Raw genomic sequence first — 144,179 nt, forward strand, 5'->3', positions numbered from 1 at the left:
ACCTGAGAGGACAGCTTTCCACTCTATGGGATAGTTTAAGCATTTCAAATTTCACACTCTGTTGGCTTTGTTTTAAAGCAGGTCATGTTTGGGAAATGTTGCTTATTTTTGTGTGACATCTTCCTCTGAAATATAGCAATTCTCAAAAATTTCTTCATAACTAAACCACAGTGTAGAAAATAAAAAGCTCTGAAGATGTGAGGTACAACCCCAATCCCCCCAAAAGGTAAAACATAATTAAAAACTGAATGCAACAACTAGCAATTCTCTTATTTTATTCACAATAGAAAACAGTAACAGTAAGTATATGTTTAAACAGAGAACAAGTACCATTAAAAAAACAAAAAAGCTAATTTTGAATTTGATTGCAGAAACATGTGTCAAAAAAGTTGGCATAGGGCCACGTTTACCACTGTTAGCATTTGTCTGTAAATGTGTGGGAACTGAAGAGGCCACTTTCTGGACTTCCGGCATAGGAATGTTGGCCCAGTTTTTTTCTTATATAGGATTCTAGTTCCTAAAAACCCCTGGGTCTTCTTTGTGGCATTTGATTTTTTTTTATCATGCATCAAATGTTTTCAAATGTATGCTGAAAGGTCTGGACTGCAGCAGGCCAGTTTAGCACCCAGACACTTCTACTATGAAACCATGTTCTTGTATTAGATGGAGTATGTAGTTTATTATTTACTTTCCTAAGAAAATGTTGTCTGGATGGGATCACAAAACCTTTTATGCCTCTCAGTTAATGGTGCCTTTCCAGATGTGCAAGCTGCCAGTTCCATAGACTCTAATGCACCCTCATACCATCAGAGTGTTAGGATGCCTGGGTCGTTGACCCAGGGTTTTGAGTTTATTATATTATTTTTCATTTCTAGTCTTTGGTTTCTTAGAGTTCTGTCTTATGGTTTATGTCTCTGTGTTCTCTAGTTGCTCTGTCTCCCCTGTCAGCCGTATCCCCTTGTCAAGTTCACGTCTCTGTGTTATGTTTCCTGTTTTACTTTGAAAGTCCGTGTCTCATGTAAATACGTCTGGTTTTGCTTCCTTTGTCTTGTTAGGCCTGATTTGCCCCAGCTTTGTTTCCCTCCTGTTACCTATTCCCTGATTGCTCCCTCTGTGTATTTAAGCCCTGTGTTTCTCTGTGTCCATGTTGTGATCTACCCTCATGGCTGTGTTTCACCCCTGTGTGTTTTAGTCATCCATGTCCCAGTTTAGTTTTGTTATATTTTTCTTGCCATTCTGCAATAAAGCAGCTTTTTGAGTTTAGTTCCTGTATGGTGAGTTTTGCATTTGGGTCCTTCTCCTGCCTGCACACAGCCGAAACATGACACAGAGGTGCAGACTTTTGAACCCAGCGCTGATAACAAGCCGGATGGTCACTCTCCTCTTTAGTCCAGAGGATGTGGCATCCATGATTTCAAGCTTGCATTTTTCTAACCACAGAAAGGTTTTCTACTTTCTCTCAGTCCATTTTAAATGGTAAATGGCCTGTATTTATATAGCGCTTTACTAGTCCCTAAGGACCCCAAAGCGCTTTACATATCCAGTCATCCACCCATTCACACACAGGTGATGGCAAGCTACATTGTAGCCACAGCCACCCTGGGGCAGACTGACAGAAGCGAGGCTGCCATATCGCGCCATCGGCCCCTCTGACCACCACCAGTAGGCAACGGGTGAAGCGTCTTGCCCAAGGACACAACGCCCGAGACTGTCCGAGCCGGGGCTCAAACCGGCAACCTTCCGATTACAAGGCGAACTCCCAACTCTTGAGCCACGATTTTAAGTGAGCTTTGTCTCAGAGAAGACAACAGTGTTTCTGGATCATGATCACATGTGGTGTTGTTTTTGTATGACAGAGTTACTGAGCAGTTAGTTCCATGACAGAATCAGTGCAGTGCAGTGTCTCTTGAGGCCCAAAGATTTTCAGCTTTGTCCCTTGCCCACAGAGATTTCTCCAGCTTTTAAGAAAACTTTGATCAAATTATGGACTGTAGATGAAAGTTTTTGCAGCTTCACATGGAGGAATCCTATTCTGAAAAGTTTTCCACAATTTGTAAATGCAGTATTTTGCTGATTTTTGAATCCGTAGCCATCGTTATTTCTTAGGAACTCTGGCTCTCTAAGTATGTATGTCTTTACATATTGTATGTCCAATCTAACCCAGTGTTACAGACCAGTTGGCAATTAACCTCTTAAGCCCCAAGCCTAACTGATCTCCTGCCTTTTGCCCCCGTATCAGGGGGCGTTGGGGCTTAAGAGGTTAACATCATATGCTGCAAATTGATTGCCAACTGCCAATCACTATACTGAGCTACTATTTTTTTATTTTTTTATTTTTTTCAATTATCAGGGTGGCTGGAGCCTTTCCCACCTGTTATAGGGTGAAAAGCACGGTACAACCTGGACAGATCACCAGTCTAACACAGAATGACAGACAACCATTCACACCTATGGACAATTTAGAATTACCTTACCGCACTAACTGCATGTTTTTGGACTGAGGGAGGAAGCAGGAGTAACCGGAGAGAACATAAAATGTCTCAGTTTTAATGCTTTGCCAATCAGTGCATTCTGTTTTTATTTCCATTTTACACAGCATCCCAAATACTTTGGAAGTGGGGGTGAAATAGGGGGTCTGTGATTTGAATGGAATCAGCCCATACGTGTTGAACACAAATCGAGCCCAAAATATAAGCGCAAACAACATGAGCGTCTATAGCAACAAGGATTACGGGAAAACATCTCAGCTTGGTAAATTTTACGTAGATACATCTGCTTACTGTGAGACATTAACACATTGTTTTTTGTTTTGTTTTTTTGACATGTTGACACCCAAACCATCAGCCTTTTTTTTTGACCAAGCAGTTTTGGTGCTTAAACCTAAACCTAAACCAAACAGTGTGTGAAAACCAAAGTAAACAGTGACTGAAAGTGAAACTTAAAAATGGTTCCAGATGTGAGTCAGAGTCCAGACTTCTGGTCAAAAGTTGGTTTTGTTTGTTCACACTGATTTTTTTTTTTCTTCTCCACTGCACTGGGAAGGCTATGGCATGATTTACCGCAGTCATATTCATACATTCCTCTGTGAGTCTTGTGGCCTTGGTGCTCCACAGCCACCTGCTGGCTCTAAAAACAGCACCAGCTCCCACTCAAACCACATCCAGACTCTCTCAGTTTGGATCTTTTTTTCTTTAATATTTCTATTTTATCACCTCTCTCCCAACACTATGACTGTCTCCTCATTCTTCACTCTCCTTGACTTTATTCAAACTTTGCTGTAAGTCTACAAACTGTGTTCCAGTAATCGTCACCTGAATCCTCTGGCATCTGTAAAATCTCTCCCACCCCTCCTTATCCTACTAGAAACTGTTTTTACGCAGTGTAGCTGGTCGTCCCGGCAACAAGGCCGGGCTGAGGGGTGAGCTGCAGGTGTTCCTGTTTGGGTTTGACGGCGTGGAGCGCTCGTCAATTTGTATTTTTAGTCTCATGGAGAACTCTGCAGCCTGTGGTTTGAGTGGGTCACTCGTGTGTGTGTTTGTTTATTTATTTTAAACGGCCAGTCACCCGGGCAGCTTTGTGTCAACATGGAGGACCAGCTTCCTGTTATTACTGACCACACACACATGTATGTATATACAAACCTGTAATATACTGTATCTGTAATTAAGCAGCAGCATGCAACAACCAAACAGACATGTGCTGTGCGTGTGCTTATCTGCTTTCTACAATGAGCAAGGCCATATATACAGCTGTAGAAACTGAAACATCTGCAAACATGCTGTCCTCATAACTGCTTATCTTTTAAATTAACAATTTTTAATAGTGTTTTGCTGCAACTCAGATCAATGACTGACCTTAAATAATGTAGATTAAGATTTTTGGCACCCCAATTCATTTTGATGAGTACTGAAAGTACTTTACTCTTGTTTGACAAACAAAAAAAATATTTTTTATTATTCAAACAGCAATTCTATTTGAAACAGACACAGAGATCATTAAATTTGCACTTTATGTTAAAGACAATTATGCCACCATCTTATCTCTGATACCAGAGTCTGATTAGCCATCTAGAAAAAAATCCAACTGTCATATAAAGGCATGCAAACAGCAGCTGTAATAAAGTCCGCTCCATAATATAGTTAAAACTTTTTATGGTAAATCTTCCTCTTGGAACTGTAAAAACTAACCACAGAATGAAATATGAAACTAAATGTGATGTGATTGACCTTAGATAAACAAGGAGCTCTTTATCAGTCAGCAAGAAAGTTAGTTTATAAGGGATCTAGTCTGTCTTTCTCTCGCTTTCTCTCAGTGTGTGTGTGTGTGTGTGTGTGTGTGTGTGTGTTTCTTTGTGAATGAATTTGTGCAGCAATAGTGGTCGTTTGTGGAGTGAGTAGGTTGGTGTTTGCCCTTGAGCAAGATAATGAATGCATACTAGCTCATAGGATTGCTTGCCTGTCTCTCTCTCCTTCTCTTTCTCTCTATCGCTCTCTCTTACACACACACACACACACACACACACACACACACACACACACACACACACACACACACACACACACACACACACAGAGAGACACAGACTAAATCCATCTTTGCCTCTACATTAACCTTGGTTTGAATGTTCTGTGGAGGAGGAGTGTGGCCACCAGACTTCCTGTTTCCATTTCAGAGGAATCAAATGGATCACTCAAGCTTGTTCTCATTTTATGTCTCTGATTTACTGATATGCCCTTGCTATGATGTATCTGTTTCAATCCACAACCTGGTAAAGTTTTATTTTTAAGAGCCCACAAATTGCAAATAATTTCCTACTAATATTTTTCTTGGAAAGACAATGTAATTAACCATTAATTATAATTTATTTCACATTCGCTTTATTACTGGAAACTTAACCTATGGTTAGATGTAGATATCCCTGTAGACAAATTTGACATTTTTGCATATTCAGCAGACCTGACATAAATTATCTTTAGGATATCCTAATTGCAAATATACACTTTTCCATATAATTCCCAAAATAGGGAGAGTTTACTGTAATAACAGTATGGGTTGTAGCTACTTTTTTTCTATCATAGACTACGTATTATAGTCCAGTAAGGTGGGTCAATGGAAGGAAATAATCATTTAAAGTTTGGTATTAAGATTTTTATTGGCTAAGGTTAATGGAAGGTAAAGAAAGTTACAAGGAGACTAGCCCAACAAGTCAAAATTAACTTTAATAACTTTATTTATAAAAGTTGGAATTATAAAATGTTCAAGAAGCCAACTAATGAGCTAAAATACTTCTTTATCAAAAGATAATCAAGATACACAGTCCTACTCACAATGACACAATCACATGTTCACAGTAAGAATATTATTTCTTTAGTTGGTTGTTGTGCTACGGCACCAGGACCAACACCAGAAGAGCAGGGGGTGAAGTGGCTAGGGAGCCAGAGGTCTGGGTATCGCAAGTCAAGTCAAGTGGCTTTATTGAAATTTCAACCATTTGCAATACAGTACACAGTGAAGCAAGACAATGCTCCTTCAAGACCATTGTGCTACATATAGCATAAAACAGACAATCAACACAGGACTACATAAAGTGTAAGTGTGCAAAAATTGCAAAAAACCCAAAACGGCGACAGTTCAACACAAGACAGAACCATTGATGTTAAGTGAACAGTGATCGCTCCTCCTCTCCTGAAGTCAACAATTATCTCTTTTGTTTTGTCAACGTTTAGAGACAGGTTGTTGACTCTACACCAGTCTATTAGCTGTTGAACTTCCTCTCTGTATGCTGACTCGTTGTTCTTGCTGATGAGACCCACCACAGTCGTGTCATCGGCGAACTTGATGATATGGTTCGAACTGTGCATTGCTGCACAGTTGTGAGTCAGCAGCGTGAACAGCAGTGGGCCGAGAACACAGCCCTGAGGGGCTCCAGTGCTCAGTGTGGTGGTGTTGGAGATGCTGTTACCAATCCAGACTGTCTGAGGTCTCTCTGTCATAAAGTCCAGGATCCAGTTGCAGAGGGAGGTGTTTAGGCCCAGCAGGCTCAGTTTTACAATCAGGTGCTGAGGAATGATTGTGTTGAATGCTGAACTGAAGTCTATGAGCAGCATTCATACATATCTGTCTTTATTGTCCAGGTGGGTGAGAAAAAGATGTAGGGGGTGCTGGTGATGGTGTCATGTGTTGACCAGTTAATAGGCGAACTGCAGTGGGTCCAGTGTAGGTGGCAGCCGGGTCTTAATGTGCCTCATGACGAGCCTCTCGAAGCTCTTCATCATGATACATGGATGGATGGATGGATTTTGCTCTGATTTTTCATTTCATTGTCACAAATGAGCTGTAGCATATCACAGCTGCCATATGTTGAAAGGTGGGACCCTAAATGGGTCACCAGTCTGTTGCAGATGGATGAATGCTGTTATAATATATTTGATTTAAGGGATGTACAAAGTTAATAGAGCAAAATTCACTCTGTAAATCTGTAGCAGATGAGACCTTTAGTTAGAAACACATTTATAGTATGAAAATATACTGCCTAAATAAAAATATATATTGTACTAAGGATTTAGCACAGTAACAGTGAAAATGCATAAAAAGCAAAACTGACCAGGTTCTCAGTTGCAAGTATTGTTCCAGAAAAGGTACGATATGTCGTACATGTATATTATGAGTATTTAAGACCTTCCTCCATTGCTGCTCTCTGCCACCCTAATCTCCTAAACCAACTTTACAGAATCTTTGAGTCAACTTTTAATCTTGGATTTACAATTAGTGAAGTCCAGATTTCCCCTTTAGCAACACTGTTGTCTTTACTGGTGAAGTCTAAGTATGTCTGACTGACTCAGTGTGGGCAGGAGACATGACACAAGGTGTCCAGACACACACACACACACACACGTCTGGCCCACTGTCTAACTAAAAACACTGAGCTCAGAACAAAAGAATGAAATCTTATCGCACACTGGAATTCTTTACTGGTGAATGAAAAGAGTCAGACTCTGTTTTGCGACAGTGTCTGTGTATAGTCTGTCAGTGTGCCACTGTGTACATTCGGGCAGGATGTGTGCTCATTTCAGCTGAGTGGATTCCTTCGTATGAGCTGGTAATGAAATCTCATCTTCGTCCCCCATGCTCTTTCTCGTCACTTCTTTTTCTGACATCCATTTGTCCTTTCCAGCATGCAGTACTCACAAATCATCCTGGTTTTCTTGGTCATTCCCCTCTAAAACACACTCAGCATCTAAAAACACTGAAGTGTGCTTAAGGATTTACTGGATACATCAAACTATCAATCTAAACACTTCTAATCGTGTTGTCGAGTTTGTACACTTATTGCTGAAGTTTGAACAGGTTTACATGCCATACCTTATACCTTTTATACGTCTGTCTCATTATGACAAACTGCAGTGTGTAACGGTGCAAGTGAAACACTCGTCACCTACTCACTTGGGGTTGATATTCAGCATTGGGGCGATCGTGGCTCAAGAGTTGGGCGTTCGCCTTGTAATCGGAAGGTTGCCGGTTCGAGCCCCGGCTTGGACAGTCTCGGTCGTTGTGTCCTTGGGCGAGACACTTCACCCGTTGCCTACTGGTGGTGGTCAGAGGGCCCGGTGGCGCCAGTGTCCGACAGCCTCGCCTCTGTCAGTGCGCCCCAGGGTGGCTGTGGCTACAATGTAGCTTGCCATCACCTGTGTGTGAATGGGTGGATGACTGGATATGTAAAGCGCTTTGGGGTCCTTAGGGACTAGTAAAGTGCTATATAAATACAGGCCATTTACCATTCAACTTGTTGGCAATTTTTGCATATCTTTGTTTTAGCTTATACCACATTTTCGTCCTTTCTTTTCTATTCAAAGCCATCCTGTGTCTCACTGTGTTTCATCATACAGCTCTTCTATGTGCTATTTTGGCTTTTTTGTATCTCTTGTGGCAGATGTAACTCTGGAAACTGGATACAGAAGCAGTAACGTTTACTCTACTCTAAAGACATTGGGTCTTTTATTTTGAAAATTCCCTGGATGTTCTCTGTTTCTGTGCCTGTCTCCCCATCCTGCTCATCTCCTGCTCTGTGCTGGGGGCATGGCTTTCATCAGAAATAGACTAGACATGTTCGTTTAGCTTAAAATAGTGGATATCCACTTCTAAGATATTTCCGAGTGCATCCGGTGGAATCTCAAGCACTGGTTTGAGTGGGAAGGCTCTGTTATGACAGACGCAGATATCCTATTTCTAGGATAGGACCAGCTCATCTCACATCTTGGGCCCAAAGGCCTGTGTTTCATATGTCCATTGGATCTGTCCAACACAGAAGCAGCAGTGTTTGGAAGCATTCAGTGTCTGAAAACTGGTTTCTGTTCATGACAAACACAACATGGCAGAAAACTTCTTAAGAAGTTTGTGTGTATGTGCGTGTGTGTTTATTCCCATATATACCGGAGAAGACACTACTTAATATCATCAACATCTGAGACGATATCCAAGCTGATTGTCTAATCTTCAGAGGAATCTATCTGTTGTCCTTTATGATGATCATTATCATTATTATCACTGGTAAATCACAGTAAGCATTGCGACTAAATTTATGTTTGGTCAGACAGCTTTATTTCATCATGCAAAGCAGTTTCAAGTTGAGATACTCACCAATCTCCATCGACTTTTAGCTTCCATATTTTTGGTGTTTTGGAAGTAAGGAAGCTTTAAGAAAAGTAGGAAAACTCATATACACATTACAATACTGAAAGCTATTTCAGTATTGTAATGTGTGTTTGTGTCTGAAATTTAAGTAGAGAAAGCCATGTAAACTCAACGGCATAGTTTTAAAAGTCAGAAAGGTTATTTATAATAAATCATGTCATTTAAACCAAAGCTGCATCTTAAATTGAGGCTGTTAGATCTCCCAAAAGAATTTTTTTTCCCTAATACCTCACTCTGTTCAAAGCAACGCTCTTCAAAGGATTTTGGAAAAAGTCTCCAGATGACTAAGTAATAAAGCTGAGTTTGTTGCATAATTTCTATAAACAACAACTCACATTAATTTGATGTTTGTCAGTGTCACTTCACCGCTTTCACTTTTACAACAGCTTAGTTTTATAACTGCTTTCCACATCATCTGCACCACGACAAAACATTTACGTACAATACCGTAAACTGTCAGACGCGTTCCTTTAAACTGTTTCCATGGTTCAAAATAAAGTGATTTTCCTTTTCACACAGGTTTATATTTGGGGGATTTAATAGCCTGGATTGATTACTCAGAGGAATGTGTGACCGTCCAACATTTCCCAGCTGCAGAAAATGTGTTCTGCTGTCCCAGATAAACATGGTTTTATTAATTTCAGCTAAAGTAGATTAATATGTTTTATCAACATGTGCAAGGTCCAAAGCTTTAAACAAAGCCCAGAATAAAAGGCTTGTTCCCACAGCTTTAAATCTGCATTACTTTTCTAATCCTTTCTTCAAACCTATTTCCTATAACTCACAATCCCTCACAAGTAAACCAAATTCTCTAGCAGATTTCTTGATAAATTTGCTTTTCCAGGCAACAAACAACATTTGGGTTACTTCATTTGTCCGCTTGATGCTGAAGAGAAAGACCAGCGTGGGTCTCTTGATCATTTTAACCAAAGCAATTGTTTTTACATTATACAAGGAGATTTGGCCCAGTATTGATGAAAAAATAATGACTATCAGTAGAGTAGATAGCTAGTAGATGGCATTAGCTGCATTTCAGCAAAGGAGCTTTTCCCAGGAACTGGAGACTTTTGGGGCAACTGAGGGCAACTGATAGTGATTTTATATTTCATCCATGTCCAATAACCACACCAACAGCTGTCACCCTCTCACCAAGCTTTTTGCTGATGGTCATGCAGTCGATTCCAGACTTGTGCAAGTCTACAACTGACATCCTCTGATGGCTCTTTGGTCTTGCACATGGTGCTGGAGAGGTTTAAATGGAAGACACTGATTCTGTGGGTGGGTGTGCTTCATACACATAACGACTTGAGATCTGGAGGATCTATAATTGACTGACTGGGAGCCAGAATTCTGGGTGGGTTGTAGGGGACCAAATAGTTTGTTTTTGTTTGTTGTTTTTTGTTTCAATCAATGACATGAAAATCAATTATAACTTTTATGTAATGATTAATGTCCTGTCTCTCTCCATTAAAATGAAAGTACCATAAAAATTAAAGACTGTTTCCTTGTAAGTGAGCAAACAAATTCAGCAGAGGATAAAATAATTATTTATATGGGAAATTTAATTTAATTTAAGTTTCTGCTTGGCTTAATGCTTCCCACCTGCTCATTTCTATTTGGACTTTTGTCACCCAATCATTATTTGGTTCAATAATCCAATAAACGACATATGCTTTTATTCTTCCTTCAGCCAGTGAGTCATGCATTTGAATACACACCTCATTAGACTGGGATTGCTGTTGACGATTCAAGTTCACAACGTATTTAACTGAAACTTTGATCATGTTTAAATTGTTTCATATAAAACTGATTTTCTCATTTCAACAAAAACATCTGAGCTCAGATTTCACGTTTTATGACATTGACAAGACGTTGAGGGTGTTTAACGTAATAATATCATCCTGACTACATGAAGTTACAGCAGCAATAACATCATAAAAGCTGTGGACATTAATAATTGTTCATTTTAATATGTAAAATTAACAATTTTATATAGTAAACTCAACAATTAGGCAATTAAATTAACAATTAAAAGTGAAAAATAATCCAGTTGTGAAAAAATTTGAAAATCAACAGTCAGTTTCCTTAAAACTTCAACAAGCAGATGTTTAGCTGAGCAGATAATGTGGATTGTATTGACTTTTATTGATGGGATAACAGGACTCATAAATTCCCATGTTATCAACTGGGAAGTATTTACTATGCAAAAAAAAAACACCACACACAGCACAGTGGCATGGTGGTGAGCAGTTTCCTCACAGCAATAAGGTCGTGAGTTTGACTCCACCATCTGGCCGGGGCCTTTCTGTGTGGAGTTTGCATGTTCTCCCCGTGTCTGTTTGGTTTCTCTCCAAGTGCTCCAGCTTCCTCCCACAGTCCAAAGACGTGCAGTGAGCTTAGGTTAATTGGTGATTCTAAATTGCCCATAGGTGTGAATGACTGTCTGTCTCTCTCAGGGTGTACTCCACCTCTCACCCTATAGTAGCTGCAATAGGTTCCAGCATCCTTGATAAGGATAAGCGAAAGAGACTGTATGGATGGATGGAAAAAAATACACACAAACAAACAAACAAATGTGTGTGTCTACAGCTTTTACTACTATTACTATGACACCAAGTTAACTTTTCCATCCAGGCTCTCCTTTCCACCCAAGGACCGATGATCATGCCAATCAACAAGTTATTATGTTGGACAATTTGGTGAAAGAAAAGAGAAGAAGAGAAGGGGTGGCTGAACAGGGAATTAATCCAGATACCCGCTTCCCCCCTCGTCTCCTGATGAGGCCTCAAACTCTGTGTCCATGGAGGGATGGAGCAGTATGGAGGTGGGAACACTGGGATGAGGGACGGATGGATGGCTTGTTAAGAGGGCGGTGAGGTATTACTTTAAAAGTTTCTCTCCACCCCCGTCGGAAGTCAGCGGGACAGCAGCCGACAGCTTTTCCAGAGGATGGGAAAGCTGGAGGCTGGGATTACTGCTCATTTCAGGAAGGCGCTCAGTGAAGCCAGAGCTGCGGCTAACTATTACTTTAATGTTGAAAAATTGTCTTTAAAGCCACCTTTCTGTCTTAAAGTGTCCTATATATAGAAGATCCTGTTTACATTCTTGATTAGCTTGAGCTAAATGACACCTACCACAGATGAAGGGAACACTCACTGCTGTGGTATTTTCTTTAATGGGTGATATTCTTGATATCCTTTCCATCATTTATACACATTCCTCCTAAATTTAAGCTGTCCTGAATTATAGAGTCTGCAATGAGAGGCCCATCTGTGGGTCAGCAAGGTTTAAGAGACTCTCCCTAGTGGTGCATTTAAGGGTCTGTGAATCTGTGCTTTATGTTTTCTTTCTGTTTTTCTTCTGAGTTTGATCTCCAGGACAATATGCCACAACTACAACATGTTTTATTAATCTCAAGTACCAGATTAAGAGTCTTCCTAAGTACACCAAAAAAGAAGACTTTTCAAGACATAGCACTTAGGAGTTATAAGTATTAGGATATAACTGTCATATTTTACCTTGAATTAAGTAAAAACAACAGCTGTTTGTAAGGTAGGTCATCAGTTTTAATATTAGACTGGCTTACCAATCAGTACCAACAGGTAAAGTAACTGGAATAGCAGATAAGGATTTAGGTGGGGTGAAATAGAATAGCATACAAGAGGATAACAGATTGATCAAGAGGACGTTGTGGTTTCTCGGACCAACAAAATATAAATGATCTGCCAATAAACACATTTCACCTGATGCCAGCGACCAGGGGATAAGACAAGAAAAGATAAGATAAGATAAGATAAGATAAGATAAGATAAGATAAGATAAGTTGTTACAACAGCAGAGTGGATATGGCGTTATTTTTTGTGCCACTATTCTGAGCGTACGTAAAAAAAAATTGCAGGTGCAAGTGTTGCATTTTGAGGAGAAATTTATTTTGAGCAAAGAAAAGCTAAATTTGAGTGAACAAAATTCATTGCTGCGTGCAGATTATGTATTCCAGTGTTTGCTATTATCCACACACACACACACACACAATAGTAGCCCCTCTCGCTCAGGTTTTGCACTTGCGCTTGCTCGCAATGTGCTGCTTGCGCTCTCAACATTTCTGCCTGTGCGTGCTCAATTCTTTCTGTACACCGTTATATTTGTGCCACAAAACCAGCCAATCACAGACTTGGATGCAAAAAAATCTGATTGGATGTTTGGGTCTCCAATCAGCTCGAAATGACGAAATGCAATATCCCAGAATCCATTTCGTCCAAAACTCAAACGAGGCTGTGGCGGAGGAACACAGAGTGGCGGAGTTTGAAATATTACTCTTTCTGGTCACAAAATAAACTTTTAAGATATTTTCATGCGAGAATGGTGCTGTGTAAACTTCTAATATCTGCTCGATTTATCAAGACATCACATATTTGCATAAGTGCTCTAACGTTTTCGGAGAACATGGATCTGAGCCAATGTGCCCTCAAATATCTTTTTGATACAACAGACCCAAGAACCAAGTGAAATTGAAGGAAATTGTGTCAGTCTAAGAAATTACACACTGACTGATAGTGAAGTTGACATTTGTTTAGAGGTGGCAAAGGCCAAAAAGTTCCTTTGTATCCACAATCAAACCAATTAAACCACTCCTCATGGAGGTCAGAGGTCATGTTGAGTTAGAAGAACCTAACCACGAAAGATCTGCTTGTACAAATGTTTTCATTCCAGCTTCTAATAGGAGCATAGAGGTAGTGAGAAGCACCAAACAGGACATAAATATATCTCTCACATTATGTAATCTCTTCTTTCACAGGTCATAGATTCTTTCACTGCAAACCATCCCGAACCTCAAAAAACTTTGACTGAATGCTCCTATCACAGCAGTGTGTATTGCAAGAGAAAAGCAACAGTGCAACAGAGACAGTCACACAGCCTTGGGATGAATGAGCTCTGTGAATGAGTCTTTTTTTTTCTTTGGGGGGGGGGGGTTATACGAGAATGGACTAGAAGAGCAAGTGGAGGGTACAGAGAGGAGGAGCACAGGAACGTGGGCAAGTGATTCTCCAGATGAGATCTAATATGTGAGACGGTGCATCCTAAAGAGACGTTTTCTCATGGGTCCACCCCATGAATACAAATTCAACCCGCCACCCGCTCTGTGCTGGAAGGACGAATGCACCTTGCGTAGTGTAGAAGTGCAGCCTCTTTCTTTTTCTTTTTTTTCCCCTCGATGTTTACTTTCATCCAATCACGGCACTCAGCTCTGGTGACTTCATGAAAGCTCTTATGAGTCATCCATTCATAGCTTTTTGTCTTGTACCCGAATCCGTTCGCTCTCATTCAGAGTAATGAGGCCTCGTATTTATAATGATGGAGAGACTGTCTGCGAGCATGTTGGCGGAAAAATTCAAATGTTGCCAACGAAACGCCGCAGGTGAGTTTGGTAAAGGAGGAAAACAGTTAGTCTGCATGTGTGTGCTGACTTTAAAGTCCCTCTTGAACATGTTTCATTTATTTATTTGTGTGTGTTTTGTGCATTTAAATGTGTATGTTTCTTTTGATGTTATTTACTGTGATGGCGTGCACATTATCATATCTCTAAGTTTTCATGCTCATGTGTTTGTGTGTGTATGGGTGTGTATGTGTGTACGTGTTTCTGTGTGTGTATGAGAGAGAGAGATAACAGCCTTGAAATGTACTAGGGCCGATCTTAGTGACATCACTATTTGAGAGAATCTGAGTGGTCAGGAAAGTCATTTAGAGTTAAATTGGGTTTACCAGCTGGACACTAGAAGGAAAAAGTGTGTGTGCGTGTGTGTGAGAGAGACAGAGAGAGAGAGAGAGTGTGTAGGTGTATGTATGTGAGCAAGAAAAGAGAGAGAGGGAAGGGGGAGGAGATACAAAAGGGAGGAACAGAGTGGAGAGGAAAGCAGAGAGACATAGTAAGGTTTAGGAACAAGAAGGAGTTGTTGCCTGTGATACAGTACAGACAGACAGACAGACAGACATTTTCCTCTTGCAACTTCTAGCAGCGGTACCAGTCTGTCTTAAACAACTAAGGGTGGAAGTGTAGGCGACAGAGAAAAGGGAGTTGCCTACTAGCAGAGGTCAGGCAGGCAGAGGGGAAGCTAGTGGATGTTTTTTAAGAGTTTGCTTATCTGACACTGACAACAGGATGAGGAGCTGAGCGAGGGAGTAGACAGGGAGAGAAGCATGGAGCAAGCAACTTTACCTACAGTACATTTGCATAAGAGACATAGGAAAGACATGCACTGGCTTCTCTGAGAGAGGTAAAGAGACAGAGGTAAACAGTCCACTTTGTCCATTCTGTCCAAAGGAGCGGGAGTGAGAGCCGAGGGATCGTAACACTGGAGCTCAAGGATAAACCATGGACTCTGCATACATCCCACTACACCTGGACGTGAGTACTACATCCCTGTCCCTCTGTCTCTGTCTCTCACACACACATGCACAGATCTGTCTGTCAAACCACAGGCCACAGGAACTGCACTGCTGAAACCATTAGTCTCCGCTGGGAAAAACACACTCGTGTATATGAATACACTGCTGGCCCACTGTATTGCTCAATCTACCTCTTGTCAGGTAAGCAACTTGTCTGAGAATAATGTGCCCATTATGGGTTCAAAGAGCATAACGTAACTCGCCAACGCTGTGCAACATGCGAAGTATGAATTGGCCCTCAGTGTTATTGCTCAGCAGCTTTAATGTGAAAAGCAGAGGTGTGTTTTTGTTCTGTATTTCACATCGGTTTAGCTGTCAGACGCACAACGAGGGCAGTCTCTGAGCTTTCAGCAGTCATGGGTTAGATATGTCAGTATTTCCACTGATGCTGTTACAGTGTTGTGCCTCAGTAGGGCCTCCTGTTAACCACAATGCACTTGTGAGATCTCTGTGCAGCATCCCGGGCTGAGGAACAGAGGATGAAAGAGACAAGCTGTGAATACATGCTGAACTACTGATGCTCTGTTCTACCTCACAATTGAGACTTAAGCCAAAAAACCAGTGCACGTAGGCATGTGCATGTAGATGTGACCAGCCAGAAAAAGCAATTTACAGTTAAGCTGTAGAAACAGTGTGTTTTCGAGCTAACTCTAAATCTATATCAAAGTTGTCTCACATTTTTACAACCCTTCACTGTTACATATATTGGCAAGTTTTTTTCCGTGTTAGGTTCACTCTGCCTGGCTGTTAGCCTGTGTTTAAGCTCTGTGGTGCTCTGTGCTCGGACACATTTGTATCCAAGTGCATGTATGTTCTGTATGTGTAGAGCAGAAATGGACGCCTGGGTCATTAACCAACTAATCAGTCCAGCTGGGATGAATTAGAGTGCTGTTCTAATAGACTCCAATAAAACTCTACAGCAGCCTACCTGGAATATTGTTCTAATGATTTCATCTGTTACGCCTCAGAAAGTAGAGCCACAACTGCAACTGTTTTGGACATTTTTCACCCCACCCCCATTATGTATTAACTCCACAGCCCAGAGTCAACCATTAATGATGAGTTAAGTATGGGGAGTATGGTACAGGCTTAACCTCACATTTAATTATAGTGACTGCATGTTCACTTTATACATTTTAATGGGGGGAAAAAGTGTTAGCCAGTACAGATGTATCCTCAGAAGTGATCCCAGGTGTGTATATGCACACTGCACATCATATCTGGACTCATGAGGCTATCCGACATGGCACAGTTTCAAGAAAATGAGTTAGCTCAGAGCCTGAAAATGAACCCTGTGGCATGTACGCTGCACGTATCGTGTTCTGAAAGAATGGGACGGCAGCATAGAAAAATGAGAGCTTGGAAGGGGGGGAGAGAAATCAGGGAGAGTGAGAGGAGGAATTTAGGAAAAGAAACACGGGAAGAACAACAGGAAGGGAAAGTTGAGGGACCAGGCGTAACATGAAGACAGCGGCAGTGGATAAATCAGCCGGCTGTGGTGACACTCCGGCCCCCTGGCCCGGCAACAGTCTGCCGCACTCTTCCGCAAAAACACCATTCATTTTAAGACCTAGGAAAAAAGAGCGGAACTAATGGGGGAGATGGAGTGGGAGAAAGTCCATAGGAAAATGGGAAGGTGATGCAGAAAAGCATGAAAAGTGACATTTTAACAGGGAAGAACAAAAGATGTAAGAGAATAAAGGAAAAAAAGATGGTTTGAAGGGGACATGAGGGACTGTGCTTAAAGAAAAGTAAAACAGGGTTATATACGGTGGTGTATGACAACAAAAGGACAAAGTTCAAGGAATGCAAGGAGGAAGGAGGAAGGGGAAAGGGAGCAGAGTTTGAAATAAACAGATAAAAAGAGGGGCAGAAAGAGAAACGGATGTCAGAGGTCAGAGGTTTTAATCAGTGAGTTCAGAAAGACGCGGGGCAGACCAGCAGCCACACTCGTCCGCCGCATGCCAGGGTCACTCAGCTGTCTGCTCATGAGGTCAGGTCACATATAATAAGTCTCATAGGCTGAGCACAGAGGGGAAAGACACACAAACACGGCTGTTGAACTCCATACCTTTCATTTCGCCTTATCCCTGACCCCATTCATTATACGGCTCTCCTCATTTATCCTTCCAGAACATTTCATTGTTTAAGCCAGAGGAAAGGTATAAACAAGTCAGAGATAAAATAAGGAACTGGGGAATGTAATCATAAAAATGTCAGTTTTTCTAGCCAACTTGAATGAGCTGACATCTGGGTGCCACCCACTCAGATGCACATAACACATAAAACATCTAAATTAAGTCTGGATCCTCTTTGCCCTCCCTTGAAAGTGGATTGAACCATTCATAAGGCAGACACCCAGAGAGGAAACAAAGAGCCTGAAAAGCAGTGTAGGACACTGTTTCCAAACTTCTTTCTCTGTTTTTGCCCCTGTTCCTCTTCCTCGCTGCCGCTGTGACACACCCTTCTGTGTGACAACCTAACCTTTGTACCTCAGGGTGGTTTTGTAGGTGAGGAAAGTACAGGAGAGATGTGGTGTTGTTGTCCTTAATCTGCTTTACAAGCCTCCACAATATATGGGAGAGGTTGTCCGGCAGTTCCTAATCTGTAATTGTCCTCTGCTGCGTTGCCTCAGGTGAAACAGCACTGGGTGTGGTGTTTAATGGCCAGCTAGCAACAATCCCACGCTAGAGGTGGCTTATTTTCCCAGGCTTGCCCTTTGAGCCACGTACCACACACAGTACACATACCCACAGTCACATATACATAAAAAATACACACCTTCACACCTGTGACCTCCTTTTAACCTTTTTTCTGACAGCGTGGTAAGATTAGCTGTCATTACAGCGTCATTATGTGTTTACTCAGTCATAAACTCCTCTGTTATCTCGCTGTAGAGGCCCTAATCGATTCTCTGTCCCTTACAGGCGAGAGATAAAGAGATAGAAGCGAGAATGAGCGAGAGATAGGTGAGCACTTGGACGAGAAAAAAGATAAAGCCAAACTTAAAGTCCTGCAAAAGACATAAATTTAGATGCAGATGGGGTTTATTGTTCTGTTCTTCTTTACTGTGCAGCAGTTCATCTGATTTGCAGTGCAGATTTTTTTTTTCTGCCTGGTAAACAAGTTTTGCACCTTTGCACTGACCCTTTAACATCTCAGCTCCTTTTCAGGTCAAGCTAGCCATTACATTGCTGCTTTGCAATTATTCACTCACTTATTAACACTCATACTACAGAGATGTAGGGTGTTGGCCGGGTCGCAGTAGTATTTGTGTGACCCCTGTCTGTGATCGCGTTCCAGCACTGAATGCCCTGCCAACACAATCAAGTGTAGCTAAAAGAGTGCTCTTGCAGCATCTGTGGGTTTCAAGTCAAATTAATGACTGTGAATATAATCTTTTCACTCATTTGTATGTGCAGTAAGTGAGTGAAGCAGGCAGGAATATGAAAGAAATAGGGAGGTTACAGGCAACTGGGCTGTGCAGGTGCAAATGAATCTAACTGTGGATGACCCAACGGAGGGAATATAACGTGTGTGCTGAGCAGAGCATGCCAGTGCATGCACATCTAAACTCTAGTGAGATTACGGATGCCCCATTTCTTGTCTTTCTTTTCTTTTTGTTTTATTTGCAAAATAAAACAACACAATTGTAATTGTGTGGTGGATACCTCTGTGCATGACGGCAGCCTTGAATTCATGATTTAACTAATGCAGATTTGTTTTGATTGATTTGCAGTGGCATTACTAGTAATGCTGCCCCAAAGCTCATATTTTTCAAAACTGTGACATTAAAAGCTTTCATTTGTTTTGATCACATCACTGTAGAAGACATGAAGTCCAATTATTCAGCTGGCTTACAGTCAGTGAGCAATTATTGCGGCACTATTTTTTTTTTTTTTGTAATTAAAATACCAGAATTTACCCTGACATCAGACTAAACTGAGCATTTAGGTCTGCTATTTGATGCCTGAGCAACATCTTTAATCTTCCTATAATTAAGGGGTTAATTAAATTAGACCTCAAATAAAAAATATTTTTAAAAAGCTACTTAATTCTTGAATAAGTATTTTCTCAAGTCATTTGAAAAAAAAAAAAGGAAGAAAAAAATCTGGCTACATGTCACTCTATCAGGTCTCTGTAAATACCAAACACATCACAGGCATCCACACACACACAAACAGCACTACTAGAGTAGAGCACACACAAACATGCAGCATGATTAAATTACAGATCGAGACTGTTTAATTACTGCTGCTTAGGTGTCCTGTGAGATAAATGGATCTCTAGGGGAAGAAGCCTGCAATAAATTAACAAAGAAAAAACAAAGTAGCACTGTTTCTACAACCAGGAGTAGCAAGCAAACAACTTCTTATGGACATGTGAATGGTAAATTTCTTGAACATATGCCACATGAAGGCTGAAGACTGATGAGAAACTAGTGTGTCCAGGAAGGAGAAGACATAAGCATAATATACAGAGTCCAGAAGCATCTCTCTGGGGCTATCTCTTTTGCAGATTTCAAGCAATACTTTATATTGTGTCATTATGTCATATGATTTAAATTCTTATTTAAAACACACAGAAGGAAGGACAGAGTGGTGCATGACCTGAAGTCGCAATTTTTTTTCTTTGATGTTTAGGTTACTTTGTATGCGTTCCTTTCTTCTTCCACTTCCTCTTCCTGTTCTGTTCTCTACCTTATTACCTCTCCTCACCTGCGCATCTCCCTCCAGGTCCACCATGTTCCCTCCTAACCTCCTGCTCCTCATGGTCCTGCTGCTACCTCATGCCTCGTCTGGTCGCCAGGGTGGAGACACCAGCGAGATCGATCATGGCAGGGTGCACCCCACACCTTCCGCTTTGTCACCGTCACTCCGGGATCCCGGTCTGGCTCAGACCATCCAGAGTCTCCTTTTGAGCCGACTGGGGCTGCAGTCTCAGCCTGACCCAAGGCCTGGAGTGCCAGTGCCACGGTACCTCCTGGATCTTTACCACTTCCACCAGCAGCAGTACCATCTAGTAGAGGACCCTTCATTTAATTTCCCCAGTCAGCACATCCAGGAGGCCAACACTATACGCAGCTTCCACCACAATGGTAAGCTTACTTACACAATTAGATGGCACGTAGTCAGCTGATTCCTCTTGATGTCAAACTAGATTCATGATATATGAATTATATCTGTTTGAGCTGATTCTAGCTTTGAACCTTTATGGCAGTAACACACCTTTGCAAGTCTTTGTATGTCAGTTTTTAACAGTCAAAATAAGATACTACACTATCAAACGAGATAAGTGTAGTAAGTTTTTTTCAAAACATGTATGAGATCAGATTTAGACTAAGATAAAATATAGACTCGGGACTCTTCTCATCATAGTTGGATTAACCTGTTCACCAGGGAAACATTTGCTTTTGGGCCTATCCTGGCCACCATATTTGCCTCCCAGTTGCCCTTATTTCAGCACAAACAAGCTAGAATAAATGCAGACCTGCGATAATGGTTCATTATCAGTGAACCATCAGTGAGTTAACACTGCATATTCCTGTCAGACATGTTTGCTCCAAACTAAGAAAATGACAAAGGAGGAGCACACACACAGTCATTTAATCTAATCTGAAGGCTCAGGTAATCCTGTAGCACCACTGAAGGAATTCCCAACTTTTGCCAGTACAATTATTTGATAATACAGAGGATGACATTAGTTAATGTTGCATTTTTGTGAGGAAAATCCATAAAGGAACTAACCCACGTGCTGTAACTATAAGGCTTTTAGTGTTATAGGTTAATGTATAATGTAAATGTAAATGTAATGTAAATTTCTTTTAAAAAAAAATCTATCTGATATAGATTTCATTTTTTTAAAATTAAGTTTCTTTAAAAAAACAACAATGTTAAATTATTTGCTGACTACGCTATACAGTCTGACAATTTTCCTGCTATTGCTCAAATAAAGTCTTACTAAAGTGTTATATTGCTTTGTCACTCTTCCACTTAGAGCCCCTTGGAAACAGTCTTGGTGCAGAGGATCATACCAGAGTGTACATTTCCTTCAATATCTCTTCCATCCCTCAAGATGAGAGTGTGCTCTCTGCTGAGCTCCGCCTCCGTCGCAGTGACGGAGCAGCTCTGGGTCCTGGACCCCACAGACTAAACCTATACCTCACTGAGCACCATGAGGACCCTGAGCCCACTCTGCTGGAAACAAGGTTACTCACCAATGGCCTCCGTAGTTATAAAACAAGTGGTTTCTGGGAGGCTTTTAGTCTTAGTGCAGAACTCCTACATAAGGCCCATGCTGGGACTGGCAGCCTAGGATTCCTCCTGGAGGTCAGACCTGAAAACAACACCACCTCACTTCCTGAGCAGAACCTCTCTTCTGCTGCAAGTGAGGGGACAGAGAAATCAAAAGAGGCACACCTGAGGGTATGCAGATCTGTGGGACAAGACGATCACAGCTGGGCCCAAGAGAGACCCCTCTTGGTTACTTACAGTCATGATGGCCGTGGACAGCCTTTAGTCAAACATGGCAGAAGAAACCCTGGTAATGGCCAGAGGAGAAAAGGAGCAAAGGCGAGGGTCAAGAATAAAAACAAGGATCTCAATAGAAACCAAATCTGGGGAAGGGACAAAAAAATGGGGTATACTGTGCCGAGCTGGGCGGATGACAAAGGAGGAATCAATTGGAGCGAACGTGGAAGGGTGAAAAGAAACGGTGGTCGTTCTGCAAAACTGAAGCGCCTTTCCCGCAACAGGTGCCGCCGCCATCCACTATATGTAGATTTCAATGACGTGGGCTGGGAAAAGTGGATCATTGCACCCAGTGGCTACGACGCCTTCTTCTGCCTGGGTGAGTGTCGCTTTCCTTTGGCTGACCACATGAACTCCTCAAGCCACGCCATGGTGCAAACTCTGGTAAACTCTGTGAATGGAGCAGTGCCCCGGGCCTGCTGCGTCCCAACCTCTCTCAGTCCCATCGCCCTGCTCTACCTGGACTCTCAAGACCGAGTTGTGCTGAAAAATTATCAGGACATGGTTGTGGAGGGCTGCGGCTGTCGGTAGTGAGCTCCAAGTGACAAACTCACGTGGTCGGTGGGAAAACAGAAGCAACAGAAGAATGAAAAGAGATGAGAGAAGGCAAGAAGAAACTCTATAAGTCAACTAATTTCAGACTGAGTGACAGAGACAAATGTAGCAACATACCAAGGATGAGTGAGAGATTGGGAAAGGGATGAGAGAGAAACCAACAATATATATATATATGTATATATATATATATATATATATATATATATATATATATATATATATATATATATATATATATATATATATATATGACTAAAAAGTAATTACAAAACAGGAGAGGAACAAGTGCCCTGTCATTTAATTTCTCCCATTTAGCTACAATGCAACAGTGCACATCATCGACCAACTGGTTGCTATTACAGCAGAAGTGTATATTCATGTTTGCTACACATCTAGCTTTGACAAAAACTGTCTGACAGGCACATGCATATGTGCTTAGCTTTTTTTAGAGCAGGGTTTACACAGTTCTTTACTGTTCTGATGGACTTACTGATGATCGGCAGCATTAGCAATATGACGATGGCACCAGTGTGGCATCCAGACTTTGAGATGGCGTTGTTTCTGCAGTATTTGAACTGGGAAGAAGGGTTCATATGTTTTTATGAAAGGTAATAAAATAATACACCCCTTCACAAACACTCCTTCGTCAAGCTATTTAAAAACCACAACAATAATGCTGAGGAACTATTATGCTATTATTTGAATGTACTATTAACATTATTATTTAAATAAAAGAGACTTTTTTTGTAAATTTATTTTGCAGACTGAGGAAATCCAGTGATAGTTGTCTTGTGATTATATATAAATCCACTGAATCCTGATTCTAACTTAAAAGACACGTTATCTATTTAAATAGCTGCAATATGGTGTATTTAATCTTTAACATATTTAAGATACCTGCACTCAATAGAGCATACAGCATATTAAAAGTCTGCAATCCAAATGAAGTGACTTAAGGTAGCTTTACATCCATGCAAATGTTCAGTGTATTGAATTAACAGTCTGTGTTACTTCTCATGTTATCATTGAACACTTTTAAGTGTACAACACACAATAGCAGACGTAAGTGGTGTGGCCTACAAAAGCTCAACTAACAAGCCAATTGTAAGCTCTGTGTATTGTAGCTACTGACGTGTGTAACAACAGGTGTCTTAGCTAGTTGTGTCTGCATGTGTCAAGATGTTTTTTAAAAAAAGGATGACTGATATTAAAACAGGGACTTTAGTGCCTTTCAAACAGGGGCTATAAGTGTGTTCTCTGCTGAGCTTGGTAAATGTTTCAGTGTTGCATTCTTCTCTCTAAATGGAAACATTTAAGCAAGAGCTTGTAAAATGTTTGACAATATACCTCTAATAAACAGAGCAAACAGCACAACTGTTGGGAGACTTTTATTTTTTCCTTTTCGGGAGCCCAAATGCATGAAATATCTTTAATATATATATTCTTCTTCAGTCACTTGGAGCAGAAAGAGGAAACCCACAGAGAGCACGATATGACACTGTGACTGGTTTCAAATTTAAACAAAAGAGGAAATTTCTTCTGACTGTTTCAGGAAAACAAGAACACCACACACATGCTTTTGATCACATGTATCAATGGAGGTCGCGAGAAGGATTGAATGGAGGGGGTCAGACTAACTGAACAGCATTGTTGCGTTTTTAACTGGAGGACCCTGCCTTAAAACAACGCATCCCCCTTAAGCTAGTTGAATCTTTATCTTTTGTTTTTAGATCTCTTTTCATGTTTTCATTGCCTTGATATAAGTATTTCCTCTTTGATCCATTTCTTGATAACAGAAATATAAAAATCTGTGCCTACTCCTGTCAATATCTCCTACAGCAATCCAGGCTCTCAGATGTAATATCTTTAATTTTCACAGGCCTGCCTCCACAGAAGAGAACAGGATGAGATTTCAGATTGTGCTGATTTCCTATGCATTTAAAACATTCCATTACCAAATACCACTACCGATGTATGCATTACATCTTTAGAAGTAGATATGTGTGCAGGCATGGCAATATGTGTATTAAATAAGTGTGTTGAGGCGTCAAAAAGAAGTCACAGATATCTGGACCTAACCCTACCTTACCAATTTTGCACATGCGTACTGGGTGTGAAGCAGTGCATTGGTGGTAACTGTCCAGAGCATACAGCCGGAACTCTATAAACCCATTTCCCCTGTATATTTCATCTTTCAACACCTGTCAGGAGTGCACAGGTGTGTGTGTGTGTGTGTGTGTCTGTGTGTGCACGTGAGAGAGAGAGAGAGAGAGAGAGAGAGAGAGAGAGAGAGATGAGATAAATAGGGCCATGAAAATAAGCAGCTGAAGATGTGCACCTCACATGTGTTTTATGATCTCATGTTCACATAGGGTATGTGCATTGTACCGAATAACACTCTGGGTTACTGCCAGTGCATTTCAGCATGTGCTGTAACACGTCATCGCTCATGCAGTGGTTGGACGATAACCTCTGGCCTCTTTTATTTCATGACCCTTACTCACTCTTTCACCTACAACCCCTCCCACTGCCTCATTTATCACTCTGATCCTTCAGCATCCCCTTTGCAAATTACACATTAATCAAGTTCACTTTTTCCTCACCTGATTTTTTTCAGTCAGCTGCCCAAGCTGCCACAGTTTTTGCTTGCCAGCCTGACCCCTAAACTTCTCCAAGTACTTGACTCAAACTCGTTGTTAAATCGTACATTTGTTCCTCACAACTAAAGGACTGAAATAAGTCTTCATAAGAACAAGCTGGAAAATGTTGTATAATAACTGAGAACATAAAAAATGTGATTGCTTTAAATGCAGCATACTCAACTGTCCTCATTATGTGTTAATAATTTTGCAGTGAGGCCAAAAGCCAGGTAACATCTTCTCTTTTCCTTTCTATCATAGTTGTTCTGATTACAAATCCGTAAGGGTGAAATTGTAGAGGATAAAGACAGGATATGATGACTCTTATCTTGTCAGGTGTGTGCAGTTTAAAGCTAGGTAGCAGCAGCAGCCTTGACCCAGTCACACCAGAGGATCATCTTCTCCATAAATCAATGCTTGAGGACTCGAGAGGTGCGGTGGAGGATTACTCCCAGTTACAGGGCACTGAGGGCAGCATTGCCACACTTGTGAGCAGTTGTCTGGATTTTTTTAAATATATTCCAGACAGATCAGAGGTCAGTAGAAGAGGGTAGAAATGACCCATGTTATTTCATAATGTGGGGCACTGGTCTCTCAAGATTATTAAAACCAGACGACAATTTTCTTTTGATGACATCCTCAACGCTCATCGATGAGTCACATATAAAAGTCTGCCCCAGAGAAATACGTTGTAATAATTTAATAGTATAGCTTATATAGTCAAAATATCTTTCTCAAAAGATTGATGTATTTTTTCCTACTCGATCCCATTTTTTCCTCGTCCCAAAAGGTTGATTCTGTTCATATGGACGTAGCGTTTTCAGTTGGAGAAATGATTCGTCACTCATCCAAGTGACTTGTTCAGTGTCAGCTGACTGCAAATTTCCCCAACCTTATAAACAGTACATTTGCACAATGACTGAAACCTGCCCCCTGAATGAACAAGAGGCTGTACCTGCTGTTTACTTACCTGGGTGATTGAGTATGAATCAAGATACTGACTATAGTTTTTGAAATCACCACAAAAAAATTGTTATTTATATTCAAATCCTTATTAGTTATATAGCTAATCCAGCTATTCATTTCCTTATCCATTCATCCAAGAGTCACAGAGAGTGCTCGAAGCTATCCTAGCTGTCGTAGCATGAGATGTGGGGTACACCCCAGTCAGGTCACCAGGTCACCAATACAGCGAGACAGGCAACCCTTCATGTTCACAAGTCCCCATGCAATTCAACTCAGATTTTGCACAGAAGTATAAAGACATCAGGTTAAAGGTAGCTGTAGATGTAGATAAAAGTGCCACTGATAGTTTTTGATACTTTAAATTATGACCTATCAGGAACATCCATCCATTTTCTTATCTCTGTTTCCAGTTCAGGGTTGCAGGAGGAGGCTGGTGACTATCCCAGCTGACCATGAGATCGAGGCGAGGAGCACCCTGGCGCAGACAGGCTACAAGTCTAACACAGGATACATATCAACCACTCACTTTTTACTTCCCATCCATATTTAGACAATGTTTAATGTGATCCTCTATTTTGCTGTGGCTACAATGTAGGGACTAGTAAAGCGCTATACAAATACAGGCCATTTACCATTTTTTACGGGAACAAAAACAAAATATTATACATTATATATAAAACATCACCTTTGAAAAATCTACTCCTAGTCAGTGTCATTAGAAATGTAAATGTGAAATGTGTCAGTAATCAGTGCTGCATCTGAACTTCGGACCACATCAGAGTTCTTCTGTATCATATACCAGCCGTCAAATATAAGCAATGTCATTGAGGCGTGGGGATTGCTTCCTGGTTTACTACAGTGCAGGCTGAGTTCATGATGACTGGCTTATTTCCACTCACACCAACAGAGCCAAGGGGAGACACAGATGGAGAAAACCTGGTTAATCCCTGGTGTCCCCTGTTCCCTAACCTGGTCCACAAAAACCACTGCTAAATCAACTGTACAGCCCACCCACCGTACATATGAAGCCTGTATGAATATCTGTCTAAGGCATAGTTTGAATGACTATGATGGTGTAAGAGTTTACATTTTTTAACTTTATTATAATGCCTGAATAAATTAGTCTGTGTAAACAAATAATAAGCCACAGTGAGACAATAAATCTTAGGAATTTAATAACTCTGATGGCTATAAATGTGCTCTTTTGATTTCACATATTTCTAAAGTAATATCAGCTGTATTTGTTAAAGCCAAGAAGACCCAGCAACATATATTCTGGGCCTGCAGGTTTTTGGAACAGCTGTAATAAATAAAAGCCAAGATGACAGTGATATACCAGCAAGAGGAGATTCAGGGCATTGCTTTATACTGCTGGGGTCAAAGACCCTTAATGGCCACAAAAAATCCCTTTTGGACATCAGAAACAGTTTTCAATCATGCTAACCCCTTAAGTACACTAAATTGCATTTAGATACATATAGTGTGTCATACAATAAAATCATAGTGTCTGAAATTACTATAGCAGATGTGGATGTATATACCAGTTGTGTGCTTCTGCTGCTGCTGCTGCTGGTGGTGCTGTTGGTGGTTTCAGTCTGGAACACATAAAACAGATAGCGAAGGTTTTAGGTTTCACCTCTGAGCTTCAAAGGCAAGACTCATGCTGAAAATGAATGAGAAGAACTAGACCTCTGGATCACAGAGTAAGGCAGGTGCAGCAAGTCAAAACACCAGGTGGGCTGGCCGGAAGCAGGCGAGCCACGAGCCAGAACACTGACCCCTGAAGTCAGGAAGGGCCGCTGCATTCGCCAGCCGTTCTCCAACCTTGTGGGCTTGATGTGGAGACGCAGAGGTACATGAGCTCCAGCTGTTGTTCAAAAATTCCTCTTTGTCAGTCCTTCCTGAGTGAAAATATCTGTAGGCATGATGTGTTAATCAAACATTTTTTTCCCTCTTCTTTGACCCCGTGTCCATCTCTCCAGGCCTTCTCCACTCCACCTCCACCTTACCTCTTCCAATTCCCTTACAGCTGAAGGATGAAAAATTATGTTTTTACAGGTGTCTTGCAATGCAGATGCTGACCTTGCTCAAATGGAAATTGCATTCATTCTTTCCATCCTTTTTGCTATTCCTTCTTTCTCTCACCACCACTGATTTGTTTTTAACACTCAAGGCATGTGTTCAGGGAAATGTACTGCACCACTGAAGTAGAGAGAAGGAAGGAGATGTTCTTATTTCTTATTCTTAATTCCCCCTTGAAAAAGGCTGCAAATAAGCCAACTGTCCAGACTTAATATTAAAACCACTTCACAGTTGAAGGAAAACTAAAGGTGAGCCTGAAAAATCTGGCCATAATAGCTTTATAAACATAAAAACCTGGTATACAGTTCATACAGGACTTCCATTTAAAGTAGAACCAGAAAGTCTCCGTGAAAATTGTCATGTAGTATGCCTTGGGTATTCCTTGTAATTGTACTTGGTTACGTAGAACCAGTTAAATTGTGTCATAAAATGATTTCCTTGAACTCGTTTTGGCATGTTTCACTAATCAGAACAAGCTATCAATGGATGCAAAACATGACCCTGCACTCTGCGCTACTGCATGTAACAGTGCTCAACCACTCTGTGAGGTTATACCTCATAAATCCTCGTTTAAAACCTTACTCATTATGTTTTCACACCCTTCAGACTTACACAACATTGCCATATTCCAAGCTTGCGCTCTAAGGTTTAGAGTGCAATGTTAGTACATATTTAAAGCAAAGCCAAAAATGCAAAATTAAGACTCAAGTTGCATCTTTTGTTGTTTTAATGAAGTCAGACGTATCTGCCATTAACCGAACCCATCGCTCAGTCTGTGTCCTTGGTGTCCTCCATCACTCACTTCACAGGGCCCACACCAGAAGGGAAAAGCAGCACGAATGTATCCATCAACTGTGCTTACCCACTGATGAGCCAACAGACAAGAAACAAACAGAAAGGAAGGGGCAGAATGACTGAAACAGGACATATAAGGTGGAATCAAGCAATGAAGGAAGCGAGAGATGGCAACAGGAGAGAGCGAAGCCTGGCTGACAGCTGTTGGTGTGTTTACCTTGACGATATCACTCTTCTCCAGATGGTTAGTAGTACACAGAGGAAAAGGGAGCGAGCACAGCAGAAGGATGTGAGTTGCCGGAGCTCCGGTACTTGTTGCCAGGGTGAACTCATCATAGTGTATTTTATGACTTGCACATTCAACGTGCTGCATGGGTAGCAAAACAGGAATCGGCATTAGGACATGTCATAGGAGAAGAAACAACCAGCATTAAACCACATTCACTGATTCCCTTAAATTTACCTGAGATGCAAGAAAATATATAATGACAAAAACCATGAAGGCAAAATAAATAATGTGAAAATCAAACCGTTGAAATGATCTGTGGACCTATAAGTGATTAACAGCTTATGTCACCATAAATATTAGGGCTTTATTTCTTCCCAGGCTTCAGCATGTACCTCTAATCTCTGGCTTGGTTTCCAGGTTTTGTGACCTGTGGATTTTGCTGGCAATGCCTCTTTGTTTCTTGTCTAGCGTGAGGTTTTAACCACAGGATTTGGGTTAGCTGCTAAATTGTGTGGAGTCACATTAACTCCTGTGCAAGTACATCCGCTAAATCTGAGGGAGCTGTCAGTATATTTCAATGCAGGTACTGTCTGACACAAAGCCTCCCTCCTATCAGGCAGCAAGGGGGAGGAAGGCAGGAAAAGCAACAGGGAAATTCAAGGAACAGAGTGACAAGAGGAGGAAATGAGTTAAAACTCAGACTAAGCCTTAAATTTATTAGGTCCACTAACATAAAAGGTCAGTGTATTCCCCCTTCATCCTGCATCAGAGGCATATAATACCATCGCAACACACTTTTTGGTGGCACGTAAATAAACGGCAAAGTCAACAAAACAAAAAGGTGCCAGAGTGAGAATTGTAAAGACATACCCTCATCTTTACCTTGCTTTAATCCTTCCTTTCACTCTTAGGCATCTTCACAAAGCAAGTTTATTTTTCAGCGTACTTTTTCTCTACTCCGGACTCCCTCATTGCTATTGCACATGTCTTAGTCTGAAATCAGGGTTGATAACAGATGCATGAATAACCATGGCTCAGCACAGCGGCAGTACATGATGCTCCTGAGATGCATTAACACAGACTGGAGTCTTTCCAGCATCCCTCTAGAAAAAGTAGAAGGAGTAAAGAAGAAAAAAATGAGACGCGAGAGGGGAAAGAGAAAAAAAAGAGAGAGAGAGGAGGGGGGAGGCCTGGCATAAAGATTAGATTAGCACTTTAAAACATCTGTTAACTCGTCCGGCTCTAGCTACCGCTCCCCCACATATAGGAGCCAGATTTCACATTTTCTTTCCCTCCACCTTCCCACCCTTGCTCTCCACTTCTCATTACTCTTCACACAATCTTTTTGTCTGTCACTAATCCATTATAACGATAACAGCAGTTTAATTTATGGCTTATAAATGAGGTAATATCATTTAAAACAGTACAACCAAGGGCCCATGTGTTAAACTTTATTTACATTTTTCCCTCATGACCAGTGGTTACCAGAGGTGTAAGGTTAAAATCAAAGACTTCCATGGTACTTTTTTTAAAATTAAGATTTAAATGTCTTTTGTTGTCATGGCATGGTCATGCTTAACCTACAAAAAACTGTCTGTGCCCACATATTGTGGGCTTTGCATTAACACACTTTTTGGTCCTATACCTGGTCCCCTTCCTCTTCACCCCATCAATACTGGGTGCTTTTTTATTCTTTGGTTGTTTTTAGATTGACCTTTCCATGATCTATGAGCATAAACAATTAATAAACAATAAGTCAAGAATGAACCTGTAAAGCTAAGCTTTTAACCCAAACCTGAAGAGAAAATCTTAAAGGTCTTCAGAATCATGGAAATTTGACATTCTGTTTTGCGATATGATGAAAAGGAAAAGCAAGTAAATCCTCCTTGAATTGACGTTATACAGTGGCAAGTTTAGTAATCATGCGGTTTGCTGCATCTCTAACAGATCATGTCCTGGCACCCTACTGACGTATTTAGAATTTCTCTTTTGAGTGTGGAATGAGACATGAAATAATGCTTCATAAAGAATGAATATGTAGCAAAACCTAAATTCTTCATCATTTATTGTGTCTTCATATTTGAATACGGTGCTACTAAAATAATTTGTGGGTTTCTCATAACTTTTTCTTTAAATGGAAAACAAAGAACTCAATAACTGTTTGTGATGTGTTCATTTTAAGGTTTTATAGACACTAAAAATTATGTTACCTCGAAGCTGACTTGTAACAGTTTGCTACACTGAGGAAGAGCACTGACTGCACTTTATTTTAGTCAGATTTTACTCTGGTATCAAACTGGAGTTGTTTTGGTCTAAGGGTTTAATCCTGTCCCAGTGGCTGGTGTCAGCCTACACTTGCAGGTTTGGTGCAGGGAGTTCACTCACTTTGGATGGTCACATAGTTTCTGTTTCCACATTTTCTACAGCGGTGTTTTATTTTAGTAGTGTTATTAACATTTTATAATACTTTTCACAGACTACTCCCAGTGCTTCATCAGTGGGCGGCTGGCTTCCCTGCCTATAGCACTGGAGCGTCTGTATTCTTTCTTTCTTCTCTTTGTTATAATGTAGGAAGTGCAAAAACCAATTATGGTAGTAAATCCAGAGTGATGTTACTGCTTCATTAAAGCTCCAGTTTTTGCAATTTAACTATGTTAAACTTAGTATACATAATATAGAAATTTGCTATATGACCAATTTAGCGTCAGCATTTCCACCTACCCAGAGGATTGAGGTTTTAAGGCTTGATAATGTGTGTTACATTAAACACCATCGTCCAGCCCTGCAAGTGAAGGCCAGGGACAGCATGCCTCCACTGTTCACATCGCCATTATGTACCCTTTGGGAAGAAAGCATTGGCCGGGTATGGAGGAAAAGGGTTTCCTCCATTCCTTTCCCCTGTAGCTGAGAGTTTGCTTCCAGCTGCATAAGCTGCAACTCCAAAGGGAGGAAGGGTGGGAACAGTATCAAGGCAAAGCGATGGAAAGACTGATATCCTCTAATCTTCATTGGTGGGCTGGTGGAGACTCAATTATTTTGTCAGATAATGAAGAGATGAGCCGAGACTCTTGAGGGACCACAGGAATGCTAATCCAAAACCACATATTTGGATTTCATGTACTCTTAAATAAACTGCATGATATCTCTAGAAAAGCTCACTGACACACCCAACGACTTTGAAAAGTCTAATCTGCCACTAAATAACAAGCAATGCCCAGCCCTTTGAACATAAGTATCTACGAAAAGAATATATCCATTACAGATCTGACCAGATCCCATTGTCAATTTGGAGTATTTTTTTAAAGACATAGGACATTTGAGTTGTTATTATCCTGTCATCTGTGGGAAACAAGAACATCTGTGTAACTGACAAAGCACAAATCAGTTGTTTGTGTTAGAAACTGACACGGATGGCTGGATGGCTGTGTGCTTCAAAAAAGTAACATCCATGGGTTTCCTGATCATTTTCACAGCAAGAAGATGTGTTTTTTGTAAAAGTGGTCAAGGCAATAGCTGTAGTTACATTGTTAAAACATTTGTTAATGTTTCTGACAGACCTGAATGTAACATGTAACACAAATCAGGAAGCACAGTGCTACAGTGGTACAGTAGATCAGCGGTCCCCAACCTTTTTTGCGCCACGGACCGGTTTATGCCCGACAATATTTTCACGGACCGGCCTTTAATGTGTCGTGGATAAATACAACAAAATAAAACTAGTACCGGTACCGAAAAAAAGAAGATTTATTCATAACACACGTGAAAAGACCCAGGAAAACCGAGTTAACGATAAATACGATAACAAAATAACGCTGAAAACCGATAAAAACCCTGAAAACCATACATTTCACACCTGAGCCTCAACTCTCGTGGCCCGGTACCAAACGACTCACGGACCGGTACCGGTCCGAGGCCCGGGGGTTGGGGACCGCTGCAGTAGATGACAACAAGGATGCCCATTTTTAAAACCAGGCAACCTTTTCGTGTGGAGTTTGCATGTTTCTTCCTGTACGTGCTCGGGTTCTCTCCAGCTACTCCAGCTTCCTCCCACAAAGACATGCATGTTAGATTTAAAGGTGATCATGAATGGATGTGTGTTTCTCTTTGTTAGCTCCGGCCCCCTGTCCAGATGCTGAATCTGATAAGTGGTTAAGAAACTGGATGAGTGGATGCAGCAGCAGGAGCCACCTAAAAACAGTCAGCACTGATCATAAAAGCCAAACGCTTCATATAGACACATGTAGGGTTTTGATGTTAACATGTGCTGTACAGGTGCCATCGAGGAAGGATGTCCTGTTGTGAATCCTGGACTGACCAATCAAGGTTCATTAACAGAATTCTGTATATATTTAAATTTTGGGGGGATGTAAACAGGCTCTCCAAAGCTAGGCTTATGTGTCAAAGTGAGCATATTTACATGTGGAATCCTGCCCTACTTATTATATCTACATTTGCCAGGTATGACCAGCTGTTTGTGGCTGGATACTCTAAAAATAATGTTTTCACTGAAACACAATATTCTTCATGGCCTGCTATAAGCTCCTCTTATTTATTTAGCAGTTGTATGTCCCCTTCTCTGTTTTTAATCTTTTTCTGGCTCTAGTAAAACACAAACTTTATTTTAATTTAAAATCCAGCTTTTCACCATTGACCAGATGTCCAGCTGAGATTACTGGAAACATGTACCCTCTTTAAATAAAAACAAGCCGCCACATGGTCCTGCAGATTCCGAAAAACCTGGTCTGAGTCAAGATCAGGTGTGTGTATGTGTGCATGTGTGTGTTTGGCAGATTGCAACAAAAGCTAGTAGGAAGGAAGAAAGGAGAAGCCAGCCAAGAGGCCATGGAGCAGCTCCATCTGAGCGCTTACGGGACATCAACAAAGCCTGTTGTAATACCAGTGAGCACTATAACAGGTGTCCATATTATTCTGAAGATCACCGACAATAGAACTGAGTGAAAATCACTTCAAAATTTTTAGCTAATATGAAATGGTATTAGGTTTCATTTGGAGGAAGAGAAAGAGACATCCTGATTGTGGTGTGGTCATGGAATGGAAACGCTAAAAACACATCTTATAAACATCCTTCACACTCCATTTGAATTCATTTATTTAGGAAGCTGTTCAGGAACTGAAGGCTGGGAGGGCTGACTCTATAACATCACCCACAATGGTAACAAAAGCTGGAGGAAGTGTGAGTATATCCATTATATCAACATATAGGCAGAAAAGCAAGAATGTTAAGAAAACCATGCATCACTCACAACCTGACAAAACTGCTGTGTAGCTGCAAAAGATCAATGTTAAGATTTTGAAAATAAGACAATTTAAAGCAAATAAAATGTTTGAAACAGCCAGAGTCTGTAGGGTACAATAAATCATTTAAATCATCATTTAATGCTCCTCATTCCTCAGGAGAAATCCGAGTTTTACTGCTATGAGTATAACTTCAAGGTCAGTAAACCCATACGTTCAGTCATTACCGCCCAACCTGGGCATATTATTTTAAATAACTATATATTTCATAACAGCAGCATCTTGGTGGCTATTTCATTTTCTAAATCAGTATAGATCTGATTCACAGTGATTCCTGAATCCTTTCTGTTTGCTGCTTGGTAGATGTTCTCATGCATACACATGCCTCGGATGTCTGTGCCACTGGTACCTTATTAATGAGGGCCTTACAGAGTAAGTCGTAAATCTCTTGCTCTTATTGGAGCATATCTTTGCTTGCATTTAGTTTTAAATAACTAATACACTGCAGTTATCTTTCACCAACATAAATATGTGTCATCTACTAGCGATATGTCCCAGGTGTGAACAGTCTCCCACCTGCCTGAAACAGCTGGGATAGACACCCGAGACCCTGGAGACTTAAAACAGTGGTGAAGCTTCCCGGGAGTGGCCAGCCTACCAAAATGTGCATGTCGATGACTCATCCAGCAGGTCACAGAGGAACCCATCTAAAGAACTGCGGGCCTCGTTTGGCTGAGTTAAGTCAGAGTTCATGATTCAACAATAAGAAAGAGACTGGGCAAAAATTAGAGAGTTCCCAGGAGAAAACTACTGCTGACCAAAACAAGCAAAAAGACTCATCTAACATTTAGCAAAAAACAACTAGATGTACCCCTAGATGTGAGAATTTGGGGAAAATATTCTGTGGACTGACTAGACAAAAGCTGAACTTTTTGGAAGGTCTGAGTGTCACTAGATCTGGTGTAAAACTAACAGCATTTCATAAGAAAGAACATCATACAATCAATCAAATATGGCAGCAGTGGTGTGATGGATGACTTGCCATAATTGATGGAACAATGAATTCTGCTCTCTACCAAACTGTCCGGCCATCAGTTTTTGGTCTGATGCTGAAGCATACTTGAATTATGCAGCATGATAATGATCCAAAACAAAACAGCAAGTCCATCTCTGAATGCCTAAATAAGACAAAATAAAGCTTTTGGAGTGCCCTAGACCACACCCGTTAGCATGATTCATTCTTGAAAACTCTTAAATCTGGCTGAACTGAAAGCATTGTGCATTTATTAATAAACATAAATATACTCTAATACTAGATTTATATTGGCTTATTGATCAGCAATGATCAAGTGTAAACCAAAGATCAACATCAAGTTCATGACAAGCCACAATTAAGCAATCGCTTTCTTCTGTCCTGGGGTCTTGATATTGGGATCCGTCTCCCTAACCCTCTTCCAGTCTTACACAATATCCTGAATAACAGGTCTGTTTGGAGCCAGAATGAGAAAACCAAGCCTGGAGCTGTACAAGAGCATTGCGTCTTCCCTCAAAAACACACAAACATACACAGACATGCACACAAATAAACACAAATGTGAGAACGTCCTTGAGCTGTCATCACAGAGACTTGAAACATACAGCAGATTATTTTTGTATCAGACAGGGAGGGACCCTGAGGCGTTGCGTGGTTCAGATGGGAGGAAAGAATGAGATTGTGGTAAAGCGGTAAAAGACAGAACCAAATCTGACCAAGAACAGGAAAGATAGAAAAACAGACACACAAAAAATAAATAAAAAATATTCCAAAATACAGCTTCTTGCACAATCGTGTAGCAGAGTTAACCATATCACAGACATACACCATATAAAATGTCAGAATCTACAGAATTTGCTTATTTAGATCAAAAATACAAGATTTTTCTTGTTTATTTTAACCTTGGTGATAGCTCCCATATACACTACCAGTCAAAAGTTTTAGAACAAACCAATTTTCAATTTTTTACTGAAAGTTATGCAGTTTAATGTCTCATTGCACTATGAAATGAAAGCATATTACAAATAAGCAATTGGAGTGAAAAAAAGAAATCATGGAATCAATTTATAGACTAAACTAAACTTTTGACTCATCAAAGTAGCCACCTTTAGCAGATATAACAGATATAACCCATAAATTTGTGGCACTTGTAGGCTGCTTTTCTTTCACTCTTCTGTCCAGGTCATCCCAAAATAGCTACACGAGCTTTAAGTCTGGAGCCTGTGCTGGCTACTCCATGTTTTCAAGCTTACCATCTCGTGTGTTTTTTTCCTGAGGTAGTTCTAGCATAGCTTGGACTTATGTTTTGGGTCATTATCTCGCTGTAGGATGAACCCCTGACCAACTAGACGTATACCAGTGGGTACTGCATGGCACTGCACAATGCTGTGGTAGCAACAGAGAACAGCCCAATGACAAGCCCCAGAGCACAGGTAGTATAACAATAATAATGGATGCATCTTTCACAGTATCGCCCACTGGTTTCTGAAGCCCCGTTTTGAAACCTGACATGAGCACTTCTGCTGTCGCCAGATCTGATGAGGTTGGCCAGATCTGACTGTAAAACCCATGCTGATTGGCTAGGGACAGTGAGCATGTGGTCACATACATGAACGAAGACAATCATCCATTGTGAAACCTATTATGACCAAGATTTAGTATGACCCAAAATGAGCGACTGAGCCCATAAACTCATCAGGAAAGCCTTCAGATAAAATGCAAGTTTAAGGGACTTCCACATCCCTTTATTGTTCTGAACAAGAAGCTATGTTATGCCAGCGACCACAGCTGTCACTTGAAGCCTCAAGTGTCCACTTTGTGACTCCATTACTTAAGACTATGTAGCTCTTATACAAGTCCATGGGTTCCACTCCAAGTTTTAAATGATAAATGAGCACTCCACTCTTATATCCATGCCTTTTATACTGTATGGAAGCAATGCAACACACAGATTCTAGGTCTGAGCAGCTGTCTCAGCCATGGGCAAAAGACGACAACCAATAAAATTCTACAAGGTAATTAGTGCAATGACCATAAAAATGAAGGGTTAAAACAGTCTAGTGTCCCACTTGTAAAAGTGGATAAAACACACAGTCCAAGGCCAGAGCCAGCTATACTGTGAGTCTGTTACACTTTACATGCTGACAGCTTCAACAGGGAACAGCAATTGTCCTCCAAGAAGCATCATGCTGTAAATAGAAGGCCGGCAGTCACCCCGATCTCAGCAAACCAACTCTGCCTTTGTGCTGCGGCATATAGTAAGCCCAGGCCTGTTTGTAGCGTGGGCTTTAAATAGACCTGAGTCTCATTGCAATCAAATACACCTGCCAATTAATCCAACCCCATCACAGCCATTGGCTCACAGCAACTGTGACAGACAAAACCAGTCCCTAAATAGTGCCCATTTCCCAGAGCATTTCCCCAGATTTTTCCCAAAGATAAAAATTAATTTAGCTTGTGACTTTTCAGTGTAATCAAACCTTATAACACTAATCATTTTTCCCTTTCACCTCTCAGTAGCACATTACTCCAGACCACCCGAAGGGACTCTGGAAATGTTACTCATCTGTCACAGGTAATTATTCTTTTCCTTGCCAGATGAAGGATCATACTTTACAGTGTGAAACAAACTTTACAGATTCAAGTTCATGTGTTTATGTTCAGGAAAAACATGCCACAACTTCCTCAGTGACAACCTGGGAATTGTTTCTGTCAAAAGAATTAGAGAAATTCTGGGAAACCACCAGCTGTGAAACAGTGTAATATGCTAAGTTTATTAGAGACCAGAGTTATGCAGGTTGTCCAGAAAAGATTGTATATTGTGTGGGAAAATGCTATTGCAAACATTATTTTTTGTGATGGAATCCAGAAAGCACTAATATTAAATGGACAGTAACCTCTATGGCATAGGTCCATCTCTCTTCCCCATCGATGTCTGTTTCTATAAGGTGGGAATGTGACCAGTCAGAGGGGGCAGGAGGAACCATTGCCAGGACTGCCACTTCCTACATGGCGGTTCTCAGGGAAGTGGGAGGGCTGGGAACAGGAAACTCCATTAAACACATCACAGACAGACGGAAATGAATATTTAAAGAAATGAAGTGTGTGAATGCCTGTGTGTGTGTACGTGTGTGTGTCTGTGTGTGTGTGTGTGTGTGTGTGTGTGTGTTGGATGATGAGGTACCAAGGGTGTATGGAGGAGAGAGAGAGAGAACAGGAAGAGAACTGCATTAAAAAAATAGCAATACTGTGGAGAATATTGCGACAGAGAGCCAAAACAAGTTATGGCTGAAAAGAAAGAAAGGCCGAAAGGAAAGAGAGAAAACAGATGGAGGAATTAAAGTGGGGAGGAATGGGAGTTTTGCACAGGTGGGATGGATGGATGGGTGGTTGGGTAGATGATGAAAAATCTCTTTGTCCTTCGTTCTTCCCCCATCTTCTAATGACGTGGCAGTGGATTTGCGCTGCCTGTCTTCTGCTGGTCAGTCCCCACACATGGATGTTCAGTGCCAAATCCTACCCCGATTTTATATCTCCCGAGGTCCATCCTGTGTTTTTATAATGTTTAAAAAGGGAAATGGTATTTTTTTTATTGGGAAACCAGTGTGGACATATGGTAGCCATCACAGCAGGCTTAGGACATGAGGAGGATGTAAAATTATGCAAGCAATGAGAAGGTGGAGGGCAGAGGAGAGGATGGTACAGGAGGGCTTCATGTTGGCTCTGCTACTACTGCAGGGCCAGTAACACATGAAGTCTTTTTTATTCCAAAGCTGATGGCTTTGATTTCACACACAACTGCCCTTGCTCATGTATGGAGATGAACAAATTAATGTTCTACAGTCAACTTTTTTGTTTATTATTTTTGTCTGAAATCACCCCCCAAAAAACTGTATGCAGTGAAGTGGAAGTTCAACATTTGTTTTGCATGTGGGAAAAAAGCTAGAACAGCTTATCCCACTACAAGAAAGTCAAGGTTAGTCAACATGTGTATGCATTTACTAAAGGATATCAGACTTCGTCATTAAACATCAAATTTGCTCATTAAGAGCAAAAATCCAGGAAGATTTTTGTTTATTTTAACCTTTTTTACAGATCTTGTTTTTTCTACCTGCCAAATGAAACAAAGACATTGTTCAATTAGTGACTATTAGTGGTTATTTTACTGATATTATCATAGCAAATGTATTTGTTAAAAGGTTATACAGAAAATTCAGTAAGACATATATGCCCGCGCGCACACACACACACACTTGCTTTATCATGCTTTATATTAAGAACACACACAGAGTACAGATTAACCTGATCGCAAACAAATAAACAAATGAATAAACACTGATGTATTGATTAGACATTAATAGGAAAATGCGGAATCTTGCAAATTAAACACAATTAAACACATTTAGCATTACTGTAATGCTTCATCTACGAAACACTACAGATTCATAGTGTACCTTAATAATGTAAGAATTCTTAAAAGCTTTAAACCAGGCTGTTGTTTCAGTGGACAGTGTGAACATAACTTTGTGGTCTTTTCTTGTTCACAGCTGTTTATATTACATCATGTATATAAAGGTCAGCTCCAGCATGTCTTCTCCTGTTTCTTAAACAGCATTTACTGCTGCATCACTCTACTTCTATTATATTTAAAATAAGTAAACGACGAATAATGATTTTCTTGTGAGATTTACATGAGAAGATCAAAACTGCTCTCAATTGTGTTGTAAATATTAAGATCTTAGCTGTATATAAAAACTGAAAATAGTAGGAAACAGCAAGCCTGTGGTCCTCCACTCACACCTGCTCATTTATGCATGTTCAGATAAGCCTCTTGCCCCCAGTTTCTCGTCATTCTTGTACAATAAACTACGCCCCCCCCCCACTTGCACTTTGAAACAGTATGGGTAATAATCATCACATAAATAATACACATAAAACACATGAACACAGAATGCCAGGATTTAACTCAGGAAATAACTGTCTCCTGCAGCGGTTTCTCTTTTATTTAACAGGAGTGAGCCCAGACTGTTGCTGAAACAGTTATGGAAAAACGATCAAAGCCTTGTAGGCAAGTTTTTTTTTCAAGAAGCGACAGACTTTAAGCACCCGAGGATCCTGGGACCTCTGAGCACCCGGCTGCACTGTGTGTCCAAAAGGTTTCATAATTAACATGGATCCAGAGGGTGACTCACTGTCCGGTTACTGTGGAAACCTCACATTAATTGTCCCATTATTAACTTCAAATTACTGGAAGGGCCAGATGGATCCACCACCTTTTTTTCTGCTGTCAAGACAGAGTATGTTGCTAATGTCGCTGTCATGTGGGACTATATAAATCAGAGAAAAGTAGTTAATGATAAATAGGCTATTATCTGCTGAAAGAGGTGAGCAGTCACAATGAAAAATTTCCAACATTTGGTCATTTTCTGTGGGTTATTGCCCTTTCAAAACCGGCAGTGATTCAGACATCACACCACTCATTCGTGGGTATATAATCATATGAGCGTGTCTGCACGTACAAAAGAAGTCACTGACCCTTTGAGTTTGTTGTAGAAGATTGATTGCTGTACAAAGATGAGGCACAGGCTACACTGACATCTCCATAAAACTGAGGAAAAAGTAGGGGTAACAGCACAATCCTCCTAAAAGCCACATCTACAGAGTTATTGCAGCTCCAGGAAAAGAGAAACAGGCTTCTGTGTGTCAGCTAAAAAGAGTTAGGCTGTCTTAACTATTTACCTATCCACCTGCCCCTTGTGCAAAGGGAGAGGCTAAGACATAACGGTAAAGTAAGGTTTTTGAAAAATGGCATACAAGGGAATGATAAGCTGTGTTATATAAATTACTGGCAGTTAGCAAACACAAAAGGAATCTTGTTAGGAGCTTTGGTGTCTGGTTTTGCCGTCAATCTCTGAGTTTAATGGTATGTTTGGATCATTTCTCGGCTCCCTCTGCTCTTTCTTTCATCTCTCCTCTTCTCCCGGCAGCAGACTGCAAACTTCAGTGTTAGTAGCTACTGTTGCTAATAAATACAGAGGGCCTGTAGCCTTCATCCAGACAAAGATCCTCAGGAGAACCTCACAAAAACAAATGGCTACTCTCAATGATGACAACTCGCATGATAAAACACTAAAGTTTACAGTCTTATACAGTGCTTAGGTCTCGACTGAACGCAAATGAATTGTGGTAAGAAACACCTCAATGTGTGTGCTGTCAACATACTTCACTTGAAAGTCGGGCTGCAGAGGTATGTATTGTGAACTGCTTTGTGACGGCCTGTGAGCCGTGTTCTGTCCTCCTCGTGTCGGGAGGATGTTGAGAGGTTAAACAGAATCGCATCCAATCTGTCCAAGGACGACCTGCTGGGAAGGTCCCTGCTTAATTTGTCTTTCCACTGCTCTGCTGATTGGCCCTTTGCCATACTTTAAAGTTAATTCTAACAGTCAAAATGTCTCTCTCTCTTTCACCCTCACTCCTTCTACACTGAGTAGAAGGTAAACAGTACAAGGGATGAAGCGTGTTGCCTTCCAATTTGGCAGTGAAAATGCTGACAATGACAAAGCAGCCCATTATTCAATCAAAGGAAATTTCTCACGCATTTAAATACTTTTAATTAACATGACAAAGTTTGCTTTTTCCATTTTGCTAAATGTGTGCAGCAGGCAAATAAAAAGCTTATTTGGTGAGGTAAACAATCATTTTAACAACTGATCTGTAGTTCTTTATCAGATAAGAAAAAAGAAAACAATAAATTAGCATCACAGTCACATTAACAAAGTGTGTATGAATTTTCTTGAGCTTTTGGCCATATCACAGATGAAGAACTCTTCCATTCTGATGAAACAGTATATGTTTTTCAGTTTGCACTTTATTTTTCTCTGAAGTAAAAGTGAGCTCAAACTCTCTTTTACAAACGAAACTTTGCAGCCATAAAAACTAAAACATAAAAAGTGATCGCCTTAAATGCATCTGAATAGCTATAAAGAATTGATATGCTAAAACAAAAAAACAAAAAAAAACTATAATGTAATGTAAGAAGCTACTACAGGACCATGGAATATTGTTGGAAAATCTTATAAAAGGAATGAATCATATGTTTCTTCCAACTACAAAACGAGATGTCATCATAAATACTGATATAAAACATTGGCCTTTAAAGCTGAGTGACCAGCAATGAGTTGACTTCTTCAAACCTTAAACTTTATCTTGGTTTCCGAGAACGCTGTAATGAAATCCTTGTATTTTAGGTACAAGATGAGTCATCACTGCTTCACAAGCAGTTAATAAGTACATCAGGCACTCTGGGAATCAGATACACCAAGCACCTAATCATAAAGTGGAGGCTCATGACACCAATAAGTGTGAATTTATAAGTGTTCCCTCACTGACAAAGCCTCACGATGTTCTATCAGAGGCTCCAAGTTAAATGAAGTCTGTGCTGCCATCTGCTGTTGATTTCTTCCTAAGCTCTTGAGTCCTATTGATGACACATGCAGAATAATCTTTTTCTCAAGTCAGTCAGTTTATTAATTACAGCTGAAAAATGGAACCGCAAAACTTAATTTTCACACCACATTCTAAAAAAAACGGATTCTCTTGAAGCACCAAATGATTAGAATCAAACCTTTCCTGTTCAAACGCACAGCCAATGAATTTAACAGCATATTGAGCAACATAAAACAGCGTTCAGGACATTTAACTCCAGAAATTCAAAGCAAACAAAATCAGTCCTGCCACCCTCATGTCACCATTTCTGGCAAGTCGACAAAAACGCAGGGGTTACAAAATGAATATGACCTGCGTTTACTGACCACTTTGGAAGGTACACCTGTTTAACTGCTCGTTAGCACAAATATCTAGTCAACTAGTCACTTGTCAGCAACTCAACCTGATGAAATTCCAACTGAGCATCATAATAGGGAATAAAGATGATTTAAGTCACTTTGATATGTTTGCTGATGCCAGATAGGTCTGAGTACTTCAGAAACTCACACTCTGCTGGGATTTTCCCATACAGCCATCTCTAGGGTTTACAGAGAATGGTCCAAAAAAGAGAAAATATCCAGTGAACAGAAGTTCTCTGGGAACATGCCTTGCTGATGTCAGAGGTCAGATGAGAATGGCCAGAATGCCAGTAGCTCAAATAATTATTTGCTACAACCAAGGTATGGAGAAGATCGTCTCTGAATACACAACACGTTGAACCTTGAAGACCACACTGGATGTCACTCCTTAAAACAGGAAACTGAGGTTGCAGTTCACAAAGGCTCACCAAGATTGGAAAATAAGAAGTTGGAAAAACATTGCCTGGTCTCAATCTTTTCTGCTGCAAACTTTGTATGGTAGGGTCAGAATATGGCATAAAAAATGTGAAAGCATGGATTCATCATAACCTGTATTAATAGTTTAAAGTGGTAGGTATATGTTAATGGTGTTGGGGATATTTTCTTGTTACACTTGGGGCCCCTTAGTACCAGGTCCATGGTTTTGTGATGAAGGTATATCTTTTGCTGGCTTTGTCCACCGTGTCACATCATCTTAAACTGGTTTTGTGAACATGATAATGAGTTTACTGCACTCAAATAACCTCCACAGTCATCAGATCCCAGTCCAGTTTAGTATCTTTGGGATGTGAAGGAATGGAATATTCACAGCTAAACATTCTTGAGCAACTGTGCAATGCTATCATGTTTGCAGCACACTGATAAACTATGCCATGAAGAATTAAGGCATATCTAAAGGAAAAAGGGAGTCTAACCCAGTATTAGCCAACAGTACCTAACAAAGTGACCAGTGGGTGTGTATACAGTATACTGTAACTGTTTTTAACTTCTGGCACATGTGACTTCCATTATGCATCAAGCACAAACACCCTACTGAGCAAAATGTAAGTGCTCTACAAAAATGAATAAATAAAATCAGCAAGAGTGAGAGTGGTTCATGAGCATTTTGTTCAGGGAATAGTTTTGTGCATTAGTAAGTCAGAAAATGTTAGGCATATTGAATGTTTCTGCTCATAATTAATAGTCCTCAGTACTGAAATACTGGATGAATTATAATGTATCAATCACACAAGTTTCGTAAATATCTAAATACTTCAAGCTCATGGTCTGTTTGGTGAAACTGCATAATGTTTTGTTGTTGTTTTACCAGCACACCAGCACTGCCTGTTTTATACAACTTTTGGTTGGAGGTATGCTCATTCACTGCACCTGAAGCTTAACTTAACTTAAATTATTATTATTTTTTTTTTTTTTTGCAAGGCCTCTTTCCCCCACGCACTCACTCACTCACTCACTACCAATTTAAATGTTATATATCAACATGTTCTGTTGTTCCTATGCCCTAACTGTAGATTAAGCAGTATTTTTATGTCGCCATCATTTGACCCTAACAATCAGCTCACACAGGTGAAAAAGAGTACCCAGGTGCCATTAATCAACAAGCCCTTCCCTGCTCCTATAAAAGGAGTATCCTGTCTATTCAGTGGACAGCTGCTGTTTTACAAGTACTGGTGAGTGTTTAGCTGTGAATTAAATGTTGGTGTTTGGGCTCCTCCTCGCCCCCTCTCAAGTGGCATAATCTAATTTGATAAACTGTGCATTTGAAGATTATAGTAACTCTAGTGTCCACACATGTTGCTACCTTTGTTTCAAACAGCATCTCATGTACCACTGCTGAATATTAATTTGACTTAAAACTCACTGAATTCTCTTCTTGGTCATTTTAGTTACTGGTCTTCTTCAAACTTGGGTTCAAGATGTCTGGCCGGGGGAAGAAGGCTGCACCCAAACCAAAATCTGCAGTTTCCCGGTCTTCCAGAGCTGGAATTAGTTTCCCAGTGGGCCGCATTCACAGGTTGCTCAGGAAAGGCAACTACGCTCAGCGGATTGGAGTTGGCGCCTCTGTGTACATATCTTCTGTCCTGGAGTATCTCTGTGCTGAACTCCTGGAGCTGGCGGGAAACGCCAGCCGTGACAACAAGAAGTCACGCATTGCTCCCCGGCACATCTTGCTGGCAGTGAAAAATGATGACGAACTCAACAAGCTGCTGGCAGGGGTCACAATCTCAGATGGTGGTGTGATCCCAAATATCCAGGCAAGCCTCCTGCCGAAGAAGACAAAAACACCAAAGGATGACAAATCTGCTAAAGATGTCCAGTCACAAGAGTTTTAATTATAAATGGTACCACTTTCAGAAAGGGTTTTAATGATAATAAAGTGAGTTTCTAAATTATGCTTGTCTTCAAACTTTTTGAGCTATCCAACTGGAAGTAGTACTGGTTGTGTGGGGTGTTTTTGTTTGTTAAAACCTTGACAGCCAGGGAACCAGATGTCTTGATGGCAGCTGGATAGAGTAGTGCAAATTTCTCTGAATGCTAAGGAAGTGTGCTTCATTTCCTACTTCCCGTAGCCAAGAAGGGTTCATCCTCTGAACAAAAGGGACCTTACTTGTACTCCGCCGTGTACAGCGTACTGATTTAGCTCCTCCACAGGACCTCTGGAAGTCTTGCAAAATAAGTTTCAACACTACATTCTTGGATGTCTTTTAGCTTAACACTACTCAGGTTTTGTGAAATACTCAGACAACTGTGACAGTTTTACCCAGCATCTTTTCATGGTGGGGTGGGGTATGTCAAAAGGGACACCTACCTAGTTTACAAGTCCAGTTGGAATAAATCATCTAAATTAGAAACCTGGTGTGTAAAATTAGCCTTGATGACTACACATGAAGTGAGTGTGGATGAATTATTTCATAATTGCTTCCTGCTAAGATCTGGGGTTCAAGGATCACTCCAGTTCATTATAGTTAAACTAGAAATAACCAGAATGGTGATTAGACTGAGTCATTGGTGCATCTGCTGGACGATGGTATTCCTAAATGACTGTTTCCTGATGTAGTTTGGTGTGTTTGTGCTGTACATGTTGTGGGCTAAATTCTTGCCCCAGAAACTAAACTCACCTTAAAAAATACAAAAAAACTGACTGCCTGTCGACATCCTTGTTGATTGCAGATAGTATGTCAGCCTGTCTGGGCTGGCTGACATAAAACAAAGTACTCCCACGTTCCCTTGAATCAAGATTCTCAGTATCCTTGAGTTTTTCCTGTCTACTAACGTCAAGGAATCCTTGCATTTGTATAGTTTGAAATGGAAGGGAAAAAAATATATGCACTATTAAAAAAAATCAAACATTCTATTTGGATGGGAATTTTTAAGCAAAACACTCGTTAACAAGACGTGAGGATTTTCCACTCAAACTTTAAAATATTGTCGTTTTGCAGCCCTCTATAGACACAGACGTTATACACGTGTATGTCTGCTCTTGTAACGTTGCGTCTGTTGGACGTACCCTAACGACGTGCTGACGTAAGACGTGTGAACAACAAACAGTTGTTGGACTTCAACAAGCTAGCGAAGGATAACGCTAGAGGAGAACAGGTTGAGCCTGCCTTTTCACGGAGAGAGAGACGCTTACGAAATCCGGGCGGTCGGAATATTTTATACATTAACTCCTAATAACTAACAGCGTAGGTACCGGCACGTGTAACCCGGCACAGTTCCCTCGTGCTAATGTTAGCAACACAAACATGCTCATTGCTGCTCGGAGTGTGACGCCTGTTTTTTTCCTGGCTGCCGCTGGTCGAGGGCTGTGATGCGAGCAGAGTTGCTGCACGGCAGAGGGTGAGACGGAGCTACAGTCGGATTATATTCGTCTTGACACGGAAAATGGACTTTCTCGGGGAGAAACAGACGGGGTCACGCAAAAAAGCGGGCATGCGACCGCACACGGGCCTGGATGTCATTGTTGGTCAACAACTTTAGCCCGCTAGCGAACGTTAGCTTGCTTTAATTCATGCAGATGAATTGGGTTTGTTGTCGGGCAGTAATCTCACTTTGCTAGCGTAATGGAGGCACCCTGAGTGACTTGTTTGTTTCAATTGATTGTCCTGCTCTTCTTAAATACTACTGGCAATGTGTTGAAGACCGGGGAGCCTTTCGTCGAATAATAGGACACGGTTGGTAAGAATTATTGAATGGTGAATACCTGCCCGAGTCATAGTTGAGCGAAGTTCTCTACGATTATGAATTATTACTGTAACAGTATCTATTTCACGCAGGTATAGCATATTTCTATTATTGATAGTTGTGTGAAATTGCACTTTATTTGGCCGATTTTTAAGTATGCACTGCAGCCACCTTTGAATTGGGGTTTATCGACATCTATTCAATCACCCCCTGATGTAAAAAATCAGCACTTGTATAGAAGTTGGTAAATAAAACGCCAAGATAGGTATTTATCTGCGTGTATTGTTATGAGCCAGGGCAAAGGCAGCCTTATCCATGTCATTTGGTTCCTAGTCACTGTTTAACCCGAGATCCCAGCTGTTCGGCACAGTTAAAGACTGAGTTTTACTGGAAATGAAAGCATGAATATCGAAGAGCAGTGTCTAGATTTGTGCAATGTCAAGATGAAAAACAACGTGGACGATGATCACAACACTACTAACAATACAGAAGGGGTTATCCCTCGGATCTCCGAATTGATGACTGACAGCAACACAGAAAAACAAAGCATTGTTCCTACGGAGGCCTCTGAAACTTACCTGATGCCTCAGCTCACTGACAACCTTCAGACAGCAGAGGAGAACAACCAGCAGGCACAAAACACAGTGGAAATTGATGAGGTCAATGGAAATGGAAAGAATAGTGCCCAGGACCCACCAGCGGTCGTGAACCCGACTGATTTTATCTTTTCTAATAGTGAGCAGCACGAGGAGAAAATGAAGGAAGATAAGGACAATAATCCTGCAAAGCTTGTTCTTGAAGAAGGGGATTATGGTGGGGACATGGACATAGGTGTGGATCTGAGTCTCGATGAGAGTGGGGTGCTGGAGGCTGAATCTGTAAATGTTAGATCACTGTCAGACAGTAATTTAGACTCAGTGTCCACTCCTCAGGATATCCCAGCTGGCAGCACGACAGAAAGCCAGGCTGATGCAAGCCAGACATGCAGCATAGAAGCTTCTGCCACAGATCCAGCTGGATTGTATCCCTCAGTGCAAGAGGGGGACACTAAACACAAAAGTGGCAAAAGGGTGACATTTCCCTCTGATGAGGATATCATCTCTGGAGCAGTGGAGCCAAAGGACCCCTGGAGACATGGTAATTTTTGTTTATTTTTTTTCTACATGTTTGGATGTGTGATTGAGTTAGTTCTGCGTGTCTGTTGCGCCTGCATGAACATGTCAGCATACTGTGGTTTGCTGGAATTTATTCTTAGAAGGCTTTTTAACAGAATTTGTCCCTCAGCTCCATATGGAGCAGTTGACTCTGTCCACATGTCCTGTCATGCTGCTAAATTTCCCACATATTCTTCAACATTATCGAGTAGATGTTGACACTGATGTATGGAAGGCGTGCCAGAGCACCGGTCTTAGAGAGAAATGTTCTTTTGTTCCTTTCTTCAAAGCCTGACAACTCTTGCAGGTTCACACTGCTGTCTGTTTAGTGCTTAGGCAACACCTGCAACCCCGCCCCATTTTCAAACTAGAAGATCAGTACTTTAATTACTTGTATAACTAAACAGCTTTATCTGGCTTTACCCCCACAGAGGCGTACCATATACAATATAGACTGTATGTACTGTATGCACTATTGTGACGGAGTCCCACCACACCTTGAGGTGTGCCATTTTTACCACAGCAGGTTCCTGTTTACCCAGTGAAAACATGTTTAGGGAAGCTAATGAAGGACACGACGCCACCTATTGCACCACCTTTAAATATTTTAGTGTTGAAAGTTACAAGGAAATATGTTTTCACTTTTTATTGTCCACATGTGATATGGATATACAATGTAATATACAATAAATGTAATGTTATGCTAATTTATTTTAACTGAAGTACTCGTTTCAATTTATTGCTGTTAACTGTTCCAGTATTACCAGGTCTAACTTGCAGTCTAGTTCTTTTTATACATATTTGTACAGTGCAGTTTTTTTCCTCTTCTCATTTAAAAAAAATCTATCATGAACTAACCATGACTCACACACTTTTTCATCTGCTGTGGACAAAGGATGCCGTTTAATAAACAGACCTACAAGCTGGTGTTTGCTTCCAGCACTGACGGCATTTGGCATAGTTACACAGGTTGACTGCCTCCTGAGAAGATGACAAATTGTGTTAAGCTTACTACTAGCCTTACGATCTCAGTTTGTTTGTGCCATATTCACATACACTTAAAGGCTAAGCTGGTGACTATCCTATTTATTTTTCCCTGCAAAAATGTAGGCCAGACCAAGCAACGGTTGGTGATCCGAGAAGGGAGGGGGGGTAACAAAAGCAGAAAAACAGGAAGCTTACTGAGCACAAACATTACTGTCTCGTATTCAGCTGTATTTTAATTGTTTTTTTTTAACACCCCGGTTGCAATTTATCAGGAAGCCACCCAGAAAGTCAGTTTTCTATCACAACATTCATGTCCCAGTGTTACCATTGATTTGATCAGTTTAAAACAATTTGCAGATTTCTTGCACCCATTTCCATGACAGGTTTAATTTAGATGTGTTGATATATATATATATTTTTAAGCTAATTTCTTTCTTTTTCCTCCTTTTTGCCAGGCAATCGTGCTGATTGTTAACTGGTCATGAATATCTTATGCTGGACTCCATCAGGGCAAGGTCTCACCCAGTTAGCAAAGTTTTTTGTACCTTGATGAAAGATACAATGCACAGTAAAGTATCTAGATCACTGTAGTGTGGGGTTGACTTTTTATCAAAGACAGTTATCATGTACTTTAGGTAGGTTCCAAAGGTCCAGCTGATTGTGCTTTTGATTTAGACATGGACAAGCACTCGAGGTTAGTGAAGTCCTGTTGGAAGTGATTGGACTGAAGAGTTGGAGCAGTGGACTCTTAAACAAAATGTGATAAGGAGTGATAATGATAATTATCTTGTATATAATTGCTGTCCAAAAAGACTGAAAAATTGTTTAAGACTGTCACATGTGGATTTTATTATTTTCATTTTTCATACATGCCATATACAACAGCACGCATCAACCCGCACTTTTGGGAAGTTTAAATTTTAGTGTCACGTTTTATGACATTTGAAGGACATTTGAGCAGGACTGAGAAAGCACTCAGCAAAAAAATAATTAAAAATGAATCAATTCTCAGTGGCTTTCGTACATATAAACCACATTTTTGTACTTTTAGTTTTTGTGAAGTTTCTGTACAGAAATGGTTTGTTTTTATTAATTTTGTCCTGTTGTTTTAGCCATAGGGGGTGTTATTTCATGCCAGCACATAAATTTGTCAATGTTGCAGTAGTTTAGTTAATATAAAGAGCAGTTTAAATTTATGAAAATGCTCCCTTAGACATGTTCTGCTGTCCCAGTGTGATATGAACTGTGGATGCATTATCCTGCTCAAGACCCACAGGGCACACTTTGAGGATTGTGGTTGTAAGTCAACTCACAAGATGACAAGCTTTTAGATCTGCCCATTTTCATTGGTTGACGTGACAGACACTACTGCATAGTAATGTTGATGCTGGTAGTGATAGTGAACACCTGGTGATTTTGAAGAGTTACCGTGATGAGCACTCAGAAGGGTGCTGGACTAACTTTTACATTGGTTGCACTTATGTGCTTTTTCATTTACCTGCCATATGGTGTTAGTGCACCCCAGAAATATATTCATCAAATTATTGCCTTTTGGCAATAATTTGTGTAACCGTTGGCCTTCTGTATTTTAGTGTTATGAAGAGGGTGCTGTAACACACTCTGATTTCATGGAGAAGATTTCTGTTCATTCTTCCAAAACGAATGAAAATTGACCATGTAATAACCTCCTAGCTACTCCCCACATGTAAAGGCTGAGATTATGTGTAAGAGGCAGCAGCAGGAGCGACTTGTGGGTTTACTGCTGAATGGTCTACATACTTGTGGTGTTCCCACACTACAAGTAACCTGACAACCCCCCTAATTCTATTTACACAACAGTGTATACGTATGGAGCTCTTACTGTGTGACAGCAGGAAATAACAAGAGTTAGGAAAGCAAATTCTAAAGGAAAAAATTTGCAGAATGTAATAACATAAAGTGCATGAAGGACATAAAAACGAAAAGATAGACTTTGAAATGTATCGTTGTTTCAGAAAAGGCAGGTAGTGAAATGTGCCCAGCCAGACTAAATGATCTCCTTTTACTCATTGAACTGAAGCTGGGAGCAAATACAAGTAAATTACCAGAAAGTCACCCTCTTTAAATATTTTCACACTATTTTTCTTCGTTATTGCCAAAAAGCCTGCCAGTATTCAGTTTAATTAATTTTTTTTTTTTTAAGCTTTAGTCCTGCTTCTCATATCTTCCTGAGGTAACTTATCTGAATGTCAACAAAGGCTCTTCAGGCACTGTTAGTAGCGTGCACAGTGTCACAATAGAGCCACTGTCCGCCCGGACCCTTCTACAGATCTAGTGTCAGGTTCACTGGGTTCCTGTCTTATTTCATCTGTCATAAAGATAAAAGTGAAATGAGCTCACAGAGCCTGGAGCTTCATCTGTAAGCAGTGAGAGTTACGGCTGTAAAAGCAGAGGGAAGGACATTTGAGGTTGGTGTTGAATATTACAAAAGGAACTGATATCTGGTTTACTGCTGCCAGAAAGTAAACTTGTGAAAGGAGTGAACATCATGCAGTCAATGTGAAATGTGCTCTTGGGGTTGTCAGGGGCTGATGTCACATTTCACTTTCTTGTGGCACTTCAGCTTTTAGAATTAACCCAAAAGGAGAAAAATAAGGAAAAAAAAAAAGAATTAACCCAGAAGTATCGACATTCACCATTTAGAGCTAATGCTGTGATATAGTGCCTAAATAGGGCTGTGTGTGACTCATATTTTCAATGAAGGCTTCCATGTTTTCGGTATTTCTTTTATTTTATTTTTTATTTTTGTGTGTGCGATGATTCTCTTATTTTGCCACCTCTTTCCATTATGGCGACACACCTCCATCCTTCCCTCAAAGCCCAAAGTCACTTCCCGCCAGGCTGTGACTGGTCTATTTCAAGCCAAGACAGGAGAGTAAAACTAAATGAGCTTCTTGGAAACACTTTGATTTCAAGGAGTTTGCTGAGGGACAGCAAAGCCGTGATGTTTTAAAAGTAAAATATAGTCATTATGAGTTTTACTGTAAACATGTCTACTCAGAAACTTCATTTTGTTGACAGTGTCTGAAACAAAATAAAGGAAGTTGTAAAATATATAATTATCATTTTGTTCTGAGTTGAGTAATATTCCTAGAACTGTTTTTTTCCCCCCTTTTTGTCTTGCTCAGTTAAGACCCGAGGGATGTTTGTACTCTCCATTAAGGCCTCAGCAAATACTACATCATATCTTGAGATTTCTGAACTTCCCAGCATGATGCATAGCTTCCCCACCTTCCTCCATTACTGCCTGTCTATTTATTCTCTTTTTTTGACTAGCTAGATTAGCTTAAGTGCAGGCGGCCTTTTCAGCAATGCATTGTGAACACAAAGTACTAGGTCACATTGGAAGCATATGGGGTCTAAGATGGTTCAGTCGCTGTGACTTGCGATATTACTAAACAAGTTCTAAATTTTAACTCTTACTATTACAGCACAACTGTAGAGGTACAGTTCTAGACTGGCTACCACAAAGGAAATTTGTAACAGCCTTATTATAATTCAGCTGTGAAAATAAGTTAAAGATTGCTAATTGCATTACAGTCAATAAACAATGCAGGTAATGTACAATTGATCATCCTGGAAGCAATTAAACTCTTTAGCCTACGTGTTGTTCGGTGTCAGACCTAAGGCCCACTTGGCACCATATTATTAGAGGCTCTGTGACCCATGAAATGTTATTTGTTGTGGCTCTAGACCAAGTTACAAACTGATAAGCAGAGCTTTCAGTGTAGAGCATGAACAAAGGCTCTGGAAACCTGCAAGTTAGTTCAGTTTACATGAGCAGCAGAGCTGAAGTTTTAACAACTGAATTCTTTTTCTGATCCAAACGTAACACTTTGTAATAATTGGACTGTGTGATAACAGTGTTTTTATATCTTGTGATGTGCCAAATTTGTTTAGTTAGGTGTGCAGATGTACTTTTTCATTCTGTTGGAAGCAAATAGCTGTGAAAATTTAGGTGTTAAATCAGTCGAGTTGACATCATTAAATCTGGTTTAGTAGGTGTCATTAACATCCAGTTTCTCATAAAATCGTAAGATACATAGTGAATTCAGGACTATTATTTGGAGAAAGAATAAATATTAATTTAAAAAACAAAAACAACAAGGAACAGATTTAAAGCTGAAAATACTGGTTTAGCTTTTTAGCATGCATGAAAAGTCATTGCAGTTATTTTAAGATCCAAATTCACTAAATGAAAAATGAACAGCATCATTGCATAAATTGTTTGAAACCATTTAAATTCTATCAAATTCTACCAATTCTATCCTTGAAGCTTGTTCATGTGAATGCACATCTTGGACATTTGCGATGTTAGAATGACAACATGGATGCAGAATTTGCTATTCACAGAAGAATTTGGTACGTTTACATATCAGCAGAACGGACACCTTAATAAATCTATGTAACAATCACATTGGTTCAAAATGAATGCTTTTTTTTTTTTTGCAGTGTGTTTTTTTTTTTTTTTTTTTCTTCAGCTCCCATTACACAGATCTTTATGTGTGATGTGATAAGACAACACCTGATAAAGTCAGCCCTTTAGGCTGTCTTTAGTTTGTACATTTATCTATTATGCATTTACTCAGTCTATGCTATGTAAGTGTGCTTGTCTGTGTTTGTTTTGTGCTGAATCCTGGCCTTTGACACTCTGCCAATCTGCACAACAGATGATTGCTTATAAATGGCAGAAATGGCATACTGGTTCGAATGGTGTTGTTTTCTGATCCTCACTTTCCGTCCTCATCAAACAGGAATTCCTTGCCCTTCCCTCCCTAATATCGTTTCTCTTAACACACAAGGAGGCTGGAATTGAAGTATTGCTTTCTCTGTCTGTACACAAATGCACAAAATGCTGCCTCATAGAAAACTGGATCATACAACTGTCATTCCCTCATAACTGTCCATCTGGTTCAGCAGCTTTCTCTCTGGCAGGCTCAATCCTTTGTCATCTGGGTGTGAGTTTAGAATGGCTTCACTGTTTTGTTGTTGTTTTGTTTTTCTGGTGTCATACCGAAAAGATTAAGAGAAGGGCTGTTGATGGGCATGTATTGCTAAAGGCATGGAATCTGCATGTAGTGAAAGGTCAAAAATGAATTCCAAATTTGTTGTCTAGTATTAAAAGAGGATAACAAACATAAAATGATCATTGTGTTTCATTCTAATCCCTTTGTTTTGCCTTTCAGCACATGCTGCTCTCTCCAAAAAAGTCTGGCAGATTTAGTTTAATTTACGTTTTTTTAATTTTTTTAATTTTTCCATTTGGATCTCAGTGTTGAACAATATAATTCTATAAGATTTTTTTATATTCTGCTGTATTCTAGCAGCAGTTACAGAGTTGCATAGTCTGTAGTAATGTTCAAGAAATCCTAACACACTCAATGTCTTTGTACTGCAGTGATGTGAAATGTGAGCTCAGGTATTGTATGGGTTATTTGTGTTTTTCTTTTTAGGAATCCATTGCAGGTTTTCCACAGAAAAGTCTTTGGCCAGGTGAAGTTAGAACCTGGGACAGAGCAGAACTCCAAATGACAAGTTCACAGAGAGAGCTGGTAAAGAAACGGTTATATAATGTGATAATTTCCAGAATAGGTGAACATGTATATCAGGCCTCTAGAGATTCAAGTATGTGGCACAATCAAAAAGTAAGAACACATACTTACTTAAAAAACAAACCGTGCACAACACTCCTGCAGTTTTTAGGTCACTCCCTAAAGGGCTGTTCTGACCACTCCTGCTGATGCACATTTGCAATGCATGGTGAGTCTCCTTGACTATGTCAAAACAGCAGCCTATGAAATAAACATTTATTTGGGCAAGAAGAAGTTGTAGGGTATCAGATTGTGATGATTGTGACAAACAGCACAGTATGTTTCTTTGGTACAGCATTTGTGCAGTCTTCTTGGTGTCTGGGTTGTCTTCTGTAATGCTTCTATGTTGCAGGCTGGACAGGGCAGTCGCATTACACACTTACTATGCTTTTTTTTTTTTTTTTTTAATGGGGATAGTACATGAACACAGACTAAAGGAAGTATTAACAGAAAAAGCAAACCAACAACAACAAAAAAAGAATAATCGACACTGACAGATAGGGCTGCACGATTTTGCATAAAATGAGAATCACGATTTTTTGGCTTAGAATTGAGATCACGATTCTCTCACGATTCTCTTTTCCAGTATAAATATTTATTGCACTTATTAACTGCACATCAACTTCGTAACAGTTGAGACCGAACATAAAAACAATAAATAAACATAAAAACAACAAATTTCTCACGTTTTGTTGTTGCCGCAAAATGTTGTACTGCTTGAAATTCCGTCTCCACCGTTGCTCGACACTGCGTGTATAGAGCAGGTAGTGCAACAATAGAAAAATAGTTGCAGGACGGCACTGTGTAGCGTTTGTCTAGGGTGTTGATCATTTTCCTAAATCCCTCGTTTTGCACAGTGTTGATGGGAGCCATATCTTTGGTCAGGTGATAAGTAATAGCCTCCGTAATTTCTTTGTGCCTGCGGGAGTTCGACGGGTATAGGGAAGCGCTGTATAAGGTTCCCGTTATTGATGTTTGGGTGGTTGACCGGGACGGATTTTCTCCTGTCACTTTCTCGTCATCCCTGACGAAACTCCTTTGACCCGTTGTTTTTTCCCCTGCTAATTTTAGCATCACACGGCACAGCTTCTGTATCACGTGGTATAAGGCTCCGCCCTTGTCATTTGTTGAGCAGGAAGAGTGAGTGCTTGTTTTCATGCAGATTACGTCCCGGATCAAAATGCGGTACAATCGTCGTCGTCTTTTTTTTTTATCTATTTATTTTTTTTAATCGTTGTCATTTGGAAATGAGATCGCACATAAGTATGAATCGAGATCGCGATTTTCTAACGATTAATCGTGCAGCCCTACTGACAGATTATAGGTCCTGATTGGTTTTGGTTATCTTGGATTACTTGCTCAGGCCTTGTTGCAGTGGCCACTTTCAAGTATGTCCACTTTCATTGCACCGTATGTATATGATGGCACATCAGTTGTGGGATAAGACCAGGTATGCTTGTATTGCATACTAATCTCAGTTCCAAAGTGAGTACACAGATTATAACTCACTCACTTTTTCTATCTGATCTTGTACTGGACCTTTAGTTTACCTAAAAAGGGTTTGGGTGGAATTTTAAACCTTTGGGCTTGTCTGTTTTTTTTTTTTTTTGTTTTTGTTTTTGTTTTGTTTTTTAAATTTAAGACACAGGCTCAGGTGTGAGTGTCAGACTTGTATCTCTTTTGTGCATGCATGATCACGGTCTCGTCATGCAGACTTGTGCAAGCAAACTAGAGGAGTGCCTCAGGCTGTGCCTTTTTGCCGCACCTCTGACGTACAAGGCAGCCAGTTGTCATGTGTGAATGACGCTACTACCACTGTCTACAACACAGCACTGTGAAATTGCAACCAATGGACCTGGAGAATTTGGGGGGGGGGGGGTGCTATTTTGAACATTGGCACTTGGACGTTAAGTAGGAACTGGCAGTATGTCTGTGTTCCTTAACATTTGCACCTATCCATTTTTATGTGGTGCAGAAATATGCAAACAGCAACATAACTGACTAACTATAAAGAACTCTCAGGCTTGAATTGATTTGGCCAATCAGAAAATAAATCATCCAAAGACTAGTGAAGGTGTTGGGCTTACACCTGAAATAATATGGATTTAATTCTCTGCACCGCCTGTTGGACATCTGGCTTCCATGTGTTCCACTCTCTGTCCAATCTTCTTTACTGGCACAGCTTTATTTTTAGCTGCTAGCTGGGAATAATTTCCTCTAAAGCATGTAACCTGTCAACACTGGTTTCCCGGTTTTTACCTTTCGCATTTAGCTTAATAAATGCTGGCTAAGTAATCAACGCTAGATCTTTTCCAAAGATTTTTTTATTTAGCCTTCCACCAAGAGAGGTAGTTCTAGGTTGTTGTAGGGTAGCAATATCCACAATATAACAACAAGTCAGCTAAAAGGCAGAATAACCTTTGTTTTTTGATTAGTCTTATTTTCTTTGTTACAAACATTCTCTGCAGAAACCAGATATGCATATAGGTGGTAGGTTTATCTTCAGTAGCTTGTCTTATACAGTTTTTGCCTTTTTCCATATCAAACCTAAAGCATTTCTTTATGCTGCTGTTATGCTGAAGTTGCTGTGTCAGTCTTTGCAAGCAAAGCTAGTATGTGTAAACAAGTTAGACAGGTGAAATTCAACACACTATGTGGGTCAAAGGAGTTTCAGTGGAATCCTCTCTGTGTGCCAAATCTGCTGTGTCTCTGTCTCTGCAAACAGTGTCGTTTCTTCTTCTGCACACACGCAAACAATTGTCTTTTCCTGTTTCCTCTTTGCTGCTGGAGTTAGGTGAGAAAGCACAGTGTCTGTAGCCAATTTGTTTGTACTTTGTTTTACGTCAGATTGTTGGGAAGGCTGAGAATTGATGGATTTTGATGTGTATGATATTGGGCTGGACTTAAGTATCTTCTAAAAAATTTGCAATTCAAAAGTTACAGATTATGTGCATGTTGCATTGGCTCTGAACCAACATTTTGTTAAAGAATGTGCAGTAAAGTCAATAATCGGATTACTTTGTATGATTGTTGCATTATGTTAGTCAGGACTTTCATACGACAGCTGCTTCTAAGTAGGTGAGAAAGCCTTTTAATCGTATTAAAAGATGATAATTACGTGTGTGTGCAGGCACTCGAGGCTTGGCTTCAACATCAAGTGATTTTACACAGCTTCGCATGAAATTAGTAAGGTCTGTCCAAAAGCTTGAAGAATGGGACTGCCATTAATTACCCAGCTCATTTTACAACACCAAATGTCTGTAGGGCTTGTACAGTGGCTGTCCAGGTGTGAATACATGGGAACGAAATTATCAGAGCTCTAAGTCTCACGCTCATCACAGTCCTATGCAGCAGACGAGATGCATACAGCTGTAAGAGTGAAGTAGACTCTTCTTGTAATTGCGAGATGGCCAGTAAGAAACATGAACAATTTATCAGAGATTTGTTGATCAGACAGAAAATAAACTGCAAAAAAATGAGAGCTCTTAAATCTGGCTGATTTCTCTCTCGACCAGAGCTGTAATTGATAACATCATTTATTGTATTGGATGTTCCTTATATAAGTGAACTATTCCTTTATCTGGTGTAACAAATAGCTTCTCACCTTGCCTTAGAAACACAGCTAAATTAAAAATTCTTGCTTTACGTCTTATATAATAGCATGCCATGTTCATGATAGTTATTCAGGTTGTTCATTTGTCCCAGTAAGAGTAGCTCAAACTAAGTCTGGTACTAAAGCCCACGCTCATATTGTGGGCTCTCTGTGGGTCGATCTGTTCTGACCTTTTGTGGGTGGTGGTAGAGGCTTTGACTGCAGCAATGTTATGTTGTGCAGCTACAAATGAGAATAGATCTCCTGTATTTTTAGATGCTGCATTTATTAATAATGATGTAATTTCTGTTTTCATACTTAAGTTGCAGGAAACTGACAAGTAACAGAAATTGGATGTGCACTAGATGTGACTTGGTGAAGAAAAATGTGTCTGGTTTGAGTTGTACAAGTTAAGGAGACTGGCGGAAAACCGAAGCAGCAGGATGCCTTTATTTTTTTGTTTCACATGTTGCACAGTGTGGTCGGTAACAAACCACCAAACTGCGCTTGTGCAAACAGCTCTTTTTTTTTTTTTTTGGTCGTGCTCTTTTATACAGGGTCTGTTATGCGTAACTGTTCTTCAGGCCCTCATTTGAGTTTAAATATAGTAAACCATTCATATGTAGGCCTGCCTTAAAGATTAACCTGGGTTGTCCTTGATTCCTGAGTTTTAAGTTTCCAGAAGAAGGGAGGTCATTTTCCGGTGGGCCTACATACAACTGGACTTCCTTTTGCAACCAGTTCAGTCATGCCTTGCTGGCTATTAGACAAAAATTCAAGCTTAAGGCACTTTTGCCTTGACTTAACTTTTCAGACACCGAAGGCCATCTTGTACACACGTCTCAAAAACAGTAGTCAGTAGGTTCTTTGTTTTCAGAAAGAAAGTTGCTTAAGGGCCACAAAAATACACTAAGTTAGCAACAATAACATGAGCTGAAATGAGATGATTAGTATAGTGAGTGACATTAACAGTTACTTAGGGCTGCACGATTAATCGTTAGAAAATCGCGATCTCGATTCATACTTATGTGCGATCTCATTTCCAAATGACAACGATTAAAAAAAAAAAAAAAAAAAAAAAAAAAAAGACGACGACGATTGTACCGCATTTTGATCCGGGACGTAACCTGCATGAAAACAAGCGCTCACTCTTCCTGCTCAACAAATGACAAGGGCGGAGCCTTATACCACGTGATACAGAAGCTGTGCCGTGTGATGCTAAAATTAGCAGGGAAAAAACAACGGAGAGCACGTCAGGGATGACGAGAAAGTGACAGGAGAAAATCCGTCCCGGTCAACCACCCAAACATCAATAACGGGAACCTTATACAGCGCTTCCCTATACCCGTCGAACTCCCGCAGGCACAAAGAAATTACGGAGGCTATTACTTATCACCTGACCAAAGATATGGCTCCCATCAACACTGTGCAAAACGAGGGATTTAGGAAAATGATCAACACCCTAGACAAACGCTACACAGTGCCGTCCTGCAACTATTTTTCTATTGTTGCGCTGCAGTGTCGAGCAACGGTGGAGACAAAATTTCAAGCAGTACAACATTTTGCGGCAACCACAAAACGTGAGACATTTGTTGTTTTTATGTTTATTTATTGTTTTTATGTTCAGTCTCAACTGTTACGAAGTTGATGTGCAGTTAATAAGTGCAATAAATATTTATACTGGAAAAGAGAATCGTGAGAGAATCGTGATCTCAATTCTAAGCCAAAAAATCGTGATTCTCATTTTATGCAAAATCGTGCAGCCCTACAGTTACTACACATTTCCACATTAAAAATAAAGAAGAAAAGCAGACATATCAGAAAGCTAAAATTAAAAGCTGAATACCTACCCAGACAATATCAAAGTAGTTTAATGCTTTACTACTTTGAAACTTGGGTAAATATACAAAAGAATAATTTATAGTTTAGATTGAAGCCAGCAGAGAAAAAGGCAGATTATGTAAACATTTTGTCGAGACACTCATATTTTCCACTTCACAACTCTCATGGAAATCAGTTAAAGTAATTAATAAGTTTTTGCAAGTTTTGGAGTTGTGCAAGTCTAGATTGTAAAGAAATGTTTTCAGACTTAGAAATTAGGAAAATGTTTGACTTCATGCTAAAAACCTTTATAAGCAATCACAAAAAGAGTACTGGGGTAGTATCAATAAAATTCTCTTTATTTCTGGGAGACTTTCATGGTGTTGCACATGTAGTTTAAAAAAAAAGATATTGCCAAGACTTGTGAAAAGGGCTTGTGAGTCTCTCTCATCAGTACAAAGGCGGCTAAACTTTGTACTTTGAATGTACTAGCATATTGACTGATAACCTGTACCAAGGAAACCCTTCCTATTGCATACTGGTTGAGATTTCAGTTGCGTGAAGCTTGAATCGAAAGTTGCTAGATTTTTTTAAAAACTGAGTTTAAAAGTAATGGATGTTTTTGTAGTTGCATTAAATTGCAGTATACTGAGGGCAAAATAATTCCTTGTGCCTCAAGTATGTTATTTGAAGTGCCGGCTCTGGAAATTGTCTGCTCTTCCTTTGTTCCTTGTAGCTCCAAGACAGTTGAGGTGTGGAAGTGAAGTAGCAGGTTTTTGTTATTGAATAGTCCTCACATTCAGTGCCTGAGTGAAGAAGGCTTTGAATTCATCTAAGTGGTGAACTCTCCCTCTAGAGAGTTCTGTGCCTGTACCTGTTGCAATTCTTCCAGTTGTTCAGGTTAAGCAATTGATTTATAATTTCCTGCAGTTTTTCTTGTTCCAAGATACCCTGCTGGCTGTGCACTGTAGAACAGAAGTAACAGAGCAGAACTTATTCTGGTTACTTTGTACTAAAAAAAAAGGCAGTTGTTGTAATCAAATGCAAACATTAACCTTACCTAAATACTGTGACATTTTCCTGTCAGTTTTTTTTTTTTTTTTTTTAATTACTGACAAGCACAGTAGAACGGCTTGTCTGGATCACAGAAATCACTGTTTACTCAAACAAATGTGTTGGAAGCCTGAGACAGGGCAAGTCTAGCACCAAGAGAAAGCAGGAGCAGACTAAACTGTCAACCTCAGCTGTCAATTAGCAGCAAAAAGCTTTTTTTAAGCCTTCAGGTCTTGTTGACAGTGTCCTAATCTCCAAAATGCCAACCATGACATTTAACAGAGGGCCTGAATTTAGTGATTGAGACTATAATGACTTATTGGTTAGGCGAGTGGGGGGATAGGGATGTTGTACTCTGCTCTTCCACACTAGCTTAAGCATTCAGCTGTATTGCGTTGTCAAAACCGACAGTTTATTGAAGGACTTGGTAAAGATAAAGCTGAATTCCCTGTATATTTTTGGCATACTGGTGTTGCACTTGGCTTTAACAGTGGTATGCCTTAAGAAGCCACATTATCATGAACTTATTTAACAAAAGAGGTCAACTGCTTTGGATTCATTTCCTGTTGACTACATCTGGTTCAGTTTAAATGATGTCTTGGGATAAGCATCCGTGTGACGATTAGAAATAAAGAAAATAATTTGAGAGTGATGGCTTACATGTCATCTTGTAAACATCAGTGACCAAATTCTGTAGAGGATATATTTGGCTTTTCTTTACTCCCACTTGATGTTGATGATGGTGTTCACCATGTTTAATAAGGAGTAAATCTCTACCCACAGCCTCGTCTTTTATAGCACAACATCTTTTTAATCATAAATCCTGCAGCTTTTAATTCACCTCTGTTGATATTAGTTAGTAACCTGAGTGCTTTTTTTCCCTTTGATTTTGCTCACAACCTTATCTATGGCAGCAATCAGTGATTAAGTGTGAGGGACGTGCTGCTTGATTGCTTGGTTGAGCAGATTTGCTAAGTCAGAGCAGAGATCATTTCTCTGTCTTGTCTTGAAACCTGAAATATCAAGGTAGCTAAATGTCTTTGCCCCTCATCTATCATCTTTGGAGCTGTTAGCTGCTGAGATAACCACCATTTCAGCAAGGGTTTAAACAGAATATTAGAATTCCCAGGATCTAGATAAATGCTGCATAGTAATTTTTTAATTTGTATTCAAGGTGGAAATGGATTGGAAATATTAGGAAACGGAGCAATGACATGCAGCAAAGGTCCAGCCAGTCGGGCGTTGAACTGGGAAATCAACACACGACTGCGCATACTTGATACAGTATGCACATTTAACAAAATGTTTTTTTAAGGGTCAAAACAAGTTTGTGCTTGTCTATCTGTAATGTTCTTGCTTATCTAATGAAGTCCATTGCTCCCACACAGTATCGGGGAGCACTTGTTTTCACATGTTTTTCCTTATTTGTCTGCATTTTTGTTTTTGCTGTGTTTCTAGACACGGAGAGCATTTCTCTTATTGTTTGTGTGCTTTTCCTCTCGTGTGTGTGTTTTGTTCTTTGCCCACCATTAACTTCTGCATACCAGCAACTTTTAATTTGGTTTCTGACTATGTTGTTTGGAGCAGTCCTTCCCCTCCCTACTTCTTATTCCTGTGCACCTCCTCATCACCACTCCCTCCATACATGTACCAGCAGCACTGGAGGGAGTGCTATAAAATAGAATAAAAGACCAAGGCATGCAGAAACACAGGCAACAGCTGTAGCTCTGATACTGATGTCTCTTCTGCATTTGTCTCTTTGTGTTATTGCTTATGTATTTCCTTTTAAGCTTTTGTGTACTTTTCTTGTCTGTTTGCTTGTTTTTGAGGTGTTTGATGTAAATCTCCTTGCACAACTTTCTTTTTTATTTTGTACACTAGTGCTAAAATATCTCAATCTCTCTCATCCCTTCTCTGTCTCTAATGAATGTGTGAAAATACTATGTAGTGAGCATGAGACCCTCTCTACCCTCAGACCCCACCTTCCCTCAGGAAATGTTTACACACACTTGCTCCACTGCGACTCTGCACAATAACTCTTTTCCAAGGACACGGTGTTCATTGGAGTGCACATAATGTACTGTAGAAATTTACAAGACTGCATTCTTACACAGTGGTGGAAGTGACATCCAGGAGGACTTAACAAATTCAGATCCAGATACTTTCTGTAGGTGAAGCACAAATGTAAACTAGAAAATGCATTTTCTGAAGAAACTGCAGTGTGAATGCTGATAACTGAATGTTTTGAGCTGAAATGAAATAATTGCTAAATTTAAGTTAAAAATGTTGAATGAGATGAAAAATAGAGTCGTCGAATATCCAGATACAGCTTTACAGAAGTATCAAAATTTAGATGGAGTACTATTATGACTGAAGTGAAGACAGGACTGTAATGAAAGGGCATCCTCATCCAGTCATGGGCTCTAGTCAGTTTTTAACAGCAGTCTAGTGGAGAGTGTGGTTGGTGGCTATATTTTACAGCAGTAATTAGAATTAATTCTTTTTTGAGGGCACATGACTTCAGCAGGACTGAAGCTCCCACCCCCATCTTAAAGGCCGACATTTAAGACGGTCAACTTGTCAACAAACTTGCACTTCTGAAGCCAGATGAGGGCTCTTTTCCTTGCTGCTTCAACAGTGATTCATATTTGTTGGACCCCTGAGAGCAGAGAAGGGGCTATTGTCTGTTGGGGCTGCAGTTCTTCATGAGCTGTCCAGGCTGGAACCAAAGCTAATGAAGGTTCCCACATAACTCCAGAGTTAACAGCTGTTGTAAATCGGAGTAAAATAATGTTTATTGTAACCAGCTAGTGTTGTTGGTGCCAACCAGTGGGGATAACTTAATAAGCTTCAATGGTTTAGTCGGCGAATCATGTGCATCCATAGCTACATGACTTGTGATAATGCTGGTGAACACTGGCAGTTCAGCTTTTTGTTGTTTACTTCTTTTTTTTTTTTTTTTTTTTTTCTTTTAACGTGACTGAAGAGACTACACAGTCAAAGAAATTGCTAGTTTTTGACCTTTATGGTTAACCGTTCAACCGTTTGCCAGTGGCCGATGATTATAAAACAAAATAATGTTAACAAAATTTACGTGATTTATGTTTTTTTTTATTTTTTTTTTATTGTCTGACACAGAGTACTTGAGCAGATTTGTGCTTTAGTGGACCAAGAATCATTTAACTACTTACACTACTTTCATTGCATCTTTGACGCAGATTATTTATAATTACGCCATTTGATTTGCTTAGGAATTACTAAAAATAATAACGCACTGACAATTCAACTTCTGTCATTTGGATTGGATTGTATGTCTGCTTTTGCATTCAAGTTGCAGGTGCTAAAAGTATATAGAATGGATGCTGAAATACTGCTGAAAAGACAATTCATATACCCAGTAAAATATTATTATAATGAGATGTGTAAAATAATATCTAAAAATATAAATACTAAGTAGTCTGAAAATTATAATAGCTCTTGGATGACAAACAAACTGATTAATGTGTCCTATTGGAAATGTTGTGCAAGTAATTCTGCATTAAAATTACACAAATCTCACGTCACCCGTCACTGGCCTTTCACAGTTCCCAGTAGTTCAATTCCTTGGAATTGTTAGTCTGCTTGCCTATCAATCCTGTTTATCGGTTCCACTTACATGACAATCAGCTGATTTCTGTATGTGTTGGAGAAGGCAAATAGTGGCACAGCCCACATCGTCCATATGGACATTGGTTTTATTTATTTTTTTTACACAAAAGGGCACAGTGATAAAGTGCAAACTATATTGAGGACAGAAACAACCAGTTTATACTTACACCTACATAGACAGCATGTTAACACTAAGCTAGCCAAGAACCCAGAGTGATGTTAAAGCTGAATGAATGCCAACCTCAGCGCAGCATCCAGACTCTGATCTTTAACAGGTAACAAAGAGAGTGATGAGCAGTTCGTTTCTACCGCTTCATGTTTCTAAAGTCAAATCACTGTGGCGATGGCTGAAGTCTCTTTGTGCTGGATTTCATCTTTGCTTTGTGTTTTTGGCTTTGTGTTTTAGCTAAATATGAAGAGAAAGATCATGTGTGTGTCCTCATTAGGCTAGGGATTTGTGTTGGCGTGTGGGACTGTAGCTAATAGGTTTCTATTGTTAAATACTCCTGGTGCTTGAAGCCTTTCCGTCAGGTGTGATTAATACATTTGAGAGGGTGTAAGTTAAAGTAATGGGGGACATTGTGTGAGATGAAGGAGATTAGAAATGGAGCCAACAGTGAAGTGGACAAGTTCTCACCTTGGCAAGACAAATCAAAATGCTGACGGCAGCAAAAGTCAATAACACACACAGAGACAGAACAGCCAGTGTGTTACAGCTTTGCTTTCTGCAGGGTAGATACACTGGTTGGAAATAGAATGGATGTCATTGTTTTTCTGCCAATGTAATTTACTGTTGTGATCTTTCAAACCTCCTTCTATACACTCTGTTTTTCATCTCACGTTCTATTAGTAATTTTCTGTATTCTTCTGTCTTTTTTTTTTTTTTTTTTTTTTTTTTTTTTTTTTTTTGCGCATAAGTGCTTCACTTCATTTCTCTGCTGAGTCTCTCAGGCGGAACAGTGGGTTTGAATGCTGCCCAGTCATCTGACTGGAGTTAGCCCCCACAACCGTCTAGGATGGCAACAGTGGCTGACCCACACGCAGACCAAGAACAATACCTCCTTTTTGCTGACTTAAGTAGGGGAGTACTTAAAGGGGTTGCAATCTCTGATTCTCTCTGTCAAGAGAGTGCTCCCTAAGGCAGAAACACTAACAGCTCACATGAAAAAAGAATATTTTCTAAGTCTCTGTGTCTTAGACTTTATTATGTTCATTTCTTTTGAGTCATGGAAAGTCTTGAGTTGTTCTGATGGATCAAAGCAGATTCAGCCATTTGTTAGTGTTTTGCACTTACTGACCAGTAGTTACAGCTTGCTAGTACTGGGTTAATTCTTGTGGCATAGATCAAAAGGAGGCTAAAAACATTCCACAAAGATTTTGTTCCAGATTGACATGAAAGCATTACACTTGCTGCAAATTTGTCATCTGCAAATCCATGATGTGAATCTCCCATTCAACCACATTTCAAAGGTGCTCTATTGGACTGAGAAATGGGGTCTGCAGAGGTCATTTGAGCACAACGTTGCCATTTTCAAGACAAGAGTTTGAGATGGTTTGAACTTTGTAACGTGGTGCATTATCCTGGTGAAAGCAAATATTAGAAGATGGGTACACTATGATTAGAAATGAATGACATGGTCAGCAACAAAACTCAGACTGTTGAATTTAAACAATGTTCCTTTGCTACTGCCACCAGCAGCAGCCTGAATTGTTAATTAATACAAAGCAGAATCTTAACTAGGTCGCCAGTGAGGTCTTCTGCAGCTGCAGCGCAGTTTTGCTTTGATATGTTGTGTATTCAGAGATACTTTTCTGCATACCGTGCTTGTAACAAGTTGTTATTTGAGTCACTGTGACATTCCTCTCAACTCAACAAAGCAGTCCGGCCAATCTCCTATGACATCAAAATGGCATTTTTGCCCAGAAAGCTGTGTGCATGAAATTCAATGTTGGAATTTTTTTTTGTTTTTTGTTTTTTTTTTAAGCCTTCTAATATAAATGCTGACACTATGTCTGGAGAATCTTTTTTTTTTTTTTTTTTTTTTTTTTTTTTGCCCCACAAACATGAGCCATATTCAGTGCAGTGAGTTTTCATTTTCAAGAACTATGTATGAAGAAACATACCAATAAAAGCGACCCTAACCTTTTTGACTGTATTCTGTTTTGCAGCTCAGAATGTGACGGTGGAGGAGATCCTCTCATCCTATAAACAAGCCTGTCAAAAACTCAACTGTAAACCTATACCCAAAGTGCTGAAACAGATACAGGTAAGGCTCAACATAATACAAACACACAGTTGACACACAACTGACAGATTAAGTCAGTGATGTTGCCAGCCCACTAGTGATAAAGTCTTTTTTTTTTTTTTGTTTGTTTGTTTGTTTTGTTTTAAAGACTGTATTGCACAAGCTTTGGATTTTTGTCTGTTGTTGGGGAAAAAAAGTTATTTTTTTAGTGACAAAGTTATAAAAATAATGCCACAGGAAGGGTGATAAATTACAAAGCCCTGTCCACCTTGAGACTTTTAGGGCTTAGAGGTTGAAACCACCATTTGAACATCCCCATTTCAGTCTCAGTCGATTTCAGTAGATCGACTGAGAGTGTTGTAACCGACTGAGCCTATGCCCATAGGGATAACGGCAATGTGACTAACCTGTGTGTGACGAAGGTCCTTTGTTTACTATGGTGTCTCTACATACAGATATAGTTGCAGTGTATCAGCTAACCAGATGTGGTCTACTGTCTGTGCAACATTAGGAACTTTCAAGCTCTCGGCTTATTTAGCTGTGTATCTATGCATTTTTCATAGAGGTGGTTTTAATACTTAATGTTACTAGCTAACAATCCAGTTTAGTATGAAGAAACGAGCAATATTTTTAACTGAAAAGTTAAATACAAACACTGTGGGTATGAACTGGTGTCTCATTTTAAGCAGCAACAAATTGTCTTGGCTCATTATTTTGATCCATATAGTAGTTGTGTTGTGGGCAAAAAACAGGATGAGCTTCCCACAAATGTTAATTTACATAGAGGAGGAAAAACACTTAATAATTCTTCCGGTTTTCAACTGCACATAATAACATAATGAATGTTTTATTTTGTTATATTCATTTATTTATTTATTTATTGTTAATAACAACCATATTGGCCTCCTGTGGACCTTGGTCCTAAATGTCTTGGCACGCAACAAAACCATTGCAACCACAGAACCGCTGCTTTCTCCGTCCTTTTTAAGCTCAGTTTAATGTGGCCAATCCTCCCTCTCACTGTTACTGTAGATATTGCTGCTTTTAGATGGTAATTGCTTTATGAGCAATGGTTCAATGTTAGTGCTAACTATGAAAGGTCTCTGCATAAATATGTGGAGAAAAAAAAGTTGTTGCCACCTAAAAGAAACCCACCCAAAAATACAAAATCCTGTTGGTGTCATGTACAACAAAGCATAGATTCAATCAGAATTGTTGTTTTTATTGTTTGTTTATTTTTAATACTGATAATGTGAATTTTGGGGGGTTTGTATACATTTTTTTTCTTACTTCTGTTATCCTTGTTTTTCATATCATCTTTAATTCAAGCTGCTCAGGTATTTTGTCTTATTTAAAGCTTAGATGTCGAGAACTTTAGTTTAATGTATGATATTTTTATTCACAGATTTATGAAACTTTTAATCACTATTATTTTTAGCTATTGCCTTGGTATACAATATTAATTTTTTTTATGCGTTTTGCCTTGTCAAGCTGCCGTGTTGATTTTTCCTTTTCATTGTTTATGAAAGAGAACCAAACCATCCAGATATAATGAACAATCCCAGTACTCTTATTTTGAAAGGTCAGTTGCTGATGCAATCCCAGCTCAGGTTTCCCTTGGAACTAATTCTTTGAGAAACACTGTGAAACCATTAGCCAAATGATTGTTCAATAAGAAGGATACAGGACATGTATACTATACAACAACTGAAACTGTTCAAATTATGGCAGCTCTGGGCTCCACTCAGCAACCAAGAGGTGGACAAACATCCAACAGTTAAACATTTAGACGGCACCCAAAAATCCTTTTGTGAGGTCAAACAAAATTTTGTTCCAAAAATTACATCCTGAAGGTTTTTGTTTTTGTCATGAAAACACTTCAAAGGCCTGTTAATGTGGTTTGAGGGCATGGTGTGATCCTTCATTGCATGACTTGGGACAAGCGCTGTGATGGTATCCTGTAGATACAGGGTTTTTTCCGTAAGAGTGGTTGTTACTCCCGTCAGGCACGCGGGTGTTTTTTGGCCTTCTCCTGTGGGTTAGCCTGCTCAGTCATGTGTCTCATAATCCCTCTAATATAAGCAGTTCTTCAGATCCAGTGGGGAAGCCTCGAGGCTGTTAGTTTTTATAGTTTGCCAACCTTGTGCCTTTGTATGTGAGTTAGTACACACGCATGCAGAGAAAATCAAAAAGAAAATACATTTTTTACAAACCTCTTTGTTAAGAAGAAACGCATAGCTTTACGTTGGTAAATCAGTATTAATGATGATTATGCTGGAAACCTGATATTGGGGAAAAAAGGACACATATTTGTTATACTTAAGGATCTTTACACTTTAAGTATATATTATTTTGGTGTAATTTAATGACTAATGAGGTGAGGTTGAATTGTCCTGCATCAAGAGAGAAAGCCGTGCATTTAATTGTTTCTATTGTATTACAGGAGGAAAACTTATACTACTGTTCTAAAATGTTTTCTACCAATAAGTGACAGTTCAGTATGTCTCCTGCAAATGCGTCAGAAGGGATAATTGTTTGTACAAGTAATGGCCTGTCTCTTATATTGACTTTCTTCTGTTTAGATAAATGCCCCAGTCATCAGTGGAATAGTTTAATAGTTGGTCTGATAATTGTAATACTTTAGAACTGTGTTTATATTATTAACATGTGAGTACCTGTCTCCCGGTTTTTATTTCTGTAGGAGCATCTCATCACCAAGCCAACTCCCTTATTATCAGGCTAACAGGAGATGGGAGTTGGCAGCAGCAGTGAATTAGCACTTACTTCTGTTTGTTCAGTTACTGTAGAACATAAACTGTAAACCCTTCAGTGGGCCTCTCAACTATTTGCACATTTGTACCTGCTGGTTTGTGAGAGTGATGAAGTTGAAGGAAAGTTGGTCTCAAGATGGAAACAAATTTGTGATTCAAGGGGCTCATCACATGTCTGGTCAGCTGAAAGAGGCCAGGCTAACATTACAGTTACTTGTGGAAATGCACGTCAATGTGCTAAGCTGCCTCTGTGAGCTCCACTTAGTCTTTTAGTCTGGGTACATTTCCACTGGTTGACAGTACGGGGATGTCTCGTCATCACAGAAGTGCCTCATCTCCCTCCTTCCCTCACTCGTATTTTGATTGCTCATGTCTGCCCTTCCACTGTACTTCTCCACTGCTGTTAGTCCACTTCTACCCTTCTCATTTCTGCTTAGTCACCCTTAGCCGCCCATAAACATACCAGATGTTTGGCCAGTAAGAGGAAGGAGTTAGCAAGAGATGAATAGCCGTTTACTGTTTTTCCTCATTCACTCTTAAGGCTTTCTTTATTAAGTTTAAGTACACGTGGCACTTTTCTGGCTAGTTGTTTGTGTAGTTTTGAGGGGTTTCGTTTTTTTTTTTTTGGGGGGGGGGGGTTCACCATTAAGCAGCTTTATGCTGAATGCCTGTTACTGCATTAACTCTGACCACAGTGTTAAAACCTGGATACTTGGTAGCCTTGTGTCACATTTCTGCTGCTGCAGTTCCTTGAAGAGCACAGTGTCTTACATGTAGCCAACATGCACGCTTGCTTCTTATGTATGCATAGGTGTCTGAAATGAGGATCTCACAATCCACAAGAACTCCAGGAAATTCTCTGCAAAATGTTCTGCACCGCTTGTACATCTGCATGCGCTGTGGAAGCAGCTTTATCCCAAATCGGGGAATAGATCCGGCCACTTTGGTATCACATCATCTTTCTGACCATATAACTGTAAACTGGAGTGATATAAACTCTGAAAATATCACATGATGGGGCATATATGGGTAATTTCTTTTATAATTTAATGAGTTTATAGACTACTCTCTGTGGTTAATTAAAATAGTTGCAAGGTGCAAATAATGGACACCTTACATAAACTAATAAAATGTTAGTATATCTTTAAACATACATTTAACCTCAGTGAAGAGAAATTGTGTGGAAAGATTAGTCATTAAAATCAATTCTTCACTGTTAGACTACATGCTAAATGTTCAGTTTAATTGTTTGTCCTTACTTTAATTGGCAAAACTTGGCTGACACGTATTACTGTTTGTTTGATTGTTTTTGTGGAATGATGTTGCCAGTGTGTACTACACAAAAAAGGACCTTGTAACAGTCATATTTAATAGAAAAAAAGTGGAGGATTTAGTCATACATCACCTCGGTCTTTTGGCTATGAGTACTTGGATGCTATATATCTGTCTTGATATTGGGCAGAAAATCCTTATACTAGATGACTTTGTGAACTACGGAATAGATTACTTGTGGGGACTGTAAAGCAAGAGTAAAAGCATTTAACGAACAAGATGTTAAACTGAAACATGGCGTGATATAGTCTTCCCACGACACAAAGATGCACACCCATGCAACCACTCGCGCAGAGGCACACTCTGCGTCATGCACTATTTTTGGTTCTGGCAATTCTGCCTGAAAGGAATTTGCACTGCTGAAATCACTCTCACTGACAGGTTCTCATGTTAATTGTTAGTGAAAATGTGCTTGCTGTTAAACTGCCAGAAATGTTTGCCTGTCTGTGTTTATATAGTCAACATCTTATGGGTGCTAAAATATATTAAAACTAATGATAATGTGACGTTTATCAGTACATTTACTTTTATGTCACAGCTCAGTGACTCTCAGCTCTCCAGCATTATTTAATTTCACTGCATTTCCTGCTGCTTGTATTAATAGTGCAATATTTTGAGCAATTGTCGTGTGTGTGTGTGTGTGTGTGTGTGTGTGTGTGTGTGTCTGTTAGGGAACTCATAATATATATGTTAGGCAATTAATTCCGTATACAAATAAACCAGTGTGATCACCTTCAGCAATACACATTAGTAATGACAGTGAGACAGGAGGGCCGGGGTTATGAAGTTCATGCTGAATTGGTTGGGCAGTCAACCGGAGAGGGGGGATTTGCCTGTACATAGTGTTGAGGGCAGCACCCTGTATGTTTTTAATGTTTCTGTGGGTGGTTAGGTCTTCTACTGGCGCAAGAGGTAAAAGTTTTCACCTTTCAAGTCACTAGCATGTTTGGTTTTAAAAGATCATTTGATGCTGGGGCCCGTTTAACTGTGAATACAAACGTTTCTACCAACTCACACAGACAAACTCATGATCGTCTTGTGCCCTCAAACAGGCCGCTAACTGGCACTGATACAGGAAATATTGCTTGTTTCTACATTTTGTGGGTGTATGTGTCAGTTTCTCAGTGATTTGTAGTTTCCAAATGAATCATTTGGGTTTAGAGTTTAGTTTCACTTTTACATGACTTTAGGTTTTTACTTTGGGACTCAGTTCCCATCCATGTTGCAAGACTTTGTATTAACTGTAACACTTTCTGTAACACACTATCCCATACAGCCGAAATTGTCATCATTGGGGGTGACTCAGCATTCCCTTTCAGTGCATCCTAAAACAAAACCAGAAGATAAATACTCTAAGGGAGCCTGGAGCTAATGTATGCTGCAGATGCTTTTTTTTTTTTTTTTTTTTTTTTTTAGCAGCAATTGTTTGTCTTGATTTGTGTGGTGTCTACCATTTCGTGAACTGCCTGCTGAATCACGTGAAGGCTTGAACATGTGAAAAGAAAAGATTGCTTCAATGGGGAAACCCTTCCTGACACTACTTGTTTTTGTTTCTGTAGGAACTGAAAGACCTGACACAACGAAATGAGTGCTTAGATTTAAAAGGTAAGTACCAGACCAAAAAAACAAAACCCCCACTACAACAGTCACAAACGATACAGTACAATTAACAGTGTAACATGTAGAAAATGGCAATTGCAGTTTTTCTAACTTTAATTTATAAACAGCATCTAATACTGCATGGCTGAATGGTTAATTGACCAAGTGTATGTGGATATATTTTAGGTGAAAAGCTGGACTACAAGGCATGCGAGTCTCTGGAAGAGATTTTGAAGAGGGTCCAGTTTAAATTGGTGGACCTGGAGCAAACCAACCTGGATGAAGATGTAAGATGCTTTAAATATCTGCTTCTCCCCCTTTTCTCATCTTCTTTCATGTTTGATTCATGCTTTCAGTTACACTCTCATTAACTTTTCCACGATTACAGGACTAGCAGGACATGAAGTATGTGGTCACGAGTTTTCTGATTACCCCAGATGTCTACTTGTGTAAACACCATTAAAATGTTTGGGCTGCAGACATGCACAGATAGACAGTGTCGTAGTGTGGAACACATGGACACTGACCACTTCCTGTCACACACCCTCCAGAACACACATACTCTGTTGCCAGAGTCATACAGGAAGAAGTTTGCTTTGGACCAGAAAGTTTAATTACTGCTCATTACGTAATTCCTGTATGTCAAAACTGTGTCAGTACTTTCACTCTTTAACTACAGAATTAATTTAGCTCCCTGTCACCTGCTGTTAATAGCACACTTGCAGAGTCTGTTAGTTAACTTGCAGTCCTTGAGGTCTTGGAAACCTGATGGTTCTGGGCAGCTTTCACTTTATTTAATCATGGTTAGTTAATAATGCTGAAATATTTTCTTCAGTGACCTTAAAGACAAAGTAACTCGATGTCTTTAAATATTAAAATATGCATCAGTGTTTTATGTTATTATTTAGAGCAAGGGTCTCAAACCTAAGTGAGCTGTGAGCCCCTGCAGGCACTGTTATCTGATTGGAAGGAGACTTCAGTGTTCAAGTAGTACAAAACAAACAAACAAGAAAAAAACCTACCAGTATTTCCTAAAATGTAGTGTTTTGTTTGTTTGTTTGTTTGTTTGTTTGTTTTTATTTCAAATATTGTATATGAAAACCAAACTGCAAATGTGAATGCATTTTTTTCTCACTCTTAACTAACTGAAGCCTTTCATTGAACTACCAAATAAACAAACAATAAACTTTATTTCTGGCCAGACACGTGGCAGGACTTCTGCTATAATTTTGTGCACAAAATAAAAATGCAGACATAAGTGCACCCATTAGTTTTTGACTTCTAGTGAAAAATGTTTTCTTTATGAAGAACTCTCACTGAACTAACACAGCCAATAGCTCAACATATTTGTACTCTCTGCTCATATTACCTTCATATTAAATAATTTTTTGGTTTTAAAGAACTTATTTTAACATTGCACTCAACAACAAACAAAATCTCTCTAAGAAAAAAAGTAATTTCGAGGACCAAATTGCATTATATTTCTTCAATCAGTATACAATTAATATAATATTAATATAATAATATTAATATTATTGCTAAAGCACTTCTGGATGGATACAAACTGCATTTCGTTGCCGTTGACCCCTGATTTAGAGACTATGCATGTGAAGGACAGATGAGTAGTGATCTCAGCAGATGTAAACACCATCGATACTTAAGGGAAAAAGAAAAAATTCACAGAACTAGTTTAAACAGTGGTTCTTTCCTGGTGTTTGTAAAAGAACCTCTTCAGAGTAAAAAAACATACATGCCAGAATATTTATAGACCACAGATAACAAAAGTTATTTTTAGATAAATAGAGGTCACCATAAAAGCACCAGCAAATTCTTGTTTACTTCCCCAACAAAAATCCCATTCATTCAAAGTAGTTTCACTTCATAGTTTCCCCTGGTCATCCACGCCCTACGTGTAATGGCACCGACCCCACCAGTGGGTCTTGCGTCACAGTTTCAAACCTAACAAAAGTTTATACATCCATTTACGGACCTGCTTCAGTTAACCAGTAACAAGTCTGCCAGCTCTAACTAATTTGCCTATTGTGATCCAGTCACAATGTTCGCACAGTCCAGATGGAAAAAACACATTTTAATACCAGGTGTAAATGCAGTGAGCCATGGATCAGTTTTCATGCACTAGATAAACATGTCCAGACAACCAAATGGATAACATTTTTCTAGCAGTGCTGAAGGGCTTCTGCGCAAATATTGGCAGATGTTTTGTGTAGGGCTTAAAGAGTGCATTATCAGCTCTGGAGCATCGATACCGCAAAAATTGTATCACCGCATTCCATCTCACAAGTTCTTCTACTAATTAAATTGGAGAAACATTATGTGTCATTTTATTTCAGTCCAAAAAACCATACAATCTAAAAAATATATATAATTAAGTAACAGTGTAGAGTGATGGTTTTTGTTGTTGTTGTTTTTTGTTTCTTTTTTTAATTTCACCCAACATGCAACATTACCCCAGAAATGTGAATAAAGTGGCAGAATGAGTCAGCGACTGAGTCACCAGAGAGCAGTTTTTCAGTCTCAGGCAAGTGTCTCGCCTTGGGCTGAGATGAAATGAAGCTCTGAAAGGAGAAAATACTGAAGTAGTGTTGCCGGATGAGCTGGGATTAGAGGAAGCTGGCATAGAAAATAAATCGACTCGGGAAGAGGATGGGTTCATTTTTGAGTGGGTGTGAGAGGTATACAGTAGATGGCTTGATTTGGCTCGTACTTGACTCGACTGTGCAGCAGTGGCGTCTTGTTGGGAATGAAATGGGAAGATGAAAGGAGAAAAATGGTTAGAAAGAGATGTTTTAAGAAGCCTGTGAAGGCGCAAACACGGGAAGCAGAGTTACAGGATGGCTTTTATTGGACCGAATGACTCATCTTCCTCCACCCTGTAGATAAACACACATTGCTGTATACTCGGTAATGTCTTCCAGTATAAACGAATGCAAAGTGGAAAGGTTAAGAGATACTATGCAGTAGCATAGCCTGTCTGACTTTGTTAGTTTTTATCAGCATCAGAAAAGGATAATCTCACATTTAATCTGGATCACCTCCTGCAGTTGGTTGATCAGTTGTGGGGTCAGTTTATTTATTTATTTCGATATTATTGTATGTTTATTTATTTATTTTTTCCATTGAAACAGATGAGAAACACAGAATCCAGTCATGAGATCTAGTGTTGCAGCAGCAAGGTAATATGCTCAGCTATGAGTTATATTTGGAAAATAGGAAAAGCAAAAGAACCAGACATCCATCCTCACTACAGTGCCATCATCTTTATGTAGTTTGTCAGGAATTACTGATATACTGAGTTGCCCCTCTGACATCATTATTAAAGCCAGATTAAAACACTGATCATGAGTGCACTTATGTCATCCTTGATCACCTGATATTTAATTTTAGTCCTGCCTCTGATTCTTACCACGCACATTTGGAGTCTTACAATCACACAGCACTTTGGTTTTTGCAGTACTCTGGAATATTTCAGAAACAGCATGATGATGTTGCTTGATGGATGTCAAGTTAATCAAGCATTTTGTACTTTACTTTTCAACCAAAAGAGCCTTTACACAGTTCCATTCAAAGCGTGAACCTTTTCAGCTTCTTTTTCACAGTTTCATGTGTGATCACAAAGTGCACCAGACCTCCTCCAATGTGTCAAAACAGCGACTCTTCTACATGAACTTCGTGTTGTTTAAAAGGACAAAGTTGCAGGAAGCCAAATCCGCTAAGTAGAATGAGAGGTCAGTGCCAAAATCCTCAGTGTTTAAGTGTGCTGGGTGTAGAAGAACAGTAGTTTAACCACACTTCAGGTACTCACCCCAAACACAAACTCTGACAGCACAGGGAGTTTAAAATTGAGCTCATTATTCACAGTCTCACTGTTAGGGATGATTTCACAGTGCATGACCATGTCACCAGTGATGACAGCTGTTGGTGAGGCTGGTTTTATTTAGGAAGCCTGTGAAGGTGATGATTGTACCCAATGTTCTCTCTAAGCTGCTCGCGTGCGCAATTGTGCACTGCTGGCACGGTCTCTGCGCACAGAAAATCTGCGTTGCGCACAAAAAAAAAAAATCTAACCTGAATTGAAATTAAATTGTTTCAGCTAGCAAAGCGGCGTGGCTGATGTGGAGTGAAGCCAAGTTAATGACAACATGTACAACCATTGGAGATGTGAGCAGGACAAACGGAACAATTGACGGAAAAAGTGTGGACTTTATACCAGTTTTTAAATTGTGTTGATAGGCTACGTAAAACTGGAGTTATGATAAAATATATGCAATGTTTGGTTTTCTTCCTGAATGCTATCGTTGTTTATATTTACTGCGGGAAGAAACGGTAAAAACGGCGTTTTATAAGGAAAACGCTCGAAAACACTCTCTGCCTGTGAGCAAAGACAAAACCAAAAAAACCCGCCCTTTCCTATTGATGGAAAAATGTACCATGTCGACCAATCAAAAAATTATATGGTAACATGGCATTTAGTTGTTTAGGAAGGGGGAAGTTTTAGGAGTTGCGGCGGTGTTTTGAGATGTGAGAGATTTGCGACGTTTAGTGTAAATCTTGTGTAGTTAGTGTGTAGTGTAGTCAATAGTTTTGCTGTGTGTGTCAGAACAATGAGGCGACTGCTGAATGTTACAGGTGTTACAGGAGTGATACATCTCCTGTTGTCAGGCCTGCAGGTGTCAGGCTGTTGTTCTCCTTTATCTCATAGTGGACAGAAATTATTTTTTGGAGTGGCACAAATAATTTGTGTGGCATCAGATTTGATGCAGAACAGCTGATTGTTCTGTAAATAGTTTTAACTGTTTATTTTAAAAAAACCGCCTTGGCTGCATTTTTAGGTAAACAGCTGCAAAAAACTGTGTTGTTTGCATAACTCAGTTACTTTTTTGAAGAAGTAACTATATATTTAATTGCCCAACAGTCATTATATACTGTATTTTGCAGACAGAGTTACAGGACTCTCTCCCAGACCACAGGCTCATACTCATAATACAAGTCAGAGCTTTATATATATATATATATATATATATATTGTTGTGTTTTCAAAATTGGAGTTTAAGTTATTTTTACTTCCAGTAGTGTTAACATACTACACAAGTCATGAACAAGATTTATTTTTTTAAATTTTCATTGTAAGTAGTCTAACATAAATGTAAATGCTGTAATTTGATTATTTCAATAAACCATGTAACTTGGATGGATTCAGTGCACACGTCTACTGTTGCTCACAGTGGTCCAAGGGTCCGCTCAGGGAGTTTGCGTGTTCGCTCAGACACATGAAACATTAGAGGGAACATTGATTGTACCATGCATAGGTGAATTGCAAGTTGTCAGAATTTGTGGACTGAACCTTGTCTGACAGATCCAATCATTGTGAACTCTGCAAGCTGCTCAGATGGTTTTAAGTGCAAAATCAGTGGTCCAGTGGCTCTCATTTCGCAGTGTATCATTTTAGTGCATTTTAATGGGACTCAGACTTAGTGGTTCTTTTACTACACGTTGGAGCCTTAATCTGAAAAATAGAGTCAGTTCTCAGGTATTTTGAATACTACTGAATCGTAATATTTTGCTTTACAACAGTAAACAGTTGCACAAGCATATGAACTTGTCCTTCGAGCTGTAGTATCTCTACATACACCTGAGGCCCTATGGAAACACCTCAGCACTTCTCACCTGCCTTGAGGGACTGTTACCCTGGCAACTGCAACTGCTCCAAGCTGCATTACAACATCTCTTCCTGCGTTGTAACACGATCGACCAACTGTGAGAGTTCTTTAAGTTGTTAGATTTTAATCTGTTGGTTAATGTTTCTCCTATTCTCTCCCTCTTCCTCCCCCTCAGGGTGCCTCAGCTCTCTTTGACATGATAGAGTACTATGAGTCGGCCACACATCTCAACATCTCCTTCAACAAGCACATTGGCACACGAGGATGGCAGGCCGCAGCTCACATGATGCGAAAGGTGAGAGATCATCCTCCCATACACCAACAACTACAGTGTGCAAAGGTCATGGTGTTGAGCAGAGTTGAACTCTTAACCCTTGAAAGACCAGGAGGGTTGTTTCTGCCCATACAGCTACCCTTCAGGAAAAAGTGGTCATCAGGCTCTTAGTAATGCAAACTGCAATAGTAGGAGCTAACCTGGCACAATAACAACTAGTAAACAAATTTAAAGTTAAATAAATGAAAACGACTGTCACTAAATTTAAAAAAAAGAAAGTCAGTTAAACATTCATCATTCTAAAATAACACATGATTTAAAAAAGAGAGATTATAAAAGTAAACACACTAAATGAAGTGCATTGGGACATAGTGTCAAAGCAGTGTGTGAAAAATGAAGGACATTCTTGGTATTTAGTAAAATAAATTGGGGTAAGTATCAGTTAGGGTCTGCAAAGCGAGGCTTGTTTTACGGCCACATGACCTGGGAATCTTGCAGTTATTGAGTTGTTTGTCAACTCGTCTTTATACCAAAGTACCAAGGAGTCAAATGTGAGGCCATCTGTCTGACAGCTGAAGCGTGTCTGATATTGCGTCATGCAACAGGATCTCAAGCACAGCAGCAGGTCTACAACAGAAATGCTGAAAAAGAAAAGAATCAAGGTGAATGTCAACCCTGAATGAAACGCTGTCACTGGTCCTTAAAAGAGCTGTACATGAATAAATCCTTGCAAATCTCAATGAACTGAATAGAACAGAGTGTGCCGGAATTTCTTCAAAGTGATGTGAGCAACTCCTTAGCGTTTTTTTTTTTTTTTTTTTTTTAATAGTCCCACTAGGACCAGTTTTCTGTTATGTGCTGATTTACAAAACCTTAAAATCAAGAGGATGTGCTTTTATTTTGCACATGAAAAAAACAAGTAGTAAAACAATAGTTGAACTGTGACAAAAGATGATGGAATGACTGAAAGAAAGAAGATCTGTTCTCAGAAAAGTCACTGAAGACAATATACACAAGTGATTGAAAAATGTAAAAAGGCTTTGTTTTTAGTGAGAAAGTTCTTCAGGCTGAAGCTCAAACTGTTGCTTACTTGTGTTGTGTTAGTCATTGCTTTGTGTCTAGGGGGAAAAGACCAAGATTCTGTATTGTTTCTTATCTCTGACCTTTCATCGTCAGTGCTGCTGCAAACATAAGTCACCCTTTGACGTCAGTCATCACTTATTACTATTAAGAATTCAAATCACTAACGGCTAAACACACTGATATATAAGGACGACAGCAGCACATGTGAGAAAACACATTGATGTGAACAGCTGTTGTTTAATCAAAGCAAACTATGTGGAGTTACTGGTTACTGTTCTTTCGTTTGTTTGTTGGTTTGTTTTTTGTCGTAAGTGTGACTCATAACCCAAAAAAACCTCCCAAACTATTCAAACACTTTTATGAAAAAGCAGAGATCTTTGTGTGTTAGGTTGGCTCGGTGTACTGCGGTGAACAGCACTAATAGGATAGAATAGAATGCAATTTATTGTCACTGTGCACATGTACAATAAGATACTGAGCATCTCCCACTCAGTGCAGACATGTGGGAAAAGAAAGGGGGGTTCTGCATCACTGTATACATATGAGCAGTATTCAAAAATATAAAATATACGAATCGAGGGGAAAAAATAGTGTGATATATTTACAGTCTGGGGTATTGCACAAAAATTAAGTATTGGTAATGGTAGTTATGTAGTCTGTGTATAGAGGGAAGTCCTTGGATTGGGTGGTGGAACTGTGTTGTCAGTGCATGTGTGAGCTGAAGGAGTTTTGGGAAGAAAGTATTCTTGAGTCTGATAGTCTTTGTGCTTATGCACCTGTAGCGCTTCCCTGAGGGAACCAGGTTGAACAGGTCAAAACCAGGGTGGGAACTGCCCTTGATGATGTTTGTTGCTCTGCTGAGGAAGCGTGAGAAATAAATGTCCATCAGGGAGGGGAGAGGGCAGCCTGTGATCTTCTGTGCTGCCTTGACTACACTCTGAAACCTCACTCTATTCACCTTAGTGCAGCTACCGTATCATACTGTGATGCAGTATGTCAGCAGACTCTCAATGGACGAGCGGTAGGTCAGCAGCAGGTTGGAGTCCAGTTTGTACTTCCCAAGGACCATCAGGAAGTGCAGCTGATGCCTTCTTGACAGCCGCTGTGATGTTGTCTGTTCAGGAGATGTCAGTGGAAATGAAGACTCTGAAAACCGTAAGGTGTGGACCCCCCCCCCACTCACCTTTGATGTATAGGGGAGCTAAGTCAGTGCTGTGCCTCCTGAAGTCGGCAGTGACCTCTTTGGTTTTCTTGGTGATCACTGCCAGGTTGTTCTCTGAACACCATGCTGCCAACTTCAGGACTTCCTCTCTGTAGGCTGCCTCGTCTCCCTTTGAGATGAGTCCGACTGCCGTGGTGTCATCAACAAACTTGATGATGAGGTTTCTGTCGTGGGTCAAACTGCAGTCCTGGGTCCAGAGGCAATACGGGAGGGGGCTCAGCACACAGCCCTGTGGGAGCCAGTGCCCAGCATGCGAGTGGAGGAGAGATGAGGGCCGAGTCTTACAGTCTGGGGCCAGTTAGTGAGAAAGTCCTTTATCCAGGCACATGTGAGAGGGAGGAGGCCAAGAGTGACCAGTTTTGTGATGAGAATATCCAGAATGATTGTATTAAAAGCTGAGCTGTAATCCACTAAGAGCATTCGGATGTAGCGTTGCTGCTGCTCCAGGTGGTTCATCACAGAGTGGAGGGCTATGGCAATGGCGTCTTCTGTGGATCTGTTCTGTATGCAAACTGTCTGCAGAGTAACAAATTACTTTGCACTCTTTATTATTATTGTGGCCTACTCATTTGTTTTTATTTTCCATTTGGGTCATTAATTTAATCCTAGAGGGAAAAACACCACATTCTTAATCACAGTCAGTGATTATGTGGTAACTGTGTACAACGGTCTTACTGTAATCAAAACTATGTGTGGGAAACTTCTTTGGCATTTGATCAGTGCTTGGACCAAAAGGCATTCCCTGTCTCCGAGCAATGACCGTCTGATTTATGAAGCAATGCTGCACAGCTTGAACATTATCAATGAAAACTCATAACTCATTTCAATGAAGTAAATGGAATCGAATTAACAAATGCTTCGGCAAGTGCATGTCCTTGAATCCCTGAGATCTGCCTCGGGTTACATAAATAACAACACTACTTCTCATTGCCTTTATGTTGGCTTCAATTAAAATCAAAGCAGTTCCACTAAAAGTTTGCATGTTTCTGTGTGTTTTGGCTATTTTACTCAGTCACTTACATATTTATCCTGCTTGGCCTTTGCACTAGGATTTTATTTCATTCCAAGAGGCATGCTGTGATTGTTTTCATCACAGTAATGTGGATTGTTTTGGGCTTGGGGATGTTTATGTTATATAGCCAATAATTTGCACCTCTGTTGGTGTTTCCCCCTCAGACGAGCTCTCTGCAGTATCTTGATGCCCGTAACACTCCCCTACTGGACCACTCGGCTCCCTTTGTAGCACGAGCGCTCAGGATCAGTGGCAGCCTGGCAGTCCTCCATCTGGAGAACGCTGGCCTTTCTGGCAGACCACTCATGTTATTGGGTAAGTCAGCCAAAGTACTAGGGCGTGACAGAGGATGTACAATAGCAAGTGGAGCTTTATTTCACCTTCAGAGAAGCTTTTTATCTGATTAAACATAAAATTATTATTCCTTTTACCGTTTTCTTTAACCTCTTCACCTTTTCTTCCCTCACTTTTCTTTTGTTTTTCATCTCACTGATACAGCTACAGCTCTGAAGATGAATATGAACCTCCGGGAGTTGTACCTTGCTGACAACAAGCTCAATGGCCTGCAGGACTCAGCCCAACTTGGCAATTTGCTCAAGTTTAACTACAACATTCAGATCCTGGACCTACGTAATAATCACATCCTGGACTCTGGTAAGAAGCAGTAATAGTGCTCTGACACAGTAACAAGTACCATCATTATTTATTTATTTATTTATTTATTTATTTATTTACAGTTTTGTTTCATCGGGGTGGTATTTGTTGTTAGATTTGTTTGCGCTATGTACCATAATATTGTTTCACTGAAACTTTTTTAAAAATCCTTCAGTCTCAGCAAAGGGGCAAGATAAAAGAAGTAGATCATATTCAGTTATTAAAAATTTGTATAACGAGCCGTAAAACCAAAATCAGGCAAACACAAAATGCTAAATAATACAAAATTAAAGCAGTGCAAGCAAGTGAAAGCTAATACACAAACCAGTAAAATAACATTAGGTATTGAACAGAAGTATCTTCATATCAAGGCAGCTGCGAGCTTTAACATCTGTTCTCAATGTTAAACGTAAGTTAAACATTAACTAGTTAGTTTTAAGCTTTACTCAGTTAAATAGTTAAATTTAAATGTCTTTAAACAGATTTTTAAGCTCATCTACTAGCTACCAGTGAGGTGATATAAGTTTTTGTTGTTGTTGTTGTCCATTGTGAAACCTGATTTGGTGTGTAATTTAGATCAAAAGGATGTATTTGTTCAAAGATAGATGTGGTCTGACCCATAAGTGATGGTTTTTCCCTGCTCAAGATGGACCTTTAGGGTGTGACTAGGCATGTTAGCACGAATGGTCTAAAAGTATTTAGAGCAAGGATGTTTCCCCATTTTTTTTTTTTTTTTTTTTTTTTTTTTTTTTTGTGGTTATGATGTTGTTTTTTATATATATCTATATTTATATCTATCTATATATCTATCTATATTTATATATCTATCTGTATATCTATATATATATAGATATATATCTATATATATACATATATATATATATGTATGTGTGTGTGTGTGTGTGTGTGTGTGTGTGTATATATGTGTGTATATATGTATGTATATGTGTGTGTATATATATATATATGTGTGTGTATATATATATATATGTGTGTGTGTATATATATATATGTGTGTGTGTATATATATATATATGTGTGTGTATATATATGTATGTGTGTGTGTGTGTATATATATGTATATGTGTGTGTGTGTATATATATGTATATGTGTGTGTGTATATATATATATATATATATATATATATATATATATATCGCTCGACACATGCACTCACATAAGCTCAGCGATTCTCTGCGCGATCAACCTCTCACATGTTTAAGCTTGCTGCGGGAGATTTCACTTGTCATGTTTGCATAGTAAGCTAACAATTGATAAGACGATGTCAGAGGAATTGGTGCACAAATTATCATCACTCACAGATCAGTGCTGTCGCTCTCTATACACAGTTCGCACGATTGCAAAGTGAAAGCAAAAAAACAAGCGCAAATTCAAACGCGACTTCAATATGTCACATATTGACAGTGGCTCACCGATGCCAATGACATAATTACCCAGCTACATTTCTGAAAGAATGCAAAAGCATTGACATATATTTTTCCTACAATAGCCCGACGGGCAGGGAAGAGATAGATTTTGGTAGCCCGACTGAAAAAATCGCTAGCTCCGGGACATCGGGCTAGCGATATTGCAAGCCCTGTATCTGATTGAGGAATCACTCATCTTTGGAAAAGAGAGTTTATTACAGAGAAATGGCTCTTTCCAAAATAAAAGCTATACTATCCGCTTCTTCTGGGCTATATTCTCAGCAGCATAAGGAGAATCATGTGCTAACAGCTGTCTAAATGACTCGGCTAAAGTTAGTAGCATGCTTGCTTTTTTTTGTCTGCTTCCACTTGTCTTTGCACTAGGATGATGTCGGCGTAAATGTGCAGTCATATTCGTTGTGTTCCCACTAGTGCTTTCAGGTTAATCTCGTTGAAATGACCTTAACGCCACAACACGGCAAATCTCCGTTAACGAGCTACCGCCGATCGCTCCGTGCATGGGGCTAGACGGCCAACACGTTAACGAGCTAACTGCGCTAACACACTAGTTCACACCAATGTAATTGAGCATTGCATGGCACATCCAACATACTGTTTTACTTTAGTCCATGACTCGCTTACCTTCAGGGTCATACCTCACATGAAAACCAAAATAATTCCAAACGCCAGATCTGAATGAGGTTCAATTTGCCTGTTGCAAGGAGAGCTTAACTTCTGTCTCGCTAGCTTGCCCTGCGCTCTTCCTTCTGACTATGCTGTCTGTGTTGAGCGCTCAGTGGATCTGCGCTCGACAGTGCAGCCTAGGCGGAGTAGTCGAACACAGATTCACTGAGCGCTCAACACAGACAGCATCGTCAGAAGGAAAATTGATAAAATAAATTACAAATGTTGTATTGCTCGATACATATGCGTACCGAACCGAAAGCACTGTATCGAACGGTTCAATATCGATACGAATATCGTTGCACCCCTAAAAAAAAAAAAAAAAAAAAAAAAAAAAAATTATATATATATATATATATATATATATATATATATATATATATATATATATATATATATATACACACACACAAGGGATGTAAGAAAATATCGATACAACGAAATATCGCGATATTTCGCGCAATGATACTGAATCGATATTTAAAATCACTGTTATCGATTTTTTTTAATTGAAAAATGACATGCATTTTCTGTTTATTTCTTTTGTATGTTGGAATTCAAACTCCGGCCACTGGTTTGCAGTTTTCACCGCCTTTACTATGACGTAAAAACGAGGTCTCGCGATAACTGTAGAAGCTTCTAGTTTGCCAAAAGAACGAAGTAGAACAGTCAGTGGACGTGTGTGATGCTAGCTAACTGATGACTGAAGAGGAGAGGATACAGCCGGCCCCCGCAGCTTTCAAAGCTGATGTGTGGACTTATTTTGGATTTAGGACAAAAGAAGGCAGTAAAGACTATGACAAGGGCTATGCAGTCTGTAAAATCTGCACCGCCAGAGTCAAATATTCCGGTAACACAACAAATTTACGAACACACGTGTCTAGACACCATAGCGACGTAGCGTCAAATGCTAATTTTAAAACGAAACGAGGTGATCCCTCTCAACGACAACACATCACGGACATCGCTCTGCCAAAGTTGTACCAAGAAGTCAAAGCGACAGTGCTGGACTCTCTCAACTCGGCTGAGACAGTTGCTCTGACATGCGACGCTTGGACTTCGAGAGCCACTGAATCGTACGTAACTGTTACAGCACATCACATAACGGACCAGTGGAACCTTCAGTCTCATGTACTACAAACCCGAGCCATGCATGACAGTCACACAGGTGAGCACATTGCAGCGTTACTAACTGACGCTGTGGCTGAATGGGGATTGAACGCAAAGGACCTTGTTGTTGTTACCGATAATGCACCAAACATGGCTCTCGCGGCTAGACTTGCCTCAGCTATCCAAAGTAGCAAGGAGTTTCCTATGCATTCCTGGAACAAGTGTCTCTGCAGAGAGAGTTTTCTCCTCTGCAGGAGACATAGTAAATGCACAGAGAAGTGTCCTGAGAGCTGACCATGTCGATCAGCTTGTATTCCTGCACAAAAATCTGGAAATTGAAAAATAAACACTGAGAAAACACTACACATGTAAAATCTCTGATATGAGAATGTTTGACATTTTGTTTGAGTCTCATAAGCACTTATTTAGATGAGTAAATTCCTTTTTTCAGGTTTTACTAAAAGTGTTCCATTGATGGACACTGCAGAGCTGTAATTTATTTTATTAACACTTAATTGTAATAGCACTTTACATTTTTTGTTAATGTTTACTTGGATGGATTCTTCAAGCAACTTCATTTTTGATTTATATTTGTTTATGTTAAGGTCACATAAAAAGTACTTTGTTTTGATGCTCCATAGAGCAGTTTTTGGATAAGTATTTTACAATCATAGTACTTAGAAAGACTTCAGTGTTACATGTTTACTTTTTTCATGTTAAAAAAATACTTGATATTTCAGTAAAGTAGTTTTTGTTTGTTTATTTGACATGACTTCTAATAAGGCAGATGTTAATTTCTCCATTCATTTTGAACTTAGAGTGTTTTTGTTTCAGATGTTTCATGTCAAGCATTAAACAGTTTGGACTGTTTACTTGAGTTTTCCTAATTAAATTTAGTCCTACTAAACACAAATATCGTCTGGCTTTTAGTATTGCAATATATCGTATCGTCTACCCTGTATTATGATACATATTGTATCGCCAGATTCTTGCCAATACACACCCCTAAAAAAAAATATAGATAGATAGATATATATATAGATAGATAGATATAAATTTTTTATTTTTTTTAATGAAACTCCACTTAAAGAAACAGTCCTGGTGAGTGTCCTTTCGGATAAGACAAAATGTCTTTAGTGGCTGGCGAGATTGATTTTATTAAGGAAAAACCTTGCCATGAAAGCTATGACAAGTACATGGTCTCACACACAGGGTGGCCTAAGGATCTTCAGTTACTTGAAATGTTTTAGTTACAGCACTGTGCAAAAAATGTTATTTTTACTCCTGCTACACATTTAGGCACCATGATGCTACTGCATACTTTAAGACTGCAGTATTTTGGGGAGCACTGAATCACTGTTGTTGCAGTTGGTGTACATACAGCGATTGATGATTAAGTCTACTATAATAATAACTTAAGGGGGTAGATATTAGCTGAACCACTCGTTAGTCATAACATAATGAACTCTATTTTTCCCTTGTAGTCTGACTAACACTTCAGGCCTTCAAGGCAATAATTACATGTATCTTAGTGGTTAATGGTAACAATAGGCTAATTAGATATGTTGTCACTTCTGTCTTTAGGAAAAAAAAAAGGAATTATAATATTAACAATAGGAACAACAATAGTAGTAGTAGTAGTGATGATAATAATAATAATAATATGTTGTTATTACTGTTTACTGTTAATAATAATTCCTGTTGCTTTGTCCTGGCACTGGCCCACAGATTGAGGAAACACTGGAATATTATTTTTCATAACCATTTCATTTTTATCTACTTCTCAAATTAAAAATCATACCATGTTGATGCTGCCGATTTCATTTTCTGGCTAAATGGTGTGGGGGTTTTTTGGCTTGTTTTTTACTTAACCATTTTCCTTACTGTTCGTTTTAAGCTAAAGCAAATGTATTTATGCAGAAGAAATATATTTTGTATTTCTGTTGCATGTTCACTTTTAGATTTCATTTAAAGTGACATTAAAGGGGTCCTAAAAATCCTCAAATGTGTCTTCTTTATATCAATAGAAGTTGTGACAATGCATAGGGATATTAATATGGGCTTTACAGTTTACAGTTGCTAAAGTTTTTTTCCACTGCACTTCATCAACATTACAGTAATCTTCTAGATGCTCATCAGAACTCGGTCTGTGTGTGTTTCTGTGCAGGTCTGGCCTATGTGTGTGAGGGACTAAAAGAACAGAGGAAAGGCCTCGTCACGTTGGTGCTATGGAACAACCAGCTCACGCATAATGGCATGGGCTACCTTGCTGCTGCACTGGTATACACACACAAACAGATACACACACTTGGTCACAGTGAAGCCAGGCACATTGATTGAAGGTTTTAACAGCCTATGTGTGTAAACTTAGAAAAAGAAGAAAAGAAAAAAGCACCTGGAAGGCAATTTTGTTTTTGTTTTTTTTGTTTTTTTAACTCTGTCAGATAAGTGATCCGAATAGAAGTCTGCTAATTATTTCTTAGTTTCTTAATATCCTGCTAGGGCATTCCACCCCCAGCTAGGGCTCACTTTCCTGTACATGTGCACATTTTAATTCTACCTCAGTCAATGTTTATGACTGTAATTTAATTATTGTAATACATTTTACCCATAAAGCATGTCATCTTTACTGGAATAATGGTGAGTCACATCCAGGACCCTGCTTGAAGCAGACGTAGCAAGGTTGGGGGGTTTCCAGTTTCTCCTCAGGTTGCACAGGCTATGTTTCACACTCCTTAATGTCTGGACAAATAAGACTTAGAACTCTGTTTATTTTCCTCATGGGCATTCATACTTGCATATCCTTTTGGAAACTGCTATTCAATTACTTTAGACAGGTGTGTAGCTGGTGTGTTAGTGTGCTGTGCAAACAGGTGCTATGACGTCTGATTTGACTGGACATTTCCGCATAAACTTGTCATTAATACACCTGACATTTTGTCTTGACGTATTTCACTAAGTGAATAATGTGATCTCATGTCCTGGTCGTGCCATTTCCAGTTCAACCTGGAATAAATTCATAGTGGTTAGTTACAGATAATCCATTGCTGAAGTCGCACATCTGTCATTGAGGGATTGAATGTCATTATCTGCTCCTCTCAGTGTCCTTTCCTTCCATCTTTTTATTGTGTTAGTACTACAGACTCTGAGTCATTCCATCTTCAGCCTTGTCAAGGACAGATAACTGCCTTTTTTCTGTTTGTATTTAGTGGTCAGAGGTCTTGTTGCAAACCATTGGGTATATTAAAAAAGAAGAAACTAACATAACATAAATGACTGCATGAATCCACTGCAGTACATTTGTTGATCTCATTATTTCCAGTTTATTGATGGTGATTAATGAGATTTGGTTAATTTTGTTGACTTGGTGTAATTATGTTCATTATGGGCAGGGCTGCAGTTACGCTTCACTGTTTGTCATTTTTAACCTATGATGTAGTTTTTGAATTTCATTTTAATAGCCAGCTCCCATCATGTGATACATAAAAGCTACCGTAGCCATAGAGATGCTTCCTTCTGGACCCACGTAACTGGCAGCATCAGAATGACAACATCCAGGTTTCATGCTTTATCAAACTGAGGTTCAACGTTAATGGTCTTTAAAGTGGACGTGTTTGTTATGTGGACAAAAAGGCAACTTGCATTACATGACACTGTTTGATAAGTCCAAAATAAGGATATCTTATTGGAGACAAGTGCTGTTTTCCATTGCATACAGTAGAGTGTGCAGCTCTGTTTAAAGCTTCTTGCACCAGTGGTGTCATTGGCCAACTGGCTACATTTTCTGAAGCCTGGAATTTTGGAACTTGGGCCCACAGGAGGTGCAATGGCCCTGATTTGTATATATCACAGTTACTGTATTTGTTACATAGACCCATACCTGTATCTTGTACATAAAGCCATCGGTTTTATTTGATTCTTAGGTTCAGTGTGATTGCATTGTGAGACAACTTTTCAACAAATTGTTATTGTAAGCAAACTTTTTTAGATAAAAACAGGATTTACTTTAAGCTACATGAAAAGGAAATGCAATAATGTAAAATGGGTTAAAATTTTTTCATCAAACCTAATGTGGCAGATAACTATGCTTAAACCACACATGTTAATAATTATAAGAGGGATTCACTTATTTTTATAACCTGTGGTGGTCTTTGCCTTTCGATTACTTAAACCAGTATTTCTGAGATTTTTCCAATAAATGTGTCTGTTGGTTTTTGTTTGTTTGTTTTGTTCAAACAAAATGTCCTAAAATTTCAATTCTCACAGATAATAAAGAACCTTCGATTGTTTTGGCTAATTATTCACAGCCCTGGATTTGACCACAGTTTACTTGGCTGCTAAAATGTTATGAAATGATAATGTTGCCCAAAAATGTAAAAGCAGCACTCATTTAAATGGGCATTTGACGTTTTAGCACTAGCTAACAGGAATGATCTTAATAAATACTCTTAATGGATGAGTAAATAGTAAGTAATATCAAAACTGCGTACTTGGGGATGAGACCTTTAAAACAAATCTCAATGATACTTAAAGAGAATGACTTTCTGTAAACACATCGTGTAGGCATTGAATCCTGCATAAAGTACAACGTTGCTTATTTTTTGACATTTTTAAAATTACACTAGATGTACAAAGCTTATTCAAGTTCAAGGTTCTTTATTCATCACATGCGTAGTTATACAAGTATAACACACTGTGAAATGTAACCTGACACGCTCCTAAACTTGTGCAAAAGGGGGGAGAGAGGAAGAACATTATATATTATGTACATTATGTGAATGTGCATGTATGTAGCATGTATGCAGCAAGCAGGTGAATTCTGTACATTAAGTGTATTAAATAAGAATAGACATTCTGTACTGTACTTCTGTACTTATTCCTGTACTGTTAAAAAAACACAGCAAAACACTGTGATTATGTTATTCATTATTATTTCCACTTGTAATTTAAATATTGTTCCTCTCAGCCATGCACACAGAGTCTGGAGACTCTGAACCTCGGCCATAATTCGGTGGGTAACGAAGGAGTCCACAAGCTGAAAGACGGGCTGATCGCCAACCGCTCTGTGCTCAGGCTGGGCCTTGCTTCCACCAAGCTGTCCTGTGAAGGTAGGAAATGATGTATTTGTTCCTCAGCTGTAGTTTTTTTCTGGTGTGTGTGTGTGTGTTGGATTTTGGCATTTTTGACTGGCCTCCTGTTGTTGTGTGCTCTAGGAGCTGTGGCTGTGGCCGAATTCATTGCTGAGAGCCCCAGACTGCTGCGCCTGGACCTTCGAGAGAATGAGATTAAAACAGGTGGCCTCATGGCCCTGTCTCTTGCCCTGAAGGTTAACACCTCTCTGCTGCGTCTCGACCTTGACCGGGAGCCCAAGAAAGAAACTGTGAGTATGCGAATAAGAAATGGTAAAGGGTAGAGAGGACAGGAAGGAGATGGTTGAATATAGTCCAAATATTTCTGCAGCATTATCCCATTTCAGCTGTGTACAAATGTGTTTGTTGGGTTGAAATTAGGTGCCTTTGTACTTTGCCAATATTTTCCCTGGATTTGGAAGCCCCCTTAACTTCATAAGGAGAGGAGGTGATGTTTTCCGTGTATATAAAATGACTCATTTTCAGCAATTCCAGTGAGAAGACCAAAACCCAATACAGGTATTTATAGTTTAGGTACAGCTTAGTGTGGCTTGTTGGACGGTGCCAAATACTTCTCCTGTCCAAAAACTGTAAAACAAATTGATGAGCCATGCTGATATTATGATATTAATATGTGCACTGCTCTGATAAATACCCAATAGGCAACAGATCTCAGTTGTTAGTTAATCCCCAACAAAAGTACAATCGTCTTTTTTCTGGGGAGAGGTACTTATGATCTTCTCCACCTGTTATGCCAGCACGATGCCATCATTTAAAAAAAAAAAAAAAAGGATTGTGTTGTGAAAGAACATACTTCTTGCTAAAACAAATGAAAGAAGTAAGGCCCTGTTACAGTGACTGTTTTGCATTATTAGAAATGTGTTTTTTGATTTTTTTGTCTCTTAGGTAAAGAGCTTTATTGAGACACAGCGTGCCCTGCTGGCTGAGATCCAGAATGGTTGTAAGAGGAATTTCATCCTTGCTAAAGAAAAAGAGGATAATGAGCAGAAGATGAAGCAGTCTGCCTCTATGGCTGAAATTGCCACAGAGCAAGAGCAAGAAGAGGAGGAGGAGGAGGAGGAGCATGAATCAGCATCAGAGGAGAGAGGTGACGTAGAGGATAAAGACGATGAAACGGCAGGAAATGAAACGCAGACAAGCAGGCAGTCAGGAGCGAGCTCTGACTCAGATGTTCCCCAGACTCATCTGGAGTCTGACTCTGACACTGAGGACGAGGAGGAAAGCGAGGTGGTAACAAAATCTTCCACTTCAAACTCCTCCACTCTCTCAAACCAAACTGCTACTCATACCCATCCAGGGGTTGCACAGTCTCAACTCAGTGCCTCACATACATCCTCAGCCTCACCGTCCAAAGGGTCAAGCGTAATTTCTGTCACCGTCACAGAATCTGCAGCTCCTCCGGGCACACCTCCATCTCCTGGACGTTGCATATCCGTCTCAAGCCCTGGGAGGGGTCATAAGATTTTCATGGTGACCCGGGTGGAGAGCCCCCCTGAACAGCATCAGCTCCAGTTAAGTGTGCCTGCTGTTCCCAACCAGTCTAAAGAGCCCTCAAAGACTCCTGCAGACACAACACAGCAGACACAACCCCTGTGTGCAATTCAGACACCTACACAAACCCAACTGATACAGGAGGAAATGAAGGAGAACTCACCTGCTCTTTTGACAGACTCTAAAATGACAGAGCAGAGTCCTTTAGCACTAAATACTCCACAGACCTGCAAACTAGAGCCACAGTCTACAACTGAAAACACAGATCCAAGTCTACAGTCACCAGCCCCGCCTTTAAATTCCTCACCAGACCAGGTAACAGAGAGCCCTAAAAACCCCCAACCTGAGCCTCTTTGTGTAGAAGGAAACAAAAAGGAAGAGGAGGCGAAAGGTCCTGTAGGAAATGATTGGCAGGTGATACCCCGAGAGCGTGAACAGTCAGAGGAACTGAATCCACCCCAGACTAGTTTACCTACACAGCAGGAACTGTTAACATCTGGACTGCAACAGCTACCAAATGATGTAGTAACTGCGGCAGAGGAGGCCTGCTTACCACACCAAACACAGGAGACACTTCTACAGAAAGAGAAGCAGGAAATATTAGTCAGCTTACCAGAAAATGAAAAACTCAGTTTAGCAGAGACAGAACAGCCAAACCAAGAGGAGCCAAGGCCAAAGCAACAACCAGAGGCACATGAACAGGAAGCAGAGTCTTTCCCCTCTGTCCACACTGATCTGCAGGCACCAGCTGTCACTCAGGGTGGAGCACAGGAGTCAAATCCTCAAACAGGAGATGCAACACAAAGTCCTAACCCCACCTCATCTTGGCCTGAAGCCATCACTCAAATAAATCCACCGGTTGAAAGGGAGGAATCGGCTGACGAGAGCTCTGCAGACGAGGGAGAGAGTTTTGCTGAGGCTCTAGAAGGGGAGGTGCTCGGTGCTGCTCTGCCCAATGGCCTGAAACCTGAGTTCTCCCTCCATCTTCTCGACACTGAAAGCCCCAAGCCTGGCAGCTGTGTGATGGAGCACGGTGAGAATGTGTGAACACTGATGTCATGTTTTTTAAATCAGGTCGCATTCAGTAGATTTTTTTGTTGTTGTTGTTGTTGTGGAAAGGTTGTTTTAAAGTCTCTTATGTGTCACTCGTGTAGTGAGTGTCAGCTGTGGACAGGACCTGGAGGAACTGCTGCTGGAAGCCAGTTTGGAGACTGGGAGAGATGCACCGTGAGGTATAGAGCATTTATCACACTATTAATCTGCTGCAGAGTGTGCTTGAAGCAATACTACTTTGTTGCATTATAACTTATAAAAAAAAAACATAATTCCTGTTTGTGCTAATCAGCAAATAAACACGAGTCTCTGCCTGCCCTCTAACAGCCCCTCATGTCAGCCTCAGTTACTTTAAACCTAAAGAGCCCAGTCACTTCTGATTGGCCAGATTTCAAAGCTGCCCTTCATGAGACTTCACCCGGCTCTAGTGGCTAGAAAACAAATATTTGTGTACATGTTCGAGCCTTATTCTCTAAAGTATGCAACTGATGAAGACCAACCATAACGTGAGAACCCTTTGCAGAAAATGCTACAGAACATGCTCCTGGAAAGTGTTAAGCTGGTGCTAATATGTAGCACGTTCAATGCACATTCTCCTTCTGGTAGAAAAACAGCATGAAAATGACAGAAAAGGCACTTTGTGTTTTCTGCTTCTGCTCTTTTAATATTTCAGTTTACAGTTTATTTCTCACAACTTAAAACGCAATAAAATGACCAAATGTGCAGATAATGACATTAATGATGCAAAACACAAGTGTCTGCTCTTCATCAGACAATGAAACAGCACAATCTTAAATCTCATATGACCAATAACATCCAATCATAAATCAGATCTTATATAGGGCAAACAATAGGTGTTAAATGTCATCATCCATATAGCCTAGAAACAAATGATACATACTAGTTGCAATGCTTGTATCAAAGAGAAGTGTTAAGATGTTTTCATACATGCTCTGCAGCTTTTCAAACACTTGTGTAACAGAGGGGCAGCTCTGTAGTCGGACATTAGCCTGCCAGCTCACTGGTAATAAGAGTGTGTGTGTGTGGGTGGGGGGTGCTGGATTGTGCTGATATGTGAAGGCCAAGTGGATTTGTATACAAGTATATCTTGCTCACATTTCCTCCACTGAACCACAAAGAGTATATTCTGTAGTGCAAATGATTGTGAAATGGACCATTTTCTGGTGTGTACATGAATACAGCTTCATGGTGTGGTTAATGAAATATTTAAACGTGGTTCGGATCAAAGTTCAGTTTCTAAAACGTTTATCTCCTCTCTCCTGCTTCCACAGGGACTGTCGGGACAGGTGAAAACAGCATAAGTTGTCTGGCTTTGCTACGTGACTGGTTGCCCTTCAAAGTTTTTTGTCATAACCTCCAACACAGCATTCTCATAAAGGACAGAAGACCCAGTGTTACACTCACAGCTCTGTACAGGAAGATACAAACAAATAATGGAAAAGACTTGAAGGACAAGATTTGCCTGTGGAGCTCAGTTGTGACATAAGGAGACCCTCCACATCCACACTACACCCAACCACTGAAACACACATGCATATGCACATTGAATATGCGAAATGAGGGGGAGAGAATTAAAGTTCAACCTGTTGTCACTACATTTTGTCAGCCGCAATCTTTACATGAAGAGAAGTGTGGGGACAAAAGAGAGAGGATGAAACACTAACCAAAGACGGACCTTCCTCACAGCTCCTTGCGCTCTTCTGTAGGTCTCCACAATGATTAAAAAAAAATAAAATAGTAATTAAAAGGATTTTTTGTAACATACATACACAAAGACAATAACAGATGATGTGAAGTGACAGAAGACAAAAGAACAGTGGTAGACCCTGCCCATCAGACCTGCTGGCTTAAACACTTGAGGTTGGAGTAGGTCGCTCTTTAAGGCTTTTATATCCACAGAAGCTGAAGTTGTTAACGTGTCTGTTTAAGTGTCAACATTTTCTGTGTGCGTGTCTCCCACTCCCTCCTTTAAACTCTAAGGGACTTCTGCCAAAGTGACCTCTCCTGTTTGTTTTCTCCTCCTGTACTCACTTTGGCCCCTCAGGAATCGGCGTTCCCACCACCGCTCAGACCTTTCAGATCTGACGCGGAGGAGCTGCAACCGTCTCCCGCTCGCTTCTGCTACAATAAAAATGCTTTTTAGAGTTCACCGAGTCGGTGATTTGTTCCCCGCTGAAAAGAAAAGAAAACTTTAGTGAATATCAGAAATGTATACGTCTGATTTTGGTTGATTTATTTCTGGGCGATACGGGGCAAAAATCAGTTTTTCCTTTGATTCTCTGCAGCTCAGTGATTGCTTTATTCGATTGATCTTTGTTGTGTGAAAGTGTAAGGAAAAACAGCCTGGTCTCAGTCGTCATCTCCCCGCTCCTTTCCTCCTGTCCCTCAGTCTTCCACTGGCACTTCGAGCCATCTCTCCCCTATGTTCTCGCTCCTCATCATGTTGCCTTCAGTCTCACCACTTCAGATTCAGTGTTGTTTTGATTTTTTTCCTAAGGGGGCGGGTGTCCAGGTTTTTTGTTTGGCTGCTTTGAGAAATCAATTACTTTATATTTATTTTATGAGCCCTCTGATTTATTTGACCCCCACCCCCCCATTTTCCTTTCCTTTCTTCTGATTAGGGGTTTGCTTTAAAGTTTTTGATGTATATATCATATCACACTAGGGGAAATATTTAGTTTTTCTTTTGTTTTTTGAGGGGGGAGGGGCTCTAATAAAAATGAGAGGAAGGGTAAATAAGATTGAATGATTAGAAACGGTAACAGCAAAACAAAGAAGCGGTGGGCATAAGAGGCAACATATTTTAAAGCTGCGCTGCTGTGTGAATCTGTGGCCACAAGGGGGCAGTGATGGCTGTTTCCCCACAGGCCCAAAGGAGATCACAGTCTGAGCAGAATCACGTGCTGATGTCTGTAAAAATCCAACTCCTGACCATAGTTTTTCAGAGCAGGGCAGTTAGACGGTATCTCTACTTTGATAATTCCTCCCTGAAGCGGATACCGGCAGGTTGGATTTCTTTTCCTGCCGACGGAGCAGCATTCAACCTTCCTGCTCTTCTACACCCAAACGATAGTTTGCTCCCACTGTTTGTAATGCTTTAATTTTAGATTTTTTTTTTTTTTTAAAGAATAATTTGTTAACTTAATTAAACTGTGCTGGTAATCACAAAGTTATGTATGGCAAAATTTGTTCCTCAAATAAATGCATGTAATAACTAATAATATGACTGAATGTATGTTTCAATGGAAAATACTCCACTTGGAGCTGCACACGAATGCATGAATGACAGCAAGAATGATTTGGATGAAGTTTTGGGTTACAAATAATGTAATAACAGACCAGGCTCAATATGTTGCAGTAACGGCAATTAAAATGGTGATAAGAAGTGCAGCAAGCAGCACTGACATGATTACGGCTCCTCTGAAAGGAAAGAAATGTGCTGTTGCTCTTTTGTTCTTTTTGGCTTGTTTTCCGCACTGCTGAGCGGCTCCTCGCAGGCACGTTAAACCAAAGCCTGTCACTGATAACGATGTTACTTGAACGTCGGATGCTGTGTCATTAATGTGGTTTTTGTTTTTGTTTTTTACACATAGTTTCAATTTGCATGCACACACTTTTCAAGCTTGTCAGGCTGTTCTCAAGTCCTGATTAACAACCACCAACACACACACACACACACACACACACACACACCTTTTGCTCCAGCTAACAGAAATCGGACTTATACATGAGACATCTCTACATTTGAGTCACTTTAGACCAGTGATACCCAACCTGAAGACGCTCCAAAAATGAAAGATCTTAAGACAGTCCTCTGCTTTTTGCTTTGGATGCTTAATTTATTTGTTTTCAGATAAGACAATAATTTACAGTACACCATAGCAACTTATTGAGCAAAGATCCCCATGTTAAGAACTTCACCAGGACTAAAATATTGTGTGACCAAACGCACTGACACATCCATGCATTTTACTCTTTATAGGACATGTTGTTTGGCTGATGTAATGAGAGTATACTGTTAGTTTCAGGTCTTCACATATTATCTCAATTGTAAGAAAAGATTTGAAATCAAGGTGTTTTTTGAAAGCTGACTTTATCGTTATATTTCTGGTGGCTCAATACTGCAGTGGTTTTTTCATTCGCTTCACAATGGAGAAGGATCCTGGGGAGGAGATACAAATCCCTCTGTGGTGATGTCAAGAAGTGCATCTGGCACCTACATAAATAAATCTATCAAATCAAACGTGCTGCCTGCTGTGGTGACCGATTGTCAATAAGGAAGTTGCTAAAAGTAGCATTACAAAAACTCCATGAAGACATCAATAAGTCTGAAAATCTTTATACTCTGTCCACCTGTTCAACATTTATTCATTTATTTTTATTCTTTGCTAAATATTTGCATGTTTCATTTTGTGAATAATGAGGCTGTTTCCTAGCATTTACCAACTGGCACCAGGGGACTCGTTTGGATTTATCGTCAGTCAAATTTCATAGCAGGCTGATGGAAAATAAACAAGTGTCCCATTTCTCTGCACCAGGATTTCACAGCCTTTAAATTAAAAGTTGGCTTCAGAAAAAGGAGAAAAACATGTTTTAGCTACCTTCTTTTGTTCCTTAAGATCCTTGTTTCTCTCTCCCTCCTGTCCTATGGTCATTTCTATTTCATGCCTTTGAAATTAAGTATAAAACAAAAAGAAGTCATGGCGTTATTATTAGAACACCACAGAGATTCCAGGAGAAACACTTCCCTCTCCTGAAACTATTCCCCAGTGTGAACCGCCTCACCCCTCTAGGGTGTAGTAGGCTGTCCTGGGGTGAAGGTGTGGAGAACGATGGGAGCTCTGCTCTGTATGTTTTACTATACAAATTCTTGACCACACAAATCCACCCCGCCCAATTATATAAGAATGAGAGAAAAGTGAGAAGAGTGGCCCCAAAGTGGTGCAAGTTTCAAGTAAATGTCACAGAGTTTCTTTGTTTTTTGTTTTCAAAGTTACATTATGAATCCTGAAATGCTGAAGAAAGTACCAGATATGGCTCATCTTTGCATTTTGAATCACTATTTTTTTGTTTTTCATGTTTGTAAACTTTTACAGTTGTAAACAGAACTGTGATCTTTCCTTTACTTCAACTGCTGTAAGGGGCGATGCTCTGACCACTCAGCTGGTTTGTTATTATTAATTCATTTTTAATGGTGTCATTTTCCAGAGGCCAGACACCAAACTACTCGATTATTTAAGAAGAAAAGAAACATATTAGCCCTCAAGTTTGGAACCACAGGCCTACATTCATTCAATCTTCAGTTTTCTTCTGTATTCACCGATTGCAACAGTTATCTGTGATGCCACAAAACGTCCTTCCTGTCATCAGTGCCTGTAATCACCCACCCAAACCTGCCCTGCAGTCAGTGTAGTGTGATCACGTTCGGTGTAGATTTGGAGGATTTTCTTCTCAGTCTGGACTCTTACATCTCGGGACACAAACTGTGTGACACTGTTGCTGCACAGAGTTTTGGTTTTGTTGCATCCGTGGGGAAATTCTCGTTGAAATAAAACATTCCTAATGTTCTGTTGGCCTCCTGCGTTTTCTTCTTTTGTGACTTATCATATGGCTCGAAAAGCACCTGAGGCTTGTTTATCTCCACGCTGGTACGAGGCATGTGATTGTGGACCTCGGGGCAGATGGCTGAAAAGTTCATCAGTGTGAAGTTTTCTTGAATCTCTCCACCGACGTTTAATTTCCTCAAGTAGAAAAAGCTGATAACTGCCCACAGCAAGGAGCAGGACCAGGTATGTGGTTTAATAAATATTAACTGGACACAGATTTTCTTCTAGTGAAGAACGATTCAAAGGAAATTGCCTTTCATGTGCACACAGGGACGCTGGATTAAACAGAGAGCTAAATTCTTGAGACAGCAGCTGCTCACTTGGAAGCTATGACTTTTTTTTGACATACAAGGCCTTTACCGAAATCGAACTAAGAGGAAATAAAAGCATGAATAATTTTCTGAGTGTCAGCTATATATCGTAGGGTAGTGATGTTAAAATTCTTTATGTAATTCTTTGATCAAAATTTGTCTATTACACAGAGCTCATCTGTGTTATTTGGATTCTTACTGTGCTTAGTCTTGTTGTCAAATTCTTTTTACATCGAGGGCCTCATATGGCTCACTTTAATATTAAGTGGGCCAGATCAGTGAGCTTCCCCTTTCTTTCAGTGTTCTCTTAATAAATATTAAAATGAAGTGTGATTTCAAGAGTGCATCTCCGTTTTGGTTTTCTCCAGGATTTGATTTGTTTATTTAGTCTAAGTTGGCAGATGAGAGGAATTTCTTTGGTCAAGACCACCTCAGAAAAAGCTGGATGTAGTTTTCATGGATATATGTTTATACTAGCACAGTATTTGTATTATATCCAATGAACTCTCAGATATCACCTAAACACCTCTAAAAACAACATATTGTACTGGCTATGAAGGCAATACAATGATACCTAAATATTTATTTGTCATCAATAAATAAGATGCAGTTTGATCTGATAATTATACCAAGTTCATCACTGAAATGTATTAATTCTTGAATCTGTATGTTTGAACAAGCCTATTGTTTTAGCTGGCATCTATGGAGTTTGTTGTGATCTTTGAGGTAAAGCTAAACCAAAACTAGCTGAACTGGATCTAATGCTAAAACATTTCCTTTAACATTCCCAACTGAAGTATTTCAGTTGCCATCCAGACTATTTTATTTAGTGAGCATGTAATTGCTGCACATAGGCTAAAGGTGGCTTTTTTTTTTTGTCTTTTTAGCCATCACATTAGTTATGTACAACTTTCTCCAAAAGTCAAAAGACTTATGGGACAGCCTTGGATTTTCTCAGGCAACAGGCCCGAGAAGGAGGGCCAAAAGAAAGTCACAGAGTGCAGAAATGCTACTGAGCATATTTAAAATGACTAATGTGATCTCGATTAACTGTTAATGTGAGATAGTTAACAAGGGTGCCTTATCCTTTCTTAAGTAGGATGCCAACCCTCTGTGAAGAAGAAAAAATACACCCTAACCATGTTTCCCCACCACTAACATGAACTCAACCAGAAATGAATAATTAATCATTTAGACACAGACAGGCACAGGTGTTTTAAAGAACGGCATGTCCTTTGGGGTTGCTTGATGACTCTTTGATGTTTAAGCAGTTATATACAAATATGTGTCAGAGTTTTATTTTTAGATTGCTGGAAGAGATAAAACCTCTAGAGGGGCTGCAGGGTCAGTGTAAAGATTTTAAGCTTTGATTCACTGATTCACAGTCCCAGAATAAAAAAAAAAACAGAGGTGGGGGAAATTGGTATAACAGGCAATATTTCAAACTTTATGGCTCCCTCTTTCTGTTTCGGGACAGCGACAAGTGATCAAATGCTTCCTCGCTGGGTCTTTCCTTGGGTTTAGCTGTGCCTCAGGAATGTGCTGGCATGCTGGTGAAACAGTAGGGATTTATCTGTGGTGTCAGCCCCTATCTGGCCTGTTGATCCACAGTCCAGTGGACTGAAACAACCCCCCTCACGCTGACACTAAGGAGCAGGGGCCGATGGGACTGCAGCATCATAGTGGGATCATGAGAGGGGGACAGAGAGGGTGCAGCACATCCACCGAGCTCACAGGGGCTAAGGAATTTAAAAAAAAGAAAAAAAGGAAAGATTTTAAAACGATTCTTGATTAAACTTAAATTACTGCAAATACACTAAAGTACTCCCGTTTCTCCCCACAAATGTGCTGTAGATCGTATGTATGAATATATAGAATAAATATAAGAATATGCGAATCCCAGTAAATATGATATTTCTGCCTCCCTTGATAAATATTTCAAGAAATAGACGATGAAATAATCAGTACATATACTACAAATACTTGAATGAATATCTGAATGAATATTTTATTACCAGTAGGGGGCTTAGAGAGTGTTTAGTATTTAGTTTATTCCAAATTATAATAGAGTGTTATACCCTGATTCCCACTATAATTAGACAGGCCAGCTGAAGGCAGCAAGTCCATTGGTAATGGAGCTATAATATTGACTGGATGCCAGTATCCTAAATAGTTTAAGGCAGAGCTGAGAAGGTCTCACCTCATGATGGCATTATATAATCCTGACAACACAATCGGGGTTTAATTAGTGCAAATAAGCTTCACTTGATCTGCTTGGAGGGTATCTGAAGAGTGGGTGGGCCGTGTGAACGTATTTTCAACGTATTTTCTCCCACCAACGAGGGATGATCCCACCCACACCCTCCCCTGCTCACATGACTGTGATTACAGCAGAGGAGGAGTGTGGTGGGACAGAGAGAGTGAGAGATGGTGAGCACCATGAATGACACTTTTCAGCTTCAGCTGCACAGATCACATCCAGGAGTCCAACTTACCTTTTAGTGCCGGCTGAGGGACATCCACTTTTCTGGGGTAAATGAACTTAAGAATATATGACATGCTGTGGAAAGTTGGTCGTAGGTTTCATGATTGAAACGTGTTCTTGTTTGAAAAGTTGTTTCTCTGAAACCAAGACTGCTGCAATTATAAAAAAAAGTCGTCTTTAGCTCAAGATTTTAATCGCAAGAGTAATAAAAGGCTTTAAATGACTTTTAAAGTACCAAACAAAAAGCCCTCAAAAGGTGCAATGCTTCATTTCATGTATAAGAGTTCTACTTATTCAATCATCAGTGCACGTATGCTGAGAAGTCATGAGTGCACCAGACGGCACAGAGGCATGTGGTGAATTGTGTGAATTGTATGGGCTCATGCAGCTGACATCCTGACCTTGAGTGTAACAGATGCTTTTGCAACATCGCAACACAAAGTGCTCTTTGAGTTTGTTTCTTCAGGCAAGGACAAAACTTAATCTGACTTCAGGGATAGTCTTCAGCTCTTAACTCTGAAATGTTCATTTTTGTGAAACATTTGACCCGTTTGTAGCTCCTGCGGCGGATGATGAACTCTCCAGGGTGTAACCTGCCTGTTGCTCTATGATAGCTGAAAAATATGCTCCAGCTCTCCCATGGCCCTGAACTGGATCAGCAGCTGAGAAAATCAGTGAATGGATGGATTTCAATAGTTTGTGCGTTATTGAAGTTATTATTTTTTTTTATGAATTTCACTCTCTCACTCCTTTTTTTCTTGACTTTAAAATAACAACACATTCAACCATTGGATGCATAAATGGTTTGCATACATGTTGTTAAGAAAGAAGTTTTTCAAAAGACTCTCAACCAGGCCTGTGAGAAAGTACATACATCTCATCCCTGTGACTTTATCCTCTCACATTATTTGCTTCAGTTCGCTGAGATTTGTGGGCTCCCTTGAAAGTCTTACCACAGCCTTTCAGTCAGATGAGGTTCTGACTTTGACCTGGTCATTACAACACCTTGGCTCTTTTGGCATTCTGTTGTAGATTTCCTGCTTAGCTTGGGATCACTGTCCCGTTGCATGATCCCATTTCAGCCGAGCTTTAGCTGTCGGACAGATGGCCTCAGATTTGACTGTAAGATATTTTTGCATACAGAAGAGTTCATGTTGCATGGCTGCAAGGTGCACAGGCCCTGTGGCTGCAAAACAAATCCAAATCCTTACACTCCCACCACCGGTGCTTGGTAGCTGGTATCAGGTGTTAGTGCTAACATGCTGTTTTTTCAAAAAACATCTCCACTTAGATTGAGCTATAAATGGTCATCACTTATTATTTATTATTATGCCAGAACATGTGGTTATAGTCACCTGTTCATGTGTTATGTGACTGTCGCCCTTCATGTTAGACCTCAGTGCAAACAGTGGGGTCTCAGATTCTGAGTGTTTTGAATGTTTCTGTACTCTTAATTGCAGGAATGCGGGTGTTACACTGGTCCATGCTGGGAGTGACCATTCTGCTGCTGATGTGCGAGATCGCCATCAGTCAGCTGTGTAAGTCCCTCATCACCCTGGTGGATGGTTTCCACACGCTCTTCATCCTCATGCACCTGGCTCTTCCTCTTCCTCAGACTGCAAGCACAATTAAAACATCGCTCTCCTCTTTGGAGCCCTCTACTTCTCCACATGCTTCCTCCATTGAACCTCCAGCTGGTAGCCAGACAGTCACTGCTCAGCCTAACCATGAGACACCATCAGTGGTCAACCCTCATCAGCCCTTCTCCCCAAAGATTTCCCCTGCAGCTCTAAACTGCGGTCTGTCTTACCACAACAGCAGGGTTCAGGTTGTGAGGGTTTTCATTTCTACCCTCCTACTGGTCTCCTTATGTATTTCATACTCCATGGAAATTATCCACTTTTTCCTGAAGCCACACCCAGTGCATCAACCCCAGCTGCTTGTGGTGGTTGGAGTAGTCAGCACGCTCTATAAGATGCTTGTGTTCGGGCTGAGCTGTGATCTTCTGCGACATAAGAAGACCGGGGTGGGCGAGGAAGAGACTGGATCTCACCTACTAGTTAACCAAAAAGGTAACACACAAAAAAATAATGAAAGAAGGTAAAGGGCTATTTTATTTACCTGCACACAACTCTTCGGCTCATTGTACCATCAGGGATGGTAAGCATTGGTAAGCATCTTGCAGATTTACAGCTTCAAACCGCAGACCTGAGATCTGTTTTTTTAGTCAGTCTTGTTTTTTCTTACTTCAGTAGACTTCTAGAATAAGAATCACACAAGAGGAATGAAATGACTAGACGGTATAATAAACATAAAGCTACAGCCAGCATGTATTGGCTTAAAATGAAGAAGAAATAAGGGGTTGGACATGGCTAAGTTCCCATTCACACTAAATGTGGCTGCTTACAAATGACACAGTAGATTACAACACATTTCACTTTACTTCAGCAGATAAAGAGATATATTGGTGCACCCTTGGTTGCTAGAATTAGTTACATTTGTAAAATCTTGGTAAGGCTGCCACAATAGTTGATTTTCAAAAATAATTATCAATTTATAGAAGAGTAGAAAGCTTTTTTTAATGGCTAGATTAGGCCAAGTGCATGTAGACGTTGGGAATGGATTATTAGCTATGTACTCTAATGTAGCTATGCAGTGTATATTCAGCTGTAAGGAAGATCAAATGGTGTCCATGTTTGCTTTTCATTCCTGTGTTCCACTCCCACAGTCCTGGCTGAGGAGCAATCCATGGGCCAAGAGGAATTCGAAGACATGAGTGTATCAAAAGTTGAGTCTGCTATGCACGATATGCTCCACAGCAAGGCGCTCGTCCTCTGCAATCCGGTAACCTCCAGCATCCCTGACACTGACGCCCAAAGTCAGCAACAACAGCCAGAAGTTCACCCGCCTGAATTTAAAGTAGCGAGCAGTGCTGAAGATTCGAAGGCTTGTAAGGGTCAGAGTGATTTCATAGAGAATCCTGAACACAACACCTGCACGGGACATCATGGTAACACTTCAGCTCTGTAGACTGTCCACTTTTTTTCTGTTCAGGTTCCTGTGTATTAGCCCAAACAACAGTTTCAAAGCATGTGTTTTGCTCTTTTCTCTTATTTCAGAGAGTCAAAATGCATCTAAAACCTCTGACGTCTGCAAGTCATTACCTCACACTGAGAATCCAGTTCCAACCAACCGCTGGCCCATCAGACTCCTGTCATTGATCTTTGTCACTCAGGGAGTTTTTACGTCTCTTCTGGGCCTGATCAACAGTCTGGTGATGCTACTGATCCTCCCGGAGGTCATCGACAGCTCTGGTGCCTGCTGCTTCCTGGTTTACCTGGATCCTGGCCTCTCTCTGCTGGCTGTCATTACGCTGATTGCCACCTCTGCACCGCAGGTCACGCTCTGTGTGTTTATGTCATGCTAAACTACACACTTAAAGTTCAAGCAGAGTATCTTTCTATAATCTACTTAGTTAACTGGCAGCAGAGCAACTGATTTTACAAATAAAATTATATTGCAGGAAAACTATGAAGAGGTTAAACACGTAATACGGACTGAAAACACAACTGTAAATCCACACTATGAGAGTGTGTGAGAGGAAAAACAGTGTTCAGTAGTTTATTATTAAAAGTACAGTTAGAATATGCTTGTGCTTTAAGCACTTTGGTCAGTAAGACAGGTATAGACTTAGTGCATTAGTAAGTTTTAGCCAATTTGAAGTCAGGAAGGAAATAATGCAGTTATGGACAAGAGATTCTGGTGGATTAAAATCAAGTATTTGAATAAATTAATGTGTAAAATACAGTTTTTCACATTAAATTGGTGGTTTAAATGTCTGCAAGCAAGTCAGGAATAGATATAAAAACATAATTCAAATGTAGGCTTAAAAAATCGATATAAGGTCAGCAGACGCAAATAGTTGCTCTGTTTCAGAGTCAGATATTCATGTTTATAGAACAATAAAATTGGTTGCAGCCAACAGGGGAAAAAAACTACATTTGTATCTAAGAGTCTTTATTGATTTTGATTTTTACTGATTTTTCTTTACTGCTTTTCATCAGAAAAAACTCAACTTTAGGTGCTTTTTTTGTGAAAAAACAAACACAAATAAACAAAAACAAACTTTAGACCATCCTGGTTCTCTGTGCAAAAGTCTGACTGAATGTCTATTATTGACATTTGTATCCATTTTCTTTATGTGCCATATCCATGTATATGTATGGATATATATACATGTATGTATATGTATTTTGATAGAGGGCAGTCCACAGGATTTACAATAAGGTTATATATGATATATATAATAATATTATAGGTTTGCAGCTATTTCCCTTTTCCATATTCTCTGACAACACTTCAAATGCTGCCAATCACTTTCTGGCACTTCCAAAGTGTGTTTCGTAGTACGGGCCTCTGTTTTCACTCTTGCTTCCCTCTGTAGTTGTACAGGTATGGGCTGCTGCTACAACAGGCCACACCACCACATATTTGTGTTACTGATCTTGGGCGGAGGATTGCATGCTTGCCTGGAGTGCAGGCTGTACACGACCTCCACGTCTGGCAGTTAACTGAATCCCTCGTTGTGGCCTCTGTTCATGTGCACTGCTACACGGGATTTCCAGCACACAGGTGAGACGAATAGGTTTCTGTTCTTTGGTGGTGTTCTGACAGTCAGCACTGAGTATTTAGTTGGGAATGTACTTAAAGAGGAGCTGTTGTGCCCATATCTAACTAAACGTTTTTATTCTAGCATTCTATTTCCATTCTATGTTAAATAAGGATCCTTTTCTAACTTTGCATAATGCAAGGTTACTCTAATAGAGTCAAAGAATAATAACATGGTGGTCAAAATGTGACCACCAGTCTCACTTTAACTGTCACTGCTGAGTGGCTATCATAAATATGATCTGTCTAAATTCAAAATGCGACATTTTATTGATGCAGGTTCATTTCACATGTATGCAGGTGTGCTGAAATGATGTCTGGAGTCACTAAAGTGCTGCGAAGTGCAGGTGTGAGCTGCTGCACTGTTCAACCAGAGTTTGATTCCACCTCGTTAGGCAGCGAGGACGGAGCTTCTCCTGTTATCCACAGAGAGGACCCCTCACCACCACCTCCCCTGGCGTGCAGTCTTTCCTGCGGAAAGGCCTGTGCCAGGAGTATGTGCTGTTCTCCTCCAGAGGAGGCGATCCAGAGCCTCCTGGCGCCACCGAGTGGAGAAACAAAGGAAGAGCCTCAGACTTTGATCATTGAGAACACTTTTCTCTGACAATAACCAAAGAATAACCACGGAGGAAAGAAATTAATCATCACATTCATTTCATGACGGAGAGGGGAAGATGGTGAAATGTGAGGAAATAAAACGACCCGAATAAGCTCAATATCAGTCTCGAGTTTTGTGGTGCTACTCCGAGAAATTTTATGCAGTGTGTAGTAAAATGGTTTAGATTTTTTTTGTAATCCCCTATGTCGCCATACTTGTGCCTGAAAACTCTGTTAGTGTTTCCAAGTTGTACAATAAAACAAATCTTCATTCTAATATGTCCTGTTTTTTTTTTTTTAAACAGGAGTAATAAGTAATAAAAATGATTCACTGCTCCAGATTGTTCACTCCAAATATCATTCTACGATTAAAATTTGGCTACAGCTATAACTCATCGTGAAATGCTATATTTGCAACATTACACGAGTTTGATACTGTGTGGAAAAGTTGGAGTTAATCTAAAATACAATAACAAACATTTATGGGTAAATTTCCTGTAAGTGTAAACCATGTGAGTCCTTCTTATCCCTGCTAAACATCTTTGTGATCTTGAAAAATATCTTGTGTTTAAGTCAAAGTCCCATGAAGCAAGAAGAGAAGAGCAGGAGGTGAGTTCAGCTATGTGTGAGATGTGCCTGAGATGCCTCTAGAAACCGTTTACAACTGTTAAAACCGCTTTACATCATCTGATCAATAGGCTTTATGCATTTCTCATTTTTAGTCTTTTATTTATAATTTGAATGCTATATAATGATATTTCTATTCAGCACAACACACCTAAAGGCAATACAGCCATAATCAGCTGTCGGCTGTTTGGATTCTGTTGTAGCGGTGATGATGCAGCTTACCTTTGAGAAATCCGTGTGTCTCCTCCTTTATATTTTCAGACAGCCAATCAAAGCACGTCTGCTTTGCATAACAGCGCAGACTTGATTACATGTCTTTTCTTCAGTGATTTATTCGCACAAGAAAGATTAGATTATCTGTCTTACAGTAGACGGTCGTTTTTGTGACCTATCTTTGATTAAAGCACGCTTAAAACAGTCACTGTATGTAGCACCGTGAGTCAGATGAATATTAAAGGTATGGGGTATTTATACGCGTAAAGAGGATGTCAGTAAGTGCCCGGATGAGCCTCGGTGGTCCGGGGTGCAGGCTTCAAACCTGTAGCTGCTTAGCGGCAGAGTGGTTCAATTCCACCTTTCGGGCGTAACGGCGAAGAACAGTTTTGAAATGATGAGTAATTGAGCGATTAATGATTTGTGTTGTATAAACGCTTAAAAACGCATTGTGCCACTTCCTGTCAACCTTCGTCATTGCTCTCCAAAATAAAAGTTCATGTTTACGGACTCTTATATATCAATATCAAAATAATAAATGAAATATTCAATGCAGGAGATGGTAATGGTCCTCCAAACCATGAGCACTTTAAACAGAAGGGTTTCACAAACAAAGTCCTACCTGTACACCGTCTCCACTCCGTCTTGTGACAGATAGACACATCTGCATATAAATATAACTGTTAAAACACATATATGTGAAAAAAAAAAGATTGTTTATATATTTTTATTTCTTTTTAAGTAAACTCCCTGCAGAGTTCAATGAACTACAATCCCTGCTATGGAGAGATTATCGTCTCTTGTTGAATCTCTTCTACTACTGATTTAGGTTCTCTTTAAGGATTTCTTTTCTTCTTTAAGCTTCTCCCTCCAGTAATTCATTCTATTTATCTGCACGCTAAGTGTGCAATGAAGTCTGATTAACTGGCTAAAAGACAAAAACACCTTGACGTTAGGGTTTAAAAAACAGATTTCTTGTACATTTATTAAGTGTAATGCTGCTTATAAGTAGTGAAGGATTTTAAGAACACTTCTACCGAATAATGAACAAAACACAGCGCTTAGATTCTTAAAGGAAGCTTTTGATGCAAAAAGATGAAAGAAACACAAACATAACACGTTTATATATATGATGAGTATTTTACAAGAACGCGTCTTTCGTTTGTTCTGGTCTAAAGTACATTTTTATTTTCTGCCCGCGGGTGCACATCCGGTTTGCCCGGAAAAAGCGACAGAGTGACGTCTTCTCTCGGCCAATCACATGTGACGCTGTTTGCTCTTCGCGGAAGTTGCGGCCAGTAGCGGAGGATTCACGATGCCCTTGCTGGCTTGGTGTTGAGAAAACGTGGATTAAAATCTCCATTGTTGTTTGACGGCGTTGCTTTTTCTAATTACGCGGTGAGACCTTTTAATGGTGCTGGTACAGACACTTATGGAGGGCTTGTTTCATTAAATAAGCCGGTGTGTAACTGTGTTGTTGGCCTGCATTGGTTAACGATCAGCTAACATCATCAAACTTATTCTGTTTCTGTATCCCAGTAGTTATTTATCAAAAGAAATAAACTATTCAGAAAAATGTTCAGCGTGTAATTACACAAGGCATTTCTGGCATTTTGCATTAACTGAAAAAAAAAAATACTTTCTGAGTCTTCATCGCAGTTCTCGCTTCATTATTTTAAGGATGCAACCTGTCACAGAAAAATCAGAAAGTTTTTCCTCTTTTATTTCTGCACCAGATTATTTTCTTTATGTATTAAAGCTGTATTTTTTTGATTGGTCAATACAAGCAACACTAAGTTTTGTTCTTTCATCCCTCCTCTGTGTTGCAGATTTGACTGTCAAAAGCAAAAATGCCTCTTCTGAAGTACTCCCCTAAAGTGTGGGAGGCCCTTAAAATGAAACAGGGCATCTATGCTCGTCTCCCGAAGCACTACCTCAAGTCACTTGAACAGAAGGAACCCACACCTGTCCACTGGAGGCCTCTAGGAGTCCAGTACCGAGCCAACCCCAACACGGGGCTGAAGGAACGGGTGCAGGATGTCCCAGTCCCAATCTACTACCCTCCAGAGTCCCAGGACGGCCTGTGGGGAGGAGAGGGCTGGATATCGGGCTACAGATATGCCAACAATGACAAAGTTAGTCTGTAGAAGAATAGGGTTTTTTTTGTCTTTTTTGTGCTGCTGTTGTGTTCTTTTGATTTCCTCTTTTGATAATTCCCTATAAGAATATTATATTATATAAAATGCTTGTATGAAAGCAGGGGGCAGCTTCTGAAGAACAGAGCATTAGAAGTTGTATTCCTGAGTTTGCTCCATTTGATTTGCATCAAGCCATTGTGTCTTTACAGAGAACCATTCACAAAAGTAAAGTGATCTTGAAAATATGAATTGGGTGAAAATTAAAAGCTTTACTGCTGCTTAGTAAAAATGGCAAAGCGCTGTATTGCTAAAGAAGAACATCACCTGCTGTATTATTGGCTGTGAAAGTTCAGCGTTTATATATATTAATCTGAGAGAAAAATTCTACATGATCAGTATCAGGATTTATAACAGCTGATAAATGAAAGTCAGAAAAGTAAAGATGATGGGAGAAATGTCTTTCAGCTATATTATGAGTGCTGATGTTTCGTAGTTTGTCCAATAGAGGACACTCTGCAGCTTCCTTGTTGGCAACATGGGTTTGGAGCACCACAAATACAACAACCAGCAGATCCAAGCAAGGTTGGGGAAAGTGTAAACAACTGAAAAAAGTTCAAAATTCTGCCTCAAGAGGAAATCACTAAATCGCTCACAGGCCCGTGTGAGCCTACAAACCACCTCCTCCACCTGCACATATATCTCTGTTTGACAGGTGAGAGATGATGTGAAAAATAGGTGAGGCGCCTCTTCACCATAGTTCTGTAGTAGAACGCCACCTGAACCAAAAGAGGAAACATCTCCTTACAAATAATGATAATAATAATGACGATAATAATTCCTTATTTGAATCATACCGAGACAGATTTATGTGCCAGCTCCTCTTTCAGGTCACACGAGGCTTTTGTCTTGATCAGAACCACTATTTCTTCTTTAAGAGCAAGTCTCTGAGGAGTTTGTTTTTCTCCACAAGCTGTGGGATGAACTCTGACTGCTGCTGTCTTGCAGTAGTAGTTTAATAGAGTGGAGCTACAGGTCATTTGATAATGACAGACTCATTGGAGAAGCAGCTGATTATTTTCAGTGATATATTTGACTATTGCCAATGAGAATACTTGTGGTGAACCACCTCATGTGATATTATGTGATATATTTATTATTTAACCTGAGAAAATTAAAAAAGTGCTCGTTTTACTTACTCAAATGTATTTTTTCGTGTGTGTGTTTTGAAATAGTTTAAAAGTTGTCTAAACTGTCTTTGTTTAGATGTCCACTCGTCTGAGGAAAACTTGGAAACCGCAAGTGTTCAAGAGAGAACTTTACAGCGAGATCCTTGACCACAAGTTCACCATCCCAGTCACAGCTCGCACTCTGGACCTCATCGATGCTGCTTACGGCTTCGACTATTATATCCTCAAAGTAAGAGAAAACTACTCCGGTTCAACATGAACTTTTTCTTATTGTGTTTTCCATGTGTCTCTAACTAATGACTGGTTGTAGACACCAAAGGAGGACCTCAACTCCAAACTGGGGATGGACCTGAAGAGGGCAATGCTGCTTCGTTTAGCACGCAAAAACACAGAGCTTTACCCTAATGACCCCATTAAACGAGAAAAGGTTTACGAGAAATACAAGGTATGTCTAATATGTCTGAGTCAACCAAGGACCCGGTGAGTAAAGTCATCAAGGGAAAAAATAAATAAATAATACTCCCACTTTTTTCTCTGTGAGCAGCAGTTTGAGATCCCAGAAGAAGTGGTAGAGTGGGTTGGTCTAAGTCTGGAGGAGGCTGTGGAGAAACAGCGGCAGCTGGAGCACAAAGTAATGAGTCATTTAAGTTTTAAGTTGGTGTGTCTAGAGTGAGTTATGTGTCAGTATGTGACATCACATTTACAGAAAAAGGTTGTGAGAAAAGGGAAACCCTGCAGGAGGAAGACTGTTTCCTATTTATCCACAGGCCTCTTTACTGGTGGATTTGAACCCTTAGTTTTTCCTATTAAAACCACAGTGGTGCTTCCAGGACCATGTGAGATGAAAGCTGACAATGTTATTCTTTGTTTTATATTAAAATGAGCTGTAACATTTAAAGGTCATGAGATACATCTTTTGATAAATCTCTCTTAAGCTACATTTGAAGCATTTTTGACATTTTTAAGTTATTCATCTATGTTGCAGTAATAAATTAAAAGAAAGGCCTACACATGAGACCAACATGTTTAGTTGTCTTTATATTCTTGTCCTTCAGGAACCTGAACCTCTGTTTAAGGTCTGTGTGGATAAGCTGGTGGAGGAGCTGCACATGAAGAAACTGTTGGAGCCACACGTCATAGAGAAGAAGTGATATCTTGAACCATTTGTGTAACTGGAAAAAATTATTAGGTTGAACTGTGAAGCTTCTCTGGATCTGGTGGAGAGTTTGAATCCCCACATCCTTGTTTCTGAATGCAACCGGGAAGAGCGCAAAGGTGAAAGTGACAGAAGAAACTAAGCCATGTTGGTTTAATACTTATTTATCCTATTTCACTTATGGATTATTCCTCTTTGCATTTAACAGCCTTGCATAAGGAAGTTCAGGAATTAAGGGAAAAACCTCCAATGGTGTAAATATTCCCTGAGCAGCTCTGACATGAGGCACATGTATAGAAAATAAAAGATTCCTTTCTCTTAAAACTTGATTCTGTTTGTTTGTTTTTTAAAGAATATTTAATGAGTTTATTTTTTAAATAACTTCAATTTGAAAACACAATTATCAAACCATATAATATATGTTTAAATGTACCTTTTCCTTCAGTTAACATGGTGTTAAGGTGTTACTTATCCACAGATGTCACTGTACATTGTCCACACTGAAATACATCCACCTGTGCTGATATCGACATGGCTGTGACGGTGGGTCTTGAGTAAGTCGGAATATTATCGAAAGAACAATATCCACCAGTGTCGCAGCAGAGGTGTTACAGCAGTGAAGCACATAGACTGGTAGCAAAACCCAGAGTGAAAAAATTATCTGCTAATTAATATTACCGTGCATGCAAAGATATCGAGAAATTTACCGATTTTTTTCCCCGTTTGTTAATATCATCACTTTACTGAGTTCTTTTGATTCCTCAGAAGCATCCGATGGAAGACAAAACACTGCTCAGTAGACCATTTAACACTTTATTTCTCTTTTACAATACTTCTAGAAGGGAGATGCGTCCTGCGAGACACGTTGCAGCGGATCTCAAAATGGTGACGAGCCCCTGACAGTTTTATTACAGAAGATCTCTCATTATAGTCTAAACAACAGCATTCCAGTAACTCCACAGAAAATGGTTCCCTCTTATCTATATTTTCCCAGGCAAGCATAGTCTCATGTCTTTATTTTCAGGGCTGTGTCCACTTAATGCTACACTATATAACTTTATAGCACTTATTAATAAAAAGCAAAGCATAATTGAGGCACTGAAAATGATTTAATCCCAACTCTTCCAACTGACAAAAAAAATCAGTTTGTGTGTTGATTTCAAAATTCAAGACTGTTGTTATTATATAAGCATAACACAAATTAAGGTAATCCTCCCACAAATGGAGAAAAAAAACATACTGTAATTTGTATTTATGTTACTAACTCCAAAAGTTGATTCTGTTCATCTGGTTGTAGCGTTTTCAGTAGGAGAAATGTTTCGTCACTCATCCAAGTGACTTCTTCAGCCTCAGCTGACTGCAGGTTTCCCCAATCTTATAAAAAGTACATTTGCATAATGAATGAAACCAGCCCACTGAAGGAACAATGGGCTGGGAGGTCAGTTCCTTAATCTTAATTATGCAGATTCTCATGACTATTGATCAACAGCCACTGATCAATGGCCATGAGTACCATTCACAGAGAGTTGGGGAATGGCTGCAATCACAGCATTGTAAGATGGCAAAAGATGTACCCTTAGGCCCCCTCCTCGATTCAGAGATGGTCTTTCGCTTTTTATGTAAATGGCCTCCTTGACTCCGCGTTCAAACCAGCGTTCTTCCCTGTCCAGAAAGTGTACATCCTCATCATTGAAAGAGTGTCCACTGGCCTGTAGGTGTAAATAGACTGCAGAGTCCTGGCCTGACGAGGTAGCTCTTCTGTGTTGTGCCATGGTAATTTTTCTTTTGCAACAACTCATGAGAATTTCAAAGCTGTTCTTTAACACTCCGACACTGGTCTCTCAATCTCCCCTTGGAGAACCACGAGCTTCCCCATGATGGTATCAAACTTCCGTTCTGTGGTGTTGTCATTCTTTTGCTCAGATAGCCGATTCTGAGAACTCACGACTGCAGTGAGCTGTTCTACGATGTAATCCAACTTTCGCTCAAAGGTGTTATTTTGAGCAGGCCTCTCCTTGATGTAAACCAATATACGTACAGAGGTGTTATTCTGAGTATTCACGGCAGCTGTAAGCGTCTCCAAGGTCTTAACCATGCTGCTTTCAATGAGCCCATTTTGAGAAACTCACGCCTCTCCCATCGTTCCAATCCCAGCGGGCAGCCTTGTGGGGGTTTGAACAGCCGGTTCCGCTTTCTTAATTCTCCGATAAGTCAGGGCCAAGCCAGCTCCGATCAGCCAGAACCCTGTTACCATGGTTCCGAATAGGTAGATATCTTCAGCACTCAGGCTCACCCAAGCCCAAACTTCTCGTTGAGAAAGGGGTGTCAATTGCATTTAGGGACCAGTTGATCCAATCCATAATTCCTCTTTTAGGTTTTAGAGAACAGACTGTGAGAGAATGTTCCAGGGAAAAGTAATACAAAAAACACTAGACTAGACAAGGACATAAGAGGCTAAGCAGGGAAGCTAAGGGAGAGGAGGAGGAGGAGAGGAGAAAAGTGCGACCGCCTTCGTCAAGAGCAAGAGCAGAAAAATGTGTTTGTAGCAGCACTGACGATGAAAGGTCAGAGATAAGAAACAATACAGAATCTTGGTCTTTTCCCCCTAGACACAAAGCAATGACTAACACAACACAAGTAAGCAACAGTTTGAGCTTCAGCCTGAAGAACTTTCTCACTAAAAACAAAGCCTTTTTACATTTTTCAATCACTTGTGTATATTGTCTTCAGTGACTTTTCTGAGGACAGATCTTATTTCTTTCAGTCATTCCATCATCTTCTGTCACAGTTCAACTATTGTTTTACTACTTGTTTTTTTCATGTGCAAAACAAAAGCACATCCTCTTGATTTTAAGGTTTTCTAAATCAGCACATAACAGAACACTGGTCCTAGTGGGACTATTAAAGAAAAAGAAAAAAAAAAAAAAAAAAATATATATATATATATATATATATATATATATATATATATATATGTACTCAGATGAATAACAAAAGATGACATATACAATGTCATTATTTATTTAAGAAAAAAACCCAAAAAAATATAGAAGGAGAGAAACAATGATTCAATAGCTTGCAAAAGCCTCTTTAGCATCACGCTAAGGAGTTGCTCACATCATTTTGAAGAAATTCCGGCACACTCTGTTCTATTCAGTTCATTGAGATTTGCAAGGATTTATTCATGTACAGCTCTTTTAAGGACCAGTGACAGCGTTTCATTCAGGGTTGACATTCACCTTGATTCTTTTCTTTTTCAGCATTTCTGTTGTAGACCTGCTGCTGTGCTTGAGATCCTGTTGCATGACACAATATCAAACACGCTTCAGCTGTCAGACAGATGGCCTCACATTTGACTCCTTGGTACTTTGGTATAAAGACGAGTTGACAAACAACTCAATAACTGCAAGATTCCCAGGTCATGTGGCCACAAAACAAGCCTCGCTTTGCAGACCCTAACTGATACTTACCCCAATTCATTTTACTAAATACCAAGAATGTCCTTCATTTTTCACACACTGCTTTGATACTATGTCCCAATGCACTTCATTTAGTGTGTTTACTTTTATAATCTCTCTTTTTTAAATCATGTGTTATTTTAGAATGATGAATGTCTGTGAAGGTTCTCAGTCATCCAGGTCATCGTAGTCAAAGGAGCTTGCAAAGAAAAGCGTCTGGACTTCTTTAAGTTGCTTGAAGACGTTTCACCTCTCATCCGAGAAGCTTCTTCAGTTCTAAGGTCAAATGGTGGAGAGTCCCAGATATAAACCTAGTGGGAGTAACCCCCCACAGAGGGACAAAAGGACCCCCTGATGATCCTCTAGTCACCTGAGCCAAGGTGTGAAACTGGGCGTGGGTCCAAATCAGCCAGAGTTTCGGGTGTGTTCATTGTGAAACCTGGCCCCACCTTATCATGCGAATTCCTGAGGTCAGATGGCTCAGGATGTGAATGGGCGTTAAGGCGTCTGGGAAGGGATCTCAAAACTGGATTATAGATGGCAGAGAGTTGGTGTCGTAAACCCCCGCCTCTGTTCAAAGATGGAAGCCCACACACACGGACCAGTACCTCCTCTTTGACTCCCATCACCCTTTGGAACACAAACTTGGAGTAATTAGGACCCTACACCACCGGGCAGAACATGTTCCCTCTAAGCCTGAAGGAAAAAAGAAGGAACACACACATGTAAAGGAAGCACTCAAAACGTGCGGCTATCCTAAATGGGCATTCTTAAAGTCAGCAAAGAGGCAGAGAAAAGAAGACCAGACACCAGCGAGGGAGGATAAGAAGGACAGACGCAACAACATTGTCATCCCCTATGTAGCCGGTGTATCAGAGAAACTCAGGAGAGTTTTCTCCAAGCATGACATCCCAGTGTATTTCAGACCCAGCAACAAGCTCAGACAAAAACTGGTTCACCCGAAAGACAAAACGCCAAGACACAAACTTAACAATGTGGTGTATGCTGTACAGTGCAGCGAGGAATGCTCAGACCTCTACATTGGAGAGACCAAACAGCCACTTCACAAGTGCATGGCACAACACAGAAGAGCCACCTCCACAGGACAAGACTCAGCAGTCCATCTGCATCTTAAGGATAAAGGACACTCTTTCGAGGATGCCAATGTTCACATTTTGGACAGAGAGGAAAGATGGTTTGAAAGAGGAGTGAAAGAAGCCATCTATGTCCACTGTGAGCGACCATCTTTGAACAGAGGCGGGGGTTGATGAGGATCATCAGGGGGTCCTTTTGTCCCTCTGTGGGGGGTTACTCCCACTAGGTTTATATCTGGGACTCTCCACCATTTGACCTTAGAACTGAAGAAGCTTCTCGGATGAGAAGTGAAACGTCTTCAAGCAACTTAAAGAAGTCCAGACGCTTTTCTTTGCAAGCTCCTTTGACTAGAATGATGAATGTTTAACTGACTTTCTTTTTTTAAATTTAGTGACAGTCGTTTTCATTTATTTAACTTTAAATTTGTTTACTAGTTGTTATTGTGCCAGGTTAGCTCCTACTATTGCAGTTTGCATTACTAAGAGCCTGATGACCACTTTTTCCTGAAGGGTAGCTGTATGGGCAGAAACAACCCTCCTGGTCTTTCAAGGGTTAAGAGTTCAACTCTGCTCAACACCATGACCTTTGCACACTGTAGTTGTTGGTGTATGGGAGGATGATCTCTCACCTTTCGCATCATGTGAGCTGCGGCCTGCCATCCTCGTGTGCCAATGTGCTTGTTGAAGGAGATGTTGAGATGTGTGGCCGACTCATAGTACTCTATCATGTCAAAGAGAGCTGAGGCACCCTGAGGGGGAGGAAGAGGGAGAGAATAGGAGAAACATTAACCAACAGATTAAAATCTAACAACTTAAAGAACTCTCACAGTTGGTCGATAGTGTTACAACGCAGGAAGAGATGTTGTAATGCAGCTTGGAGCAGTTGTAGTTGCCAGGGTAACAATCCCTCAAGGCAGGTGAGAAGTGCTGAGGTGTTTCCATAGGGCCTCAGGTGTATGTAGAGATACTACAGCTCGAAGGACAAGTTCATATGCTTGTGCAACTGTTTACTGTTGTAAAGCAAAATATTACGATTCAGTAGTATTCAAAATACCTGAGAACTGACTCTTTTTTTCAGATTAAGGCTCCAACGTTTAGTAAAAGAACCACTAAGTCTGAGTCCCGTTAAAATGCACTAAAATGATACACTGCGAAATGAGAGCCACTGGACCACTGATTTTGCACTTAAAACCATCTGAGCAGCTTGCAGAGTTCACAATGGTTGGATCTGTCAGACAAGGTTCAGTCCACAAATTCTGACAACTTGCAATTCACCTATGCATGGTACAATCAATGTTCCCTCTAATTTTTCATGTGTCTGAGCGAACACGCAAACTCCCTGAGCGGACCCTTGGACCACTGTGAGCAACAGTAGACGTGTGCACTGAATCCATCCAAGTTACATGGTTTATTGAAATAATCAAATTACAGCATTTACATTTATGTTAGACTACTTACAATGAAAATTTAAAAAAAATAAAAAAATAAATCTTGTTCATGACCTGTGTAGTATGTTAACACTACTGGAAGTAAAAATAACTTTACACAACAAATATATATATATATATATATGTATATATATATATATATATATATATATATATATATATATATATATATATATATATATATATATGCACATGCATCACATATGTACATACATATATGTATGTGTGTACTGTATGTATATATATAATTTATTTGTTTAATAATTTATTTATTTATCTATTTATTTTTTAGTGGCTGAAACAGGCTTCCATATTCCATGTTGCTTCTCTATCGTTTGCTAATTTCTTAAGATATTAAAACCACAAATGAGAGTCATGTGGCTTGCTTAAAATTTCTTTACTCAGTGTTTCAGTGTTTATACAGTCTCTGTCAGTGTTGTGTTTCTGAGGTAACAAGCAATAGCATTCATATCAAGGTGTTCAAGGGTCCCTTTGCTTTGGTTACTCAATAACAACGTGTGCTGGCTTGCTGTGTAAAGGAGGCCTACAGTCGAGTCAGTGAAATATGCTGTGACTCACATGTTAAAGTTAAACCTGTTATCAGCAAGACCAAGGGTTGTGGCATAAGTAGGTGGAGCTGGACATTTAAAAAAGCTGATAGGAAAAAGGAACCGTTTTGATGAAAATGAATACATTTTATACATGTATAGAAGTATACATAATAAACAATATTCAATAAACAAATAAAAGGCATTTCCTGTAAAACAACCATTACACATTACAAGAAATGGCTGTTATTCTTGAAATCTACTAACAAATGCATTACAGCAGGCAAAACCAAGCAGGGACATAAAGTTACCCAGCTAACAGAATTATCAAGTTTTATACTCGGACAATATGAAAAACTGTTTGACAGATGTATTTCTTTTTGTATCAATAAGTCTCAGATGTGCAAAGTCACTTTAAATTAAGATAAAAAGGAATTTTAAAGAGCACAGAATCAAAAATGAGTGCTCTAAAGTCTCTAACTTAATAATCCCAATGAATTGCATTCTTTGAAATTTAAGAGCGAGTGTCTTTATTACTTTTCCCACGGAGTTCAGTTCTGCTGCGACAAAAATGGTATATTACCAATCAAAACATCTCAGTCATGTTCTGAAGGTCACCATTTATAATCTTATATAAGTACTAAACATCAGGGTTTTCAAATTTCATACAACTATTGTTCTGCCTTGAATTTAGTGCCCCCTACTGGGCCTTGTAAATTGTTGTTAATATGACATGCACTTTGACCCAGAACAGGAAGTCAGTCATGTTAGTTGGGATAAGCAGATTCACATGTGCTGAAGTGTTCCTGTAGTTATCCGCTGCAATCCTCTTTCTTGTTTATGCCTTCGAGAGCAAGTAAGCACTTGTTGACTTAAGAGTATAGACCCACATTTTAGTAACATTTTGGTAGTTTTGTGTTCTAAAGCCTAACATTGCATATAATTAATTGCTAAGCTAATCTCATGTCATGTATACATAGGAGGACCTATTAAATGGAAATTTCTTTATCTTTTGTTGCTAGCCTTGACTTGCTCTACTCTACAGCAAGGGGATTTGTAATATCAGTGTTGGGTCTGTGTTTCCACAAGCCCCGCTAATTCTAGAGACTTATTCATCATGAAGAAAACAAGACAGTCGATCGATCGATTATTTGCGCAAGGGAGGCCTCGTCTGTGTCCACCACGAAAAAAACCCCAAAGCTGACCTCCTCCTGCTACCTTTTATTGAGAGACAGTTCACACAAAACACGTCAGAACAAAGCCACGGCCCCTTGGTTCTAAGACAAAGCATTGTATGTATATGTGTGAACTTCTGTAAGAATGTGTGTGTGTGTGTGTGTTATGTGAGAATGTGTGTGTGTGTCAGACCTCCTGCTGACCAAAGGGTCGTAAACGCAGGAAGCTTACATCAAAAGAAGCAGATCTTCCAGATAGGATGTATCTGCAATAAAACATTACAGCCCCCCACCAGAACCTCGAGAATCTGGGGGGAAGGACAGTGGAATTTCTTTCATCAGAGTTAAAACACTGTACAAATGGTAAACATAAAAATGACAAACATTTAACAATTTAACTCTAACATTCCCTCCTGTTATGTTATTTTTATGCTCCAAATTATTTCTATGTAGTATATTCTCAGCCATGCACCTCTTGCTTAACATTTTCAGCGCAGGCGTCATTTATACACAGGCTTCTGTCATGTCAGTAATTTCAGTCAATTCATATTGTTATAAAAGTACATAATTAACAAATTTATTATTATTAACCTTTATTTTACCAGGAAAAGTCCCATTGAGATTAAAAACCTCTTTTTCAAGGGAGTCCTGGCCAAGAGGCGACAACATGTTAAAATTACAAAGTTACATACATGTTATAAGTAACAATTACATTTTAAAAACATTTTTCTCTGGCTCTCTCAATTTGGACTTAAAAGCATTTAATGAAATAAGATCTGCTATCTTCCAGTCTTTTTGCATCATGTTCCATGTAAAAGGGGCAGCATAAGTAAAAGCCCTCTTTCCCAGTTCAGTTCTGGCAAATGGAACATTGAGCAGAAGAAGATCGCTTGAACGCAGGCTATAAGAAACAGTACTCCTCCATGTGAGCAGATCGCAAATATTGGTGGGCATTTGTCCAAGCAGGGCCTTGTAAATAAAGATGCACCAGTGATCAAACCTCCTGGATCACAACGAAGGCCATCCCACTCGAGCATACAGATCACAACAATGAGTCAAAGCCCTACAGTTTGTAATAAACCGTAAAGAGGCATGATATACTGAGTCAATCTTATGAAGACACTGGGCGGAAGCATTCATGTACAGCAGATCACCATAATCTAAAACAGATAAAAATGTGGCATTTACAAGATGCTTTTTTGTCTCAAAAGAAAAGCAAAATTTGTTTCGAAAGAAAAATCCTAATTTTAGTTTGAGTTTTTTCACAAGATTGTCTATGTGAGATTTAAAGGTCAGAGAATCATCAATTAAAAAGCCAAGATATTTATACGTATGCACCACTTCTATGCTGTTTTCTAAACCCAGATTGCATTTTTGAGAGAACTTCATTAGAGTACAAGAACTCTTTTAATTGCTCACTGACAAGAGACTCAAGGACTTTTGCCAAGACACACAAGTTTAATATTGGCCTGTAATTAGTCAGAATGGCCGGGTCGCCTCCTTTTAATATTGGCGTAACAAAAGCAGACTTCCAAACAAGTGGAATTTCTTTATTTTGGATTGAAAGATTAAAAAGGATCGTAAGAGGTTGTGCAATGTAATCAGCTGCTATTTTCAGAAAATAGGGCTCTATTAAGTCTGGCCCTGGGGGTTTCCTATGATCTAAGGCTTTAAGAGCTTCACGCACTTCCTGGACAGAAAAAGGAGAAAAATCAAAAAGCTCCCCAAAATATGTTTGGGGTTCTGTACAGGGAGTCATGGTGGCTGCTCCAACAGAGTTAAATAAAAAACCAGTAGCTACGAAGTGCTTGTTAAAGCTATTTAAGACCTCAGTTCTGTCATAAACTGGGACAGAATCTTTTAAAATGAATTTTGGAAGAGCCTGTGATATTTTATTTATAGATAAGGACTTAATTACTTTCCAAAATTTCTGAGGGTTATTGAGGTTTTCTGTAGTAACAGATAAATAATATTCTGACTTAGCCTTCTTGATAAGTGTTGTGCATTTGTTTCTTAATTTCCTAAAGTCTAACCAGTCAGTCAGGGAATCATTTTTCCTAGCTTTTGCCCATGCCACATTGCGCTGATGGATGGACTCTGATAATTCTGATGAAAACCAAGGGTTCTCCCGTCCCTTGACCCTAAAATTTCTGGCAGGTGCATGCTTATTTAAAATCTTCATAAAAATGTCTTTAAAATAAGCCCAAGCCAGATGGATGTCTGGTATGCAAATGTATGGGAAATCATCTTAGTTAGCATTGATCTTATACAAGGTAAAATGCATCCTATACATAAGCAAATCAGTATCAACAATACAAAAACAGGAATTAATATTTTCAAAAGAAGATGCCACCAAGGACCAGATATTAACCAAGCTATCCAGCCTTGTGGCGGATCTACTCTTGTCGTGCAATTCATTATGTATTTTTGCAAGTAAACAACTGAATGTCAAAAGTCAAACAAGAAGAATCAACATTCTCAAAAATCATATGTCACTACAATCCAAATGTATACAGACATAGGCATTTAAACGCATCAGTTGACTTCATTGTTTGTCCATGTGGCTCTCAGCTAACTTCAAAGCTGCAGCCTGGTCAACACCCTTCTTTATGACTCCTATCAACCCCCCAAATCTCACTGTAGGCATCCTGTGGGGGTTAGAGTCAACTGGTGAATTATCTGCATTTACAACTCTTCTCCTGTCCTGTTGTCACCACAGAAAAAGCTTTGTAAAGGAAATTGGATCAAGGTGTTTTGATCTTCTTGGCTCAAAACTTCAAGTGTTCATGATGTAAATGTAGACAAAAGGCTTCTCTGTTTCATCCTTCTTGCAGAAGACAAAAGAATAGGTGATTTTGCACAAATTCCATGGTAAATCTCCAACTTGGATTAAACCATTGTCCTTCATACACATAGGCAATTGGCCTGTTTCCAGTTCGTTTAGCTGTTCAATGTCCTGCAGCAAGTCATATTCTTTGAGTCAGACGAGCAGGTCTGTCGTCCCAGAGCAGTTCACCTTCCCAGCTACTGGTGAATCAACCGTCCATTCAGGTTCAGAGGAGTTGAAAAGTTGGCAGTGTTCCTGGATGTGTTGCCAAAGCAACCAAACAAACTGTCTCGCTCTCAGTGATGCTATATGGCCACAGTCCAGAAGAATGTGTAGCCAGTGGCATCACAAGCATAACCATTGGTCTCATTGTTTATGTAAGCGGTTGTGTTCTTAAACTGCCACCAGTAGTTGTTGAAAACCCATGCGGGTACTGGGTGTGGTTTGCTCTGTTCCAGTGCGCTCCCTGTCATCCCACTCAGGGTCCACAGGCTCAAGAAGATGCACAACACATTCCCAGCCATTCTGATGAGTACCTGTGGCTCAGTTGGTTTCTTCACCGGATTGAGACGAAGGGCCCTGGAGGCTTTCCCCCCCCTTTGTACCCGGTCATCCTGCCACTTACTCCGAGCTGGCCTGGATGTGTGTCACCTTCTTGCAGTGCGCTTGATGTATCCAAGTGTTTCTTCCAGCAATCTTCACTGCTGTGGTCGTTGTCAGCAGCACCCGATAGGGACCTTCCACCGTGGACTGGACCAGCACTTCCTCTCCATGGCCTTATCAACATCCAATCTCCAGACTTCAGACTCTGCTCCTGCGGAGAAACAGAATCATCTGGCAGATCATTTGTTCTCAAGACTTCTTTACTTTTAAACATTTTCAAGCATCTAATCTGCTAATATGCTCTCTCTTTTGCTTTTCTATCATCACTACAGAAGACTAGAACTCTAAATGCTCTAACATATGTAATCTCAAAGAGTCAGACCATTCTCTGTTGGAGTAATCCTCATGTACATCTTAACTAATTCTATATAGTCTAACCATGTCCTGCCTGTCTTCCTAAATCTTAACTTTACTGTTCTATTAGTTCTCTCTCTGCCTGCAAATTTTTTTTTTTTAAGTATTTAATAATCCTAAAGTATAAACTACTCCTAGAGTGAGTATAAACTATTGCTGCCATCATTACTCTCCCTCCTGTGGAGACATGGCAAAGCCCATGGCTCCAAAATAGCAGCAGTCTTATACAAATAACTAGGCAGTATTGGGTCATCACACAGATAATAAACACCAACCTGCAAGCTCGCTCCCTTGGTGAGCCACAACTGTTTTCCTGCAGTAGGTGAATGGGCCTGCATGTCCGCCAATGTTGTACTGCTAAAATATGAACACAATGTTCTCCTAAAGCTGCCTCTTTTGCGAAGTTATCTGCAAAAACTTTCCCTAATGCAACTGGATCTTTCCCTCACATGTGTGCTGCACCTTTACAAACGGCAATTCTACTGGGTAATAATACTGCCTCCAGCAGATTCAGAATTGTACACCACTTTATGGTAATATGTGTGGTTGTGAGAGTAACAGTAACATTAAAGACAAGTGTCTTGTAGGTGACAGAAATGTAAGTTTAGTCTGCAGTAGTAAACATCTACCTCGTGTGGAACTAACAATGTCAAAAGATAATGAAATAAACTATTTCCTGAAACATTGTACAGCCTAAGCTGCTGCACATACTGATCTCATGCATGGAGGTAAAACACGAGCAACTAGAGCTAATCTTTTAGGATAGTAAGTTACTGGCTTCATTTGTGGAAAAAGTGCTGTTAGTTATTTTACAGTCACCTGGCATTTGTGCTGTTCACAGAACCACAAGTCCATCGCTGGACCTCCTCTGCGCTGTCACTTTTTGGAGCTTGGCACGCTCCCTCAAGTTCCATTTTCCAACGCTGCTGAAGATTTTTAAGGCAGAGCACGTCGTACACCTTAGTTGTCTTCCTTAACGTCAACGTCGAAACTCTTTCATCTTATTTAAGATTTGCTGTGCAAAGTCTCCTCGTGATGATCTCCTCATGACAATCCTTTGGAAGCCCAGTAGCACAGCTCTCTGTGCTGAAGGTGATCTCCGATCCTCCTGAAGACTCTCTCCAGGCCTCAGCTTCCACCTTGTGGACGATCCTCTCAGTCACTTCTTCTCGTCATGGCACCTCACGACATCTACAAATCAAAAAAATGACACTCCTCTCGCCACATGGCTTTCGCCACGTGTCACTCCCCAATGAGACATGTACAAGAATGTTGCACAGTCTCCCTAAAACAATCTCCAGGGTTTGTCCCTTGGAGCAGCTTCACTCCAAGCTGTAACCCTGTGTAAAAACATTAGTCAGCAATTAAATGTTTTGCTTGTTTAACTCCCAGCCTTAAAGTTAGTCTTAAAGTCCTCAAGTCTTAAAGTTAAAACAACTTCACATTTGCAACCAACTGCAGCTCGTAAGTGTAATAAAGTATTCAGCATCACAGAGACAAGTATCATTGCAGGTTTATTCTAAACTCAAACTCCTACTTTTCCCCATTATTTGTTCCAAATTATTTAACATCTCAACGTCATTCCACATTGTAATCAGTAGGGATGGGTACCGGTGTCCGGTGCCATGATGGCACCGATTCTGACATAAACGGTAGTAACCAGACCGAAAAGCAGCGCACATTTCGGTGCTTTATTTCGGTGCTTTTTTTTCCTGAGCTGTGATACACTTCTAGCCAATAATTTTACGTTTCCGAGGATAGTAGGCGGGCCCAGGTACGTACTTTCTTTTATAGCAGAGCTACAGATTAAAAATGCCCAAGGCGAAGTGGTCAAAAGTCTGGCTGTACTTCACAGCAAAATATGCAAACTCAGCAGCCTGCAACAAGTGCTTTAAGCTGATACTGTGATACTGTCAAAGGAGGTAACACCTCAAATCCGATGAAACACCTGGCGACGCATAGCGTTTTTTTTAAAAGCCCAGAAATGCGCCGTATGATAGCTTGCTGTGAGACCTCACACCGAGCGCATCTACTGTGCGTGGGTTGCCTGTTATCCGACCCGGAGTTAGCAATATCCCCCAAAAACCCAGAAGAGGAGAGTCCTGGCCCCTAGCCCTGCCAGTGTAGCAGAAATGATGACGGATGATGATGGCAGCAGCAGCCGTTCTTCTCTGCGTGAGTAGCTTAATGTTGTTCGTGTGTAATTTACGTTGAGTAGGCTAACCACGTTATTACATTAATGCATGTAAGGTGAACTAGCAAACCTCATCATAGCTACATGCGGCTGTCTTCTTGTTTGATGGCAGATACTTCCTTCACCCTGGCCAAAAAGGCTAAAATGACCAAAGAAAAAGTGGAAAACGGCTAAACATGAGAGGTTTTGGACAAAGTTTGTGTTTTTTCCATTGATTAAGCACTGCTTCCAGCCAAGAGTGATACCATATATGCCCCATAGCTGCAGAAAAGGCTAACATTGTTATCTTTTTACAAAAAACCAGCTGAACATGAGAGGTTTTTGGACCAATTTTGTGTTCTCCATTCTTTAAGCACCAGTTTGAGCACCGTTTGAGCACCGGCACCGTTTCAAAAGTACCGATTTGGCACCGGTATCGGATAAAACCTAAACGATACCCATCCCTAGTAATCAGTGACTTCTCTTAAGTTTGTCACTCACCATGAGCCCAATAGTGGTCAGATAATATAATGATAATGATAACTGGCACCATTAAGTGAGCCCACCATCCCCAGATTAGAACTCTGTGCGGCAGTGCTAGCGGTGGAAATGGCTGAACTTATTGTCCAGGAGTTGGACTTGGAGCTTGATGCAGTTACCTTCTTTTGTGATAGCAAAGTGGTGCTTGGATATATCTATAATGAGTCGAAATGCTTTTATGTGTACAGGGAGTGCAGAATTATTAGGCAAATGAGTATTTTGTCCACATCATCCTCTTCATGCATGTTGTCTTACTCCAAGCTGTATAGGCTCGAAAGCCTACTACCAATTAAGCATATTAGGTGATGTGCATCTCTGTAATGAGAAGGGGTGTGGTCTAATGACATCAACACCCTATATCAGGTGTGCATAATTATTAGGCAACGTCCTTTCTTTTGGCAAAATGGGTCAAAAGAAGGACTTGATGGGCTCAGAAAAGTCAAAAAGAGTGAGATATCTTGCAGAGGGATGCAGCAGTCTCAAAATTGCAAAGCTTCTGAAGCGTGATCATCGAACAATCAAGCGTTTCATTCAAAATAGTAAACAGGGTCGCAAGAAGCGTGTGGAAAAACCAAGGCGCAAAATAACTGCCCATGAACTGAGAAAAGTCAAGCGTGCAGCTGCCAAGATGCCACTTGCCACCAGTTTGGCCATATTTCAGAGCTGCAACATCACTGGAGTGCCCAAAAGCACAAGGTGTGCAATACTCAGAGACATGGCCAAGGTAAGAAAGGCTGAAAGATGACCACCACTGAACAAGACACACAAGCTGAAACGTCAAGACTGGGCCAAGAAATATCTCAAGTCTGGTTTTTCTAAGGTTTTATGGACTGATGAAATGAGAGTGAGTCTTGATGGGCCAGATGGATGGGCCCGTGGCTGGATTGGTAAAGGGCAGAGAGCTCCAGTCCGACTCAGACGCCAGCAAGGTGGAGGTGGAGTACTGGTTTGGGCTGGTATCATCAAAGATGAGCTTGTGGGGCCTTTTCAGGTTGAGGATGGAGTCAAGCTCAACTCCCAGTCCTACTGCCAGTTACTGGAAGACACCGTCTTCAAGCAGTGGTACAGGAAGAAGTCTGCATCCTTCAAGAAAAACATGATTTTCATGCAGGACAATGCTCCATCACACGCGTCCAAGTACTCCACAGCGTGGCTGGCAAGAAAGGGTATAAATGAAGTAAAACTAATGACATGGCCTCCTTGTTCACCTGATCTGAACCCCATTGAGAACCTGTGGTCCATCATCAAATGTGAGATTTACAAGGAGGGAAAACAGTACACCTCTCTGAACAGTGTCTGGGAGGCTGTGGTTGCTGCTGCACGCAATGTTGATGGTGAACAGATCAAAACACTGACAGAATCCATGGATGGCAGGCTTTTGAGTGTCCTTGCAAAGAAAGGTGGCTATATTGGTCGCTGATTTGTTTTTGTTTTGTTTTTGAATGTCAGAAATGTATATTTGTGAATGTGGAGATGTTATATTGGTTTCACTGGTAAAAATAAATAATTGAAATGGGTATATATTTGTTTTTTTTTGTTAGGTTGCCTAATAATTATGCACAGTAATAGTCACCTGCACACACAGATATCCCCCTAAAATAGCTAAAACTAAAAACTACTTCCAAAAACATTCAGCTTTGATATTAATGAGTTTTTTGGGTTCATTGAGAACATGGTTGTTGTTCAATAATAAAATTATTCCTCAAAAATACAACTTGCCTAATAATTCTGCACTCCCTGTATGTTCACAACCGAGTTCAACAAATTCGACAATCGACGCAGCCAGAACAGTGGCGATATGTGCCCACAGAACATAATCCGGCAGATCATGCTTCAAGATCAATCCAAGCCTCTCAGCTCACTAATACAAACTGGCTGACTGGACCAGAGTTCTTATATGAACAACATAAAAAATTCTGCTGAGCAGCAAGAGATCTTCAGTCTTGTTGACCCAGACTCGGATAAAGAGATCCGGCCACATGTCACTTGCTGTGCCAGTAAGAAAGAGGAGAAGAAACTCACCCCAGAAAGGTTTGAGAAATTTTCTTCATGGAACTCTTTGCAGAGAGCAGTTGCCACACTTATTCACATTGCACATTCTTTTCAGTCCATGACCCAAAGCACCAATGAATGCAAAGGATGGCATCAGTGTTCAAAGCCACATACTGTCAGTGAATTGTCCAAGGCAAGGAGTGTTATTATTTGCTCTGTGCAGACAGCTTCTCTGAGGAGTTAGACCATTGACTGTAGAAAACATGGACGATGCGACTGCTCCCCAAAAATGAAGCCAAAACGTCTCTATCGCCCCCTGGTGTCTGGCTGCAGTATATGTCATAAACCCCGCCTCCTCCATGTTAGCGGATGGGACTGGGGTCAGACTAAAATAAATGTATTCTCCTTAGATAATTTTTTTCCAAAGATTCTTTCTTTTGTTTTCAATGGTTCTCATCACGCTGACTGATGTTCAAGGGGTCTCCTTTCCCTTAAGTTTGATTCCTACTGCGGTGATGTTAAATTGGGGTGAAACGTCATCATAAGAGCTTTGACTGACAGCTGCAGTCACGGAGAAACTTGCGTATCTCTGTTCGCGAATAGCAGATAGAGCGTAGGCTCTGAGAGGACGCCCAGCGTTTACGCTACGAAAACACGACCGAGTGTTTTAACCTGACAGCCTGAGGTGTTCTTCAGTAAACTGGACTACCCGACAGAAGGACCCGAGGCCCCGCTGCACTTTTTCGGTAAGTTAAACGTGTTTGTAAGCTAATCCGTAACTAACGTCCTTAGCTAGCTCCTGAGACCTAGCTAGCTAAAATGAGCACTCGGCTGTCAGGGTTCGTTTAGCTGGGAATGAATTTACTAAAGAAATCAAGAGAAACGCCCCGGGCTGCTCAGTCACTAATTACTGTTACTGTACTTTTATTACAAGTATTATACTGTAAAAGCAACAGGCTGCGCCCTGCTTCAGCTCCTGTGCAGAGCTGAATATTAAATATGTGCAAACAACAGCATGTTAAGTCTCTTGCCACATCTGTAAAGACAGTAACAATTTTTTTAAAAGCTTGTACTTCAGTAACTCCTCATTAATCAGGAAATATGGATTAAAGTACTGTAGTGTACTGTAATACTGAAAAAAATGTAAGAGAAGAACTTCAGATCCTGAGTGTGTGAGGACAGAAGAATCAGCTTTATTTCAATTTTGAGGGATAAAATTTATATCTGAGTTTGATGGTTCTGTTCTCTTTGTGATTACAGGAGCTGCCCTCAGATTCAGACCTCAGCCCCATCGAGTGACAGCAGACAGATCATCCAACATGTTCACATGTTAACTGCAAAATGAACTGATGAAAACAGTACAAAGGTTAAAGTACCACATGTGCTGTAGTGAAAGCTGCCGCTTTATTGATAAAGTTAAAGACAAAAAAACAAAAGGATTACTCACTCATGTAACTGTGTCACTATATATCAGCATTAACAGGACCTCAGTTTGGTGTTTCACAAAACTGCTGATCTGAGACCTGCACAGCTTCCATTTTAAACACTTGATGTACTCAGCTGCATGAAGAGCATATGAGATTTTCTCTAACACAATTAAATAAAACGTGATGAAGGTCAAAGGTCGTCACTTGTATGTTGATCTACAAACTTGTCATCTGGAATTTTTTCACAGTTTTTTTTACACATAGTGTGTTATTTACCATAAAGTTCCCCCAGGCTATTCGGGCCCTGAACCAGGTGTAGGACTGGACTCTCCCACACACGTCACTATAAGACTGGACTCTCACACACATCACCACACGCACCACCACACATTTCCTATAATCCTATAATTCATAATCTTTATAATCTCTTCTGCTATTTGCACATTCTTTACTGTAAATTCCTAAGTTAATTTGTAAATTTTGTAGTAAATTGTAAATATTGTAAAACTTTTCTTCTGTCATTTAATGGTCGGGCATTGTACAGCTACAAGCATTTCACCCCCATGTCATACTGTGTATGGTTGTGTGTGTGTGTGACAAATAAAATTTGAATTTGAATTTTGAAGTGATTCAGAGTTATTCATACCAGAGTAACCAGCGAAGATCACATATTTTTAAATATATAACTTTCTACAGGACTGAATATAATATCTTTATGTAAAAGTCTGGAGCCTCTGGGGAGTATCTGAGTATTTATAACATTGTGGAGGTAAGCATCAATGACACAGCTCTCAGTTCTCACTCCTTCTTTATTCGTCTCCAACATCAACTGCGCATATCGCGCCACAAAACACAGGAACACACTTCCTATGCACTGGCTGTGAGTGGAGCCCTCTAGTGGTCCACCACACATGCCCCCCCCCCCCCCCGAACACCCAGCAGAACTAGTCCAGGACCCGGGGCTTAAGCAAACGGCCGGAACGGCTGAACTGGGGGGGTGGGGAACTGACAGAGGGCAACCCAGCCTGGGAGCGAGGCTGGCACTGGCGGTCAGAAAAAGCTGCAGACGACTCGGACTCTGTTGATTTTGGGTCGCTCCTGGGGGAAAAAACAGAATCCATCAGCCCGGTGGCAGGTGGGCGGCCGCGGCGAGGGGCCTGGGCCGGGACCACCTGATCCTCTTGCATAACATGTGCAGGCTTAAGTCTGTCAACAGAAACAACTTCCTGCCGACCGCCAAAGTCCAAAACGAAATGTTTGTTGCCTGGTTGAAGAACCCTGTATGGCCCGTCATATGGTGGACGCAGCGGAGTCCTATGGGCATCGTGCCTGACGAAAACGAAACGAGCAGAGTCCAATGAACTCGGAACAAAAGTGTCAGGCAGGCAGTGGTGCACAGGACCAGGAACAGGAAATGAGTCTCTTGGGGGGCGAAAAGGCAACAAAGAGGTATCGAAACATGGGGGAGGGCTCTCAGGTAAGAATTCCCCGGGGACCCGGAGAGGCTGGCCGAGGACCAGTTTAGCCGGGGAAACCCCGAGGTCTTCTTTAACCGCGCTACGCAATCCCAGCAAAACCCACGGAAGACGGTCGACCCAGTCGCCACTTGTCAAGGAAGCACGGAGCGCGGCCTTAAGTGACCGGTGAAACCGTTCGCACATCCCATTAGCTTGCGGGTGGTATGCTGTGGTGCGGTGGACCTTGACTCCCAGGCCGGCAGCCATAGCAGACCAAAGCTCGGAAACAAACTGGGGGCCCCTGTCCGAGGTAATGTCAGCAGGGGGGCCGAAACGTGAAACCCACGTTGACAAAAATGCCCTGGCCACCGTCGCCGCTGTCGTGGACGCCAGGGGTACCGCCTCCGGCCACCTGGTTGTACGGTCCACCACAGTCAAAAGGTGCGTGAAACCCTGTGACTGCGGCAAGGGACCAACCAGGTCCACATGAACGTGATCGAAACGCCTACCCGGGACACGGAAAGGTTCGAGGGGTGCCTGTGTGTGCCGGTGGATTTTCAAGCGTTGGCATGGGATACAAACCGCCGCCCATTCTTTCACCGTCTTGCGAAGGCCCGGCCAAACAAACCTGGCGCTGACCAGCTTGACCGAGGCCCGGACGCCGGGATGAGAGAGGGCATGCACCGAGTCAAAAACACGACGACGCCACGAAAGGGGAACCACCGGGCGGGGGCGGCCGGTGGAAACGTTGCAAAGAAGGTGCGGACCGCCGTCCCACACCGGGGTGTCCTCCAGCACGAGGCCCGTTTTTGTTGACTGAAGGGCAAGGACGTCCGGGTCAGCACGTTGCTCGGCGGCCATGGCAGCGTAGTCGATGCCGACATACACCGGAGAAACCAACACACGTGAGAGACAGTCAGCGACGTGATTGGACTTACCAGCCACATGCTGAATGTCTGTGGTAAACTCAGAAATGGCCGCCAACTGGCGCTGCTGGCGTGCGCTCCATGGGTCAGAGACCTTGGACATCGCGAACGTCAAAGGTTTGTGGTCAACGTACGCAGTAAAGTTGCGACCCTTGAGGAAAAAACGAAAATGTTGTGTCGCGAGGTGCAGGGCCAGCAACTCCCTGTCAAAAACACTGTACTTGCGTTCAGCATCCCGGAGCGTACGACTGAAAAAGGCGAGCGGTTGCCAGAGACCTGAAACCCGCTGTTCCAACACTCCACCCACTGCCACGTCCGAGGCGTCGGTGGTCAACGCGATCTCCGCCGACGGAAGCGGGTGGGCCAGCAGGGCGGCGTCAGCCAGCGCAGACTTGGCTGCGGAAAACGCACGGATGCGTTCAGGCAGCCAGTCAACCGGATCTTTGGCTGTTTTACCTTTTAAGGCAGCATAGAGTGGCTGTAGCAGGTGGGCAGCTCTGGGGAGAAAGCGGTTGTAAAAATTTATCATCCCCAAGAACTCCTGCAACGCTTTAACCGACGTGGGACGCGGGAAAGCCGAAACGGCCTGGACTCTGTCGGGCAACGGAACCACACCTTCAGCGGAAATGCGGTGCCCAAGGAAATCCAGAACAGGCAACCCAAACTGGCACTTGGAAGGGTTGATGATCAGGCCGTGCGCTGCCAAACGCTGGAAAACCTGGCGCAGATGGGACTCGTGCTGGCTCGCTGAGCAGCTGGCCACCAATATATCGTCCAGATAAACAAAAACGAACGGCAGCCCACGCAAAACGGAGTCCATCAGCCGCTGAAAGGTCTGGGCGGCACCTTTCAGGCCAAACGGCATGTGCAAAAACTCGAACAAGCCGAAGGGGGTAATGACAGCGGTTTTAGGAACGTCTTCGGGGCGCACGGGAACCTGGTGATACCCCCGCACCAAGTCAATTTTAGAAAAAATCGACGTTCCGGTGAGATTGGCAGAAAAATCCTGAATGTGGGGGATGGGGTAACGGTCATTCTCCGTGGCATTATTCAAACGGCGGAAATCTCCGCATGGCCGCCACCGACCGTCCGATTTGGGCACCATGTGAAGCGGAGAAGCCCATGCACTGTTCGAACGCTGTACAATGCCAAGGCGCTCCATGGCTGCAAACTCTTCCCGAGCGACGGACAGTTTCGCGGGGTCGAGGCGGCGCGCGCGCGCGAACACCGGGGGCCCGACCGTGGGAATATAATGCTCAACCCCATGCTTCGTTACCGTGCTAGAGAAATTAGGGACAGACAGCGATGGAAACTCTAAAAGCAAACGCTGAAAAGCATCCCCGGAGGTCACTACATTAGCCCGAATCAGGGGCTCGGCGGCCCGAGTAAAACAGGGTAGCGAAGAAAACGAGAGAGCATCGATTAAACGTCTGTTAGCGACATCGACAAGTAGTCCATGAGCACACAGGAAATCAGCACCCAAAATAGGTACAGAGCTAGCAGCAACAACAAAGTTCCACTGGAAATCCCGGCCATGAAAACAAACAGTCACCAACCTTTCCCCAAACGTTTTGATGGGAGAGCCGTTAGCTGCAATGAGCTGCGGCCCACAGTTCGCTGCTAGTCCGTCGGCAGCGGTAGGGGGAAGGAGGCTCTTCTGGGAGCCGGAGTCCACGAGAAAACGTCTCCCGGAGCGCGAGTCCTCTATGAAGAGCAGCCTTTCTGTATTGCCAGCGGTCGCGGCTGCTACGGCGCGCTGGCGGGTCCGTTTCCCTGGGCCGTGAAAGCGCAAGGCGGCAGGCAGCGACGCGCTCTGTCGCCAAAACGCTGATGGTAGAAACAGATGCTCTTTCCGCGGTGCCGGCGTGTAGCAATCCCTGCCGTCAGCAAGGGGGCGGATGCTCCGGGGGAGGCAGGTGGAGGCGTGGAAGGTGCCGCCGGCGTGTCCGTAGCCAGGGCGTGAACGTCGAAAGTGCGGCTAGCCAGGAGAATACGATCCGCTTCTTCAGCCAGTGAGCGATAATCCTTCGCAGGCAGAAGTGGAGAGTTCGCGAGGACAGCTCTCGCGGCGGCCGGTAGTTGGCGGAGGAAGAGGTGCACGAAGAGGAAACCACTATCATCCGGCCCGAGCAACGATAGCATGTTCTCCATGAGCTCGAGTGCGGTACCGCCACCCAAGCCTGACAGGTTGAGGAGCTTTTCGGCTCGTTCGGCGTCGGAGAGAGCATAGCGCCGAAGAAGCAGCTCTTTGAGGGCGGCGTATTTCCCTTGGGCGGGTGGGTCCCGGAGGAGCACCATCGCGCGACGGGTGGCCAGTGGGTCGAGCGAGGCCACCACATGGTGATACTTCGTGTCGTCAGCCGAGATGCCGCAAAGGGCGAACTGAGCCTCCACGTGTACGAACCATGACGGGGGGTCTTGGAGCCAAAAGTCCGGCAGTTTAAGCGCCACAGCGAACGTAGCTGCAACAGGAGGCGGAGGTCCGGCGGCCGCTGATGCATCCATAGCGGAGTGTGCGTTATCTACGGCCCGTTGCATGCTCGAGTCAGGGGTCACCAATGTGGAGGTAAGCATCAATGACACAGCTCTCAGTTCTCACTCCTTCTTTATTCGTCTCCAACATCAACTGCGCATATCGCGCCACAAAACACAGGAACACACTTCCTATGCACTGGGTGTGAGTGGAGCCCTCTAGTGGTCCACCACACAATTACACAAACCAAAGGTCTCATCACAGTGTTGATGAAATGCTGGGTTTATCCATCTCCTGGGGCGGGCCTACGGAGGAGTGCTTAAGATTTCCCTGTGAGGGAGCTGCTGGTGAAGATCATGAGTCCTGCTTGATCAATGCCATGAGCTTCAGTCTTCCTGGTGTTTCTTAAATGATGCCTCTTACAGCGGGTCAACAGAACTTATGGCACGGGACAGCTGTGATGAAAGAAAGGGAAGAACTTTCTCCAAACCTCTGGACCCAGGAAACCCAGCTTGGTCCTCATGGTCTCCCTCACCAGTTTCTCTCCAGGGTGAATGTAGCTGTTGATATAATATGGACTCTATTATTAAATGAAAAGAACAAATTAGACTACACTACTGAAACGTTCTGCTGATGTCTCCATGTTACCAGGCTGTAGAGGGCTCTGAAGATTTAAACAGTTTTAGATCCATTACACTCACAGTCTTATGTTAAAATCTCAAAGGACAGCATTATATTTTTGATATTAACAGTAACTCTGGGCCTCTGTAGAGTGTGCAGCTGATCTCATCGCTGTCTAAAAATGGATAAAAAAACAAGTGTTGAAGACTATTAAGAGTAGCAGGTGTGTAGCATCGCTAACTAGCTAGCAACAAGCCTCCAACATAGTGCGTATGCTAGCGGCTAATCTAACTAACGAATTAACAACAGAGTGATTTTAGAACTATAAGATGATAAGCTGTGTGTCTTTTTTTATAACAGTGACATGGTTGTATTTACCTTAATTAAACGAGTCGTCAGTCGCGGTAAACCAGCAAAAAAAACTCGAGCAACCAGGCTACGTAAAAAGTGTAGGGGGGCGTGTTTGCGGTCACGTTCAGCGGGTGTGTGGGCGGGAGCATTACACAAGTCGCTCCACCTCAAGTCACTACTGCGCAGACTCTGGCTCCAAATTTGCAAGATGGCAGCCTCCACAAGCGGGGTATGTTTTTTTTTTTTTTATATGAACTTTATTTAGAACAATAACAATGACAATCTCAAAGAGACAAGCGACATATTAAATCAATCAGAACAGAATCACATCTCCTATACACCACAATGAAATCGACAGTAACTGAAAGTAAACATACATACATACACACACATATATCCATCCATCCATCCATTCGCTTCCGCTTGTCCTTTTCAAGGTCGCGGGGGGCGCTGGAGCCTATCCCAGCAGTCATTGGGCGAGAGGCAGGGTACACCCTGGACAGGTCGCCAGTCTGTCGCAGGGCTAACACATAGGGACAGACAACCATTCACACTCACACCTAGTGGCAATTTGGATTATCCAATTAACCTATCCCCACAAGTTGCATGTCTTTGGACGGTGGGAGGAAGCCGGAGTACCCGGAGAGAACCCACGCAAACACGGGGAGAACATGCAAACTCCACACAGAAAGACCCCGGCCTGATGGTGGAATTGAACTCAGGACCTTCTTGCTGTGCGGCAACAGTGCTAACCACCGTGCCACCGTGCTACACATATATATACATATATATGCATATACATATGCATACATACACATCCATATTTACACATCTACATAATAATAATATAAAAAGATGAATAACCAATACAAACATAAATAAGAATTAAAAAAAAGAATGAAAAACAAGGAACAGAAATAAAGAAGACAAGGGGGACACAAGCGGGGTATGTCACTACCCGATCCGTACCGGAAACCCGATCCGTACCCCGCATGCGCGAAAGGTTTCTACTTCCGGTCGTAGCGTTTTACGATAGTAAAATATACCGATAGATGTTAAGAATAACAAGTATATCTTAAAATGTTTGCAATAATGAAGCATTTCAGTACAATGTAGACAAAAACGAAAAATAAAAAGAAAGTTACGGATCAGGACTCTCCGATCCTTACTGTGCATGTGTAAAGTCTGACCGTACAAATCGGGTCTACCCGATCCGTACCGCGCATGTGCAGATGTTTTCTTCTTCTTCTGTTCGTTTAATGGCAGTTTACTCCCCAGTGTACGAGGATACCGCCACCTGCTGACCGAGCGAATAAACCCTATTATAAACTGAATTATCGTCATTACAAACGTGTGGTAAATCTGATTTAGCTATAGTCGAGTGTGTTTATGCTTGTCTGTGAGGAGAGGATTGTTGGAATAGTGATGATGATGTGCGCTATCACTGTCAATTGTCAGTAAACACTTAATCTGGCTGATGAATCTACACGTGAGATATTACAAAGTCTGCATTATTAACTCTGTAATTAGGCACCATTCTTCTTATTTTATGGTGCTGTTGCTCAATCGGGGGACGCTCTCTGTTGAGGAGAAAAGCATGAATTTCTTTGTATACGGATTATCCATTGTTTAAATGTCCCGGGCAGTCGAAAAGGAGGCAGAGCTGTTGAGAAATGCTAGGAGCTAACTGGGCGCTAACCGTATCATTCAAATATATTGAATGTCGCAATGTTGGCAAAGAGAGGAAGTGACGTAAGATTTGCGCATGCGGGGTACCGATCGGGTTTCCGGTACGGATCGGGTAGTGACAGGGTATTTTGGCTTCATTTTTGCACAATGGTAGGAGGCGGGGTCGCGTCGTCCATGTTTTCTACAGTCAATGAGTTAGACCAGGGGTGTCAAACTCAAACACACAGTGGGCCAAAATTCAAAACTGGAACTGCTGAAAAACTGAATATGGATCAAGCAAAGCTTAATACTAAACAATATATATATTAGCTGTATAATACCAGTAGGCCAGCTCTGATAGTAATTTGGTATGGCTTCGCAGGCCAAATGTAATTAGGCTGCGGGCCAAATTTGGCCCCCGGGCCAGAGTTTGACACCTATGAGTTAGACACTCTCTCCAAGAAAGGCAATATCAGCCAGAAAAGCCCATTGGCAAAGCTGAATCCATTCATAGACGCAGATGGTCTGCTTCGAGTTGGCGGCAGGCTAAAACTAGCTGATCTTATCAGTCAGGAGAAGCACCCAGTGCCTGGCAAACATCATGTCTCTACATTGCTCATACGACACTACCATGAACAAGTGGAACACCAAGGCCGTGTCTTCACAGAGGGTGTGATTCGAGCAGCTGGAATATGGCTGATAGGTGTCAAAAGATGCATAGGCAGTGTTATTGATGGATGTGTCATTTGTCGGAAGCTGCGAGGCAGAACTGAGAGCCAGAAGATGTCGCATTTGCCAGAGGAATGACTTAGTACTTAGTACCCATCTGCTACAAGTAGTTTGTACTACGTTTAGTTTTTTTTCTATGCTTGTTGGTGTTTTTCGTCAAGGATAAATACAACACTCGAGTACTAAAAGAAGGGCATGGTACAGGTTAATCTGCTTGAAATACATTTTGCCCAATGTCTCTGTGAGTAGGAAATTAGTTTGCAGAGAAAAAACTACAAATTAAAACAAGTACTCTGTCAGGGGCTCGGTTCGTGACCCAGCATTTTGAGTATTTTTTGATTTCTTATGTTATATTGTAAGGATGTTAAGTTCTAGCATTATTATTAGTTGGCCCTGAGTTTTAGTCTAGTGTATGTTCTTCTATGTCTCCTTAATTATGAGTCTTTTACTATCATCTATGTGGTCTGTCTTGTCTTCAGTGCCTGTGCGTTTCTCTCCGCATGTTCTGTGTTCTAATTGTCTAGCTTGTGTTGTCATGTCTACTTCTCTCCATGTTTACTGTTTTAGTTTGAAGAGTGTGGTGTTTTCATAGTTTTACTTCCCCTGTGTTCCCTTTCAGTTTTCAGTTTCAGTTTCAGTTTTATCTGTCATACGCAAGTTAGCACACGGTCAACGGTCAACATTGCAATGAAACGTATTTGATGAGCAGCAGAGAGTCATTCAGCAGTATAGTATGTCAAAGCAATAAATAGTAAGAGCAAAATGTTTATAAAATATAGTAGTTAACAGACTATATATATATATATATATATATATATATATATATATGTGTGTGTGTGTGTGTGTGTGTGTGTGTATATATGTGTGTGTGTGTGTGTGTATATATGTGTGTGTGTGTATATATATGTGTGTGTGTATATATATATGTGTGTGTGTGTGTGTGTGTGTTTAATGCCCTTTATACTTTTGCGGTAAAGTAAGGTTACTGTAATAAACTGGTGAGCATGCCAGAAAGAATGTGGTTTTCATTGTCTTTCTATTTCCTTGTTACAGTAAGTTTACAATAATGATGTTGGTGTTCTTTTAGTCTAGTTTCCGAAATTATATATTGATATAGATATATATGTAAATTTACTGTAACAAGGAAATAGAAAGGAAATAGAAAGACAATGAAAACCACATCCTTTCTGGCATGCTCTGCAGTTTATTACAGTAACGTTACTTTACCGCAAAAGTATAAAGGGCATTAAACACACACGCACACGGTGCAAATAACTGACATTTTGTCAACTGTGTTTTGTTGCTTTTCATTTGAGATTCAGAAATTTGAAATGACCAAGTTTATCAATCAAGGGCAGACGTTATACTAATTTAAGACTGAGAAAAATGTCAGTAACATTGTGATATGGGTAAAATATAACCAGCTGGGTAACCAGCAAACTGTAAACGGGGTTGTGCAGAAACCAGATTTCTGACTAAATACAATCTTATACTGTCTAGGAGCCTCCTTTATTGTTGAATACTACTCGACAGGATTGTCACTGTCATGTGTGGTTGCCGTATTTGCTGGTTTTAAGTAATTTGTTTCCACCCATAACATCTTAAAACCAAGAAGAAATTAAAATGTTCAGGCTGTGGCTTCACAATAGGATGTCACAAACCAAAGTGTAAATTGGATTTTTTTTTTTTCCTGGAACTGTTAAAAAACAAAACAACAAACCACTGAAGGTCGGTTTACCGAAATCTGAATAAATAAAGACTCGGGATTCTGCAAAGAAGAAGTGTGCAATGACAGTCATGGAGGCAAATATCAGGAATCGAAAATGTGCACAGAAAGCAATTTCTCAGAGGTTGTACTGTGAGGAACATGAAACCTATTTCGTGTTTATTTGTCACTTCACTACACTCCAGGTCTGCTGTGGCTACAATGCATCCCCTGAATGAAAAACTGAACTATGTAATTAAATCAGTTTGGTGGTGCAGTGGGCATTCTTGAGTCATGTTTGTGCTGGCCTGGTGTGTGATATGTCGTTTGGTGGAAAGAAAAGCAAAAATAAGGCTACTTTATAAGGTAGTGATGGGATTTCCGGCTCTTTTTAGAAAACCGGCTCTTTCGGCTCGGCTCACTAAAAAGAACCGGCTCTTTCGGCTCCGAACCGGCTCTTCAGGTTGTTTTGTTGCTTTAATTAATTTATTATTAACAACAATAAAAAAATGCACAAAAGGAATTACTAATGTAAAAAAAAAGTGGTTTTATTTATATATGTTTATATATAAATATATGCGGTGGCCCCAAAGCACGTACAAACTCCAAAACACATTTCTAGCGTTAACTGAACTTCCAAAACAGAGCTACCTAGATGACTTAAATTACACAATTGAAAGCATATGTGTATTGTTTGTATATTTATACACAAGCACTCATATATATTCAAATGATTTAAAAAAAAAGTTAATTTACCTGTTACTACCACAGACCAAATCCGGTCGTTGGTACTTGCTGGCTTGTGTAGCCACTAGGTAAAAAAAGCTCAACACTGCGCCCTAGCATCCTGGAGCACTTCTGTTGTGTTTTGTACATGTTTTGGAGTTTTTACGTGTTTTGGAGTTTTTACGTGTTTTGAAGTTTGTACGTGCTTTGTCTCTAGGGTACCGTAAATATACTTTTATTTATTCACTCCACATAAAATGTCATAAATAAATCATATTGCAGCGGGTCAGGGCTGTTCGGGGTTCTGTTTGTACAGTTATATTTTGTTTATGTTGCCAAAGTGACAGGTGACGCCCTCTTGCTGCGACGGTGTGTCCTTCCGGGGTCAGAGGGCGCCCTGTGTGTTGTTGTTGTTTTTCGCTGTGTGTGGCCGCGCTGAGCATTAGCTAGCGGCAGTGTTTTTCTAGAATTGTTAATAAACGGCTGTGCTCCCTGGCTAGCTCACGGAAGCAAGACCAAACGACACCTCCGTCTCCTCCTTTTCTGAGCTCGCCACAATATAATACAAAAACCAACTATTCACATTTCAACTTTTAAATATTTACATTTTCAGCTTTTTCCTTTTAAACAAATTTAAAGTGAAACAACACAAAACACTGCTAACCACAATTAAATATAAATTAAAGTATGAAAACAAAAAGAAGATGCACATTCTCTGTCATATGGGCCTGCATGAATAAACTTTCTGAATCCTTTATCATCTGCGACTGAAAATAGTTGTGGATGATTACTATGTCTTTCTAATGTGACGTTGTTGTCCCTCTCTCTCTTTCTCTCTCTTTCCCTCCTGCTCTGTTCCTGTGCTACTGCCACTGTAACTACCGCCCCACCCCCCTCTTCACAGTGCAAAGCACAAGACTCGCATGCGGAGTGAAGCGGAAAAAAAGTTCGAGAGAGACGGTGAGAGAAAGAGAAAAAAAAAAAACACGGCTCGCGTCGTTCACTTCAAAGATCCAGGTCTAAGAACCGTTTCGTTCGCGACTGACACATCACTATTATAAGGATCTCAGAGGGGTACACTGTGAGGTTAATCTGACATTATCAGACTTTCTTTGCATTAACAGGTTTGATAAAACTTTAAACCTAAATGGAAATAACGGTATCATGACAGTGTTTGGGTTCTCAGTCATCCAGGTCACAGTAGTTTAAGGAACTAGGAAAGAATGTGACTGGACTTCTTTAAGTTTCATAAAGACATTTCACCTCTCATCTGAGTGGCTTCTCCATTTCTAAAACCAAACGGTAGAGAGATCAGGAATTTAAACTCTGGTATGGGCATCCCTTGACCCACAATTATTCATGTGTCTCATCACATGAGCCAAGATGTGAAAAAAGTGTGGGTCCAACTGTCTGCCACCTACAACGCAGTTTTGAGATCCCTTCCCAGGCACTTAGACTCCCACTTACATCCTGCATCAGTTGATCTCAGTAGTTCACATGATACAGTGAGACAAGATCTTGTTTTGGTTTCATCCAAAACCTCTAGTGATAAGCCACAGCTTTTTTTTTTTCACATCGTGGCTATAATAGTGGGTCAAGAACCCTCTTAAGGGACTGGGTTGTCCCACTAGGTTTTAAATACCTGGTATTCTCCGTCATTTGGTTATGATGATAAGCCTTTATTTGTCACTGCATTGCCTGCAGCGAAAATTGGACCCATTCAACCAAACATACATTACACAAACATCAAATTGGGGGAGACAGGTCAGAATAGGTAGCATTAGAGAAACAATGAAAATACACAACATCGGGAACAAGAGGGGAAAAAAAGATTCCACTCAGACTGTGCTTCAACCAGGAGAACAGTTTGAAGATAGTTAAAAACACTTCAGCACATAAGCATATAAATCTTCACAGATATCAACACACCATAAGACAATAAAACAGACAAGCAACATGGGAGAATATTCCAGTGTGTACCGCTGGATCTGGGACCGCTGCAATCTTTGATCGCGTCTCCAGCTGTCCACATCGGATGGGAGGTAAGCATGGGAGGAGGTGTTGGATTTGGGGGAGGGAGGGTGATGTGTGTCCCAGAATTTTAGTTGTTCCAGTCAGCTTTGACCTTGGCAGGCCTTCGGCTAACACTAGTGGGTGAATGTTTGGGTTTAGTGCAAACAACTGCATCCAATTTTTACAGTTGGTCTAATGTCCATCACTGGTCACCAATTCTCTCAATTTCTGTTCTTCTTCTCCAACATCTTATCCATATTGCGTTCAAAACACAGTCTGAGTACTCATAGCCCTGCCCATCCTCTGTCATGTTGGCCAGCCTTTTGGGATTTTGAACAACTGTAGCCCCTTCTTGTTCCTCGATACGCCAAGTCCGAGCCAGCTCCAACCAGCCAGAACTCTGTCATCGTGGTTCCGAATTGGTAGATGTCGTTCAGTGTCCTCCATTGAGAGTGTCGCCAGACACAAGATGCAACTGACCATCGAGTATCCGGCAGCAAACGTCTCCGCAGGACAATTGGGCTCTCCCAAGCCCAGGAATGTGTCAATTTCGTTACGGGACCGGTTGATCAAATCCATAATTCTTTAGGTTTTAGAGAACAAGACTGAGAGACTCTTTGATGCGTCCGCCTCCTCCGAGAGCCAAAGCAGTAGGCTCGTACGGAACTTTCTAAACTCCTTAGACTACTATGACAGTGATTATCAGTTTTACTAGAAGGTTTTTAAAATTTCTGTACTTTTAGGTGACAGAAGGAGACATGTGGCCTGGTCAAAACACAGAGAGCTGCACTCTAAAAGATCTATAAAAATATAGTAAACATACCTTGTGTGCCACAGACTGCTCCCAAACACGAGGGGGCAAATAATACCTCTAAAAC

The 144,179-nt window shown here is 40.6% G+C and overlaps 5 protein-coding genes, 1 long non-coding RNA gene and 1 other non-coding gene across 8 annotated transcripts; 6 read left to right on the forward strand and 1 right to left on the reverse strand.

The window, feature by feature from the left end:
• The first annotated feature begins 14,585 nt into the window (after nucleotides 1–14,585).
• bmp16 (bone morphogenetic protein 16) lies at nucleotides 14,586–23,590 on the forward strand. 2 transcript variants are annotated; one of them, XR_005692775.1, is made up of 4 exons: nucleotides 14,586–15,094; nucleotides 19,872–20,233; nucleotides 21,133–22,276; nucleotides 22,331–23,590. XR_005692775.1 is itself a non-coding variant. In XM_040009621.1 (3 exons), exons 2-3 carry the CDS (start codon nucleotides 19,879–19,881, stop codon nucleotides 22,194–22,196), a joined length of 1,419 nt encoding a protein of 472 aa, XP_039865555.1. In that variant the 5' UTR covers nucleotides 14,586–15,094; nucleotides 19,872–19,878; the 3' UTR covers nucleotides 22,197–23,590. The 2 variants fall into 2 exon arrangements, 1 of the variants encoding a protein (XP_039865555.1); XM_040009621.1 differs by having other exon boundaries at nucleotides 21,133–23,590.
• LOC120720026 lies at nucleotides 21,459–46,719 on the reverse strand. Its single transcript, XR_005692776.1, has 4 exons — nucleotides 46,626–46,719; nucleotides 27,838–27,850; nucleotides 21,927–21,931; nucleotides 21,459–21,471 (listed from the first exon to the last, which is right to left on the reverse strand). It is a non-coding gene; the product is annotated as an uncharacterized LOC120720026 (long non-coding RNA).
• LOC120720025 (late histone H2A.2.2-like) lies at nucleotides 44,714–45,925 on the forward strand. Its single transcript, XM_040009622.1, has 2 exons — nucleotides 44,714–44,737; nucleotides 44,954–45,925. The coding sequence occupies exon 2, from the start codon at nucleotides 44,984–44,986 to the stop codon at nucleotides 45,398–45,400; it is 417 nt and encodes a 138-aa protein (XP_039865556.1). The 5' UTR covers nucleotides 44,714–44,737; nucleotides 44,954–44,983; the 3' UTR covers nucleotides 45,401–45,925.
• Nucleotides 46,562–99,513, forward strand: ppp1r37 (protein phosphatase 1, regulatory subunit 37). Its single transcript, XM_040009620.1, has 13 exons — nucleotides 46,562–48,389; nucleotides 67,307–67,404; nucleotides 73,046–73,091; nucleotides 73,272–73,372; nucleotides 78,939–79,058; nucleotides 82,519–82,669; nucleotides 82,853–83,008; nucleotides 88,398–88,510; nucleotides 91,197–91,338; nucleotides 91,444–91,610; nucleotides 92,266–93,904; nucleotides 94,026–94,103; nucleotides 95,217–99,513. Exons 1-12 carry the CDS (start codon nucleotides 47,654–47,656, stop codon nucleotides 94,100–94,102), a joined length of 3,546 nt encoding a protein of 1,181 aa, XP_039865554.1. The 5' UTR covers nucleotides 46,562–47,653; the 3' UTR covers nucleotide 94,103; nucleotides 95,217–99,513.
• A 2,745-nt stretch (nucleotides 99,514–102,258) lies between these two features.
• On the forward strand, nucleotides 102,259–107,889 carry LOC120720030 (zinc homeostasis factor 1). Its single transcript, XM_040009628.1, has 6 exons — nucleotides 102,259–102,394; nucleotides 103,808–104,419; nucleotides 105,076–105,357; nucleotides 105,467–105,744; nucleotides 106,792–106,979; nucleotides 107,316–107,889. Exons 2-6 carry the CDS (start codon nucleotides 103,810–103,812, stop codon nucleotides 107,617–107,619), a joined length of 1,662 nt encoding a protein of 553 aa, XP_039865562.1. The 5' UTR covers nucleotides 102,259–102,394; nucleotides 103,808–103,809; the 3' UTR covers nucleotides 107,620–107,889.
• An 847-nt stretch (nucleotides 107,890–108,736) lies between these two features.
• Nucleotides 108,737–108,823, forward strand: trnastop-uca. The gene has a single exon. It is a non-coding gene; the product is annotated as a tRNA-Sec (tRNA).
• An 894-nt stretch (nucleotides 108,824–109,717) lies between these two features.
• On the forward strand, nucleotides 109,718–113,262 carry mrpl28 (mitochondrial ribosomal protein L28). The gene is made up of 6 exons (XM_040009441.1): nucleotides 109,718–109,850; nucleotides 110,282–110,587; nucleotides 111,854–112,006; nucleotides 112,088–112,222; nucleotides 112,322–112,408; nucleotides 112,833–113,262. Exons 2-6 carry the CDS (start codon nucleotides 110,303–110,305, stop codon nucleotides 112,926–112,928), a joined length of 756 nt encoding a protein of 251 aa, XP_039865375.1. The 5' UTR covers nucleotides 109,718–109,850; nucleotides 110,282–110,302; the 3' UTR covers nucleotides 112,929–113,262.
• Nucleotides 113,263–144,179: the final 30,917 nt, after the last annotated feature.

This window comes from Simochromis diagramma, unplaced genomic scaffold, assembly GCF_900408965.1.
Source record: "Simochromis diagramma unplaced genomic scaffold, fSimDia1.1 OVJJ01000344.1, whole genome shotgun sequence".
In the NCBI taxonomy this organism is placed as follows: Eukaryota; Metazoa; Chordata; class Actinopteri; order Cichliformes; family Cichlidae; genus Simochromis; species Simochromis diagramma.

Coding starts and splice junctions, on each gene's coding strand:
- bmp16 (XM_040009621.1), top strand. CDS start 19,879: ATGTTCCCTCCTAACCTCCTGCTCCTCATGGTCCTGCTGCTACCTCAT. Junction 20,234..21,132: donor ACGCAGCTTCCACCACAATG/GTAAGCTTACTT, acceptor TCTTCCACTTAG/AGCCCCTTGGAAACAGTCTT.
- LOC120720025 (XM_040009622.1), top strand. CDS start 44,984: ATGTCTGGCCGGGGGAAGAAGGCTGCACCCAAACCAAAATCTGCAGTT.
- ppp1r37 (XM_040009620.1), top strand. CDS start 47,654: ATGAATATCGAAGAGCAGTGTCTAGATTTGTGCAATGTCAAGATGAAA. Junction 73,373..78,938: donor AAACCAACCTGGATGAAGAT/GTAAGATGCTTT, acceptor CCTCCCCCTCAG/GGTGCCTCAGCTCTCTTTGA. Junction 91,611..92,265: donor GGGAGCCCAAGAAAGAAACT/GTGAGTATGCGA, acceptor TTTGTCTCTTAG/GTAAAGAGCTTTATTGAGAC.
- LOC120720030 (XM_040009628.1), top strand. CDS start 103,810: ATGCGGGTGTTACACTGGTCCATGCTGGGAGTGACCATTCTGCTGCTG. Junction 104,420..105,075: donor CCTACTAGTTAACCAAAAAG/GTAACACACAAA, acceptor CCACTCCCACAG/TCCTGGCTGAGGAGCAATCC. Junction 105,358..105,466: donor CACCTGCACGGGACATCATG/GTAACACTTCAG, acceptor CTCTTATTTCAG/AGAGTCAAAATGCATCTAAA.
- mrpl28 (XM_040009441.1), top strand. CDS start 110,303: ATGCCTCTTCTGAAGTACTCCCCTAAAGTGTGGGAGGCCCTTAAAATG. Junction 112,007..112,087: donor TCGACTATTATATCCTCAAA/GTAAGAGAAAAC, acceptor GACTGGTTGTAG/ACACCAAAGGAGGACCTCAA. Junction 112,409..112,832: donor AGCGGCAGCTGGAGCACAAA/GTAATGAGTCAT, acceptor CTTGTCCTTCAG/GAACCTGAACCTCTGTTTAA.